Below are 138941 nucleotides of genomic sequence, written 5' to 3' on the forward strand. Positions count from 1 at the left end.
AAACAATGTTCTGGCCCAGGGTTGAGGTCACCATGAGGGACAAAGTGCTCAGCTGGATGTGAGGTGGACGTGATCCTCCTGGCTCTAGAGGACAACGCTTCTAGCCATGCTCAACTGTCTCCCTCACGGTCTCCCCTAAAGGGGCACTTGATTTCCGACTGTCCTTGAAACTTTGAAATCCTGTCTGGGGACTTTCTAGAGCCTGTCCCTGGAAATGCTTCACGTGCAAGTGTCACCAAGCAGTCTTCCTCTCTCTCAAGGAAAGACAGCGACAGCGGTTGCCCTGTCCAAATATTACGGCGCTGCCTGCTTGTCCATCGACACCGTGGTGAGAGAAGCCATCTCGGACAGGAGAAGCTCAGCAGGGCTGCGCGCCCGGGAGCTGTGCATCAGGGCTGCCATCAAGCAGAGCTGCAAGGAGGCAGAGGATGCTGGTAAGGAGAAATGCTGGACCCAGAGCAGCGCTTCAGAAACCCACCATGACCATCCACTTCTGCTTGCTCCAGAGAGGAAGGCTGACAGACCTGGGTCTCCTAGGGAACATGAGTGCAGCATGTAGAAATGCAAAGCCATTTCGTAAAGCATCTCATGTTATTAAAAAAATAATCTCTGTTTTAAGGGCTCAGACAGGGGCACTTTTACTGCCTCTGGGCTTCTCAGCCCATACTCCTTTTCCTAGGAGTGGTGAAGCACACCTGTATTTTTCTCAGGGTTTTTTTATATTTCCTCAAAGCTGAATCCAGCTGGCTCCTTGTGGCCATCAGGCAGAACTGCTGCCCACTTTAACAACGAAGCAGCCCTCTGAAGCTGCTCATTAAGTACTAGACAACTGACTCTGAGTGTGGCTTCAGAAACATGAGAGGAAGGGAAGAATAACCTCCCAGAGTTTCAGATGAGACATGCTGCAGATGAGCTCTTTTCTCCAGAGGTTTTCCTATACACACTGTCAGGTCACGCAGCTCGTGCATGTGGTGCTGTTCTCCACCTGAGACCAGAGACTTTTAGAAAACCTGGTTGGGCAGTTGGTGCCCCGCGCTCTGCAGGGTGAGGCCAGACCCTGGTTCTGGTGGGGGAAGTTTTGCATTGCTCAGCTTTGAACCTGGTTGGGTTGGGAGCTGATGGAAGGAAGAAGGATCTGGGCCCCAGGTGGGGTTATCCCATGCAGAGGATTTAGCTCCAGTGGAGATGGGGGATGCAGCTGGGGCAGGGCTGCATGTTACCATCTCCATGTGAGAATGCAGGATGGGTGCAAGGTACAGAAATGATGCTCCTGGATAGTGGAGCCTTGGCTTGATCCATAGGGGAGCTACTGTGCAGCGTCACCTGCGTGCACATTTGTGAGGAGGGACGCAGAGCTGTGCCTTAAAAACTCTCTGGCTTTAAAATCCAGTATCAGATGGTGTGCTTTACCATGCTAATAAGAGAAGCAGGGCAGGAGCTGCTTCTGGAGATGGGTGCTGCTAGTGCCCAGCAGGCTGGGGAACAATGGCCGTGTCCCTGCCAGGGCGCAGGGCTGTGCCCGTTGGGGTGGAAGGTGCCTGCTTGCTCCCCACTGAGCGTCTGTCCCCTCCACAGGTCACAACGCAGATGCGTCCCTCAGCCTGCAGTTCAGCACCAAGGCCAAGCACAGCCTAGACATGAGACGGTCCAGCTCTGTGGACAAACTCAGCCTGCAGTCCAGCTCTGTGGGCAAACTCAGCCTGCGGTCCGTCAGGTCCCGAGGCCAGGTGAGCGCTGCGGCGGGCAAGAAGAAGACAGATGGCCCCACCCCCCAATCGCAGAAACAGCATCTGATGGATCTGACAGGCTCCCAGGTGAAGCACGATCTGCACTGGTTAATGCCTGGGACCTTTCTGTTGCCTCTGAGAAGTGAAGGAGCCGCTTCCAGTGGAGGCTCTGCATCACCCAGAGCCTGGTGCAGGGGTCTATAGTGCAGAGAGCCAGCTGGGCAGGCTGGGCATGGCTCGGGGTGGGAATGAAACCCTGTGCTCTGGCAGAAAAACTCTGCGGCATCTTAACAGATTGTTGGCAAAGTGCAGTCCTGGCTAACGTGGCTGCAGCGGTGGGCAAAGCTGCGGGATGCTGCGCTGGGGGCTTGCGAGCTTGGGTCTCTGCTGGCCATGGATGCACCCTCCTGCGTGGTCCCCTGGAGCTGCTGGCCTGCAGTTTTGTTCTAGTCTCCTGCTAGTGAGAAACCCCAGCTCCAAGCCCAGCAGTTGGAATTGTTTGGGGGTTTCCAAAGTGGTTGATTTTTCTTGTGGTGTTCAACATTGCAGGGCTCATCAAGTTCTCACCACTCTCCCCTTCCCTGCGTTCCTGCGCAGCGAGAGCTGAGCATCAGTGGCAGCACATCAGGAGAGCTGGGCTTTAGGAGCTGCGTGCTGCCCGAGGAGCTGCTGGTGGCCATCCTCTCTGAAAGGCTGCAGGTACGTGGGGTGGGGGCAAATGGTACGTTCTTGCTACAGGGAGACAGGCAGCGAGGTACAATTCAGAGAGGAGGAGGGCTGTGCCTGCTCTTGGAGGAGTCCTGGGCTGCGTGCAGGGATCCGTGGGTGAAGCTGCAGATGACATAAATTGGCAGAGCATGGGGAAAGATCAGAGCTTGTCTGAGCTGCTGCACTTGGAACTGTGATGGCTGGTGATCTCTGACATCAGGCTTTAGTGACTAGCTGAGAGCCCAATGCGTGCAACAGCTGACTTTCTCTTCCTTTTTGACTTTATCTGCAGCTGAGTGACTGCTACCAGGGAGTGGTGTTTGATGGCCTGGAGACCCCCTTTGCACGCAACACAGCATCTGCTCTCCTCTGCCTGCTCAAAGCTGTCAGAAATCGGCCTCACATCTATTTTGTGAACCTGTTCCAGGATTATGCTTCTTGGAAAGCCAGGGAGATGGCCGCAAAAGAGCAGGAAGGTGAGACTCTTCATCTCCGTAACTCTGAAATCTTCTCTCTCAAGCCCTCAGCCTTACCCGTGTGTATCTGGGTTACCAGCAGAACTTGTAAGAGATGTTTTTATTAATCCTTCCACCTTCTGCCTCGGTGTAGCCAGCACTCAGCTCACAGTTGCTTAAAATACAGCAATGCTGAGGCTGACCTCAGTCTCTAACATTAAAGCTTGGGCACAAGTGCAAGCTGTTGTGGCTCAATAACTAATCACTGGCCAGCTGTCCACAGTGCTGGTGCATGTGAGCCAGGCAAGGCATGGGAACTCACTGACCAGTGATAGTTTGGGGCTTATCTGAATTCTGAAGCAGGGATGTGAGCTCGCCAGTATCTCCTGGCAGGATGACAGGCTGGGTCAGGACAGAGTTGTGAATCCTGGCAGCTCACCCAGAGCAGCAAGCTCTGCTTGCAGGCACTGATGGTTTCTTCTCTGGTCTGTGCTGAAGGACGGGAGCGGGAAGAAGCTGCCAGGAGGGAGAAAGCACGTCTCTGGGAGATGGAAGAGGACGAGTATGATGCCCTCACCGAGGAGGAGAAAATTCACTTTGATAACAGTATACTGCAAGTCAAGCGTGAGAGGAAGAAAAGGTCTGTAAGCCTTCTATGGGTGCCTCCCCAGGATAGTGTCCCCAAAGGGTTTCCCTGCTCCGGAGACCTTGATTGTGCTCAGAGGGGTTACCAAGGCCAAAAGCATTAATTACCAGCAGCACAAGGATTGCCAGTTCCACCTCCCTGGTTCCCAGCAGAGGAGGGACCTTCCTCCGGTGAGATGAGAACATCTTCTCTCCGTTTTAGCGGTGAGCCCTTCAGCTTCAACACTGGCTGCAGGGAGCTGGGCTCTGTGCTTCCCTTGCCACTGTGCTTACCAGTGTCTCTAAGTTAATTATGTTCATTCTCATCTTCATCGCCCTTCTTCACGAAACCAGAGGGGTTGTGGTGTGGGTTGGTGTGAGGCGCAGCTGTGCTGGCTTGGTTTGGATCCCAGTCCTGCCGTAGGTGAGGCCCTTGCACTGCTGAGCTCCCAGGGTTTTCCTTACTGAGTGACACCAGCCACAAAATCTGGTGTCTCTTAGGCTCACCTTCAGCTGCAGCAGCAGGTGAGCCTGGGAGAAGCTCTGATCCAGCAAAGCAGCCCTGTTCAAGAGGATACACAGGATAAGCTTAAGCCTCTATTAACCCCTGCCTGAAACTTGGGGAGGGACTTGCTTAAAGCGAGCCTGTGTTTCAGCACTTCTTTCAGCCCCAGCTGAAGTTTGTTTCCCTGGGAGGAGATCACTAGGGCTGAGTCAGACTGTGATTTCCAGGACAGGCAGCACAAGTTTCCCATGGTCCCAGCTGGGTTCCAGCAGGAAGCCTGGTTGTTTGGAGCCTGTTTTGCAGGAGGGCAGTTACTGCAGCCTTTGCTTTCTGATTGGTATGGCTAGTCTCACTAAGGAGCAGGCTGTGCCCAGGGAGAAGGGCTGCATAAGCCAAGTATTGGTGCAGGGATAAGCAGGTGTTAGTGATTGGTGAGCTGGTTTAGTGATTTGTGAGTTGGATATTGAGAGCTTCAGGCTCCAGTGTGGAGCAATGGTGGATCAGTCTTTGGCAGCATGCTGGAGGTGTCCAGGTGGACCTTATTGGAGAAGTAGTGCAATTTAGACCTTGTGACAGCAAAGCCTAGATTTGGCAGGCCCTGGAGGTCCCCTCCCACTTCCCTCACTTTGGATGTCCCAGCCTCCCCAGGTTGAGGGAAGTCCACAGAGCTGGTCTAACAGTTGTGCCTGGCCTTAGGGTTAGTGAATGAAGTGTGGGACCAGCTGGGATTGCAGCGAGCCCAGATTTCTGGCGGTGACTCTCGGGGATGTTTTCTGTTTGTCTTGCTGAAGGGAGATGGAGCGGCTGGCTCGAGAGCTTGAGGAAAAGCAGCGGTGGGAGCTAGAACGCTTGAGGGAGGAAGAATTGCTGAAGAAGTTGTCTAAGTGGGCCAAGAGAAAGCTTGGAAAAGACAAAGAAAATGCTTCAAGGAAGAAAAGCCAGCCTGGAGTCAGACAGGTGGGTGGTTGTGTTTATAGAGATGAGTGAAAGCCCTGGGGACCCTCCTGCTGAGCCGTACCATTCCTGGCGAAGCCAGCAGCCCCCCGCAGTGCTGGGGGTGGGTACCTGGCCGTCAGCAACACGCGGGGCTGTGCTGGGAAACAGCAGCCAGTGTTTGATCGTGCTGCTGCTTCACCAGGGGTATTTTCACATGGGTTTGTTGGGTAGAGCTGTTCTTCTAGGGTCGTGCTGCCTTTGAGTCATGGCTTCACATAACTCCAAGCCCTAGATAGTTTTAGTCCAGCATTTCTCCCCATTCTGCATGTGACTTACACCTCTGAGCCATGACCCGCCTGGGATGTGGTCTTTTGCTACCTGACTGGCAGGAGATACCACCAGGCCCTTTAGGTATTCATTAGCAGCCAGACTTCCCAAAGTGTCAGCCAGACACAGGGATGGATGCTCAGCACACCAGAAACGTGCCCGGAGGACTGCACAGGAGTAAGGAGGTGTCTTAAGTTCCCTGTCTGGGTTGGGGAAGCTGTTCTGTTTCTCAGCTGGTTTGCAGGACTCCTCATCAGTCTCGCGCTGGGGAGTTTAGTTTCAGTTGAGCTCAACTGGGTACCAGCTGCGTTCTGAATTGGGATTTGTAGAGCACCTAGCACAGGTCTCAGATGAGGCGTGGGGTGCTATTGCAAAGATCGCCGCTGTCCTACAGCATTTGAGTTGGTGCTTTGAAATGCTCACCGCTTTGTCCTGCTCCTCCTGCCCAGAACACGAACGCATCCGCTAGCAACACCAGCGCATCCACCGGCAACCTGTCCGATGTCACCAAGGGGGGAGAGAAGAAGGGATCTGCAAAGGAGCACGCAGACTCTCTTGCAAGTGACAAGGAAGATAAGAAAAAGCAGAGCAAGGCTCCCCTGACAGATGCCTGCCCAGTGGATGTTGTGCAACCTGCAGACCCAGAACAGGGGGAAACCAAAACCGAGGCGCAGAGTGACAGCGAGAAGAACTTGGCCCTGAGGTTTAAAATCTACGAGGCATCGCAGAGGGATGTCACGCATATTTTGTCATCCTGGGACAGGGCTCAGGGTATCCTGCTGTCCCCTCTGAACCAAGAGGTGGTGCAGCACCAAGTACAAGGCCAGCGCCGGCATTTATCCAGGCAGGGGAGCCGGCAGGACAGAGAGAATGAGCATCTGGAAAAACTGAAGGCTCTTGAGGACTCCGAGTTATCTGGGCTGGAAGGGGAAGGTGCGGAAGGGTCAGCCAGAGGCCAGGACGTCGGGGTGCCCTGCTGTGACATCCAGGTGCTGAGCTCTGCAGATGTGACTGGGGCGATCCTGGAGAGCGGCAAGCTGCCAGCGGCAGAGCAGGTAAAGCCCTTGTGAGGCTCAGATGCTGAGCCTGCCGTGGTCTGGGCCCTGGTGCATTGTGTCCCACCAGGTGACAACAGCACATACCCTTGTCCAGGCCACTGATGATGTTCCACGATGGCTTCACAGCAGCCACGTGGCTGGGGAAGTTCTTGCCATCCCCCAGATGGGTGGGAAGAGGGAGGGCTCTCTGTTGGAACATCCTCTCTGTTTGGAGAGTTTCCCAGTCTGGAAATCATTAAAAATGGTCCCAGGGCAGGGCAACTCCTGGTCATTGTTTCCTTCAGCTGAGTCACTCAGAGTTGAGGTTTCTCTCTAGGTCCCACTTGTAGGTCCTGGCACTGCTCTGGAGCCTGCCCACCCCACTGTGCACAAAAAAGCACTGTACTCCATCTAAATAAAAAAACCCATTGCCAAAAGCTGAGTGCCTTTCAGGAAGTGTGAGGATGAAGGCCACGGGAGTATAAACAGGGTTTTCTCTTATGCTTTAGATCCTGGATGACCTGGGACTGGGTCCCTCGGGGCCTCCCATTCCACCTACTGCTTTTTACTCTGTGATCCGCTACCCGGAGAAGCGGATGGTCCCTGCAGCAGGAGAAGCCCTCGAGCACTTCGCCTTTGTGGTGCCAGAAAGTGCCACTGCAGAAGAAGGAAAGAAGGAAACCAGAAGTTTCTTGGATGTCCCCGTTGTGCCTGCAGTGAAGGTGCCAGGGCAGGGGCCAGGCTGGGTGGGGGCATGGGGGGCAGGTGGGATGGAAGAGGATCACTGTGGAAGGGCAGTGAAGACATGACGGGGCCCCGTGTCTGCAGGCATCCCTCCTGTCTGTTTAAAAGAGCCAGCTCTGCTTGAGACATAGGGCAGTTCTGTGAGATGAGAGAAAAAAAAATCAGCTAAAACCTTCAACTTCCCTTGAGGAGAGGGTCCTGGGGAGGGAGGGGTGTTGTAGGCGAAACAAAGTCCCATAAGGAAGACCAAATCCATGGGCAGAGGGGGTTGGTGGTTTATTCTCCCTCCTGTCTGTTACCAAACCTGCAGCTTTCTCTCCAGGATGGGGGTGTCTCGGGGCAGGTCTCACCTCTCTCCCTTTCCTCTCTCCCTTGGTGTGAAGGTGTCAGAGGAGCAGGTCACGCCAAGCGGGGGCCAGTCGGGGAAGGAGAAAGCCGCGGGCAGGCGGAAGGCTGTGAGGCAGAAGCGGAGCTCCAGCCGGGGCAGGAGAGGTCGCCAGGCGCCGGGCACGGGAGCACCCACGCAGCCCCCCGACGCGCACCAAAGCGACGTGGACAGGGTCCCATCCCGGGGGAAATACGTCAGGTGAGCTGTGAGGGAGGAGGTGATCCCTCTGCTTCACATCCATCTTGCCAAACGGGCTCCATCATCCCCAGCCCCGCAGGGACCCTCTGCCGGTGCCTCCACGGGATGGCGAGTCCATGAGCCTCCTCCTTCTCTCGTTTGCTCGTTAGCAATGTCTGAAGCCTCCTCTTTAATTGCCAGGCTGAGCAGCTGCCGGTGGATAGTGCCTGCCCACGGGGAGGTGGAACTGAAGGTCCAGTTCAGCTCCACGGTGCCGGGGCAGTTTGACCAGACGCTGCATTTTGAGGTCCTGGGGACAAAGCGACTGTACCAGGTGCACTGCAGGGGTACCTGCCTGTATCCCACCGTCAGCCAGGACCCACGGTAAGGCTGGGGCGTGGGAGCCTCCCCCACTGCTCCCCCCTGAGCTCAGAGCCAGGGCTGCCCCTTGTGCCCCAGTGACCTTCTGGCTTGGGCAGAGCACGCGGCCTGAGCCGCCCAGCATCTCTTCCATGCTTGGAGCTGGGAACCAGTACTGGTACTATGGGAGACCTCGGCTGGTCTGAGGGATCAGAATGTAAGTTTGATATTGACCTTGAGCAGATAACCACGTACCCTGAAGAGGCGTGAACGTCCTGAGAGGAGCTGCGTAAACAAGAGTAAGGAACTGCCTGACCGCAAGGAGAGGAAGGGTATCGAGGTTGCAGCAGAGAACTCATCCAACCATGAACTGTTAGTCTGTAATTAAACCAATCAGATATGGACACGTACTCTTCATAAAGTTATAAAAAGGCTTGTTAGAACAATAAAGTAGCCACGTTTGCACAATTCGGTGTTTGTCGTGTCTGTCTCAATAACGACAGTGGGGGGCACTGGGATGGTTACTGGGACATACTGCAGGGCACTGGGACATACTGGGATATATTGGGGAGCACTAGAAGAGTCACTGGCACATAGTGGGGGGCACTGGGAGGGTCCCTAAGATGTACTGGGGGGCACTGGGACATACTGGGGCACACTGAGGGGGTTACCGGGATGTATTGCAGGGCACTGGGACATACTGGGATAATTGGGGAGTGCTAGGAGAGTTATTGGGATATACTGGGGGCCACTGGGATGGTTACTGGGACATAGTGCAGGGCACTGGCACGTACTGGGATATATTGGGGAGCGGTAAGATAGTCACTGGGGGCATTGGGAGGGTTACTGGGATGTATTGTAGGGCACTGGGACATACTGGCGCGCACTGGGGTGGTTACTGGGACATACTGTAGGTTACTGGGACGTACTGGGATATATTAGGGAGTGCTAAGAGGGTCACTGGGACATACTGGGGACACTGGGTGTCACGGTTGATAGTATTGACACGGTGATGGTTTAGCAGGAAATCTGGATTTATTAATAACTAACAGCAATTTATCATTACAAAATAATTCCGAGATGCTGAAAGAAAGAAAAGCGACTGATTCACAGACTCTGAACTGCCCAGATTCACACTCCCTCCCTCACCGGTGCCTTCCCTGACCCATCGATCCCTGCGCATCCACCAACGGACAGACACCCGGAAACGAGGGTCCGTCCCCCCATGAGCAGAGACCGAGCGGGTGACAGAGCAGCGAGCTCAGAGAACATTTCCCTCCTCTCGAGGGCAGAGCCAATCCTCCCGAGGCCTCGGCATTCCCCCGCGGGCCATCCCTGAGCCCCGAGCGGGGGCACCTCGCCCCGGCCTGCCCTCAGCTCTGGCAGCAGACGACACCTCCAGGGTTTGGTCCCTGCGAGGCTCCAGCTCGGGGAAGATGCTGGTCACAGGCCGCTGGGATCCAGGGGAGCTCCAAGGGTCTCCCTGGGGGGCGCAGTTTAGAGGGTCCAAGATCATTGACTTTTGTCAGGTCCCTTCTGGTGCCGCCCAGCAGCTGCACAAGAACTTGATGAATGTGCAGCTCTGTTCTTGTTCCCATCTGGCCCCACCCCAGCCCAGGTGTGCCAGGCCCTGAGGAGATGAGGGGCCGTTAGAGCCGATCCCCAGCAGGCGGGAGGGCAGGAGCCAGGCTCGGTGACATTCTCAGTCCTTATCTCCACAGATGGGGCACAGCTGGGGGAGGTGGGGGGGATCACACCCTGACCAGGAGGGGCAGGGAGGGGTGAGAATTGCACCCCCACACCCAGTTATCCCAGTTGTTGAGACAGGAGACAGCAACAATCAGTCACAAACGAGCTGCCGGAGCGTCACAGGAGCTCATGGCACTGGCACCAAGTCCAAGTGCGCTCTCTGCCAGCCCCGTGCCCTGTCCCTGCGCCAGCCCCCCGCTGCAGAGGATTCCCTCGGACCAGCGGGATCGAGCAGCTCCCCACCCCTGCCCCTTCCCTGCTCCCAATGAACACCGCCCCAGCACACCCGCTCCTCTGAGCTCCTCACCCAGCGCAGAGCCCAGCCAGTGCCCCAGGAACAGCACTGCGATGGTTCCAGCAGCGTCACCGCCGTCCCTCTGCAGGACGGGCCGTGGCCTTGGGTGAGCCGCGGCTGATGGCACCGAGGGACTCCTGGTGTGGGGCTCTGCCTGGCTTTTGGAAGGACAGAGGGCAAGAGGCTGATCCAGGGTAATTCAGGTGGTGTAACAGAAGGAAAATAGCCCCCTTCGAACCACATTAACACTTCATATTTAAAGTCACGTGGGTTGTTTGGTTTTAAATTATCCTACTCAGGCCTGAACGCTCAGGCCAGCAAAACCCCTCTGCACCCCACAGCTTGTTCCCCTCAGACAGCCCCAGAGCACCTTTCACAGCAACAACTGATTGCCGCGGTTCTCCAGAAGCACTTTTGCTCTGAGGCTCACGACATCACCCTAGACAGTCACTGTAGCTGATAACAAAGGGGTCCCACCGCCCTGCGGACCCGGGGGGGCGGGCAGGGCCGGGCAGCGATCCCCGCTCCAACCATCCGCTGCCCTCCCCGCTCTCTCCTGCAGCGGGGCAAGAAAACCCAACCCCAGCACCGGGAAAGCGCTGCCCGGAGCGGGAGCAGCAGTTCAGTTCCCCCCGGCCCCGAACTCACAGACACGCCCGCAACGAGCTTCATACTTCTACCCGCCCCCCCATGGCACCTCCACTTGCGGCCGGCACCGAGGGCACGGACGGGGCGTGCGGCGGCACCGGCACCGGCTGCCCGAGCGACGGCGGGGCGGGAGGGCCGTGCCAGGGGCGGGGAACAAGCTTCCCCGAGCGCGCTGAGCCTGGCTCCGAGAGCCTCGGCCGGCGCCTCGACGGCCCCAGCCGTCCCAGCGGGCTGCCCCCGACCTCCCCGTGCAGGACGGGCTGCGGCACCAGGGACCGATCCCGGGACAGGCAGCGCCGTCGGCCTTCGATCCCGGGGCGGGCAGCGCCGTCGGGGTCCGGTCCCGGGAACGCCAGGGAGGCACCGGGTTCTGTCCCGGGGCAGGCAGCGCCGTCGAGGGCCGGTCCCGGCAGCGCGGCACTGGAACCGGTGCCGGGGCGGGAAGTGCGGCACCGGTGTCCAGTCCCGGGGCGGGCAGCGCCGTCGGGGTCCGGTCCCTGGGCGAGCTGGGAAGCACCGGGGACCGCTGCCGGGGCTGGTAGCGCGGCACCGGGTTTCGGTCCCGGGAGGGGCAGCGAGGAACCGGGGGCGGTCCCGGCACAGGCAGCGCCGTCGGGCTTCGATCCTGGGGCGGGCAGCGCCGTCGAGGTCCGGTCCCGGCAGCGCGGCACCGGGGTCCGGTCCCGGGGCGGGCAGAGAGGCACCGGTGGCGGTGCCGGTGCCAGCAGCGAGGCACTGGGGGCGGTCCTAGGGCGGGCTGGGAGGCACCGGGGGCCGGTGCCGGGACGGGCAGCGGCGTCGGGTTCCGGTCCCGGAGCGGGCAGCGAGGCACCAGGGTTCGGTCCCGAGGCGGGCAACAAGGCACCGGAGGCTTGTCCCGGGGCGGGCAGGGCCGTCGGGGTCCGGTCTCGGGGCGGGCTGGGAGGCACCGGGGACCGGTGCCGGGGCGGGTAGCGCGGCACCGGCGTCCAGAACTGGGGCGGGCAGAGAGGCACCGGGGGCGGTCCCGGGGCGGGCAACAAGGCAGCTGGGGTCGGTCACAGGGTGGGCTGGGAGGCACCGGTGTCCGGTCCTGGGGCGGGCAGCGCCGTCGGGGTCCGGTGCCGGGGCGGGCAGCGAGGCACCGGGGGCGGTTCCTGGGCAGGCAGCGCCGTCGAGGTCCGGTCCCGGCAGTGCGGCACCGGGGGCCGGTCGCGGGGCGGGCTGGGAGGCATCGGGGGCGGTCCCGAGACGGGCTGAGAGGCACCGGGGGCCGGTCCCGGGGCGGGCAGCGAGGTACCGGCGGCAGGTCCCGGGGCGCGCAGAGAGGCACCGGGCGCGGTCCCGGGGCGGGCTGGGAGGCACCAGGGGCCGGTGCCGGGGCGGGGAGCGCGGCACCGGGGTCCAGAACCGGGGCGGGCAGAGAGGCACCGGGGGCGGTCCCGGGGCGAGCTGGGAGGCACTGGGGTCCGGTCCCGGGGCGGGCATAGAGATACCGGGGTCCGGTGCCGGGAGGGGCTGCGTCGTCGGGTTCCGGTCCCGGGGCGGGCAGCGAGGCAGCGGGGTTCGGTCCCGAGGCGGGCAACAAGTCACAGGAGGCTTGTCCCGGGGCGGGCAGCGCCGTCGGAGTCCGGTCCCGGGGCGGGCAGGGAGGCACCGGGGGCGGTTCCTGGGCGGGCAGCGCCGTCGAGGTCCGGTCCCGGCAGCGCGGCATCAGGGTCCGGTCCCGGGGCGGGCAGCGCGGCACCGGGGGCCAGTTCCGGGGCGGGGAGCGCGACACCGGGGTCCAGAACCGGGGCGGACAGAGAGGAACCGGGGGCGGTCCCGAGACGGGCAGCACGGCACCGGGGGCCGGTCGCGGGGGGGGCTTGGAGGCATCGGGGGCGGTCCCGGGGCGCGCAGCGAGGTACCGGCGGCCGGTTCCGGGGAGCGCAGAGAGGCACCGGGGGCCGGTCCCGGGGCGGCCTGGGAGGCACCGGGAGCGGTGCCGGGGCGGGTAGCACGGCACCGGGGTCCAGAACCGGGGCGGGCAGAGAGGCACCCGATGCGGGCAACAAGGCAGTGGGGTCGGTCACACGGCGGGCTGGGAGGCACTGGGGGCCACTCACAGGGCGGGCAGCGCGGTACCGGTGTCCGTTCCCGGGGCGTGATGGGAGTCACCGGGGTTCGGTCCCGGGGCGCTCAGCGCCTTACTGGGGGCGGTCCCGAGACGGGCAACGCGGCTTCGGAGGCCGGACCCGGGGCGGGCAGCGTGGCACCGGGGTTAGATACCGGGGCGGGCAGCGCGGCACCGGGGGCCGGGCGCCCCCCCCCCGCCCCGCTCCCCCCTTCAGCAGGTCCTTGCCCACCATCTCGGGCCGCAGCTGCTGCAGACGCACTGGCCGGGCCGCAGCCGGAGCCCGAGGCCACGGACCGCGGCGAGCAGGAGGGCGACCGGGCGGCGGAGGAAGAGCAGGAGTCCTCGTCGGGGCGGGCTGCGGGGGGAGCCGGGCGCGGGCAGGTCCTTGTCCTCCAGCCGCAGAGCAGCAGCGGGTCGCGCTGCCACCCCACGGCCCGGCCCTACCGCATCCCCCGGGCGGCCCCGGGACCCCGCGCCGGGTCTCTGCTCCCAGCGCCGGCAGCGAAAGTTTCTGTTTCCCAGCGGGTGGCCCGGCGGCGCGGGGACCTGCCTCGGCGGCCTCAACCCCGCGCAAAACCCGCCTGCGCGCCGCGGGAGCGTTATCTCCGGGGAAGGAGGAGGGGGAAAACACAGACGACAACAGCAACAATGGCAGCGACAAAAAAACGGTGAGACCCCCCCCCCCCCCCTTCGCCTTCCCCGCTTGCCACAGCCTCCCCCCGCCTAAACAAAGACCCGACCTACACCGCGGACTGAGCAAACCCGGCGGAGGCGGCGGAGCGCGGGGCCCGCGGGAGCGGTTTGTCCGTCCTGCTGCCGCCCAGAGCCCGAGCGCGCCCCCCCGGAACCGCCACCCCCCGCCCTACAGCGCCCCCGGGGTCCCGCCAGAAAACCTTCCTCATTCAGCTGAAAAAGGAGCATCGGAGCCGCCCGGGGCCCTTCTCCGGGGCCGAAACGGAGCCCGACACCCCCGGGCGGGGCTAATGAACCCCCGCGCCTCGGCCGCGCCGCGGGCAGAGGGTGCTCGGCGCCGGCTGCCCTCAGCTCCCCGCAGAGCCGGGACCATCCCCAGCCGGGTGGGCCGCAGGCTGCTGGCGCCTTCCCCCGCCAGCCCAGCCCTCCCCGCAGAGTTCCCGCACCCCAAACGCTGCTGCTGCTCCCGGCACATCGCGGGGGAATAAAGCAACAGCGGGTCCGTCGCAGGGGCCGTAAATACCCGGGCGCTGCTTCTCTGCGCCTATTTAACTCGCCAGGTGTCTTTAATTAAACTCGCCGTTGTGTTTCCATCTCCCCCCGCCCCCCCTTGTTTCAGCTCCGCCTGACGATAGGTGCGAGACGCGCCGCGGAGCCCCAGGAAAGCAAACGGAGACTGGTCCGTCCGTGCCTAAACACGGTCCGTTTGGGAAAAGGGAATTCTGCTCTCGAGCAGCTGCAGGAAAGGAGAAGCCCCGTGTTCTTCTCCCCCTAAAAGCCCTGATCCTTGTTTCAAATCCTCGGAGCCGATTCTGCAGGACCGTCACTGAGCGAGGGGCGGGGCCGAGCCCCGGGAAACCCGTTTGTCCCGCGCTAAACCCGACCTAAACCCGGACAGCACCGCGCTGGAGTTTAGTCCTGACGCCACGGCGAGGCAAGCGGGGCTTCGGGGGTTTTTCTGGCCGCGACCAGGCACGGCGCGACCGCCAGCCCAGCCACGGCACGGCCCGGCCCGGCCCGGCGGGCAGAGCGGGGGGGCCGGGGACACCCCCGGACCGTCCGTGACCGGCGGAGCTGCGGCGCCGGAGCGGTCGTCGGTCCCCGGCGGCAGCGCGGAAGACGAGCCCCGGGGGGTGCGGAGCGAAGCGCGGAGGGGTCGGGGGCCAGACCTCGGTAGGGGGGGGAGGCCGCGCTGCGACGGGCGGCAGCTGCGCGGGGTTTCTGGCTCCTCGGTCCTTTTTCCGCGCTGTCAACGAGTCCGTGCGGGCGTTCGTGCGCGCTTCGCGGAGGCTGCGGGTTCGGTTTCTATCAAATCGATCCCTTTCCGCACGCCAGCGCCTTTCCGCTCTGAACGACACAGCAGGAGGTGCCGACGAAGTCAGTCCGCGCGTTGTTCTCCGCGGAGATGGCGAGCGCGCAGCAGTAATTCACGGAGCGGCTGTTGGAGGAAAAACAGCGTGCGGGAGGTTTCTCCCCGTTTCTTCTTGTTTTCGGAGCCCAGCGGCGGGCACCGCGACTGCGCTGGCGGCCAGGGGAAGGCGGCCCCCCCGCCGCCCCCCCGCGTCCTGCGGCGGAGCCTCCGCGGCCGCGGAGCAGCTCTGGGGAAGCGCCCGCGCGGTGCGAGGGTCTCTGCGGCGGAGAGGGAAGGGGGTGGGCGTGGGGGGAAGGGGGGGGGGGGGTGTGGGGGGAGGGGGTGGTGCCACGCTTTGGGGGTGCGGGGCTTGGCTGGGGGCCCCCCGAGGGCTGCGCGGAGCCGAGGGCCGGGGGCGGGGGGACGGGTACCGCCGTGGCCGGGGGTGCTCCGCGAGGGGGGAGAGTTTTTGGGGGAGAGGCGCGTTATTCCCGGAGCGTGCGGGGCGGGCGCGGAACGCGCAGGGGCTCGGCTCCGCGGCTGTGCGCTTCCGTCACCGCCCGCCACAGCCCGGCCTAAACGGCCCCGGTTCGGTTACGCGCCCGCGGTATTTCAGCGAGCGCCCCCAGCACCGTGTTTTGGGGAGGGGAAGGCGGGCGGACACGCCGGCTGTGGGGAATTCCCGATTTCTGCGCCCCCCCCCCCCCCCCCCGTCCCGCGGCCGCCGTCTCCCGGCGCACCGGAGGGTGTCCCCGGCTCGGACGCCGCTTTACTCCGCGCTGGGCCCTGCGGAACGGCCCCGCGGGGCGGGGGGGGTGTCCCTCGGCGGGGGCAGGCGGGAGGGGGAGGCCGGGCCGGGCAGGGTGGCCCCGGGCTGGTCCTGTCGGGGCCGAGAGCGGAGCGGGGGGGCTCTCGCGGGACACCCCCGATGGGGGGGGCTGCGCCTGGTCCGAGCCCTCTCTCTGACAAGTAACACAGGGATGGGTGGGGGCGCTACTCAGCGGACGTAGGAGAGATCCCTGAAATCCTGGACGGTAGGACACAGCACGAGGAAAATGGGGAGAATTGGGGCTGTTGTAGCGAGAGGCTGTTGGTCCGCAGGGCTCTTAATCCAAGACTGCGCCGTGGTGCCAGTGCGTGCGGCTGGATGTTTCTCTCTGGGGGTTGCTGTAGCGAAACTGGTTCTGCCTTAAAACACGGTCCGCCGAGGGATTAAAAACGGCGTAAAACTGGCGTAGGAAAAAGGGGCACTGAGAGTAGGGCCGCGGTACGCGGGGCCGCCCGTCCCGGCTGGTCCCGTCGGGCGGCGCGTCCCCGGCACCGGCGGTTCCTGGGCGCCGGGCGCGGCCCGGGGGTGCCCCCCCGGACCCCCCCTTCCGCGCTGACTGCGCCTCCGCGGACGCCGCGTTGCGCCCCCCAGGGAGACCCTTGGAGCTCCCCTGGATCCCAGCGGCCTGTGACCAGCATCTGCCCTGAGCTGGAGCCTCGCAGGGACCAAACCCTGGAGGTGTCGTCTGCTGCCAGAGCTGAGGGCAGGCCGGGGCGAGGTGCCCCCGCTCGGGGCTCAGGGATGGCCCGCGGGGGAATGCCGAGGCCTCGGGAGGATTGGCTCTGCCCTCGAGAGGAGGGAAATGTTCTCTGAGCTCGCTGCTCTGTCACCCGCTCGGTCTCTGCTCATGGGGGGACGGACCCTCGTTTCCGGGTGTCTGTCCGTTGGTGGATGCGCAGGGATCGATGGGTCAGGGAAGGCACCGGTGAGGGAGGGAGTGTGAATCTGGGCAGTTCAGAGTCTGTGAATCAGTCGCTTTTCTTTCTTTCAGCATCTCGGAATTATTTTGTAATGATAAATTGCTGTTAGTTATTAATAAATCCAGATTTCCTGCTAAACCATCGCCGTGTCAATACTTTCATCTGCGACACCCAGTGCCCCCCAGTATGTCCCAGTGACTCGCCTAGCGCTCCCAAACTTATCCCAGTATGTCCCAGTAACACTCCCAGTGCCCCCAGTATGTCCAGTGGCCCCCAGTATATCCCAGTAACTCTCCTAGCACTCCCCAATTATCCCACTATGCCCCAGTGCCCTGCAATACATCCCAGTGCGCCCCAATATGTCCCAGTGCCCCCTAGTACATAGCAGCGACCCTCCAGAGCCCCCCACTATGTGCCAGTGACTCTCCTAGCGCTCCCCAGTATATCCCAGTATGTCCCACTGCCCTGCAGTAAGTACCAGTAACCATCCCAGTGACCCTCACTGGGTACCAGTGACCTTCCTAGTGCTCCCCAATATATCCCAGTGCCCTCCAGTATGTCCCAATGACCCCCTTAGTGCTCCCTAATATATCCCAGTATGTCCCAGTGAAGTGCTAAGGCTTGGACAACCAGCCCAAGCCAGAGTTGACCTATAGATGAATCCTGTACATTTTATAACTGATAACCATTGTGCTAACAGGTATTATACTAAGTTATAACAAACCAACTGTTCTGATGTAAAAGGTGGGAATACTGAAGCCTGAGCAACAGGCCCTGAACTGAAACTGCTAACTCTGTGTGTAGTCATTAGTGAAATATGCATAGAAGATGTAGCTTAAACATCATAAAACATGTCTATGTTGAATGTATCCTTCCTTGTGTGAGTGAGCAAGGTAACAGGGTCACAGAGACAGTTGTCTGGCCTTGTGACCTGGTGTGTGACCTTGCTCATAAATTAACTAGATAAGCAGGGAAACTCCCTGAGCTTCTCCCTTGAGCCCTGGCCAGGCTCTGGGGGAACCTAATGTGAAATTTAAACCAGGTATTTCCGCTTAAAACAAAGGTGCCAGCTATTCTGCCTTGCTGATTTTTGGGTATGTAAGGCCAGACCCGCTCACAGCTTTGGGTCCCTCAGCTACGGGTGGACGCCCCGCGTAGGATTTCCCACTCGCCGGGACAGGCTCAACAAATCCTCGCTGTAACCGGGGCTGCCCAGCGCCTGCGGGTCTGGGTGGTGGGAACGGGTGTGAGTGGGGATGGATCTTCCTTAATCACTGTTCTCTCTCTCTCAGGTAGCAATGATGTGATGCATTACCCTGTATTTTCCTATTTGTTTGAGTGCACTATTCTGTCTTTTCTTACTGTATATTTTCTGTATTATTCTGTTACATTATTTAGTTATTTCTAGTAAAATACACCTGCTCTTTTCACTCTGGTGTCTGAGTTTAATTGATATCCCCAATTACCAAAACACCCAGTGCCCTACAATACGTCCCAGTAAAACTCATAATGTCCCCAGTATGTCCCAGTGACCCTCCTAGCACTCCCCAATATATCCCAGTATGTCTCAGTGCCCTGCAGTATATCCCAGTAAGCCTCCCAGTGCCCCCAGTATGTCCCCATGCCTCCCAGTATATGCCAATAACTCTTCTAGCACTCCCCAATATATTCAAGCATGTCCCAGAGCCCTGCAGTACATCCCAGTAACCACCCCAGTGCACCCCAGTATCTCCCAGTGCTCCCCAGTACATCCCAGCAACCCTCCCAATGCCCCCACTATGTGCCAGTGACTCTCCTAGCGCTCCCCAATATATCCCAGTATGGCCCAGTGCCCTGCAGTATGTCTGCGCTTGCAGGTGGGGGGGTGCGAATGCTGAGTACAGCCATGAGCGATTCCTCCAGTAGAGCTGTTGTGAGTTTTTAAGTCCGTCCTCATTGATGCTTCAGAATCGAGGTAAGGACAGGGAGGGACGACTCACCCATGATGGTCACAGGCAAAAGACTCATTAAGGGAAGAAGAAGAACATCAATTTAAGTTAAACACCACCACCAGTTAATTTTCCAATCAGAGTAGGACAGTAAGAAATACAACCATATCTTAAAAACACCTTCCCCCCACCCCTCCATTCTTCCCGGGCTCAGCTTTGCTCCCGATTTCTCTCCCTCTTCCCCGCCAGTGGCGCAGGGGGGCAGGGGATGAGGACTGAGGTCAGTTTGTCACCTGCTGTCCCTGCTGCTCCCTCCTCAGGGGAGGACTCCTCGCACTCTTCCCCTGCTCCAGTGTGGGCTCCCTCCCGCGGCAGACAGTCCTCCATGAACCTTCTCCAGCAGGAGCCCTGCCCAGGGGCTGCAGCTCCTCCCGAGCTGACCCAGCCTGCGTCCCTCCGGTGTGTCACAGCCCCCCGGGGTGAGCTGCCCTCAGAGTCACGGCGTTCTCTGGGCATAGCCCCTGCTCCGGCCTGGGGTCCTTTCTGGGCTGCAGGTGGCATCTGCTCCCCCGGTGACCTCCACAGGCGCAGGGCACAGCCTGCCCTCTCCCCATGGGGTGCAGGGGGGTCTCTGCTCCAGTGTGCCTTGCCCCCCTCCTCCTCCTTTCTGCCACTGACCTCGGTGTTTGCAGAGGTGTCTCACAGCTCCTCCTCACCACTCCCACTCTTCCTCCCAGGTTTCTCTTCTTAAGTGCATTATCACAGAGGTGCAGCCACCATCACTAATTGGCTCGGCCTTGGCCAGAGGTGGGTCCAACTTGGAGCCAGGGGAGCCTCGAAGCTTCTCACGGGGGGCCACAACTGTAGCCCCCTCCCCTGCTACCAACCCCCTGTCACACACACACAAACCCAACACACATGACCACAGCCAGCCGTGTCCCTTTTCTCCTCTACAGCTGGCAAGGACTGAAGGTTACTAGTGAAAGCACAGATGCCCTGAGTACCAGCACAGCTCTTCCGTCCATCTGATAACCCTGCCCTGTACCCTCAGCCCTCCGGCTCGCTCCTACACACCAGCTGGTCTAGTTCCTGTGCACACACACGCACTGACACATTTACCCAACAGACGCTCCACACCCACACATTCCCCACATGCCAGCGTGAGCCTGTGCCCGATACCCTGCCTGGACCCAGGACCTCCTCCTCACCAGTCGCCCCCACTTGAAATTTGTTAAGACGTGACATCTCCAGCACTTCTCCCTGCTGTCTGTGGGAGATGTAATCACTTTGGCTCCCCAGAGGCAGCACCAGGCCCACAGGCTGTGACCTGCAGTCCTGCTTCGTGTGCTGCTGCCACAACTTGCTCACTTTACTCATCCCAGTTCCTCCAGTAGCTGCACCCGGGGCACACCTACTGGTCCTGGTCCCAGCGGCTGGAGCTGAGACCCTCACTGTCACCTGTGCCCTTTGCTGGCACCCAGACCCTAACCCACTCCCATCACTGGCATGATAGACGGGATCTGATCCAGAACCGTCCCAACTTGGTCAACTTCCCAAATGCTGTGTGCGTGTGTTGGATCTTAGGCGAGGTGGGATCCACCTGGAGAGTCCATCTCTGGAACTTCGGGCACCACCCCCCCACCCCCCCGGCAGCACGGCCTGGAGCCGGCCGAGGGCTCTGGCAGGCCGGGCTGGGGCTCCCTTCCCGGTGCGGGACAGGCCTCCCCGGCCCCGGCAGGTCCCCTCCGAGCCCCCCCAACCCCGCGGTTCCACGCGGGCTGACATCGCCCCCGCCGCCACCTCCCGCTTTGGCCGGTCGGGGCTGGGTTCCCGGTGCCCTCTCGAGACCCCCCGGGCTGCCCTCAGGCTGCTCTCACAGCCGCTCACTGACAGCAGATCAGCCACCTCGGGAAGCGAACCGGCGCTTGCTGTGCTGAGGCTGGAAGGGAGGAAAAACCCCCCCTCCTGCCCCCCCATCCCCGCCCTGTGCTCCCCCCTTCGCTGGGGTAACGCCCCCACTGCCCTCTCTGCCCCGCCAGCAGCTGCGGATAGAGCTCGAGAGGAGCTTGGAACAGCTTCCTTGGGCCAGCGAAAACTGGGGTCACCTTCTCCCTAAACCACATATTTACCTACCGCCTGCTTTTTGCTACTGAATCACAGAATCCTTCAGGTTGGAAAAGACCCTCGGGGTCATCAAGGCCAACCCTCAGCCCGACTCTACAAAGTTCTCCCCTACACCACATCCCCCCACAGCTCATCCAAATGGCCCTTAAACACACCCAGGGATGGTGACAAAAAATGGTGAAAAAGTGCAGTCCTGCAAAATTTCTTTTATAAAAATAATTTTTAAAATCTCTGTCACTAGGAGATGCTTCCAAATCCAACAGAACTAATGCACCCCCATTCCCCACAGCAAAACATGGCACATTTCTGGGCAGACAAGAAAGGAACCCCAAGAGCTGTCCCTCTGCAGGACACGGCGGCTCAGGGAGGGGACCCGGGTTCCCAGTCTCTGCTCCCAGCACAGCAGCTTCGGGCTCCCTGAGCCCAACTGCTACAGAGCAAGACAGCTCTGGGGGAAGGTCCGACAGCTCCCGGCTGCTCTTCGCACAGCACCCAATAGAGTCCTGCTCGGCTGCTGGGTCTCGTGCCGGCTGTGCCTGCAGGAGGGACGCCTGGAAGAGGCAAAAGGCCGAGCTCAGACAAGCCCCCAGCGCCAGGCCCAGCCGCAGCTCCACGGCTCCGGCTGCACCTTCTACCTCCAGCCCTGACCGACGCTGTGTCCTTGTGCCGCAGGGAGCAGCAGGTTCCCAGAGTCCCCTGAGCCGAGCTCAGATGAGCAACAATTCAAGTTTCTACTGGTTACACCAGGCAGTGAAGAACTGCTCTGCAGGGTCTGGCTTAAAAACCTGACAGCTAGCACACGGAAAGGGAGCAAACCCTCATTTTTCCTAACTTTAGAGCGTTTCACAAATGAGCAGAGTGTAACTCGATGAGGACTGCCGAGGCCTTGACAATCCTCAAGCTCTACCATCTCCTGGCAACACGGGGTGGTGCCTGCTGGGTTTTTGGTGGGACAGACCCCGCTGCTCCCACCCCCCAGTAGGTTTGCAGTGCGGTGCAGCCACAGCAGCTCTGGCATGTTGCCCTCTGCCTGCTCTGGAGAGTGGGAGACGCCAGCACTGGGAGCAGCGCTCGGGGCTTTGCTGTTTTGGGGAAACAGCTCAGGTCAGAGGCTTTCCTCTGTTCTCAAAGTGACACGAGCTTTGCCAAGGGCCGTGTTCCCCATGGGAATGCCACCCCCAACCTCAGGCTGGGAATATGAAAATATTCTCTTGGCATGTGAACTCAAACAACAGAAGCAATTCCTAAAGGAGTTCTGTGGCTTATGGAACCTGCTACATTTGAATTACAGTACCAAGGTCTGTCAACATAAAGCCAAACCAGATAAAGAAGGGGACCCTAATCTGCTAAGCATCGAGAGCAGACTAGATGTGAAACCCAGACAGCCAGCCCTGCAAAGGGAATTTCTTTCAATCTCTTTCCCACCATGCCTGACCTTTAGGCAAGTCAGAGACTAGACCCAGGTGAATGATGTCGTTTGGCCATGGCCAACAGATGTGTCTGACGGGGCCCTCCCAGCACTGCTGCACTCACCTCCTGACAGCCAGACAGAACTCGGGCTGTAGAGTTGTGCAAAGTTGTGCCCATCAGTACGGGCACAGCAGCTTTTGATGAGAGCTTTCCTACTCCTCACCTGGTTCTGCAACTCAGCTCATCAGTGACTGCAGCGAGCCCAAGACTCCTCCTGCGAAGAAAACGCAAGGATTTCTTTTTAGTCTCCAGTCTGGTCAGGGCCATGGTCTGTACTCAACTTCTATTGGGTCTATACTGGGGGGCTGCTGCCACTGGGATTTGCCATCGTTCCTCTGTATGGCCAGACCCTCCTCCCACCAAGTAAGACTCTGTTCTCACCTCTCTAGAAGCAGGGATCTAGTGCTGGTCAGAAAGGGAAAATCCTCGTGCATCTGGCAGTGACCAACAACATCTCTTCAGTCTCCTCCGTTCACGTTCCACCTGCAGGTCAGACAGGAGAAAGGGTCACAGAAAGCTGCCACCAAACAAGGGGCGAAAGGACCTCTGGACATCACGGCAGGGAGATTTCTGCTCAGAGACTGGAACTGCACCAGAGAACAGCGAGGGCAAAAAGCACTCGAAGTAGACTATGGAAGAGAAAGAGCAAGAGGAAACAGTTCCTGACACGAGAGTGACATGTGTGTGCGTATGGGGACACTGGGGCAAGAAGGGTGGTACTGGAGTGAATGTGCATTTGTGAAGGCAATGGGGTGGGAGAAGAGAGAGAAAATACCAAAGTGTGTGTCCACAGGGGAAAGTGGGAGAGGGAAGGAAACAAGCAGAGGACTCCAAAGTGCTGTCTGAGGAATTGTGTTGTGTTCCAGAGGACCGTGAGGCTTTGCAGAGGCAGTGAAAGCCGGTTTTACCTGCTCAAGAGTCCTCCTGAGCTCAGCAATGAGTTGCTTCAGCTCCTTCTTCTCAAGTTCCAGCCTTGCAACCGCTTGCTGCAGACGTTCCAGCCGCTGCGACAGGAGTCTCTTCTCCGAGAGCCATGAGAGCTGCTCCCCTTCTGCAGCAGCCTGCTGGGTACAGAGAGGGGATTACGTGAGCTGCTGCCACATCAGGGTTGGAAGGGCCAGAATCAACAAGTCTGGGAGAGTGACCGGCCCAAGGCATGGACAGTGCTAAGTCCCTTCTCCTCCTGTCCACAGGCCAAGACAACACACTCTCTCCCTAGGGGCCCTCCTCCAGATCACCTTGGAGAAATCCACACAAATTTGCCTTCTTGCTTTTTGAACCACAGCACAAGGACGTCCTGAATGCACAAGGAAGCCGTTAACCAGATCAGGCAATGAGACCAATTCAATTCCTTTCAATACACTGGAAAAGCTGTACCTCAGAAGTCTAAATCTCCGAAAGCATCCTCTAAGCACCATCAGTGCAGCTGCTGTTCAGCCATTGTGATACGATTCTACTAAGTTTATGTACTGGGTCTGGCTGAGCCGGAATTGGTTTTCCCCTGTAGCAGCCCTCATGGTGCTGTGTTATGTTGGGAGCTGGCAGGGTGTTGATAGCACACTGGTGCTGTGGCTACTGCTGAGTGGTGCTTACACAGCACCAAGGCTCTTTCTGACATTTCCCCCCCACAGTGGGACAGGGTGGGCAAGATCTTGGGAGGGGACACAACCAGGACAGCTGACCCCAACTGACCAAAGGGATATTCCAGACCATATGACGTCTGCTCAGTATAAAGCTGGGAAAAAGGAGGAAGGGGGGGGGGGGGGGGGTGGTCACCCTTGGTCCTCCGAGGCAAACACTATGAGTATTGGAGCCCTGCTTCCTGAGAAGGCCCGACATCGCCTGTTCATGGGAAGTAGAGAATAAATCTGTTTTCTTTTTTTTTTGCTTCCGCACACGGACCTTTGCTTCATTTTGCTTATATTAAAACTGTTTTTGTTTTACCCACAAGGGTTGGGTTTTTTTTCTATCTTATTTTCTTTCCCCTCTTTGCCCTGTTGAGAAAAAAAGGGGAAGTGGGGGGAAGTGATAGAGCGACTTGGTGGGTACCTGGCATTTAGCCAAGGTCAAACCACCACAGTTTAGTACATTACTCTCGCTCAATTGTGCCCTTTCCTTTCCATGCCAAATCCTAACCACAACATGTTGGCTAGGTTTGCCCAGGTAAGAGAGAACCAATTACCCATCCCCAGCTTTTGCACCTGAGGTAATTTTAACAGCAAGCTCCGTAGTTCCTTCAGTAGTTCTGGGCTTGACAGAAAACATTCTAGCAGGTGAATGGTCTCCGGCCGGAGCTATACAGACAGGCAAACCTGCTGGCTGCAAGCATGGCTTCTCTGGCCAAGCAGGTCATGTATTTGTAGGAATATATATTCCTGTATCTTTATGGGAAACACCTTTAGAATCCTTCATAGATGATGAAACCGGCCCGTGTCCCTCTCTGAAACCATTCTCTGCAGGATGGCTATTTCTTCCCTCAGAGTCCCACTGGCCTATCTGCCTTTTTGCCCTTCTCTGAACTTCTGGGATGTTCTTCTGGGGAGGAGCCAGCAGAACTGCAGCCAGGATTTAAAGTCCAGACTAAGCATGATCTAGGCAGTGGCACGATGATGTTCTCTTTATTAGGGAGGAAGGGAAGAGAGAACAACCCTGACATTTGATTTCCCATTTTGGGGTTGGGGGTTTTTTTGGACCTCTACTGTGTAGTGTTTTCATGGTACCATCCTCCAGAACCGCACTGTGGCCTCTCGAAGGAGGGATGGTCAGAGCACAGACTGTCATTCTGTGTTTCAAATCAGGACTGGCTGTCCCCTTGCAGGCAGACATATTTATCTGGCTCAGCACTTTTGTTTCTCAAATGTCTCTATTTTTTTCCCACTGTCTGCTCTCAGTGGTAATGTTGAACAGCTTTCTATTATTAGCAAACTTTTGTATTCTCACCCCTTTTTTCTGATCCAGATATTTAGAAATCTAAATACGGATTTGGACACAAATAATAGCCCGAACCATGCAATGTAAATAGAGACAAGTTTGAAAATTACTTTGACTTAAGCTTCAAGGGGAGAAATCGTCAAAATAGAGGAAAATAAACACCCTGAATCTTAACTGAATTTTATATGACTACAGCATCTTTCCCTACTTATTCAGAGGGATGTAACTGGAAAAGTTAAACTAAAAAACAGCCACTGATTTAAACAATATTCTTCTGCTCTTATGGTGGTCTGTGGTCTCTCCACAAAGTCTGTGATATTGGTCATGTCAATGATCTCTCCTTTCTGGACTGCCTTCTCTTACCCAAGGTGATGACCCTGCTAATTCAGCTTACCTGGCCTGGCAGGAGAGCAAGTCTGGGAAACAGGAATGATGAATGGAAGGGGAAAATGAGGGAAGCTTCGTGAGCATTTTCATATTCTCTGCCTTCTCAGATCTGGACTGCACTTGTACAAGACCACCTAAAATCAGATCTCCACTGGAAAAAGTTGCTCCTTAAAATTATTAACAGAAGGCCAAAAAATATGTAAGAAATGGCTCTTCATGGCATCTGCCATCCTCACCAGGACATCCTTTCTGTGCTTCTCAGTGGTCTCGAGCTTCCTTTCCAAAGATGCCACCTCTTGATGTAGAGTCACAGTCTCCTTCTTTAGAGCAGCAGCCTCCTCCTGCAAGGCACTTTGTAGAGAGTTCTTCCTGTGTTCTGCCATCTGTGTCTCTGCAGCAGGAAAGATGAAGGAGAAGATGACAAGCAAAGCAAAACCAAACTGATTTGCATCCTACAGAGAAAACACCATTTTCTTACCTGCCTGTCTGTGTTTTCCAGGCCCTAAGCCCACAAGGGCTTTCAAAGCACACATAAATAAAGGAAACTTCCAGGCAGAGAATAGAAGAAGAATGAGAGTGGCAAGGTTCAGGAGAATATGAAAATGTGCTTGCTCTTCTGCGAGTTGAAAGGGCAGGGCTAAGGGCATGGCAGCACATCACCCACAGTGTGAGAAGCAGGTAGAACTGACATCAGTGAAACACGGGCAGAGACAGGACGTGAGAGTCAGATCCAGTGTCCTAAAGGAAAAGGAAGAAGAAGCAAAAGTGAAGACTGACTGTGACACAGTTCATTGACCAGGAAGACTTAAGAGACTTTACAGAAAAAAACAGATCTGTCAATGTTGTGCTTGAAGATGTGCTTTGGTATTTGTTCAAAAGAACGAAGCTAGGGGAATATGTTGTGCACTGGCAGGAAAAGGAAGAAAGGAAATATTCAGTGGTACTAGGACAACGGCAAGGAAAAAACAATTGAACATCACACCAGTACCGAGACCTGAATCAAGGATGACTACAGATAGACAGGACTAAAACTAAACTAATACACTAAACTAATAGACAGGAACTAAGGATAGAAAGAACTGACTAGTGGGACAAGCAGGATCCATCCAATGGCAGAATTTCAAGTATATAAGCTTTATCATATGTAACATATGTAGTAAAAACTATGAATGTTCCAGAAAAAAGCAGTGATCCAAGGCCTAGAAAACTCTCTGAAAAATGATCAGCAGTTCCATCTCAGAGAGGGAACATGAAGAAATATTGAACAGGTAAAGGCTCTACATGAGCAGGCGACAGCCTGTGGGGGAGGCAACGAGCAATGCCCACACCTCCCTGTTCCTGCAGTCTGGGACAAGGAAAACATGACAATGAGATAAAAACCCAATTCTGATGTGGGGAGTGGGAAAGCAATGACAGAGAAAGGAGAAGGAATGTCTGTCCAGCTATAATAGAGAGAGGGCAATAGCCCTGGAGGCTCTGGGATGGCCTGGAGATTAGAGGAAAAGGCAACCAGCTACATGTGAAAACCAGTTTATAAACACAACATGAACATGTTACCAAAGGCTACGGAAGTAAAAAATTGTGTTTTCTATGGCTGTGAGCTCAGACACCAAATCAGTATCGGCAAGAAAACAGGTAAGAAGGATGCAGAAGCATGAGGTACCAGAGAACGAGGAAAAGCAGCAGAAGGAAGGATGCAATACCACAGGAACTTAACACTGAACTCATGCTCTGTGAGTCTGCCATGTAAGAGGAAAAGGAAGTCGACAAAGACAAGGCTTTTTGAGGTTGGTACTTTCAAAGACCATACAGAGAAGGATACTGTGAGGCATCACGCTACACCTACTTAGCAGTGACGTGGGACCTGAAAGGCACCACCTCTGCACATTATCACCAGTCACACAGCCAGATGCACTGCCAGACACTGGATCTTTCTCTACAAAAGTCTTTCCCTGGTAGTTCTATCGATAAGTCTCAGGCTTGTTGTTTTTCTCCTCTTCCCATCTCTGGGCACTGCATTTTTCCTCTGCGTGGTATCAGAGACCCCCACTGGTGAGACAGGATGGGGTCAGTGGGTTGGAAAAGGGAAGTTGTACCTTCCTGGCTTTGAGCCAACTGTTTCTGCAGCTCTTGATTGCAGGCACTGAAATACTCCTTCTCAGCTTGCCTCTTGCTCAGCTCCAGCTTCGAGTCCTGTATCTTCTTCCTTGCATCCTTCTGGAAGAGGTAAGAAGAGAAGCATCACCTCACAGAGCCACTGCTGGCGGGAGACAAAGAGGTACAAACACACAGGCAGAAACAGCCAAGGTGGGAGGGGGCAGCTGGGCAGTAATGGTACATGGGATGGGGATTCTCCTTTCCCCCGTGGCAGCAAGCCAACCTGGCCCACAAGAATTTACATCCATTCTGGCTTGGGCACTCTGCTTGTCAGTTCAGTGCAGCAGCAGGACGGGATTTCTGGGTGCACTAGACACAAGTTACCAGATCTTGCTGAGTCTGCTCCAGGTGCTGACGCAGGTCTCGTAGGGCTGCGGCCACTCTGTCCACTGTGAGCTCTGCAGGGAGGTCCCTGGCCTGGGAAACAGCTGGGCCCCAGGCATGACCCTGCTCTGGAGAGAGAAGCCATTCTGTTGCAAGCTTTAACCGAAAGGGTCTCCAACAAACAAGGCCTCTTTATGCACAGGAGGAGGTGGCAGTGCCTTTGATGTCATCCTAGAGCTCATGTTACAGCAAGACGTGTGTCCCGGGCTAACATTATTTTGATGACCACTAATGTCAGCACTGCCTCAAGGAAGGACGCACGTGCCCTGGGACTTGGGCCCTATTTCATTCTGATGCTGGTCATTTCTCCACATACAAACACGGACTTGTCTCTGCAGGGATGTCAGGCTTCCAAGACTTCCCAAGGCTTGAATCAGCCTAAACTGACAGGACAGGTCTGTCACATCAGGATTACAAAGAACCACCCCCCCTGCACCTGCTCCCCTATACCCGCCTACAGACCTGTGAACCCAGCCCCACACTTGTCTGAACTCCAAGGGACTAAGTCTCTGCTGTCACAGACCGTGCGCTGGAGAACCAAGTGCAGTTTGTCCAGCTGGGATCGGGCTTCGAGGTTGGCACTGTTGGCCTGCTGACACCCCGTGGCCAATGCCTGTGCTCTGCTCTCTGTGCTACAGAGCCTCAAACACAGTTCAGACACCTCAGCCTCCAGCATGCGCAGAGAGTTCCTCGAGCGCCGTTCGCCTGCTTGGGACTCCTCCAGATCCCGCAGCAGCTGCTCCTCCCCAGCTGCCAGGCCAGCCTCCTCCTGCAGCAACTGCACCTGTAACACAGACGCACAGCGCTCAGGGACAGCGCTGCTGCTGAGGCACAGAGCGGGATAGAGGAAGGGGCCAAGGAGGAATTACTTCAAGCCAAAAACCACACTGGAAAGAGAACGCACGAGGGCAAGGATTCAAACTGAGCAAAACAAGCTACAAACAGGTACCTGGAGGCTAAGGGGCCTGAAGGAAGTTTCCCCATCCCCAAAGGAATGGTCACACTGTCAGGTTTTCGTGCTTTCCAACCTCAGAAATGAAGGTTCCTGTGTGTGTGAGGGTGCGAGGGGCTGGCTGGCAGGGTGAGGGGGCAGATGAAGCATTCCTGCATGGAGAGTGGGGCTGCCAGGGACGCTTGAGATTAGAAGCAAAGGGGAGACAATCGGCACCCCTCATGGGGCACCTCCCCAATGCCAGCTGAACGGCCGAGCTGGGAGTGCTCCCACAGACTGCCATAACCAATGCTGTCTCACCAGACTGCTCAGGGCCTGGCAGGGGCAGAAACACCATCTGGGGACAACATCTGGAACAGAGATACTGAGAAGCTCCAAAGGAGTCTTCAATGCCATGAACCATGAGAGAACCAGGGAAAACCCAGGCAGAACACAGCAGATCCAGCCTCAGTGTGCAGTCTCTGGGCAGACCACAGAAGGAGTGCATGTTGTTGGGAGGGAAAACAAGTTGAGGCCTACAAGCTGAAGGTGGTATTCTATGTCCCTGGAGAAGAGGATGCTAGTGCACAGGTCACCTGGTTGTTGAGCTCTTGTATTTCTCTTCTGTGGTCTGAATGGAGCTGCTCGGCCTGGCGAAGAGCAGAAAGAAGCTGAGACACCTTGTTGTGCTGGGCAAGGTTGTTTTCTTCCAGGGTTTTGAGGCTCAGTTCCTTCTCTTCCAGAGACACAGTCAGCCTGAAAGTCAGAGCAACTCATTACTACATGGTATATAACATTTAATAAACTCTTAGGACTTCCACCACCAAAGGGGAAAAATGATTTGTCTGCTGAGGTTTGTCTGAACAACTAGGCTGCTTGTTCAGTCCTCAGCCAGGTTGACAACCACACCCAAGCACGTGCCCACTACGCTTTTTTCCACAGAAGAAAGGTGAATTATTGGCTAAATACCCTATTTTTTTTTTGAGATGGGAATGTGAATAGAAACACAACAAAGTCTTGAAATGAAGACATTAGGGCAGAGGAAGATTTTTCTTTTGACTAATGAGACTCCAAGGGAAAGGTTTTGTCAATAATGAAGAGACATTTTCTTCCCCTAACTTGTCCTGGTAGGAACAGCAGCAACTGACAGCCAGGTGATCTTTGGGCAGTTTCACAAGACTTGCAGCACCATATTACTTTCAGCTAGAGAAATGAAGGCTGATACCAGAAGCAGTAATGGAGGTTTGGAGGAAATACTCAGATCCTTATATAAGACGCCAGATCCCTCATGGGGGAAGCAAGAGGGCACAGCTTTTTATTTCTCTTCTTCAATGAAGGTGTGTGTTGAAGGCTGGCAAGACTTTACCAGGTGAAGTACCCTACCTACCCTTCATCTTCTTTCTTGCATTCCTTGGACAGTCAGTAACATCTGTAACTGTTGAGGCGCGCAGGGACCCTGCTCAAGCCCTTCCAGACACCGGCTGGGATTTTTTGAGGAATGAGGAAACAGATGGCAGTAAGAAACATGCTTATTTCTTGGGTGCCTCAGAGGGGAATCTGGCTTAGTTCAAAATCATGGTTTTAACCAAAGGTATCAGGATGGAAGACTGATACACATCCCAAATGTTTAAAATTTACTAGACCCAAGACAGAGCTGATGGATGTATCTAGCTCATTACACTTCAGCTCGTTCTGCCTCCTTTGGTGTGTTTCAGGTTTGAAACCCCTGAAAGTTTCATTTAACAGCATTAACATGCTGACCTAACAAAACAACACCTCCTTTTAAGGAAAGGACTACTCCAAAAGTGACTGTCTTCAGAAAAACTGTAACTGAAGGATTAAAAGAAAATGAAACACCACATCAAGAGAATGAAACATATCTGCATGGATAGTTCAGAATTCTGCTTTTTATGAAATGCTGCCAGAGCCACTTGGATATGTGAAGATCTGAAAGAGGGAATCCATTAAACAGAACAGAGAGTTTCACAGACTTTCATTTACCTGGCTTTTTCATTCTCTAGGACCTTCAACGAAGCCTGAAATTCTGTGTTGTGATGCTCCACTTCTCATCAACTCCTTTCCCCCTCCAAAGACTGCAAACACACTTGCAGCTCCTTGTTCTGATGTTCTACCTTCTCCCATTGACTCCTCTTCTCCTCCAGGATCTTCTGGACGTGCACAACCTCCAGCACCTTCTGCCTTGACAGTTCCTGTGCCTCACTCGGATCTTGCTGAGCTTTGTGGCCAATCACTTGCTGGGACTCTTTGGAGGCTGCTAGTTGAGATGTCAACTCTTCCACCTCAAGTAAAACACAACAAAGCAGTCAAAGACTACAGCTTGCCACTGTCAGCCATATCATATACTGTGAGGAAAGGGAAAGAACAACTTTAAATTTCACCCTTTCATGAAAATACCAGATCCACAATGGATACAGCTGGCTTGTTTAAAAATCTAAGTGGGTCACCATGTTCATCTGAAAAAGCACCTTAAAAAACAAGGCTGGCAGTAACAGGCCAGCAGAAATCCATCCTGATGAGTGCTGGCAAACAGGCACAAAGAGCAGCCCATCTGTCCAGGGCAGCAGCTGGCCGGTCAGTCTCCTTCAGCCCAGTTGAGATGGAGACCACAGTGTGATGGCAGCCAGAGGGACTCACCCCATCCCCTGCTGCTCTGCCATGGGGAGAGACCACCTGGTTGATGACTGGAGTAGCTACTGCTGTTTCACTCACCTGGTTTTGTAGAGCATCCCTCTGCTGAAGGAGGACATTAATTTCTTCTTTCATTATTTTGATTTCTTCCTTGTGCCTCTTCTCCACTGCCTTGATCTTACTCTGAGTTTCCTGCAGCTCTGCTTGCAGTTTTTCTGTGATGTTCTGCAAACACAAATGGAGAGCAAGCTGCTGGGACCTGCCATCAGGTCCAGCTTTCTCTTCTTTCTGTCTCAAAATCACATTCATTCAGCCACTTCTGCTTTTCTACCCAGCTCTGCTTCCACTGTAACACTTCCCTCCTGTTGCTGATCTCTGGAGCTCATCAGGCTCTGGGCTTTCAGTGCCTGCAGCAGTCCCTGCCTCCTCAGTCACAGCACTTAGGCTTTATTTCCTTGTCACTGCCCTTCACTCTGTTACCTGGGTCTCTCAGCCTCTCTCAGCTTACGTCCAGTTGCCAACGGCCTGTTCCTTCAACCCACCCTACTAGTCAGACTTACCTGCCCATCCTCGTGCTGCTCTTTCACCTCCTGCCTGAGCTGCTCCAGCTGCTGGTTGGCTTCTCTTAGCTCTCCCTGAGGCTGAAGTAGTGTCTCTAATAAAGCACTCTTCTCATGCTCCTTTTCTTGCAGGACCTGCATAGAAACAAGGAGAAGACAGGTTTAAACTTCCCACACAGAATTTGTGTGGCAAGGCTCCAACACCGACGGGCTGACGCGTTCTCAAAGCGCCGTGTTGCTGCTCTCCCAGGCCCTTCTCTGCCCACTTGCAGACACAGCTTCCTAAGTGAGACTGGCCGTATGAACATGGTCCAGCCACAGTCCCCCTGTGATTGAACCTCCAACAAACATCTAACAGGAAAATGTGTGGCACTTCTCAAATGTCTCGCCTTGCTGGTGAGGGTGTCCCTCATCTTCTGCTGTGTCCTGTTTGTCTTTCAATAGCAACTTTTACACCTAGTTAGCAGCAGAGAAAATGCAGGGCTGCCAGAGGGCTGAAGCGAGCAGCTCCTTCAGAAAACTCATGTATTCCAAGTGGGGTTTGGTGAAAATTACTTCATTTTTAAGGTATTCATTAGACTTTGGTAAAGTACTGACATGACAGGGACACACTGACATCTCTGAGCACTGCCCTGGCATTTCAATACTTGTAGACACAGTTGGGGGTACTGCTGTTCCCAGGCAGACTCCGTGAAGAGGACTTTGGGTGGGACACAGGGAGGACTCTCACTGTGTGACAGGGTTGCACAGGAGATCTGGGCACAAAAGAGCTTACCAGCAAGTGACTTAAAACAGCCCAGAAGACACCCCTGTTTTACTGCTCAGAAATATTTCAGAGGAGTCTTGAAAATTGTTTTTCTTTTGTCAACAATCCTGCCATGCCCCCCTGTCCCCCCCAAACAAAAACCCCATCCTCATGGGGATTCAGTCCTACAAATTCCGTTTGGTCTTTAACGGAGTTAAGGTTATAAGCATGCATCAGTACAGATCAAAGGAGGACTGTTAAAGAGAACTGTGAAGATACTCTGAGGTAAGTCTTAAAAAACCAATAGCAGCACAAAAATCTCAACTGAAAGGTGATGCTTCTGCCTGGCTTCCTCTGACAGGTCTCACTCCTAGTCCCAAAGAGAACCCTGCTTGCCTTTCACCTCACCAAATTCAATGTAGAAAACATGTAGGGCATGCTCCACACAGCCTGACATCCAGACATCTCCCACGGCTCTAGCCTTGCAAAAAAGCTACACAAATTCTCCTTTCACAGTCTGTACCTCTTGCTTGGCATTTTCAACTCTGGTTCGTTCCTCCTCTTGTTGAGCTCGCGTGGTAGCAACTTTCTGCTTCATATCAAACAGCTTCTCCTCGTGCTCCCCTTCTGTCTCTGCCCTCTCTTTTTCCCATTGCTCCAGTATCTTCTGCAGCTCTGAATGATGCCCTTCCCACTCGCTTGCCTGAGGAGCGGAGGGAAAGACTTCAAGGTGAAGTCCCAGCCACGCTCCTCAAAACAAATGTGAAGCTTCATCCCTCTCACAACCCCCCACCTCAACAGTGCACAACAATGGCTTTGTGCTCTCCATAAATCACGTCCTGTCAAGGAACTTAAAAGGTGGGTCAGCAGGTGGATGAATCATAGAATCATTTAGGTTGGAAAGACCTTTAAGAACATTGAGTCCAACCATTATGAAAAGGAGATGTTACCTTCCTCTCTCCATGGCTGCCTGTTTCCTAGCACCTGTCTCCTCAGGATTTCTCTCTATTCTTAGAGTCTATTTTCAAAGCTCACATCCCTTTCCATCAGTGAAAAGATGTAGATGAACTGCAGGGTGAGAAAGAGACCGGTACCCTGATGCCCCAGTCACAAGACAGGCCACGAACGGAAGTACCAGGAACAAGGGGCCTGTTCCACATGCGTCAAGCCCAGAGATAACACCTCTGATGACGGTGACAGGACAGAAAGAAAGGAAGAAAGTTCCCGTGACTGCAGTTGGCAGCAATGTGAGGAGTCTACTTCATGGCAGACAGGAGTCTGTAAGATCCTACCCCTTTCCTGACAGGCTTTGGGTGGGGAGCACCCAACCTCCAGCTAAACTTGCCTTAGGCCCACACTGAATCTGTGGCTGCTTCTACTGTCCTGGCAGAGTCCTGGGGGTCTTCACATGCCTTCAAGTACAAGGTTTAGGGTTAGGGAGAATAGGGGATAGGGTTAGGGGCTAGGGGTTGGGGTTAGGGGTAGCGGTTAGGATTAGGGGTTAGGGTGGAGGGTTGGGGGTTAGGGGGTAGGTGGTAGGGAGGAGGGGGAGGGGTTGGGGTTAGGAGCTGGCGGTAAGAGGTAGGGATTAGGGGTTGGGGTTAGGGATGGGGTTAGGGATCAGGGGTCAGGGTTAGGAGTTAGCATTAGGCGTAAGGGTTAGGGGTTGGGGTGAGGGGTTAGGGGAAGGGGTTAGGTGTAGGGGTGAGGGGTCAGGGATTAGGGGTTGGGGGTCTGGGGTTAGGGGTTTGGGGTTAGGGTTACGGGTTAGGGGCTAGGGGTAGGAGGTTGGTGTTAGGGGTTGGGGGTTAGGGGTCAGCAAGGTGTGACCTATGACAGATGGTTTCTCCCATTTCACACACTCAGGTGATTACTCTTCTAAAGCCAGCCCACAAAGCTTGCTTGAAGAATTCAGAAGCATATTGTTTCCTACCAGGTCTTGTAGGAGCTGGTTTATTTCCACTTCCTGATCAGCTTGCTGCAGTTTGAGGGTATTGTTACACTGCTGTTCCGTCTGCAAGAGCTGTTGTGCCATGTTTTCCTGTTCCTGCCTCATTAGAGATCGCTCTGCTTCCAGCTCACACTGAAGGCACTTCACTTCCCCTGCAAACAGGACAAACAGCAAGATTCAGAGTCTACACAATGGTTCTGACTTCACTGACCTTACGCCATCTGAACTCCAGTGCAGGAGAGATCTGCCTCCATCTCCTTCACTCCTCAGAAGCACTGCGGACACAGAGCTATTTTTATACCATCTTCCCTAGCAGGGGGATCACCAGAGACAGGAGGCTCTCACCTTGTATCACCTCCTTGGCCTGCGTGACTGTGTGAAGCTGGATTTCCAGCTGACTCCTGGTGATCTCCAGCTGAGATAAGTGCTGCTGAGCTTCAAACAGGCTGGATTCCAGCGTCTCCTTCACTGACCTGTGAGTTGTGAGTACAGAGAGAAATGAGTTTGTTGCTCCTGACGCCCACTGAGAGTTATTCCAGTAAGAAGTCATTCAAGATCCCTACCCCTGAGTACAGAAGATGGGTTGCAAGGAAACTTGTATACAGAAAGCATATTTCTGCCATTTAAAATAGCGATGCCGGCCCCTCCGGGGGATGCCCAGGCTTTGCTTATGACCCAGCATAACACAGAAAGCACAGCTGAATTTGATCTCAACGGCCCAATCTGGAATTGCTGTTGGCTGACACGCGGGTAGCTGTGCCCAGAATCTGGGCCAACAAGCAAAAGCCCGGGCTCTGCTCACAGCCCTCAGCTCATCAGCGCTTCCAAGCTGCTCTGCAGGGGGACAGAACAAGACTATTTCCCTGGGTGACTTTTTGAATGCTGTTCACAGTGTAGCTATAGGTAAGTAACTTTCCAGACTCCTTGTATTTAAAAGGGACTCAAGAAATACATCAGATGATACAGTAGGATCTCTCGCTTGGAGCAGCACTCGTAAGAAATCTGAACTAGATTTTATCTGAACAAGGACCACTGAAAGGAGAGACGGGCAGCCTTCAGTTTCAACTGTTGAAAGTTCAAGAGAAAAACTTGCTGCTTTTCTCTAAGTGTTGCTAACTAAGGAGGCAGTAGCCCAAGTGACTTGTTGCTCTCTAAAATGGAAGCTGTAGTACTGCAGAGCCAAATTCTTACAGCCACAGACTTCAACCAACTGCTGCGTATGACATGAGGGTTCTGGAACCAGGAGCTGAAGTGACCTCCCTGATCTAACACAGCGCCCTGCGTGCCAGGTTCCCACAACACACAGCACTGCCTCGCTAGGACGGGGGTGCCATAAAAACCACAGCAGTAGAATTTCACTGCTTGGATGGACAATGGAGGGTGTATCTTCAAGGAGAACAAGCACATATTTCTGATTGTGCCAATCTCTGGCAGTCCAAAGCAAATATGCTCCATTTTAGGATAAACAGAATCAGTCTCTAAAACAGAACAGAAAAGATCGAGTCCAAAACTGTGACAACAAAAGGCTCTTGAGAACAACATCTGCCAAGAACAGTTGCTGAATTTTTATCTATTGTCAAAGGTTCTTCAGAACTAATTTATCTTCTCAAAAAATAATGTATCCCTTTTCAAAAAAATTTTTAAAAAGGAGATGAACATTTAATACTTTAGTAACAGCCCAATAACTGACCAAACATAACTCAGCTGGATCAAATAAGAGAAGCTGGAGCTCAGAAGAAGCAGCAGCTCTCAAGAAACACTGAGTCAAAATGGGTGTTTATCAGCCATCCTAACGACATACTCTGGAGTAATAAAGTGTAAAAGTCAAGAAACATGAAAAACAATGTCTAAAACATCATTTGTACAGCTCTGCAAGTTCAGGAGTCTTCTAAAAAACACCTACAAGGATGACAAACAACTCCATTTTTTTTTTCTGAGCAGAACTTATCACATATGACCTTAGAAAGGCAGAAGGACAGAATCTTGCTCCTTCTCTGTGTAACTTCTCCACATCTGTCTCTAAACAGCAGGTGGTAAGGAGTACAGGACGCAGACATCAGTGATGGGCAAGAATCCTCAGAGACGTGAGGATTCAAAAGAGGTTTCCCAGCTGCTGGAGTAACCAGCCCTGGGTCCTGCACCACAGTAACAAGAGTTACCTTCCAACCAGAAGGCCCTCGAGATCTGCAGCACCAGCCTCTGGCTCCACCCTAGATGGCAGTGTCCTACTCACAACGTCTGCATGGAACAGCCATCGACAGCCAAACTACTTGATAAGGACAGATCTATGTTCAAATGCATAGAACAAGAAACCAAAACCAGAGAGAAACTTCAGTTTCAGTAAACGCCTGCAGGGTTTAATTATTGCTCAATTCAGAGCCAAGCTGCCTTGCTTTGGACTTCACACAGGAATGTGCAGGGAGACATAAACCTGAGCCCGAGGCCCAGGAGATGTTTGCTAGTTTGAGCTGTCAGGAAAACAACGTTAAAATCATAGTATACTTTTTTTCATTTTGCTCAAGATTCTTTCATTTTCTGCCCGTGGAAGGTGAAAACATTTGAAAAGCACACAGGATGCAATAAATCCTCGTGGAATGATTACCACCTTTATAATTACAGACATTATATAATGTCCTGCCTAGGGTTTCCTCCCCGCCCTTACCTGGCCTCTGCCAGCTGCTCTGACAGGCCTTGTCTGTCCCGCTGCAGGGCTGCCAGGCGCACCTCTAGGGCAGCCTCCTCATGCTCCAGGAACTCCTTCTCTTTGGACACCGTGGCCAGTGCATGCCCCTGGCGAGAGGACTCCTGGCACAGCTGCTCCAGACCGCTGCGAGCTGACTCTTGCTGGCGGTAAACCTGAAAGCAGAACAAAAGGCAGTTAGAGCCCTTTCTCTGGAGTTCTGTGCAGAGCCAGCCAGTGCCACTTCTGCCTCAGCTGGAGGAGAAAGAGCTCCTGTACTGCGGGCTGGAAGTTTAAGAGCATCTGCTCCATACCACGCTAATACCCTGGGCTGCCAAAAGGCACTGGGACTGTTAACTTGGAAGTGATGAGTAAGGCCACGCTGGGCTGCCTGCGACCACACAGCCCCTTCACAGCAAACATAAATACACCAGACTACGTGTTTGCACGCAAAAATACGGCACCTTCCAGATCTGCCACCTTGCAAACTGGAATTCTATCAGAATCTATCCCAGTGCTGGAAATTTTCAGAAAAGTTTGAGCAAAAGCAACTTTGCTTGCTGAAGAAAGTGAAAATACACGTGGTTTCTCCTTCTGGAAAAAAAGAAAAAGATCCAAGTGCATTGGCTGCAATGAGGTGATGCTGAGCAGGGAAACAGCCCTTGGGGTGATTTATTGAAGTCTGGCTGATGCGGCCAAAGAGATGGTAGACTCTATTCCTACAGTAGTTCATGTCAACAACACTATTTGCTTGTTTTACACAAAGAAGTTGTCTAATATACCTTGCTGGTATTCAAACTTGAAGATTAACCATGTTTTTTTAGCTTTTTTCTTCAATATAACACCTCTGCTTTTCTTCAATATAACACCACATACCGTGGACTCCAAGACTGACCATCTAACAGAGAACAGACCATCAAAAACAAACAATTCTCTCAAAGTTATCCCATAATATCCAAGATTATACATTATGAAACTGACATTTAAATGATGACAAACTCCCTGGTCTCCTTCAGTGACATGATTCTCCCAAGCTCTTTTTCCAGGGTATCAAAATCAGTTAGTCCAGAGTGAAAAGTCTTGTGTGATCACCTATTTCTCATCTTCCTCAAAGCCTGAAGAGGCTCTAACAGCTCACAGAATCATAGAACCATTTAGGTTGGAAAAGACCTCTAAGATCATCAAGTCCAACTGTTAACCCAACACTGCCAAGCCCTCCACTAAGCCATGTCCCTAAGCGCCACATCGACATGGCTTTTAAATACCTCCAGGGATGGTGACTCAACCACTTCCCCGGACAGCCTGTTCCAAGGCCTGACAACCCTTTCCATGAAGAAATTTTTCCTAATATCCAACCTAAACCTCTGCTGGTGCAACTTGAGTCCTTTTTCTCTCATCCTATTGCTTGTTAATGTGAAAAGAGACCGACACCCACATTGCTACAACCTCTCAGGGAGTTGTAGAGGGCCATGAGGTCTCCCCTCAGCCTCCTCTTCTCCAGACTAAACCCCCCCAGTTCCCTCAGCCGCTCCCCATCAGACCTGTGCTCCAGACCCTGCACCAGCTCCGTTGCCCTTCTCTGGACACGCTCGAGTCATTCAATGGCCTTTTTGGAGTGAGGGGCCCAAAGTGAACACAGTATTCAAGGTGCAGCCTCACCAGTGCTGAGCACAGGGGGACAATCCCTGCCCTAGTCCTGCTGGCCACACTAGTTCTGACACAAGCCAGGATGCCATTGGTCTTCTTGGCCACCTGGGCACACTGCCAGCTCATAACCTGCCAGCTGCTGACCAGCACCTCCAGGTCCTTTTTCCCCAGGCATATTTCCAGCCACAAAGTTACATGTATGTCTTAAAATACAATTTCAACAATTTCAGGATCTCATTCCCGTTCTTAGCAGTACAAGACAGCAGACACTGACCTGCAGCTTTGTTCCACTCTCCAGGCTCCAACAAATGGAGTTTTGAAAGTTGCAGATTCGCAAGAAAAAGCGTAAGTAGAAACATGCAACCCCAGGTTTTTTTGACTCAGAAAAAGGGTGAAGAGCTACGCTGTTTGCTTCTTTTGCCACATGGGAGAGTAGCAGCCTCATCAGATTCATGGGCAAGACAAATCATCTCTCTGCAGCTTATCAAAAGCCAAAAAAGAGGCCACCACAGGCAGGTGGATTGAAGTCATCTGTAGCAGCAGAGGACAACTGAGAGAATTGCAGAACAGCTCTGCCAGCCACCAACACATTTCCAAAAGGCAGTAAACAAAGTTTCTGACCTCCAGCACTACCAAGTGTCTCCTTGACAAAACCACCCCAGAATCCAACAGACTGAGCTTCACCGAGCCGAGCAGCCAAAAGCCCACCCGGAAAGCACCAGGTGTTTGGTCTCACCTGACTGAGCTGCTCTTGGTTTCTGCCTTCTCCTCTGCCAGTATCCTCAGCTCTACCTGCAGCCCCTCCCGTTGCTCCTCCACTTTCTTCAGCAGCTGCTCCAGGTGGGCTTTCTCTGCACCGAGCTCTTCATTTGTTCTTTCACACAAGCTCAGCTTCTCCTGGTCAGAGATCCTTACTCTCTCCAGCTCAGCCACTTTACCCGACAGAACTTCATTCTCTTGCTCCAGCTGCAGTCACAGAAGCACAGAGGAAATGAAATACAGTGAGATTTACCACGGAGAAGGTTTGGCTTCGACAGAAAAAGGAACATTTCCATATTCAGGCAGTCATACGTCTGAAGGCAAGAAGTCTGAAAAGCAGCAGCAGCTGCAGACGAACACTTGGCAAGATCTTTGGCAACTGCTCACCTGCGACACAAGTTTGTTCAGTCGCACTTTATCCAGTGCAAGAGCTTCACTGACACTGCTCATATTCGCTGCTGCAACGTGTAGAACAGCTCCTTCAGCACTCAGCTTATTCTGAGCCCCTCTCAACTCTGCTACTGACTGCTCTGCCTGAAGAGACAAAAGAACAACATGAAAGCAAAGACAAGAAAATCCCTGACTTTAAGCAGCGACTCCAGATCCCCTTTGGTGTCTCTGACACACCCCCAGCCCAGCGCTCCCAATAACCATGTGGGGACTGACTGCACCAAGGAGCCTGTGTGGTCTGATCTCCCTTTTCCAAGGAGGAGAACAACACTGTCACTGTCTTCTACTGACAGAAACGGCACCTGTGCTGGTCTTGCTATCACAACTCCCTCTCCCACAAGTTCTGCTAGGAATAAGGTGACCATACCTTCTCCAGGGCCATGGTAAGCTCATGCTTCTCTTGCCTCAGCAGATCCCTCTGAAGGTGCGATTCTTCCAGTGTCTCTCTTGCAACTACCAGGTCACTCTCTAATAAAGAATGTTCTTCTTCAAGTGCGGCTAAGTCCTTCAGCCTACAAGAAGGGGAAAGACAAACAAGTTTTTAATGTAAAAACATTCTCATTTCCAAAACCAAGATTACATACTATTTCTGAGATATGGCAGTTTGAACGATTTGCAACAGCTTTCTATTTACCCCCAAAGAATGCTGCAATTTCCTGCCTAGCGCTGCATCAGTCTTTGTCACTGACCCAGGTGAAACATTCATCATTGAGAAAGTAAAACAAGCTTCCAGAAATCACAGGTTTCCAAAAAGTTCAGGTGCTCTCAACAGCTTCCTGCCTGCTAGCTCTCTCTCTCCTTTTTGATACATTAGATACCAGACTTTCCAAAGTTCTTCTTTGCATAAGACAGACTTTTAAAGTCCAGATTAACATTCTCTCCATTATTCTTGCCTGTGGCAACAAAACAATGAAGGAGCCTGCAATCTATGTGGGGAGATCTGTATGAATTTCCAATCCAATAACCATAAGATGACAGGATGATTCAGGCTGGCAGGGACCCCAGGAGGCCTCTAGCCCAATCTTCACTCAAAGCACCTGGGGTCAGTTATGGGATCAGTCCAGGTTGCTCAAGGCTCGATCCACTTGGGGCTTCCAAATTCCCAGGGATGGAATCTGCACAACCTTTCGAGCAACCTGTTCTGCTGCAGGATTGCCTTCATGGTTCCATTTTTTGTTCTCCTTAAATCCAGCCTGAACCTCTCTTGTTTCACCTTAGGCCTGTCATCAACTACTCCGGTCAGCTTTGGAATGATTTTTTTCAAGGGCCATAAAGAAAGTACAAGGAGGCAGCTCTGCTGTGTGTCAGCAGGGAGCCAGACCTGCCCACGTGCTCCCTTCACCAGTCTGTGCTACACACGCTGAGCAGACAAAATCCATTCTTTTAGGGGGGCCTCCCACCGTCCGGCAGCACCCACCCCTGCCCAGAGGAAGCTTTAATGCTCACAGGAGCTCCTGGTCACGACGTGCTCTCTCCATCCTCTGCTGCTGCTCCACCCTCTCCCCCTGGGCTGCATCTTCCCTCAGCTGCAGCTCAGTGTTACTCTGATGCAGACGCGAGGCTTCTTGCTCCGTCTCTTCAAGCTGTTGCTGTAGCTCTGCCCTGGTTTTCTCGAGGTTTGCACGGTCACTGCAGAGACAAGGCTCAGTCAGAAGAATGAACAGGCCTGAAGAGTCACGGATGCCATTCCAGTCACTCCAGGCTGGCGCTGTGGGCAGCACGGTAAGGAAGAACTTGCCCTTCCCCTCACAAGGTCACTGGAGAGGGACAGAGGAAGGCAGGCAGGCTTTTGCCTTCATTCACTGAGAAGCCGTGGCTAGGAAAGGGCCCCCAAAGAACAGAATTCAGAGAAGCAGCACATCGAGAGGGAGGCGTCTTGTATTCCAACATCGCTCTGAGTCTCCGAGACAGCCTTAGGATTCACAGTAGAGCAGGAAAAGCAGTGACAGGAGGATGCTGAAGTGCCAAACAGGGGCATACATGGGGAGGGCAGGTGAGTTCTTTGCCCGTAACAGCTCTGAACTGCCAGAACTGGAAGCAGATTGCCTCCAGACCGCAGGAGGAGGAGGGAACACTCACCTTCTGAGTGCTTCTACCAGAGACTGCAGGTGCTGCTGGTGGCTGCTGGCCGTCTGGCATTCCTGCTCCAGTTGCTCGAGGCTTTGCTGCAGCTTCCGGCACTTCTCCTCCTGCTGCCTGTGCTGGTGCAGCAGGAAACTGATAGAGTCCTGCCTGGCAGAGAGCTCTTCTTTTAGGGCCTGCAAGGAATGGGCAGGGAAAAGCACAAACAGCAATAAGGAGCAGGGAAGATGGCTCCTGATAGCTGTGAGAGAAGCAAGCAGCGAGACAGCTCACCTGAAGGCAAAAGTTGTGATGAGGGGGTGGAGATCAAAGAGAGAAAAGCAGCAGAACACAGAGCTGGTGAGACTGGTGAGGTGATAGAGTACCAAGAGTGGGATGGCTAGAAAGAAACTGGCTAAGGGAATGGAAAGGTTTCAAGATAAGCAAGGCATCAGCAGCTGAGCCTGCGGCCAGTGGTGAAGGCAAGGAGAAATTCTCACCTGTGCTGCTCCTCTCCTCCTTGCCAGCGCTTCCTGAACCAACACAAAGGCACGCTCTGCATCAACGGAGCTCTGACAAGAAAGGACGTTGCCAGACTCTGCCTGCTGGGAGCTGTCAGCGACCACGCTGGCACATTCATCTAACACCACCTGAAAGCCCACATCAAGCTGTTACTCTCTGCTCATTCTACTTGATTTTCTTTGTCTATTTCTCCTTTTTCTCCCACTTCACCCTAGAGTCATTAAAAACTCAATTCTCTCATTTCTTCAGTCAACAAAGAAGTTTTGTCCCTGCGGTCACAAGTGCTCCAGGGGTTTCTGAATACAGCTACTACAAACAAGAAGAAACAAGTGTGAAGTGGCTGGAGGCTGCCTGAACGCTCAGTTTCTTGAAGCTCTCATGAATGATTTTAGTCTCCTTCAGCTTCTTAGAGCCACGGAGATGAGGAGCACCAGGTCAACACTGGAAATAGCAATGAAAGGAAATATTAATGCTACCCAGGGAAGAAGGAAGCTGAGGAATACTGGAAAACAGCAATGAAAAAGCTAATGTTTATTCTGAGCAGTAGCACAAGAGGATAAAAATGACTACATAAGGGGAAAGAACTGACTTTGTGAGAAGCTGTGTAAAACATCTGATGATTAAACCCCCCTCCCTAGAGTGAGGTTTAGGACTAAGCTAAAGTTAGCCCTAAACAGTTAGATCAGTTGCAATTCTGGGGAGATAATAATGGTCAGTGAATGCAGAGTGAAGGAGCAGAGTTGGCAAGCGCATTGATTCAGTCAGTGACCTTTTATAAAAATCTAAAGAACAAGAGAGTCATTGCTCAAGGAGGTGGGAGAAGCCTCCAGGCAACACTAGAACACAAATGTCAAGTAGCCAACTCAAAGCACAGTCAAATAGAGACCTTACAGGAAAGGCAAAGGTACGGAAACTTCTAGTGACTTAGCTCAAGTGTCACAGGACAGCCAACTCAGAAGTTAGAGCAGGTTTGATGTCAGAAAAGTGGTATAATAATTAAACAGCCAGTAGCAGTTAACACAGACAGTATAAAACATATATATCTATTCCCTGGGCCAGTCATTTGCCTTCCTCAAGTACTTTTAAATCAAATTACAGGGATGTGGTCCCAACTCTGTACTCACCTCTGTTATATCTTTTATCAGCTTTTGGAGGGAAAGATTCTCTTCTTTGACACTTTTAGTCAATGAAGCTTCATATTCTTTCTCTAACCGACTTGCTTCCTGAGAATAGAATAAGCAAAGGGTGGGTGGGGAAGAGCTGCTCCCCTCTGCAGCATTCCCAGCCTCAGCAGCATCGTTGTGCTGATAAACCTCAGCCCTAGTGATTCCAGTGTATCCCTTCCCACATCTATTGAATTCCTTCTTTGCTAAAACTAAGAAGAGAAAGACCAACAGCTGGTTTTCACAGGCTGCTATGAAGCTGTCAATTCCAAGGAACTTTGATCCCTAGAGATTTAGTCACAGGCAGAATAGCACTGGTGCAACCCCCGGAACTGTCTGCAGCTCCCCCGCCACTGCCTGCCCCTGGGCTGACTCACACGTGCCTGATGCTCCCACACAGTCAGCGTCCTCACCGCTCTTTCTCTTGAGGAAACCACACCCCTTTGTGCTAAAGCTGGAGAGCAACCATTGGGCCATCTCCCAAATAAAGGTAAAACATACTAGAATCTCCACAGTGTCGTTAAGTGTTTTCACTGTCTTCTCCTTCTCCTCGTTCTGCTTCTGAGATTGCACGAGCAAGGCTGAGAGCTCCGTCCCCCTGAGAAGAGAAGGTCCACGTGCCATTCCAAAAGCATCGCACACCAGCACCCGCTGAGGAGCTAAGCAGCTCCCAGAAGCACAGCAGAGAAAGTTCAGCCCAGAAAATACAGCAAAGGCAGCGTTCATCTCTACAGGTTAACATGCCTGATGTTGCAAAATGGCCCTTCCTGCCCCAAAGGACTTCTGCACTCAGTCTGGTAAGGAACTGTCAGTACAGAGGGGCTTAGGATGGCCCTGGGCAAATCCCTCCCAACTCCTCTGCACAGCCCTGGGGGTACCAAGGGCTGTACAAGAGACACAGCTCTCTTTATGCTGGTCTCAACTTCTCACCAACAATCAGGTAACAGCAAAAACACTGTAATACACTGTGATCTCTTTTCCAGTCTTGTCTTACAAAAGCTTCTGTCGGTCAGACGTGTTTTTCTACCTGTGCTGTTGAAGGCCATAGCTTGGCTAGGGACAGAAACAAGGCTGTGCAGAACGGGTGGGTTTTAAATGTGAACACAGCCCGCCTGTGAATCCAAGAAGCAGCCACAAAAGGTAATGTTGGTAACAGCAAAGTTTAAAACACATTCACCTGTCCTGAAGCTCCTTCTTCTCCAGGTCCCCCTTGACTTGTAAGGGCATCACTTCCCAAGTCTTCTGGCTTGTTTCCTGTTCCGCTTGCTGCTGTGCCTGACCCTTTAGGACAGGTCTGCCCAGGCTGACGGGCTCCCAGAGCTGCACACCAGAGTTCAGGTGGGAGCAGTTTACAAGTACAGAGCCAGAACGCCTCATCTGCTCTGCCTTCAGCTCAGACACATCTCTGCAAAAGGATCAAGAAAGAGATCATACTCACACCACCATCTTTATCAGCTGACTCACTTCTGAAGCACGTTAATGGTGCAGCAGTAAAAGCTGGCAGGAAAGATGACATCTTTGCTGGGGACAAATCACCCATCTGACACTTTGGGATCGGGACACATCCTGATAGTTGAGCAATGGGTCCATTTGACGGGTTGAGGAGTGAGGCTATTTTCTCCTCAGAGATAAGAAGAAACATATGGAACAGCCAAAAGGCTTCAAGAATTAACTAGTAGGTCAGGGCATACCCTGCACATTGAGGGAAGCTTACAGCCAAGTAAGGTAAATGGCTGACAGCAACTCACAGTTTGAAACTGCATGACAGGAGAAACCTCCTGGGGTGAGTCCCCCAGATTCAGCTCTAGTGGGACTGAAAGGAGAAATCCCCCGTGCTCAGCAGTGCCCTGGCTGCTCCCTGACAGAACGGGGAAGGAAACCCAGAGAAACTCTGCAGCAGAGATCACGATGGGCAGAGGCAGCGCTGGCTGTGAAGGCGATGGCGAGGGCTGGCAGCTGGACTGGCACTGGACAGTAACTGGGCTGCCTGCTGACAGAAGGGCAGCAGCACGCGAGCTCAAAGCTTTATACAAAAAGTTATTTAGTGATTGTTCTCTCCAGTAGGTACCATTAAAGCATCTTGGCAGGACCCTGCCCTGCAGGCCCAAACATGGCTTCTCTCTCCTGACCAGCTTTGCCTTGAAGAAACCTGCAGTAACGACATCACCAGAGCTCTCGGGGCCTGAGAAGATTCACTCTGCCAAGGGCAGCTCTGAGTAGCCCCAGAGATCCAGAGCAGAGGGAAGAACAGTCCCAGGGTGCAGGGCTGAGGCAGACGGGGGCTTCTCTTCAGGGCAGCTCCTCTTCCCCCGACAGACTGTCACCCTCCTCCTGCAGGTCAAAGCTCTGGGAAGGATCAGGACAAAGAGCTGCCGAGAAGTACGAAAGCAACAGCTGCACTCTGCTGTGGGTCTGTCAGATTGGGTCTGGGGCAGCGTGGGCTCTTCAGAGGGTCCCCACCTCAGCCCTTCCACCCCAGACACCAGCAGCACACAAACCCCGTGGGTCACCAGCACAAGGCCAAGCTTCCCACGCCTGCAGAGTTTTACCCTCTGCCCCAGGCTCTGCTTTCCCCGAGGGAAAAAAGAGCAGAGCTGCGAATGACTCTGGAGCAGCGCAGGAAGTGGAGCCTTTCTTACCTCCAGTTCTCCCGCGACCTCGCCCAGGAAATCTGAATTCTGTTGGTGAGCAGCTGCTGGTTCGATGCATCACTGAGGAGCTGATGGGAAGGAGAATGTTTGTCACTCTAAGCAGGGGGCACTGGGTGTCTGGAACACACGGAAACTGTTCCCACACCCCAAGAAAAAACCCCAAACCTCTGCAACTCCCTGCAGTGACCGCCCCTCACATGCAGCCCAAGAGCTGCCCCAGCCCATCTCCTGCTCTGTGCCTGCAGCAGCCTCCGTGTCCCTGGGCTGCACAGGGCTCTCAGGGGTGGTGACCCCAAGAGCTGGATTCTACCTTCACTGCACTGGTGCCACCTGCATTTCTGTAGGTCCTACCCAAACCCCTCTGTGTGCCCCAACCCCACACATTCCTGTAGGTCCTACCAAAACTCCCCTATACTCCCCATCTCTACACATTCATGTAGGTCCTACCCACCCCCCCATAGCCAAACTTTGCATATTCCTGTAGGTCCTACCAAAACCCTCCATATTCTCCATTTCTAAACATTCCTGTAGGTCCTACCAAAACTCCCCTATACTCCCCATCTCTACACATTCATGTAGGTCCTACCCACCCCCCCATAGCCAAACTTTGCATATTCCTGTAGGTCCTACCAAAACCCTCCATATTCTCCATTTCTAAACATTCCTGTAGGTCCTGCCCAAACCGCCCCGTCCCACCATACCTCAAGGACAAGCCAGGTAGAGGCAGTGACGAGGGGCAGGACCTAGTAGGGGTCATTTCCTGTGGTGTTTTGTTTTTTTTTTTAAAGTATATCATGACATCACGGCCGGCAGTGGTGTCACGCTCCTCTGCCACTTCTCCCTTATGAGTGTTGCCCTCCATGGTGACGTCACGGCCGTGCTGGGGCTCTGCGGAGGGAGGGCTTTGCCCCTGGGGTGGGAGGCGATGATGTGATGTGACATCACATGCCCCCCCCTGCCCCCCACCCCCCCGACGCTGCGGGGGCCCCTTTGGGCCTGGAGACCCCCCCTGGGGCTGGGCCCCACGTCCTGAACCCACCCTCGCCACCGCCAGTGCCCAGGTGAGGGGGGGACGGAGGGTTCGGGGGGGGGGGGGGGGGGGCAGATTGGGGGGGCTGGGGGGTAGATTGGAGGCTCTGGGGGGGCCATGGGGCAGGACAGGGATTTTGGGAGGGCACATTGGGGGCTCTGGGGGGCAGATTGGGGGTTCTGGGGGGCACCACGGGGCAGGGTGGGGGTTCGGGGGGGCTGTGGGTCAGACCCCCCTATAACTCCCATTCTCCTCCCCCTCCCAGGCAGCCTCCCCACCCCCCATAGCCACCGTGGGGTGAACAGAGCCCACCGTGAGTCTGAACCCCCTGCTGTGGGTTCGGTTCCCCCTCCCCCTCCCCGCCGTGGGTGTGGAGGGGGAGGAGCGGATGGAGCATTTGGGGCTGGGGGCCTACACCCCCGCGGGGCTGGTGCAAAACTTCCTCCGGTTCCTGCACCTCCACGTGGGGCTGCCCTGGTGGGGGCCATGGCTGTTGGTGAGCGGGGGGGCGCTCTGTGGGGCTGGGGGGGGTCTCTGTGGGGCTGAGGGGGGATCTGGGGAGTTGGAGGGGGTCTCTGTGGGAGTCTGTGGGGCTGGGGTGTTCTCTGGGTGGCTGAGGTCTCTGGGGTTGGGGGAGCTCTGTGGGACTGGGGGAGGGTCTCTGGGTGGTTGGGGGAGATCTCTGTGGGGCTGAGGGGGGATCTATGGGATCGGGGGGGTGGCTGTGGGTTGGGGTGTCTCTGTGGGGCCAGGGCGGTCTCTGTGGGTCCGTGAAACGTCCCTGTGGGGGTTCATGTGGTGGGGATTTGTGGGGGCTGCCTCGGGGCAGGTGTGGGGGGGCTCCCTGGGGGCTGCCCCTGACCCCCCCGTCGCCCCCCAGGGACGCTGGGCCCCGCCTGGCCCCGCTGCCACCGCTGGTGCGTGAGCAGTGCGAGACCGCCCGCCTGCCCGCACCCCCCCGCCTCCAGCGGCTCCGCCAGCGCCGGGCCTGCGGGGGGGCTGAATCCGCGCGACCCGCATTCGGGGCGCTCGCCGGGACATCCCGGCCCCCGGTGCCCCCCGGGAAGGACGGGGAAGGGAACGGCGACAAGGAGGAAGGGAAGAGGGGAGGGAGGACCCCAACCCCCCCCCCGAGCCGCCGTGTTCACACCCCCCGGGCGGGGTGAGGCCACCCCCGAGGTCCGCCCCCCCACCCGCCTTCCCGCCTCACCTGAGCCCGCAGGGCCCGGAGGAGCGGCCAGAGCCGCGGGGCCGCCGCCGCCATCATGGTGGCCCTGAGGGGAGCGGGGAGAAGGGGCGAGACTAAAGGGAGGCGGCTCCGCGCAGGCGCGAAGGGGCGGGTCCGGCGACGCCGCGTCCTCCATGGAGAGTGTGGGCATTGCCAGGGCAGGGGCGGGGCCAGTAGGGCGCATGCGCAGGACGCGGAGGATAGGTGCAGAGCAACGCCGAGGCCGCCATGGGGAGTGTGGGTATTGCCAGGGCAGGGGCGGGGCCATCGGGGTGCATGCGCAGGACGCGGAGGGGGGTGCGGAGCGACGCCGCGGCCGCCATGGCGGGTGAGGGCAGCCCGTTCGGGGGCGGGCGGCGGCAGGGCGGGAAGGCTCTTTCCTCCCCTCAGCAGCCGCCGCCGCTGTCGTTGTGGAGGCGGCGCCGGTCGGGGCGGGCGCTGCCGCCGCTGCCTCCTCCTCTCCCCCCTCCTCTCCCCCCTCCTCTCCCCCCTCCTCTCCCCCCTCCTCTCCCCCCTCCTCTCCCCGCCTTCCTCCCCGCCAGCCCCTGAGGTAGGCAGGGGCTTCCCGCTGGGCGCCCCCTCCCCGCGGCACCCCCCGCGCTGGGGACGGGGGTCCCCGAGTTCTCCCTGGTACCCCCGGACCCTCACGCACCCCCGTTCCCCCCCCTCCCGGGGACCCCCCTGACAGGGCACTTGGGAACGGGGGATGGGACCCCCCCCCCACTGGGATCCCCCCCACCAGGGGGGTTTTGGGGGACAGGACCCCTCGGGGACCCCAGGTGAGGGGTGCGCCCCCATTAGAGTCACCGCTGCCCCGTTAACTCGTTATTTTCGCCATCACCCCCCCCACCCCCCCCAAATTTCCCTTTTCCTCCCCGTTTCTCACCCCTCAGGTGATGGTGGAAGAGGCCGAGCCCAGTGCCCCCGTCCCGGCGGAGGGGGCTCCACACACACCCCGGGGGGGCCCCCCCATCCCGGAGGCCTCTGAGGGGCCCCCCGAGATCCTGAGGGCTCCCCCCACACCACGGGGTCCTCCCAGGGGTGCCCCCCCATCGCGGACCGCTCCGAGGGGGCACGCCCCGACCCAGGGGGGGTCCCCCCGAACCCTGGGGGGCAGCGAGGGGCCCCCCCGCCCAATCTCGGGGCGCTGCGTGCGGCACTGGAGGTGGCTCTGACCCAGGACCCCGGGGAGGCGATGCTGGCTGAGCTGAGCCCGATTTTGGGGGTCCCCCGGCCCCCCCGAGACAAGTGTCAGCACCTGGACGGGGCCCAGCTGCTGTGTGACAGCCTGTGCCTGGTGTGGTGGAGGGGGGGCCCAAAATGCAGGAGGGGGACACCCAAAATTACGAGGGGGCACCCAAAATGGAGGGGGGCACTCAAAATACAGGGGAATGAGGTGTGGGGGGCGGTGGGAGGGGGAGTGGGGGGATGTGGGGGTGCGGTGGGGGTTTGGGGGCTCCCCCGACCCTCCCTGTCCCCCCCCAGGTGCCAGGGGGCAGCCACAGGGTTTGGGGGGGCTGCGGACGGCGCTCAGCACCCTGGAGAAGTACGGCTGGAACCTGCTGCAGCCCGGCCCCCCCGGCACTGCCACACCGTCCACTTCGGGAACCCCGTCTGCTGCGGCACCGTCAACACCGTGCAGGTACCCCAAAACCCGCAGGACCCCAAAACCTCAAGGACCCCAATCCTCCCGTATCACCCCAATATATACCCCACAGAACCCCAATTTCCCTCTCTAGCATCCCAGTATTTTGCTAACTGAGAGGGTTACTGGGACATACTGCAGGGCACTGGGCCATACTGGGGAGTACTGGGAGGGGCAGTGGGACGTGCTGAGGGACACTTTGATGTACTGGGATGCACTGGGAGGACTCTGACTCTCCCCCTGCCCTCCCCCCAAGAACCAGCACCGAAACCCCAGTTCTTCACTGACATCCTGGCGGGGGGGCTGAAGTGAGCGGGGACTGGGGGGAACTGGGAGGGACTGGGGAGAGCACACAGCTATACTGGGAGGGACTGGGAGGAGGTTGGGCTGCACTGGGAGGGGTGGGTGGGGCACTGAGCTATACTGGGGGTGCCCAGGGATGTACAGGGAGGGGCGGAGTGGGGGTGTCACTGGTTCATACTGGTCTGTACTGCTGTGAACTGGGAGCGGCTCCTCTTCCTGCCCCCAGGGGCTGCTGGTGGCTGATTCGCTGCCAATAACAGATGGGGAAGGCCCACAGGTACGGGGCTGGGGGGGGCTCTATAGGGGCTGGGGGGGCTGTAGAGGGGCTCGGTAGGGGCTGGGGGTGCTATAGGGGGGCTCTGTAGGGGCTGTGAGTGCTCTATGGGGCATCTGTAGGGTTGGGGGGGCCATAGGGGGTGCTGGGGGGTCCCTAGGGGCTGGAGGGTCTGTAGAGGGGCTGAAGGGCCTGGGGGGGGGGCTCCTGGGGTCACATGTGGGTCTGTAGGGCCCCTATAGAGCCCCTATAGATCCTGAGAGTGTCCCCCCGCCCCCTACCTCCTCCAGGCGGACCCCCCAGCCAGCCCCATGGGGGGACCCCAGGGTACAGCCCCCCCAACCCCCCCGATCCCCTATGGGGGATTACGGGGATCTATAGGGTCCCTCACCCTCTTTTCTTCCTCTCCAGCGCTATAGGGCCCCCCCCGACTCTGGAGCTGCCCCCCAACACCAGCAGCGAGGTGGGGGCTGTGCCTGCGCCTCCCGCACCTTCCTGAACCCCGGCCCCAGCGTCCTCTGCGGGGTCTGCGACTGCCCCCCCCCTCGCCAATGGCCCCCCCAGCCCCCAGGTCAGTTTGGGGGGTCCCCGCCCTTCCTGGGGGGGTCCCCGAGTTTTGGGGGTGACCCCAAGCCCTGACCCCCCCACCTCTTTTTTACTGCAGAGCTGGTAGTGACCCCACTGCACCTTCTGCAACCAGGGCTCGGGGTGCGTCTGTGATGTCTGTCACCGCTCTGGGGGGGTTCCCTGCCCCCCCGAACCCCCCTGCGTCCCCCCAACACCCCCCGGCCTTTGGGGGGGCGACTGACCCCCCCCTCGCCCTCACCCCTTCTCAGGAGGCCGAGGGGCGGCGGCAGGAGCAGCTGCGGGAGGAGGGGCAGCGCATGGTCGCCCTGGTCAGGGTGAGCTGGGGCGGGGCCTGGGGGGGTCTGGAGGTGCCAGGGGGTTCCTGGGGGGGGGGGGTCTTGGGGTACCACGGTGGGTCTGGGGGTCTCTGGGAATCCTCAGGGGGTGCTGGGGGTGTCCTGGGGGTGCTGGGGGTGGTCCTGGAGGGGTCTGGGGGGGATGGCAGGGGTCTGGGGGGGCTCTAGGGATCCTGGGAGTGTTCTAGGGGTGCCAGGAGGGGTCCTAGGGGTGGGTCTGGGGGTTCTGGGGGGGTTGTGGAGGGGTCTGGAGGGTCTGGGGGTCCTGGGGGAGTCTGGGGGGTGTGGGGGTGCCAGGACACATTTGGAATTTCTGAATTTGGAAATTTGGAAACCTCAGAACTTTAGATTTGAATTTTCCAAATTCCAAATTTGAAATGTCTGGGTTATGGAATGTTGGAATTTTGAATTTGAAAATGACAAATTTTGAAACGTCCGCATCTTGAACTGGACATTTCTGAAATTTGACATTTCTGACTTTCAAAATTTGGAAATCTCTGAACTTTAGATTTGAATTTTCTGAATTCTAAATCTGAGCTGTCCGGGTTTTGGAATGTCGGCAGTCTGAATTTGAAAGTGCTGTATTTTGAAATGCCAGGATGTTGAATTAAAAATGTCTGGAATCTGAAGTTTCCGCATTTCCAGATTTGGACCCCTCCGAGCTGTCCGTTTGTCCTGCCGGTGCTCTGGCCGTGCCGTTCCTGCAGGGCCCATCCCGGGACGCGGTAAGGAGCTGGACACCCCCCGCAGCAACTCAGGGAGTGCCGGGAGCTCCTGCCTGGCCAGACACACAGCTGGGGGTGCTGGTGCTGCTCCCTCTCCTCGGCCGTGGGCTGAGATTTAAATCTCTCCCTCACTGAGGTGCCTTTCTCCCGCCGACAGCAAACGGAGAAACCTTTCCCGCCTGTGCAGAGCGTCCTGGGAATAACTTGAGGCGCAGCGGCCGTCCTGCTGAAGCCTGAGCAGAGGCTGTTCCCTCTTTATTCCAGAGGCGGGGACAGGGACCTCCCTGGGGCGACTCCTCTGCTCGGGGGAAAGGCGCGCTCCGAGGAGCAGCCTCGCCAAGACCCCGCTGCTCTTCTCGCACGGAGTGTGGAGCCCTGCACGGGAGTGTGACACCTGAAATAAAGACTCTGGAGACCAAGGTGAGTTTGGAGAGGAGATACTGCTTTATCCCGCGCAGGGGAAGAGTCCGCAGGTCAAGCACTCGGCACAAAAGAACTTCGGAGTGTTCATACACCCCAGACTACATGGTTACACCTTTACTGCAGTGAGTATTGGTTAATTACTTATCGCTTGTACCCCTCAGCGGGGAGTGACGTGCTCGCTCTGATTTAAAGTGACAGTGGGGTTTTAATTGTCTGCGCCAGTTCAAAGGGTGAGGGTCTGTGTCCGGGCAGGTTCTTAAACTGATTTAAGTAAAACAATTTTAATGAGCTTCCATGTTCCAGGGTGTTTCTCCTCTCCAAGGACCGTAGCTCCTGATTAGAAGTTCCTTGCTGACTGTTTGAAGGACAGCCTGACCTGTCTGATGTGTCCAATCTGTCCTTGTATTTGATGAGAAACACTTGCATGGACAATAAATGTCCCCTGTGTCCTTGGGGGTGATGAGAAGCCTTTGTGGGGCCTGCAGGGGGTCATGAGAAGCAGTCTTGCGGCTGATGGTTCCCGGTAAACAATACATCCTCTCCCAGGGGTAGCAAGCACATAAAATTTAAGCAACTCTGAGTAAGGCCTCTTGTTCAGGGTACCCAATACAGCCTGGTGTATGCAAACACTGCGTTCCCTCTGGTAACGCTTTCCGTCACAAATATTCCCTCTCTCAGAGGTGCCCTTTCTGACAGGAGGGGACAACACAGACCAAGGACACTGACGGAGAAAGGGGAATGGGAAAAACACGTCACCAGGAGAGCTTCTGCTGCTGGGGTTGGGAAAGCGCCTGATTCCAGGTGCCTCTTCCTCCTCTCTCTCAGTGTCTGTGCAGGGGCTGTTCTTGGGAACAGCGTCACTGTGCTGGTGGTGACACCAGCGTCGCCACAGCCCGATGTATTTCTGGTGGATTTGAGCAGCTCGGAGATGTGCTGTGCTTCCATCAACCCGCCCGGGCTGCTGGCCAGCTTCCTGACGGGGGACGGACCATCTCTGCTCAGGACTGCACGGCTCAGCTCCATTTCCTTGGATCTCGTGCAGTCTGCGAGTGTTACCCGCTGGCCAGCATGTCCTACAGTCAGTCCCTGGCCATGTGTCACCCCATGCTCTGTACAGGCTGATGAGCTGGAAGGTGTTTTCCCCACTGGCAGCCGGCTCTGGGCTTGGGGCACTGACTGGTTTCACAATCATCACAGACTTCTCAAGCCAGTTGAAGGGTTGTGGCCCAGCCCAGTTGACCACTTCTGTGATGTGATGTCTCTGCTGGACATACCATGAGGCACAAGCAGTCACTTCCTGAATAAATGGGGATAAACTGGGAAAAAAACCCCACAGATGTCAGAAAACCCCCCAAACTTCCCAGGTGACATGGGACTGGGACCCTGCCAGCCTGCAGGGCACTGCCATCCCTCTCGTGCCCTGAGGAGAAACCTCACCACAGGGGTGGCCGGCAGCCACGGGGCCTTAATGGTGCCGGGTGTGGGCAGAGAGGGACAGGGTCTGCTGTCACCAGTGTCCCCGGGCTGTGGGGACATGGGGACGTCCTGCTCCTGAGGGAAATGTGCGATGGCCCTGCTGAATTAGCACCCGCCTCACACGGTCAGGCCGCCGGCAGGGCCTTGCCCCACAGGAGTCAGGTCCTGAGGAGATGCCTCAGCTTCCCCTGTTTGCAAAGGGCAGGGCAATGGCAGGAGGGGAGCTGGCTGTCCCTCGGGGTGTCACAGGTGGGGGGGGTCATCGGAAAAGGGATAATTATTCCCCCCAGCTCAGCCTCCTGGCCAGGGTGGCTCTTGCCATCCCCTCAGGGTCAGGTCCCAGCTTGGCAGGATCATGGCTCCTGCCAAGCATTCAGGGAGAGGCTTGGAGAGCCTTTCAGGACACAGGAGGATTGGAAGCACTCAAAAAAGGGATGAAAAATTAAAAAGCAGGTGCATTTCTGCAAAACCAGCCTGTTTTGGGTGGACAGGGCTGACAGCAAAGGGCAGCACAGGCTCATCGCTGGCGCCTCACCACAGGGTCTGGCCTGGCACCTGGGTGCTTTGCCCTGACCCAACCTGTTCCTGCTCCTTCCCTCACCATCGGCTGCTCTCGGGGTACAGGGAGATATTTTGGGGGGCAGAGTGAGCCCAAGACCATGGCAACGAGCCCGGGATCTCTGACAGCTTTTGATTTTGAATGAGAATGAAAACAGAAGAGTCAGTTCCTTTTCCCATCTCAAAGCTGAAGCAGAGAAGAGAAACTTAAGAACTGATAAAAAGTAGAGCATTTCGAGGTACCCAGCTGCAGGGAGATCACTGCCCTCCTGGTCAGGGGTGCAGTGTTGGACTAGCAAAGTTTCCAGAAAGGTGCTGGTTCATCCTGGGTGGAAACACTGTTCCTTCCACCAGAGTTAAAAACCTGTGGGCTGCAAGGTGTGACAAACAGGGTTATTGCAAATCACTTCATCCCGTAACACAGCTGCAGACTTTGAGAGATAGAAACCATCCTGCATCAGAGCGGGAGCCCTCAGTGTCAGCGGGAGGCTGAGCACGCCAGAGAGTCTGTCCGTCTGTCCTGGAGTTATGGCCAGTCACACTCCATCTTCTCGTGCTTCATTTATTGGCTTTATTGAAGACTTTGGAAACACCCTGCTAGAGCAGCAGGAGAGTGACCCCTCCACCCTGGAAAGGGAAGGGGGCTCATTGTCTCCACGCTGCCCTCATCCTGCTGCTCTCCCCAAAAGGAGAGGAAACCCCCCCAGAGGATGGGGGAAAAGGGCTGAAATCCAAGTCCTCGGCATCCTCAGCTGTGCTTCGATTGCCGTCAGGTCTCAGCTGGTGACGGCAGGAGACAACCTGGGCCCAACTGAGCCAAATTTATGTGTTTGGGGGGATCTACACACACTCATGTGCACACATAGGGACGCTACAGCGAGTGATTACTACGAGTAGTAGCCTGTCACCGAGATCACGGCTGGCGTGGCACACCCGTGCCACGCGGGTGGCAGCACGGGGACGGTTTCCTTTGGGGTGGGTGCTGATGGCTTACGAGGCCACGCGCGTGTGCCGGGGGCCCGGCCCTGCCTGCACGTTTCGGGGAGCTGGGGCAAGAGGAAGACTTTTGGCAGGGGTTGACCTGAAATGACATTTTGCTGCTCTGTTTTTCTCACAGCTTCTGCAGCGGGGTGAGATCTCCGTCCCTGCAGCCGTTGAGATGCACACGCGTGCCGGGGTGTCACTGCAGGTTCACTGAAGCGGCTGCTTCAATGTGAAACAGGAGCAGCTGTTCCATGTTTGGGTTGCTTAACCCCCTCCTAACTGTAATAAACACAGTGATTAAGGACACACAAATATTACCCTGGAGAAAGGGGACCAAAAGCTTGGAAAAGGATGAAAGAATCACACTGATTATTCCTTTAAAAAATATGTTTCCTTAGCTGAAGCTGCTAAATTTGACTCAACTTTACACGCTGGAAAGGTTTTGCAGTTGTTGTTTGTTTGTTTGTCTGTTTTACAGTGAATAAAGTGGTTTTTTCCTCATCAAAACCCCCACCAACTCTCAGGCCGAGTGATGCAGTTTCGACGTGTCACGCAGGCAGGGTTAGCGCAGATCCCACTCTCAGGAAGGTCGGTGTAAACCCCAACACATGAGACTCTGGTCTGGAGCGGGGCTACAGGTGCCTGACACCAGCACCTGGCCGCCCCCACTGTCACAGCACGGGGTTTGTTTTTCAGAGGAGGGCTGGGAAGGGACAGGCTTCACCCCGGGTTCATGCTGAGGGGGGTGCAGGGCTTTAGTCTTGACTCCTGGAGCACTAAATCCCGTCTGGGGGATGTGGGGCCATCAGGGGTTTAAAGCTGGGAGCTCCTCTGCGGCTGGTCCCAGCCTAAGGAGGGGTAGGGCAGGGAAAGGCAGGTGAGCCCAAGCTCCACCGCAGAAGATCTCCAGCAGGTTGGGGCTCCGTGCCTCAGTTTCCCCACCTGCCCTGTGGAGGTGGTGCTGTTGCCACACAGGCCATCGGCAAAAAGCCTTTGGAGACCGACTTCCACCGGGATTCATTACTGGGGGGCGGAGCCGCGGGACACCTGGTTTGCTGATAATTCACCCCATCCTAAGGCAGGTGTTTAAAATAGCTCCTGTGCCTCACTGTGCTGAGAAGGGCCAAAGGGTTTCAGACGCCGCCTCGGGGGCAGCTGGATGTTTTCCTTGCGGCAGGACGTGGGCTGAGATGCCACCTCCAAGTCTCCAGCTCTGGGGGTCCCTGCGGCGAGCCCGGCCCCCACTCCCCAGGGGGTTTTTCTCCTTGGTGCTCATCTGCGTTGTTCCAGCCGTGGCAGGGGTTTGGCTGTTGCTCATCTCTCATTCCCAGACAGGGACGTGCAAAACACAACCCTCGCTGTTGCTGTGGCTGCAGGCTGCCCTGGCCAGTCCTCTCTGCATCACCAAGCACCTTTGTTGGGGATGGATGGGTACAGGAAGCCACAGGTGTGATGAGTGCTGGCCCTTTGCGAGTCCTCAGCCATCCATGGGACTCTGGTACTCCCAGAATGGGAGGTCCAACAGTCTGAAATCTCATCCTGCTCCTGCTTCATCATTTTTTTCTGCTTTCTGAAATGTGGGTCCTTCCCCTGCTGACAGCAGGGAGCAATAAAAAGTTGTGAAATAGAGGTGGGAGTGCAATGTTGGCTCCAAATCGCTTCCTGCTGGAAAACTCCTGCCTCTTCATCCTCTCCTATCATAGCTGACAGCCCCAAAGGGCAGCGAACATCTCCCTGTCAAGGAGAAATGAGGGGTGAAAAGGCCTTTTCCTTTCCCCCAGCCCCTGTGCCACAATGCGATGATGTGGAGGGGACCAACGGGCATCGGCTGCCCATCTTCAGGTCTCCCGTCACACCTACCGTGGTCCTGTCCCCGTGGCAGAGGTCTGGGACATGACTCTGGTGGCTCTCAGCCCCGTGAAGGCGTTACTGCACAGGAAGGCGGGTGCACGGGGATCAAACACGCACCGATCCTTTCCCAACACCCAACCTTGGATACACCCCGTCACCCTGGCAGGACAAAACGGTACCCGGGCAGCGGGATCTTGCCGGGGGACACGATGGCACCGTTCCCCTCCTGCAGCACAAGCCTGGCAGGGACAAAATCATCAGCAACAGGTGGAAACAAAGTGACTACCAGCGCCCCAGCCCCGCGCCTGACCTGCTCAGCCTTTCTGCGGCGAGTTTTCTAAGGAACACCGCAGCAGTCAGCCAGCGTTTACGGGCAGGGGGGGCTGAGCTCAGCCCGCAGCCGGGGCAGCCGCCAGAGCATTTCAGTGGTGCCGAGGGGGACGGCAGCCACCTGAGGGGCTCAGGCTCCTCGCGGTAGCAGGCAGCATGGCGGGGAGGTTTGCTTTGTGTAAGAGCAGCTTCCCTGATGGTCCGGGGGGAAAAGTGAGTGAGAGAGGAGGTTAAATACAAACCACGTCTCAAAACAGGCCTAAACTTTGAAGGCGTGTGGAGCTGCGCTTCCTGCTTGTAGCAGCCCTGAGGAGGTGAAAGATGCAGCTGAGTTTAAAAAAAAAAAACCAAAAAAGCAAAACAAACAAACAGAGTTAAGGCTTTCTGCTGAAGACGGAGGCACAGCAGTGACACAGCACACCAGGTCACCCCACGAGGCTGGGACGTGGCTCCAGGACCCCTCATTCCCTCGCACAGCAGCCCCCCGGCTCGGACAGCGGTGCTGGCAAGCCTGGGGTGAGCCAGGGAGAGGGACTGCTGCCAGGGCACGGGGGGTTTAAGCAATAAAGCCCTGGGGCAAGAAAAGGAAAGGATGGTCCTGTTGTCTGAGATCTGGGGGACTTGCAAATTAACCTGCAGAAGGGGAAATGTGCCCCTTCCTTGGGGCAGACACAGCCCTGTGTGCGCAGCGCAGCAGGTGCGCCATGAGGTCAAGCAGGAACAGGGCTTCAAAATTCAGCACACTAATTAAAAAAAAAAAATCCCAAGTGGAAACAAAAAACAAAACCAACACCCCCAAAGCCGGAGCACCGCAGAGCTGGGAAGTGGGGTTTGACAGGGTGGAGGGTAAAAGCTCGAGCGAAGCGTTACCGCTGCTGACTGACAGCGACCGACTTCTCGTAATCCCAAGATCAACTTCCTCTCGCTCCGTGTTTGCCGCAGCCGAGCTGGAGGTGGTCACAGCCCGCCGGTGGCTTTCTTCACCCCCGGCACCCAACACTCGCTCCGCGCCAACAGTGCCGGAGCAACGGGATCTGCCTGACTGAAAATTAATGTGGCTGACAACACCCGGCCTTTCACAAGGTCACTTTGATGGTTGTTCCCTCGCCGTCCCCAGCACACGCTCTGCACCAGCCTGTGGGTGAACAGAAACGCAAAGGGCTCCACAGCCCTTCGATCCCTCCCAGACCTGCCAGGAGCTGTCGGCCCTGGAAACACCCCGCCGAGGGATGGGTCCAGCCTTCCCCATGGGGCTGTCGCTGGCTGGTCCTGGCTGACGTGGCTCAGCGAGCCTTTGGGGTTAGTCTCAGCTGGAGACAAACGGGCGGTCCCCACAGTAGCCCCGCAGTAGCCACGCCACGGTGTGGCCACCGGTACCCGGCATGCTCGCAGCATCCTTCATCCCGCCCCGCAGTAAAGGGATGTCTCCATCACGTCAAGTGGTTTGTTTTTATTTAAAACTGCATTAAAAAAATATAAGATTTCTGAATTTCCCTGTACAATACGAACTATTAAGAAAAAACCCGCCAGCTAAAACATATAAAGACTTGACAGCGCGGACAGCCCGGAGCAGCTCCCCCCTCCCCAGCCCCAAACAAGACACCCGCGGGGAAAACCAAAACACCTGGCAAGGGAACAAGAGCAACCAGAACTCTGTACAGAGAGAGCTGGGGAGCAGGCAGCCGCTCCGCACCCCGCCAGCCAGAAACACTGCGGGTGGGGATGGGCACGGGGCAGACACGGAGGGAAGGCCCGAACAGAAAACCGGGGGGGGCAGCAGCTGTGGGAGCAAGCGTGGATTGGAAACCCACGGGAATTATAAATAAATAAATAAGTTATCCTGCTGGCTAGAACTCTCTCTTTAATAAACAAATCCATGAAAATAAATTGGAAACAAAAACTGGAAAAAAGAAAAAAAGGTAAAACATTGTCACTATTAACAACTGTACATCAAACTTCGCTCCTGTATAACTGAACACATTTACAGCTCTGTTGGTTTGCACTGTTTGTGCATTCGTGAGGGCACCGGGAAGCAAAGAAACCCAGAAAATCCAGGCGAGGTGGAGGCACGGGAGGTGAGGGATCACCTGCTTGGCTCCCAGGTGTCTTCTGACCTGTTTTCTTTTTGAAAGGGGAAGAGGAAGTCTATACCCAGGCGAGTCTTGGAAAAGCAGCAGTGTAGGGAAATTCAAGTATTTCCTCCAGCACAGCCCAGATCTCAGCTGAAGGCACTTGAGCATGGTGACAGTGGAGGCGGCAGCCATTCGGCCACTGTTTTTCCCCCGTTGAAGCTTCTCTTGCAATAAGGTCTCCGATCCTCTCGCCATCCCGAATTCAGGTGGTCAGGGAGATGTTTGGGAGCCACCAAAACCAGACGGTTTGCAATAAGGTCTCCTCTCTCCACCAATAACAGAACCAAAACAAAAAAAAAAAAAAAAATTACTGGCAAGACCAGCAAATGACACAGGGTCATTCAGATGGAGCCCAGGACAGCTGGGTTGGATGGTGGCCACCAGCACTTGGAAGATCAGTCTCCAGCCCAGCTTCGGGACAGGATGTGCGTGTTCCCGACGATCCCTGCTCAGTGCTACGGTGGTGAGGAAGCCTGGTCTTCTCTGCTTCTTATGGCCAGGAGATGCCTGGAGCTGTTATGTGCCAGGGTCCTGGGCCAAACCATCCAGGTGGGGTCTCTGCCATCTCCTAGGGCAGGTGAATACCTCGCAGCCAGGAGTGGTTGAAAATGTCCTCCAGATATGGTCTGTCTGAAGGCTGCGAGGACAAACACCACCCAATGAGATGCTGGCACTCTGGGGAGAGAAACCAGACACCGCCGGTCAGAGAAGGCTCCTGTCCACCTTCCACCCCCGTCCGCAGTGCCCAGGACATGCTGGGTGTGCTCAGAGCTACCCCCAAACCTCCCGATCCAGGAGCTGTTTTGGAGGAGAGCAGGATGGCAGGACACGTGCCACCTCCCCCCGCTAACCCTGGGAGATCACCCTCCTCATGTGCCACCTCCCCCAGCTAAACACGGGAGATCACCCTCCTCCACAGCCGTAAGAGCAGGGATGCTCGTGCACCCGGTGCCATCTCCCAAACCCGCTGCCCGCCACGAAGCCGGGGACCCACCGAGGGAGATCGGCTGGCGGAAGAAGAGCTGTCCCCTGATGATGTCCTCATCCTGCTCGAAGGGGACGTCCCCGCAGACCATGTCATAGAGCAGGATGCCCAGGGACCACACTGTTGTGAATGCCCGTGGTAGCGGTGGTAGCAGACCCACTCCGGCGGGCTGTACTCTCGTGTTCCTACGGGAGACAGGTGGAGCTCGTCAGGCGGATGCTGCCCGCTCCCGGATCCTCACCCGAGCGTCCTTGGGGACATGGGGGCTGCACCGCTGGTGGGGGGGACGACGCATGGTGTGACCTGCCGCCCCCTCGCCAACACGGGACTCTTGTTTACAAACTTTGGGTTGTAAAAAAAAGCCGCTGGTGCTGGAAGAGGGCAGCACGGGCCTGGGGAAGGCCTGACTGTTACGTGCAAAAAAAAAAAAAAACCCAAAACCCATGGGTGGGGAAAAACCACACCTTTCCCCCCTGCCTTAGCCCCAAAAAAATTTTAAAAAAGCCAAGGCAAACAAGGGGAGTGGAGCAGCCCAAGCCCTTCCACGCCTGCAAACCAAACTGGCCAGCATACAGGTTCCCGCCCCACCGCCTCTGCTACCCCCACGGGTGTTTGTTTCTGTCAGGCTGGCTCCCCCCACCCCAGCCCCGGGCAGGTGGGTGGCAGCGGCTGGGAGCCGGCTCCCATTTCACAACATCCGCCCCGTGCCAAAAACAACTTGGCAGCCGGCTGAGTAATTAATTCCGCCCCCCCCCTCCAAAGGGGGAACCGGTGCCCGGTCAGGCTGGGCCGTGCAGTGCCGGGAGCATCCCCCCGGCTGTGGGCTCACCGGCAAATTTGGTGTAGGCCGTGTCCTGGACGAAGGTGCCACAGCCGAAGTCGATGAGCTTGAGCTCACCGCTGGCGAGGTCGATGATGATGTTTTCCGCCTTGATGTCCCGGTGCAGGACACCGCAGGCGTTGCAGTGCCGCACGGCCTCCAGTACCTGCCGGAACAGCCCCTGCGCCACCTCCTCTGACAAGGATCCCCTCTCGACGGTGAAGTCAAAGAGATCCTGCGCGAGCTCCAGACGAACCAGCACCAGCATGAAGCCGTCCAGCAGCTCGAACCAGTCCAGGAGGCAGATGACACCGTGGAAGCCGGAGGAGCCCACCGCGTTCAGCAACACGATCTCCATCGGCGCTCGAGTGCCGCTGGGCTGCGGGGGGACCGTGATGCCATCAGGTCTGGTAGCCCCTGCCCGGGATGTTCCAGTGCCCCCCGCCTGACCCCACAGGTGCCCGGGCATCCCCCCTGCCAAGGCGAAGTTCCAGTGCCCCCCCGCCCGGCCGCCCCAGTACTGGGCAGCCCCTCACCCGGGATGCTCCGTGTCCCCCAGTGACTCCACACCTGCTCCCCCCACGGTGTCCCAGTTTCCGTCCTCTCGGGCCTCGCCTTATCCCCCACCTTGTGACGCCCCGGTTTCTCCTGGTAGCCCCGGTCACTCACCAGCTCACCCCATGCTGTGACACGTTCCCGGGCCACGTGCTTGATGGCCACCTGCATGCCAAGGGGAGTGGCGGGATGAGCCTCCCCCTCCTCCTTCTCCTCCCCCCCTCCGCTCTGCCACCGTCCCCGCCACTTACCGGGATGCCATCGGAGAGGCGGATGCCCGAGTACACGGAGCCGTAGCCGCTGCTCCCCAGTAGCTGCCCCTCCCGGTACAGCTTCTCCAGCCGCCCCTTCTCCTTCCCTGTGGGCCAGACCGGGCCGTCACCGCCCCGCCCCGGCCACCCCCCCGCCCCCTGCCGAACCGGGCCCAGCCAAACCGGCCCGTCCCGCTCTGACCGGGCAGTGGTTTGGCCACATGCAGCCCCCCGCCGCTCCCGGGACGTCGACGGGCCGGCGAGGGGATCTTCGGGAGCGGCACCCCGACCCCCTCGCCCGATTCCGGGCCCGGGCTCGGCACCTCCCGAACCAGACCGGGCACCGGTGGCTCGGTGCCGGCACTTGGGCTGCCGAGTGGCTGCGGGCGGGCGGGGGAGCCCGGGGAGAAGGAGGAGGAGGAGGAGACGGAGGAGGCAGAGACGGAGGCGGCGGCGGGGAGGGAGCGGCCTCGGCACAGCAGCCCCCCGCCGGCCCCGGGGGGAGCGGGGGCCAGGGCCGGGCCAGGCAGAGCTGGGGGGCGGTGCTGCCACGCCAGGCCCAGCCGCGCCGGCCCATCCAGCGGCGCCACCGCCAATAGGGCGAGAGCCGCGGGGCAGGGACGAGGCGGTGGGGCCCGGTGCGGCGGGAAGGGGAAGGGGCCAGAGGGGCGTGGGGGGGGTCGGGGGCGAGAAACGCTAGGAGAGCCAAACCGCTGCTGCCGGCCATCACTCGTCCGCTGCCCGACTGCCTGGCCACGGGGCTGTTGCCCAGGGAGCCCCGAAGCGTTCCGCGGTTGCCACGGCTCGCAGGATGCAAACTGGGGGGGGGGGGGGGGGGTGGCACGGGCAGGGGGTGCAGGCAGGGGGCACGGGCAGGGGGTACGGGCAGGGGGTATGGGCAGGCTTGGCCCAGCCCTGCCGCCAGTCCGGGATCGGGCCCACGGGCACGCTGCCTGCTCGCCCTGACCGGCTGCTCTCTCTGCCGGGCCGGCAGAACCGGCCGGCTGGCAGCCACGGAGCTCCTCTTCCTCCCGCATCTGCGCCAAAATCCCCATGTTTTATTGCCTTGTTCTTCACTTTATTGTTTTATTCCTGCGATCTCACAACTTCCCGGTGGAGCCCGTCCCGCCCTCCCGCCCCACGCTGCCGTTACTTCACCGCTGGCAAACCGCTGCCTGAACTTTTCCCTCTTCTAGTAGAAGTGGTGACTCCAGCTGGGGACTCTTGACTAACAATCCTTTTAAAATTTTTTTTTCCTCAGAAGTCACTGTCTGAGATGCTTCCCCGAGTTCCAGAGATAAGATAATTTTCTGGATGGGGGTCTCTGATTACTGAGAGGAGGGTGCTCAGAGCCCCCACAGCACGGAGCAGACCTGCACATCGGGGCCAGAAAGAGGACAGGAAAAGTCGATGCGACATGCAGAGAGCTTTGGGGCACATGCACACACACACACTGCCTGGAGACACACGTGGGTACAAAGAGAAGGTGCGATGCACACCCGCAGCGTGCGCACACCCGCACTGCGAGACACACGTGGAACACAGAGTGCAACACGCGGTGTTCACACACAGCCCGAGTGTGCACACACACACACACACACGCTGCAGCACACGGAACGCACCCACCCGCACGCCCCACACGCACCCTGCGTGCACCCGCCCCTGCGCCCACCCGCGAGCTCACAGCACACCCCAGCGATGCACGCGCTCGCACAACGCCCCTCCCACGGGGGCACGCGCAAACTGTGCACTCCTCTCCCTGCTGCAGGTTTTCCAGCAGTTTCTTAGGGGTTTTTCCCCCCGACGCTTCTTAAATACCTTCTCCCAGAGGCACGACCACCAGCGCTGATGGGCTCAGCCTTGGCCAGCAGCGGGGCCGACTTGGGGCTGGGGAAGCTCCCAGCAGCTTCTCACAGGAGCCGTCCCTGTAGCCCCTCGGCCGCGGCCAAAATGCCCCACACCAACCCAGCCCAGCCCCAAACTGCATTTCCCCCATCGCCCGCTGTTAAGGGATGCTAGTGCTAAAAAGAGAGGGTTCTTTGAATAGGTCGTATTTAATAGATTAGAGAAAAACAAATAAAAAAGCAAACGTGCTGAATTTATAAACCTTTTCTTCTTCTCTAAGCATAAGTTGGGAGGGAGGTTGAACTTGGGAGAATCCAGAAGGGACTCCTATCCACTTGCTAGCTAATTATCACACTACACCTACCCACTACTCTGAACAGAAAAAGGAAAGAGAAACAGCCCAACGGGGAGGGAATTGCGCTTAGTGTGCTGTGGCAGAAGCACAAGGTCAGTACGAAAGATGCTGCTCAAGAACATGCTCTTCACTGTTGGCATTTTTGATCTGACCCAGCGTTACCTGACTTCATACGCTGATCAGGATGTTATAAATGAGCTCAGACTCATTAAGATTTTAAAAACTTAACTCCAAATTTATTGTTCGAATAAAGACAAGCAAACAGCGCTGGGTGTGCCGGGAGTCTCTGCTCTACCAGGACACACACACACCAAAACCGATTCCTTTTACAATGAAGTCCTTATACATGTTCATGAGCATGGGTGTGTTCCCTGAGGGGTCTGCGAAGTCAATTTTCGGGGGGTTTTCTCGGATTTTCCCATTTATGGAGATGACTCAGCACGGCTGATGTCCGAGCACAGGTGCGATTGCAGACATAGTATCAATGAGTCCAGACATGACACTGTCTGGTCCGATGAAGACGGCTATTTTAACTGCCCTCTAACAGCAATTGATCTTAACAACAAGAACTATGGACATAACATCTTATTGCCTAAAAAAATACAAAAGCATTGAGGAACTCCATACATAAGGGAATTACATTTTATCACTCACATGGGCACGAATCAGATAAACATCTCTCACATCTCCTGACTAGAAGCAGTACTATCTTACCCGAGAAAATAACCACCTGTAACCAGTTTACAAGAAAATCTATTCAGACTATCCATGAAACAGTGTGATTCTTCCAGCTCTGATAACAGACTGGTACACAAAACAGTTCAGTTAACAGGCAAAAGTCCTCTCCAGCAGATGGAGGTTTGCCTGTTCTTTAGAGTTCAGCTACCTATTACTATTTAAACAATTAATTTGTTGTTTTTAAAATAGGTTAAGTACACCAGAACAAACAAACAAATCAAGCAAACAAAAAAAACACATTAATGGGGAAAAACATCAGGTTTTACCTTTACAAGTAAATCCAGTGCCACCAACTGAAACTGTATCTCTGGAACGCCCGTCACTGTGTGCCCTCCTGCAGCTTCACACCGCAGCAGGTCTCTTCTCAACCTCAGGTTCTACCAACGGACATGGAAAACCACAGCACTGCCAACTCAGAGCAGAGGCTCCAGGCTCTCACCTCTGAAGCAAAACCCTTCAAACCTACACTGACACACTTTATGCAAAATCTACCAGCAATCCAAAAAGCTCAGTGCACCCTAAAAACAACACCTGGCTGCTATTGTTACCGATGTGGCTGGTCATGGATTATAAAGAACAGAAACCCGGGGTCTGGGAGCATCGCTTCACCGTGGGTGCATCCCAGAAACACACGGTCACAGAGACCCTTGCACCTCTGTCCTGTGCTCCTGCACCAGAAATAATTCTGCCAGTTCCTTCCTCTCTATACCCGGCCACAACCAGGGCATTAACTCTTGCTTCCTCAAGCAGTTACACTCTTACCTTGGTTAAAGGGTTCTAACAGCCATCCCATGTCAGACTCCAGCCCCCATCTCCAGACAGCCTGGCAGATGGTGTTCTGGAGGGTAATGCCGGGTGTCTGCTGTGAGTCTGACATCAGCATTCCCTAGAGACAACTCCCCGCAGCTTTTAAAAATCCGCTAAAATATACATAGTCCAGTTATACTGAGAAGGGACGAGAAAACTGATCCTTTATTCAATCTCACTATTGCCCAAAATGCAATTTCCACATGGATTTGGCGCCCAGAAACACCTATTTTATTCTCATTTTTTTTTTTAATTTACTTTGCACGCTTTCAATTTTATCCTTCGCGCATTTTCTCCCTTTCCCATGAACACGCACAGACTCTCAGCAGACACCTCCCTCCCCAGCGCGCAGCCACGACCGAGCGCTGCCCGGAGCGGCCCCGAGGGCGGGCGCGGGCCCCGCTCAGACGGGCCCCCTCGGCACGGAGCCCGGCGCCGGCCCCGCGTGTCGCTCCGCGCCCCCCCGCGCCCGCTCACGGACCAGCCCCCCTCCCCCTCGCTGCGGGCGCGAGCGCAGCCTGACCGTGGGGCGGGAGGTGCCGGGGGAGCCCCGGCGCGATCCGGGCTGTCCCTGTCTGCCGCCAGCTCGGCCGGGGCTGGAAGCTGCTCCCCCGCCTCGGGGCCGCGGCGCCGGGGCGCGCCGGGACGGGCGGCACCGGCTCGCCCCGCGCCCCGCGGCCGGCAGCTGCCCCGCCCCGCCCCGCGCCCCCCCCGCGCCTGCCGCCCCTCCCGCGGGCGTGTGTGTCGGCGTGTCGGGGGCCGGGAGCACGCGCGGTCCGGGTGTGCGTGCGCGGGTGTGACTGTGTCCGGGGGTCGCTGGGTGTACGCGTGGGACTGTGCCTGCGCGTGGGGGGGCTGTGGGAGCGCGGACGGGGGCTGCGGCGGGTGAGAAAGTGCGTGTGCGACGGCGCGAGTGGGGCGCGGGGCCGTGTGGGGTCTGTGAGGGTGTCGGCGTCAGGGTGCGGGTGATCCCGCGCCCACGGGAGCGCGCACGGGTGTCGCGCCCCGGTGCCTGCGTGTGCGCGTGTCTCAGTGTGCGCCTGCGCGGGTGCGTGAGCACACGCTGTCTGTGCGCGGGGCTCTGCGCCTGCCCGGCCCCGGTGCCCGTGTGCCTCCGCCCCTGCGCGACTGTGCCGCTGCGCCTGCGGCGGGGGGTGGCGGCCGCGTCTCCCGGGGCCGGTCGCGCGTGGCCGTGGCCGTGTCTCGGCTCCGGGCGGGGCCGGGACTCCGCGGGCGGGGGCGCGTCCGCGCACGGTCCCCGCGCCGCTGCCGCCGGGCGCTCTCCAGGGTGCTGAAGCGGCGCTGCCCGCGCTGCCCGCGCTGCCTGCACACCACCAGCAGAGATGGCAGGTCAGCAGGAAGGGGGGTGCTGGGCAGGTGTTTTGTTTCTTAACGGCACCTCTTTGAGCACAGCCTGGCTGAGGTTCTTCAAAGCCTGGGTGTGCTGAGCGTGGGCAGTGTCAGAGTGGCCCGGCACCACCCACCCCCGCTGTCTGCTTTGCCCCCTGGTTTGCAGAGTATGTTCAGGTTTCTACTGCCATGGCTGGGCAGCTCCTGGCAGCAGAGGATTCCCTGAGCCACAGCCTGGCTGTGGTGGGCACGCGAGAAGGGGACAGGGCTGGGAGGTGGGTGGGTGGGTGTAATTCTAGGGTGCTCTTTAATTGCAGAAGAGCCCGCCTAGACGACTGTCGAATCGGGGAAGCTCCGTTAGATGCGTTCACTGGCACGTGACGCTTTCTCTGGAGCTTCCTTTAAAACACACAAGTTGTTCTGTATTTGGGCACTGTCATCCCCGCACCTGCAGTCACACAAAACTCACCACGAACATTTGGGGTGACCTGCCAGTCTGCCGAGAGGCTTGGCAGAAAGAGCTGTTCCTTGCCCCCGTGGTGGTGTCAGCACGAAGCACAGGGACCAAGTCGGAAGGGCAGGGAAAGCTCACTCTGGTGCTGATGGCCCCTGGGGAGCTGGAGGAGGTGCCACTCTCGGGGGCCTCCAGCTGGGACCACAGGTCCCTGGCAGCATCCCTCAGCGTTGGCTGCACTTGGGACCTAGCAGCGTCCCTGGTTCTCTGCCTTTGCAGAGGAGACGCTGCGGCCTCCACGGTTGGGTGTCTGTGAGCCATCGACAGGGCTGGGGATCCCATCCTGGAGCCAAAGGCTTGCTGCAGCATCCTCTGCTGGCCTGGGGCACCTTGGGTCAGCCCTTCCCTCCAGGCACCTCCCTGCAGCCCAGAGGTTGTCCCCGACGCTCGCTCGGATTTCAGGGGGACGAGTCGCACAATGTGTGTACAGGGAGCAGGGGAGGGAAGAGGCACGAAGGGTCCACGCCAGGTCAGACAGCCCAGGCGAGGGGCTTCACCTCCGCTTCGGCTCTCCCTTTCCAAGGCAGGCTCTGCCCTTCCACTCCCACGCACGCACACGAAGACGCACCCCCCCCCCCCCCCGAGATCCAGTACCTGTCCAGGCCTCAGCCCCTGCCCCACGTTTCCCCAGAGCTGCCTCGGGCAGACACCAGCCCACGGGGCTCCTAGAGCTGTCTGGGGGGGCAGAGGTCCCAGGAAGGACCAAGGGGGAGAAAGCCAGCCTGCCCCCAGCTCTGCTCTGTCTGGGAAAGCTGAGCCCGGCCCAGCCCATCCCCACCTCTGCGGGGAGAGCAGCTGGGCGGGTGAGGGGCAGGGGGATAGGGCTGCCTCCAAACCCAGCTCAGCACCCCTCAGGGGTTGACCCTGCTGCGTTCTGGCTGACAGAAGTGACCGAGGAGCTCCCGGTCCAGCTCTACTGTAGGCTTGGGAGAAATGACAAAGACCTGCTGTATTAAGCCTAAGAACACTTGCTGTATTAAGAAAAAGGGTACAATGGGTGGTCGGGGGCATCCAAAGCAGAAGGAGTGGTCGGAGGCATCCAGAGCTCCTGTGCGTAGAGCAACCGCTACTTCTTGCCATGTTTCTTGCTGGTTTCTATCAGGCGCAGCCCCTGCTTCTTGATGTCTTCCCGGGTGAGGACAAGGTCGTGGTCTTGATCATCAAAAGCAGGGGGGTCTGGAGGAGAGAGCAGAGAGGAGCAGGCTGGGGAGGGTCTGCGGGGCCACCTCCACTGTTCCCGTGTCTCCGGGGAGATCTGGCCTGTTTTGGAGGGCTGGTGGCATCCCAGAGAGCCCCGTGCCAGGCCCTCGGGCACAGGCACTGCTGACGGGCTCTTCCAGCCCAGCATCCCAGGGTGACCTGCAGGACCGGGGGATGCCACTGCTGGGGTCCATCCCCAACACTGCTGGGGCTTCCCATGAAGGTCTGGAGCTGCGGGGCGGTGGGTTCACCTCCGCTTTGGTATAAAAGGGCGGTGAGCTGCCAAAAGCTCCTTGTCTGCTCCAAGAGCATCTAATCAGAGGAGGCCCCAGGCAGAGCCAAGCACTAGTTCTTCTTCACAGCCAGCGAAGGGGACTTTGAAGATGAGGGCCCCCTCCTTGCCCCGCAGCATCTCTCCTTGTTTCTGCTGGGGCTCAGCGCTTACCACCCCACCGGTTGCCATCGTTCTCCCACATCCCCACCTAAAGCCACCCCCCATGCTCAAAGCCTTGGAGACAAGGTCTGGAGGCAACTCCTGGACCGGGGTCTGCTGGGACAGTGGGGCGCTCAGAACTCCCCATGGACAGGGGCTGGGACAGTCGCTGGGGGAAGTGTCCCCGCTGTGCTCTCTTACTCTCTGTCTCCTCCAAGGAAATCTTCAGGTTCTGGGGATCCTCCGCCATCGTCTTCTCCAGGAGGTTTCTGACCTTCACAAAAGCCTGTGAAAGACACTCTGGGTTAAGTGCTGAAGGGGAGGGGGGTGTTCCAAGCCCAGGGGTGCTCCACCTCCATGTCCCCCTGTGGGGGACACCCCACAGCACCCAGTGCCACTTGGGGCTGAGCTGCTCCACAGCTCTTCCCTGGGGCCACCTCCATCCTCCCAGCTGGGAGGACAGCTGGGATGGCCACCTGGGAGAGCCCTGTGCGGGTCCCCAAAGACCACCGCAGGGATGGAGCCCCCACACACGCACCTTGTCGTCCTCATCGAGGCTGTGGCTGTTGCGGGGCAGGCTGTCCACACGCTGCACCAGGTACTGCAGCCTCTGCCTACAGTGCTGGAGCTTCTCGTGCACCCCCTGGGCCTTGGCAGAAGAGTCCTGGAATCAGAGAGAGAAGAACCCCCTTGGTGGGAAGAAGAGCCTCTTGGGGTGACAGTGGCCGCACCAAGCGTCACCGCGCTGCACCCCCAAGCACCGGCTGGAGCCGTGGTCACCCCCGCACCGCACGGGTACCTGGCCGGGCACGGTGATGCCACGCAGAAGGACAACAAGGTTGTTGGTGGCATTTTCAATCTGGAACAACAGATCCTCGTCCCTCAGCATCTGGGCTCGCATCTGCTCCCGCCGAGCCTCCTCCTGCTGCAACTTCCTCCTCAGCTCCTCCTCCAGCTTCCTGCAGCCAAACACATTCACATCCATACAACTGCATAGGGGTGCAGAGACACCCCACATCTGTTGCCAAAACTGCTCGTCTCGCCCCCCGCACCGCCTGCAGAGCAGAGATGTTGCCTGCAACCCAACCCCACGCTGCTGGTCCCACTCCCCATGCCAGGCAAGGAGCAAGGGTCCTCCTGCTGCCACCCACAGTGGGAGCTTTGGGTGCTCTGCCAGGACCAGCGCTGGGGGAGCACTCTGCTCAGAAATCCTCCCAGAGCAGGAGGGGTGGGTGGCTGCAGTGGGACGGAGGAAGGGGCGCCCTGTTGGGACACCCAGGATGCCCATGTCCCTCCTCCAAGGGTGGTAGCCCAGTTGGCACGACTGTCCCAAGGCCAGCAGCACCTGTGGGTGTTGGGGGGCTGGCGAAACTTCAGCTCAGCGTGCTCCAGCTCCAGCTTCCTCAGCGTGTCCTTCAGTGCCTGCTCCTTCTCCTTGCACTGCTGGAGATACTGCTCCAGCTCCGCCGAGGACTTCTGCTGTGCCAGGAACCTGCCAGCCATGCCCTGGCCAGGGGAGAGCACAAGGACTCAGCCCGTGGCACTCCTGGAGGGTACAGGAGCCGGGCCGTGGCCTCGGGGAGGTTTCTGCACCACAGACTGCTGCAGGTTCATGGCATGGAGAAAAGCAGCTCCATCCCTGCCTGCACAAGAGGGGGTCTGGGGGGCTGCAGGGGCGGAGGAGAGCAGAGAACCCCGCAAGGACACAAAGGTCTCGGCTCCCCAGGGCTGGCGCAGCCCTGCGTTTTAACGGAGATGGGTTTTTACGTTACCCAGAGGTGGGAGCATGGCACCGCAGCCTTGGCCTTCTCCATCTTTGTGGCGACCCAGGCCTCGTGCTCTATCTGGGACTTGGTGGCCTCCAGTTGGGTGCCTGGGGTGGGAGGGAAGCGTCAGGGAATGCTGCCTGCAGCTGTGCCCACGTCCCACCCCCGTGCACCCCGCCAGGCACTCACCTGCAAGAGGGTCCTGCAGGTGCAGGTTCAAGAAGTCCGTGGCGAGGTTGTGCCCGGCTTGCTGCAAGAACGTTCAGTGTCACCCCCGAGCTGCTGGCACCCTGGGGGAGCTGGCCCAGCAGGCCCCCCACCCACGGGGAGCTCGGCACTGGTGCCTGTCACCTGCCCACAACCCTGCCTGTGCCGGGTCCCCGCAGCTCACCTCTCTCAGATGCCTTTCCCTGCCTTCCTCCACGTGCCCCTCCTGCGCGGCCTGGGAGCGGTACCTGAACTCTCTGTCCGCCCGCAGCTGGGTTTGCACCTTCTTCAGGTCCTCCTGCAGCGTATCAGAGAAGGGAGAAGTGACTGCCAAAGCCAGAATGGACCTTTGGGAGCCGGCTGAGCTTCTGGGGTGACCAGTGTCAAAAAGGACAACCCCCCCACACCACCTAACCAGGCTGGGAAGGAGAGTGGGCCAGGAGGGCTGGAGGATGGGAGCGTGATGTGCACGTTGCCTTCACCGTGGCTGGTGCTTCAGGCAGGCTGTCCCCAGCCCCAGGGCAGTCTGGCCCAAGAGTGAGACCCAGGAGGAGCTCTGGAGGCATGTGGGTGCTGTGGGCAAGCCCAGCTGAGTCTCTGTTGCAGGAAGACTCCCCAGCCAGGGCGCATGGTGCCGTCTGTGGGCTCTGGAGTATGGGAAAGGGCCCCAAGGTTCCCCGGACCATCTCACCTTGGTTGCAGCAGCAGCTCTGAGGGCATCCGCAGCCATGAGCTCCACGTCTTCCAGCTCCCCATCGTACAGCTCGGCTGTCCCACACAGGAGGTCCAGGTGCGGAGGCAGGTGGGCCAGCTCCTGGGACACAGGGAGTCACAGCACCTCACCCCACTGAGTCCCAGGGGTCCCCTGCACTGTGACAGGGGGTGGAGGGGAGCAGGAGGACCTGGCTGATGCAGCAGGGCATCCCACCAGAGCAGCCCCTTGGACACCTTGTTGCCTTGGCAGGGGGAGCAGGTGGGAGGATGGCACAGTGAGGAGGAGCTCACCTTTCTCAGGACATCCCGCACCTCCAGGTACAGGGCGGTCACCTTCTGTCCAGCGTGGACTTTCATGAGCATCTTCTCGATGCTGTTCTCCAGCTGGCGAACCACCTGGGGCAGAGACGGGAGGGGGGACACGGGGTGACCCCGCGTGCCGAGCCTGGAACCCACCCGGGGGGTGCAGGGCTTGGATGAAGGCCCCCCACGGGTGCTGCCACCCCAGGAAGGGGCCCTGGGTACCTGCAGCTGCTCCTGGTGCTGCTTGTCCTGCTTCTCGACAGCCTGCAGCCACCGCAGCCGCCTCTGCAGCTCGTCCCGGGCTCGGCTCCGCTGCCTTACTTGGTACAGCAGCATGTTGCAGGTGTTAACCCGGGCATAGATTTCGGCCTGGAGCTTCTCCTGGGCCACCTGGATGGACATGGGAGCGTTGGCCAGGCTGGAGGCAGGGCTCGCTGGGCACCTTCTCGCAGGAGAAGGGTCCTGTCTGGAAAACTGTCCCGGAGGTAGAGCCACAGATGTCGGGACGTTGCTCTGGGATATCGTCGCTCCCTTGGCAGGACGGGCTCTGGGAGAGCTTTGCTCTAGGGGGCTGGTTGGGCTAAGGCGGAGGTGGGCATGTGCTGAGGGCAGCGCTGGGTCGGGCTTAGGGGCTCTGCATAGCGCAGACCTGGGGCTGGGCACCAATAAAATCCATCAATTGGTGCCCCAGATGTGGCTGCTGGCAGAGAGCGGTGGCACCGCCCTGTCCCTGCAAGAGGGCCCCGGGGAAAGGCAGCTCCGTGGGGCCAGCGCCCCTTGTCCCCACGGCCTTACAGCCAGGTCATAACCTGGGGACAGGCAGGGAAGGGCAGAGACAGCTTCTCTCTCCCAGGGACGCAGCTGGAGCCTTCAGGAAGCCGGGCAGCCCTGGGGACACGCAGGCTGGGACGGCCAGGAGCTGTGCTGGGGCCAAGGATCTGCTCAGGGAGCTCGCCACCTGGGGACGGTCACATTCTCTGGCTGCCCGGTGCTGCCTGCTCCTGGAGAGGAGCGGTGGGGGAGCTGGCTCTGCAGGGCCAGCACAGGCAGGGGCACAGCAGGCGGGACATGCCGGTACCTTCTGGACGCCGCTCGGGGCACGGACGTCCCTCACCGCCTCACGCAGGTGTGCGAGAAGCTCTCTCTTACGGTGGAGCTCTTCCTCGCAGAACTGCAGGGTAGCCTTCTTCTCTTGCTCTGGAGGACACGAAGGTGCTGTTGGTACCACGCAGGACGAGGGGGGGACCGAGAGCCCCCCGCCCGCCCTGGGCCGTCCCCGCCAAACCCAAGGGGCAGCACCTTGCGAGGCGATGATGGTGCGCAGCTCCTGGGCGTGCTGGCTGAGCTTTGCCTTCCGGCCCTGTATGGAGCTGGTGCTCCTGCCTCGGCCCTTCAGCCCCGCCGCGCGTGTGGCAGCCATCGCAGCTCCTCGCGCACTGGAGACAGCCCGGGCTGTGACCACGGGTATAGCCGAGCTCCCTGTGCCTGGTAACCGTCGCCGGGGCACGGAACAGTCATGATCATTTATGAAGTCATAATCAGTTACCAAGCTCTCCGGAGCAGCCGAAGGCAGGGCGGGCAGGGGAGATCCCCGCTCTCCTTCCCATCACCATGGCTACAGCAGCTGCAACCCGCCCAGCCAGGGGAGCCCCCCAAGCCCAACCAGAAACAGGGCGAGGAGGATTTCAGGGAAAACAGCTGCACGCCTGTATCCAAACACAGCAGCGGCGCTCTCCTGGGAGCTGCCAGCTTGTTTCAAATGCCCAGAGGCATCTCCCTAGATACGCACCTTTGGAAATGTCAGCGCATCAGTCAGGAAACGGTGGTGCAGGGAGTTACGCTCCGATTGAAACAGGCAGGAGCAAACCAGCTGCCAGCACTGATGTTTATTTTGATGCGCACCGTGCACTCTTGTGAACTACAAATAGGGCAGGAAATGCAAGCGTGTACATGTGTTTGTTCATCAATCAAACCAAGCTCCCTCTGCCGGAGAAAATCCCGAACGTTTGACTTGCAGAAAAAGACTTTAGAAGGAAACTGCCTTCCTAGCACCACGCTCGCAAACCAGCTTTGATTAAGTTTCTGTAACTCAGGATCTTCAACCTGCAGCCACCCTGTTGTGCTGCAGGTGCTGAACACAGAAACCAAGGAAACAACTCCCCACCTGGCTTAGTCTTCCCAGGAAGACCATGTTGCCAAAGACGACGTGCAAGCTCATAGCCAGCAGAAGTCAGTGCTAACTGCAGAGCTGCGTGGGAAAGTGCCTGTTTGCCCCTTCTCCACCTGCCTTCTGCCAGAGTGGGAGCTACATACAAGTGTTCCAAGCACCCAAATGAACAGTTTTGGTCTGTAATCCATCCAGTGATAGACATCAACCATCTTTTCAGAACTATTAGATTATCATAAGAATATATTATGAAAGTCAAAAGGAAATTGCCTGGTTTCTACCATAATCAATCTTCGTTGGCTGTAAGATAATGTAAACCAGTCCGTTAGGGAAACAGACCGAGACAGATATCCAAGAGCCCTGCAGAACACCCCTCTAGACCCAAAGCCTCACTTCCCAAAATTACAGGCCAAAGACGAGTCAGAAATGACTCAGTGCTTCACCTTCTCAAGGGGCACAAAGCACAGTTCCGTACACACAACCACACAAGCTGCTTTTCCAGCAAAGCCTCGTGCTTCACACCTGGGTCTCTTCCGCACACTTGTTTACAGCAGATGATGTGTAACAACACCCCTCTTAAAAACCACGAACCCACTGTTGTTCTGGTAGTTCTGACCCTCTCATGACTCAGCCTCAATGAGCTGGGTCAGAATGACCCCCAACATGCGGGCACAGATGCAGACCCAGACTACCTGGCCATGCGCCACTGGCACTGAGGCTCCAGCCAGGCCAGTGGCAAGAGGAACATAATTTCCTCATGCCAAAGCTTAACTGTGCTATTACAACCTGATGGAGCATGTGGTAAATAATGAAAAGGAAAGGAGGAAAAGGGTTCCTGAAGCCCCCAAGGCCCACGGGGCAGGAAAAGTCAGAAAGCAGGCAGCATTCCTGAGAGTCAGGCCAGCTGTAAGTGAGCCCAGCTCATGGGCTCAGAAAAGCAGAGCTGTAACTCGTACTGAGTGCCAAGATCTGCTCAGCTAAGGTATGTCAAACACTCGATAAAACAGCAGTTCTGGCTTGGGTTTTTTTTCCCACTGGATGAATAATCTTTTCTATCGGGATGCAGTCAGGAACCCAACTCCAATGTGGCTGGGACAGCCTTTCCTCTGATCAGGAACCTGGAAATCTCAGCTCAGCCACTCACAAGTTTCTCGCTCGCAGGGAGACTGCTTATAACAGCGCAGCACATTAAACACAACAAGCAGTCACTGCAAAAATCAAGGCAAACCCAGAGCTGCTGCTTGCCAGCAGAGCATTTTAGTTGAGGGAGCGAGCAAAGCATCCTCCTTTCACTGATCCCTTGAAAGTATGCAACTGCTTTCCATCACTCATTGCCACCCACACTGAGAAGGCTGAAGGGGTTCAGTTCTTCCTGCAGTCAGGGCCAAATAACGGGCACTTGTCACCACACATCTGCACTTGGGACTTGTCCACATCTGACTGACACAACCACTGCAATAACACAGCGCAACACCCAAAGTCTGTCCTAACACTCGATAACCACGCCTAGAGGGCACAGCTCATGGAACAGCAGGGCCAGCCCTGAAACAGAGATCTGCCCAGGGCATGGGGGAGAACGGGGAGGAAGATGCAGGGCTGGAAGCACTGGGTTCCTGAAGCTAACAGCAGCACGGATGCAATCTAGACAAAAAGCTCTGCCTGCTGCATTCCCATTGAGTAATTAGTGGGAGGTTTAGCTTTCTGTATTTGTAAGGTTGTCCTGTACCTTGCTAGAGGGGTATGTCTCGTGCAGATCTGCAGTAGGGGATGTCCCAGTTCACTCAGCCCTGGCAAATCAAAGCTGTATCCTAAGGACAGAAAGCAGAGCTGAGCTGAGAGATGGGACCAGTGTGAAAGCCACTGCCTGACGTCCAGGACAGAAGAGCAGAGGTCTCCAGTCTCCATCACAAGGGGCCACTCCCAAAGTGCCTCCTACCTTCTGGTCAGTAAAGCCGTAACTTACAGACCAGTGACAGCTTTGAGAAAGGGTCCGAAACCTCCACTACGAACAGCAGACGAGCCCCAGATGTCTTCAGCACAGGGTTGGCCGGATTATTCACAGCCAGGGAATCAGCTAAGTGCTGTTTAACTCATTTCCCTGCTTAATCTAGAGCACTTTTAAATCCCCATAGATTGATCCAAGGTGCCAGGGGTATTTTAACCCTTGAGACCCCAAGATGCTAAACACTGGTCAAGAAAGCAATTTTAAATCTACAAATCTAATTTCCTTCAGTGTTTAACTAACTGTGAATGAACTCCTCATCCATCCTGGCTACCAGCTCTTGCTAGAGGAAAATTTATTTGGCTCCATCTTGCTTAAAATACTGAGCTGAATCAGCAGATCCTGTCCTGGAGGAACAGGTGACCCTGCCCTGAACCTCTGTGCATCACGCAGCCCCAATCTGCCGCTGCAGATTAAGGGCCAGAAGCAAAACACAAACAGGACAAAGAATAAACTGGCAAACTGATGGATTTGGAGACCTGGTATCCCCCTCCCAAAAGACACGTCCAAAGACACCTGGGCTAAAGGATTGTTCCTTCAAGTACAAGAGGTAATACAGTAAAGTCCCTTCTTTTCTCTGGGATTTGGTCACCAGAGAGCTGCCCACCAGCTCCTGGACAGACGAGCACACATCCTAATTAAAGGCAACACATAAAAGCCCACAGCAACAAGGTGGCATCTGGCAAGTGACAAAGATACAGCAGCTTTTGGTAACAGTTCTTTGAAGGGAAGGCCAGAGTTGATAGGCATCCCCGCTGGAAGGCTCTTACAGAGGAGAGTGTTAAACAGCGTCAACTGGCAGGTTTAAGCATTGTCTGGGAAATGTCAAACACTGTCAAGACACCACAGAGCTCTCTGCAGCCAAGCCCCAGCGAGGGACTCCTGTGGGCTCATCTCTGAGAACACAGACCGATGGGCCACCAGCCCTGCTGACAGAAAACACCTTATTAGCAGCTGGTGCAGAGACTACAGCACCCTCAAAACAACCAAACCAGCCAGGTCAGCCCACCCAGACACCCAGCATCTCCCCGCAGTACCTGCAGCCACATCTGCAGCCCAGCCCTGCTGTCAGGATCCTCTCGGACTGGTCGGGTCAGCGCTCCCAGCCTTCCAAACCCCGGCCTTCTGGGAGCTGCACTCAGCCCAGCCCAGGCAAAAAAGATGAAGACACCCCTTAACTCTATTTGGAGACTTCCAGGAATTCTCCCACCTCAGGGAAAAGGAAATGGAACAAAAATGTTTGTTCAGTTTTTCCAAAGCAAAATAAAACCCAACCACTGCAGCAGCGAGACAGCTGTCCCGGGAGCAGAGATCTTCAAAGCTCTGAAATAAATAGTCTTGCCTCTGGCTTCCAGCTGCATGGGATTGCTTTATAGCACCTTACACAAAACCCACAATAAAATACCTCCGACAAGTTACCAAAGAAACTGTATTAAGGTTGTCCACAGGATTAGGCATTGGCCTCCAAACCCCGTGTTCTTTGGTACCTTCAGCAAACGGCCAGCTCTGATTCAGCCCTCCGTTGGTTTCTGAAAGGGTGACAAAAGCAGCTTCAGCAAGATCAGAGTCAGACCACAAAATCTGCTTCCTTTAGAGATCAGGCCCTGCTGTCTCTGACCAGCTCAGATCCTCCAACAGCCGCTGGGCCTGCAGGAACTGAACAGCTCGAGTCTGACCAGGGGACGAGGCAAGGCCTGTGGAAGAAGGCCAGCTGTGAAACAGTTTGACAGAGAAGAGGGGAGAGAGAAAATGTGGGGCAATAGAGCTTCCGAAGGAGATTAAAAGAATCAGGGCTTCACGAACCCAATCCATGAACTAGAGGTTTTGTATCTGTACAGATGTTACTGTACTCGGAATGGCAGAACACTAAAATCCACTGCCCAGGGGAACAGAGAAGCTTTGGAGATGAGCACAGAGCACAGCGCTGCCAACTCTTTAACAGCCAGCAGAGCACACCTCCTCCCGGGGGGGGCAGCTCTAACTGCCACACTGCTGCAGTGAGGACAGGGGAGGAGAGTCAGGACAGCTGCAAAAAGTTCATGAGACTTCTCAAAGGGGAAAAAAAGGAAAGAGGAAATAACCAAGATCTTTTTACCAGGCTGTCTGTGACACGAGCCATCAAAACATGAGAGTGGGTGATGGACAGCTGGGGAGAACAGTCAGGATTCAACAAAACAGTCCAGGCTGCATGAAATCAGAATGAGAATGAACATTCATAAAAAAAATCTCTTAGTATTTGGCTTTGCCCGAGAGGTACCTCTGTGTCACAGGGTAAATATCCCATTCCGATGCCAAGATGCAGATTTATTCCAACAGAGAGTTATTCCACTAACCAAGGGCTTTTCTACACAATAACCTCTGCAGCCTGGGGCAATGCAGCCGTGCATTCGAGTACATGCACACCCAGTGTGTGCAGGCTGGCAGCTCAAACCTTTGCATACTTCTCTCTTCATTGCTGCTGAAACATTCTGACTCCCCGACCCTACACTCTGGTTTTGCAGCAATTCCCCATACACTCAAACTACAGTCTCAGGCACATCCCATTGCCTGCCCAGGATGGAATCCCCCAAGTGCGACTGTTCCCAATTCCATTTTTCCCGTAGGAAACAATGGGATAGAGAGGAATGTGTGCAGGCACTTCAGCAATGCACACAGCCGAACCACACAGGAACAGCTGGTGTGAGGTGGCAGATGGTGAGACAGAAGTGAGACCTCTGGGGTTGTCAGCTGCCAGTTCAACACCTGGGAATGACAGAAGTAGCAGAGGAAATTCTAACTGCTTTTAATATGCCAAGAAATACCTGCTACTTGCCTGAGGTTTAGAGTGGAAAATCCCTTTATAACACAAAATTAAACTTCATGGTGTCCTGGTGACCCTGTGTGACCCCTCTTCAAACAGATCACCATTCTGAAACCTCTCAGCTGCTTCTCCTGTGACACTGAACACCTGACAAACTCTCTCACTGCCAGTGGTGCTGCTGCCTCTCCTGATCCATCACATTTTCATCACCACCTTCAGATGCCTGCTGCTCAGCAAGGTCAGTGAAGGATGAAGGAAAACAGGACCATGACAACAGTAACCAGAGCAGGGTATTCAAGAACTGACAGCAGAGCTCTGAAACAGAAGGCACAGACAGCAAGGCATTACTGTGCACAAGCTTTCACAGTGCAGACGCAGTATAGACAGGGTAGGAATCTGCTCCCCAGCTCTGGAAAACCCAATCCCCTCAGCAGCAACACTACTGACACCTGCAAGCTTCCTTCCTTAAGTTCTAAGGACAGAGGAGCATCCCCTGGATCCAGATGCAGCCCCCCTCTGAGTACTGCCATTCTGAGGTGTTGCATTTTTCATATCGATCAGCAATAACTTATAAAACAAGATTTCAGTTAACTGTCTTAAAACCTCAATCCCCAACAGGAATTGCCTCAAAAGGTCGATCAGACGAGCCAGCTCCACCTGCTTCATGGCCTCCCCTGCCCACCACACACAAAGCTCAAGCCCTCCCCAGCCTGTCCCAGCCAGCGCCCCAGGAAGGTGCTGTCAGACCTCTCCACTCCCCTGACAGCCCCCCGGCCAGCTCCCTGGCACAGGGCACACGCCGGCTGCAGGCCGCCAGCCAGCCTTTGGGACAGGGAGTCACTTCAGGAAAACTCACGTTTTCCCCAAAGACCAGGTTCTGCTCCGAACCCGAGCGACCGCCGCGAGCCCACAGCACCCTGCCTCTCCGCAGCACCCGAGGGGTGCAAACCCCGACCCGGAGCAGACGCCAGCCCTGTCCCACCTGCTTCACACAGCATCCCTGCAGCCACAGGCACCTCCTGAAAGGGGGGAACCTGCGAGAGCAGTTTCTAAATGTGTTTCCACAAAGACCAGGCAGTTACAGAAAACAGATTTCACAGGGACAAAACCAGGGAAAAGGAGGAGGAGGAAGTCGGTCTGCCTGGCTACATGAAATGGGGATGAGAACGAGCAGAGATGCAGGGCACAGCAGAACTGAACAGGAGCTTGAAGGTGACAGGAAGGAAAAACAGGCAAGATGAACTACACAAGTGTTCTGGACAGGAGACTTATTTTGTTTAAATATTGATTAATTCTTCCTTATCAATTATTCTGATGATTAATTCTATTTCCACACAGGCATTTTGTCAACATTTAAGAAGATGCACAGGAGACCCCAGGAGAAGCCCCAACACTCACCTAGGAACGAGGTGACGATCTGCAGACTGACAGCACATCGGGCGGGACAAGCTTGAAAAGAAACACAGTGGCAACCGGTTACATCACGTTTACAGCAATCCACAGCCACAGGCAGTGAAAAGCGACTATTTTATGCAGAGCTGGTGCAGAGCAGAGAGGTGGAGGTGAAGGAGCAGCTGACGGGGGAGGCTGAAGCAGTGCCACCCACGGCAGGAGCTCTGCCGGCTGTTTGCAGCCTCAGAGCAAGTGGTGCTGCCGGATTTCCCAACCAGAAGCACTCCCAGGATCCCAGCACACAGAAACTTGTCCTTTAATTACTTTTCAATTACTTCTTCATTCTGCTCTGCCTGCAGATGTCAAGAGATACTTTTCTGAAAGCCGAGCAGGTCGTTCCAACTTGAAACAAACAGGATTTGTCTTTTGGGAAAGGTGCAAATTAGAAGCTCAGCACAGAAACTGAACTTTGTCCAGAAAGCCAGAGGAGCAGCAGGGCTCTGCAAAGGGGCTGGGCTCCAGCACACCCCCCTGCTCACCCCCCCACATCTCTCCCAGCACCTCCGAGCTGGGAAAAACTGTCCCACAGCCAGAAGGCAGGAGCCCGCCTGGGCCAGCTCTCGCCCTCGGGCTTAATGCCGGTTTGTGATCAGCACCTCTTGGCTCTGGTGACTGGCACCCTCTGAAGCACCACTCTGAGGGGTTTCATCAGACTGAACCCACCCAGCCCAAATCACCACACAGAGCAGAAAATATTAAATGCGTCACTGCTTTCACACTTGTAGTAAAAATAAAGGGCTAAAATTCACTTTCCCTGGGGTAACCTGGCAGATAAACCCCGCAGACACAACAGACCCTTACAGACAACAAAACCCACCAAGTTCAAGGTAAAAGGACAAGCACAGTCACACATCAGAACGTCTGAACAGCCCCAACTGTGACAACAAACCTTATTTGGAAAAAAAAATCAGAACCATGAAAAAGTTTGGGTGTTTAGACCAAAGCTTTCCCTTCCCCGGCGATCCCACCACCCCCTCCAGGGAAATCGGCCCCAGCCCCTGCACTCACCCACTGCTAGGCCGGGGACACCACCTCTAGTGCTGGGGCTGGGGCTGGGGCTGGTTCTGGTGCCACCTTTGCAGGAGAAAAATTCCTTCAGCCATCCAGAACAAAGCGAGTGTTTTAAAAGGAGGAATTCCCACTTGCTGGGTGAACCAAATCTCTGCCTGGAACATCCCTCAGTGCAGACCCCAGAGAGCTGGAGGACCTCCTGCCTAGGCCACCTCACTGCAGACCATAGAGCCCTGGCAGACTGTCGGCAGGAAGTAGGCCCTGTGGGGGCCAGGGGGATCCCCGGGGGGGCTCCAGCACGTTGTCCCCCCCCCAGCACCTGCCCACACTCCTGCCTGTGCCGTGAGGGGGGATTGGGGACCTGGGGGGATTCTTGGGGGGGTGTTATCGGGGTTCTGTGGGAGTTGTGGGGGTCATTGGGGTGCTGGGGGTGGGATTATTTGGGTCCTAGACGGAGTGTAATGGCGTCGTGGGTGATTGGGGGTCCTGGAGGGGTTTGGGGGGGTTATTGGAGTCCTTCGGGGGGGGTCTTGAGGGAGATATTGGTGTCCGAGGTGGGGGATTGGGGACATCCTGGAGGGGGTTCTGGGGGAGATATTGGGGTTCTGGGGGTGTCTTGAGGGAGGTATTTGAGTCTGGGGGAGGTTCTTGGTGCTTGGGGGGTGTTATTGGGGTCGTGGGGGAGTTGAGGAGGTTATTAGTGTCCGGGGGGGGGGTGTCTAATGGGCTCCTGGGGGCGGTTTCTGGGGGAGATATTGGGGGGGTCCTGTGGGACAGTAATGGGGTGCAAGAAGGGTCCAGTGGGGGCTACTGGAGTCCTGGGGGGGATCTTGTGGGGGATCTTGGGGTCCTGGAGATCTCCTGGGGGCGCTAATGGGGCTTAGGGGAGTTCTGGGGGTGGGCTGGTAGGGTCCCGGGAAGATATTTGGGGTCTTTGGTGGTAAAATGGAGAACTGGGGGGCCAATAGGATCTGAGGGGCACTAAGGAGGTGGGGGGGTGTGGGGGGGGGGGGGGGCTGAGGGTGTTTTGCAGGGACCTGGGGGTGGAAAATGCAGTTTGGGTGGGTTGCAGGGGGGATTTGGGATTCCTGGGAGTCCCAGGGGTACCCCCACCACCACCACGGGTGCTGCTGCTCCAGGGGTACCCCAAGAGTGTCAGCCCCGACTAACTCCAGTACCAGTGCTGGGACGCCGTGGGGGTGGGGGACGGCACCTCCACCATCACCAGGGCCACCCTCACCTGGGTGCTGTGGGGTGAGTCCCCCTGATCCCAAACCCCCCCTTTTCACCCCAAAATGGCCCTTGGTCCCCAGATCGATGTTTGACCACAAATCCCCCAGTTTTACCCCAGAATTTCTGTTTGATCTGATTCGCGGAAACAGACTCTACAACTCAGAGAGAGTTATACAGCAGGTATGTTTACTCCGGCACTGGGGTGCAAGGGGATTTCTCCACAAAGCTTGCACCCCAACAGCACATTTTACCAGAAACTTCTGGAGTGTGGATATACATATTCATTGATTACATAACACAAATATCCATATACACGAGTGAGGCTGGGTTAGCTGTCGTGGTTAATAATTGTGCCAGCAGCCAGAGTTACCACACATGTGGGGACAGATGCGAGGCTTTGGGGCTTGGTCAAGTGAGACTTTGAATCATGGTCAAGATGACTCTGATTAGCCATAAAAAATTCATCAAGGATAGACTTTGATCTCCAAACCCTAGAAAATCCATAGAACACCCTGGACCATAAAGAGAGTGTCTGGGATTGTGCTGAGGATCAGTTATTTGACAACCTGGCAAAATGGCTAATGGATTAATTAACTTGGCAATGAAACTAACTTTTGAGTGTCCTGAAAGTGAACTGCCTTCATTATAATACTAAAACCACGCCCCCTGCCCAGGTTAAGACCCTTCCCCTGAGCATGCGTAGGAGTAGCAGCATTATATAAGCTGTATTCTAATTTATGTTAATCACTAACCAATCAGTATCTAATAGGCATGTTAGGAAAAGCACTAACCTCTGCCTTTTGTGTATAAAAGAAACACAAAAACCTGCTGTTGGGGTGTTTGATTTGTAAAAAAGTCCACCCAGCACCCAGGCCTGACTAAACACAGCACCTCTGCTGAGCGTGTTCAGGGGGGTTATTGCACACCGGGCACCAACCCGCTGTCGGGTAACAGGCTGAACAATTTCTAGTGTTTCCTGCAGAGTGTGAAAGCTGCAAGAATTGTGGGTTCTGCTGCTGAAGGTCATCCTGTCCTTCTTTAAGATCATTGTAATCAATGTTAATAAGCAAGTAAGTTAACTTTAAATAACAACTGAGACCCAGAGGACTGTGGCTGCTATGCAGGGATGACTTAATCTCTGATCAATAGTGATTTCTCAGGCAGAGGTCCCTACTAGGGTGGTGTCATCTCTCCAGGTGGCAGCTACTCACAGTCTGGAGTTTACGTTGAGGTAGACCTGTACCAAGTGAGGGTTTCTTCTGCACACTGGATTGCAAACTGGCCACTCAGCAGCTCCGCTGTGAATAGCTGAGACATCTCTGCAGAGAGAGGCTTGAAGGACGGCTGGAGGCAGCAGCCACAAAAAGCACCACAAGAGAAATTGTTTCCTCTTGTCCTTCAGACCCCCAAACATATGTTAGGGGGTATTTGCTGCATCGACAAACAGGGACACAAATACATTACAGTGCTTTAAGTATTAGCAGAAAAATGTGAAAAGGGTTTTTGTTATGTAAGGCCATTAAAATGGGTAGAAGTTACGTGCCTGAAATCCTGCCTATAGAAAAACTTTAAAAAGCAGCAACCACAGCCTGTTACCTTCTGATTTTTCTTTCTTTTTTTTTTTTTTAACCGGCCTGTTGGATGGTCGTCACCAAAAAGTCAGTGCAATGCTGCACGATTTACTCTGAGATCATCAGGATACAGCACAAATACTTCAAATTAAACATCTGTGAAGGAACCCAGACTAATGAAATTATAGAGCATTCACATACTGTAATGGCTGTTGGGATGGATCAGATAAAGGTATGTGCTTATGTCAGATAAAGAGCAGGTGCTTAAACTGTAGCTTTTGTACAGTGCTGGGAGTGTGAAGCTGGTGACAGTAGAACAGCCCATGTTTCAGTTCAGTTTGTTCATTACTAATGGTTAGTTTTGAGCACCTGTGTCGAGGACTCACCCAAAAGGGTTCTGTCCCTGTGCTCAAGATCCACCATAAAGGGAAGCTCCTGCGGGGTGAAGCATCCAGCTCTCCGTCCTGATCAACACCCCAGGTGTGAGCTGCAAACACAGACTGGCCCCTCTCACCCACAGAAGGTGGTGGTCTCGTTCCCCCAGGAGAGTGGCCAGCTGGTAGTTTTGCTCAAAGCAGCAAGTTTAAGTGTTGAAGCACAAACAGATTCTTCTTACTAAGCAAATAAATAAACCAGGGCGTGTAAAACAGAACAGAGTGCTAGCTGGCGTAAGTGACACCACGCTCTGGCAGGCAGTGGAGTGCCCTGCCAGCAGGCTCTCCAAACTTTTGGTTATCTTTTTTATTTTTTGTGTGTGTTTGTGGAATAATTTCAAGCAGAGCTAGGACCACAAGGCAGGGATCTCAGCTCCTTGTTCCTTGCTGTGATCATTAGGCAAGTTCTTCTAAAGGTGAAGTGCTGTGCTGGGATCAGTTCTGCACAGGGTATACACGAAGAACGATGAAGAAGTATTTGGTCTGAGGTGTATCAAGCTGAGTGTTTTCTGCTCTGTTGAGTTTAGTTTCAAAATACACCAAAAACTGTGGCTGTGTCTTGAGTTGCCTCTGGTGTGTGCTGCTCCGCGACTCCTGAGCCCCTGCCTGGGCTGCAGTGACGTCAGAGGGTCCTGCCTCTCGCTCGGCCACTGATCTCCTGCAAAAGTGGAACAATCAGAAACTGCCGGGTCTGAAGCTGCTGCGGTGCAGCTCGCTTTGATGTCAGCCTTAACCCTTATTTTATCCTGATGTGCGTTTTACGGGTCTGCGGAAGAAAAAGCTAACTCTGAGGTGAGAGGCCATTGTGTAAATCAGAGATGTGTTCTTTATCAGGGACACTATGTGTAGAACAACATCATCAGTGGCACAAACATCACCCTGGGGCTTTGAGTCCAGATCTCTATTACTGTGACGTAAATCTGGAAGAATTGGGAGCTATTTGGTACCTTTGAATGTTTGATCTTATACTGGACTTTAGGACAGAAGAACAGGAAACATAAGAGAAACTGGATCCCCAGAACATGTAAAAAGGTGCTGAAATAGTAGTTTAAAGGTAAAGCTTAGAAATAGGAATAGAAAGCCTATAATCTTTATCTAACTTGGACAGAAATGATGAGTTAAAAGAAACAGGCTTATCTTTAATATTGGAGTTATTCTGCTGATCGGATGGAGGGAAGGAAGGGGTGGGGAATGGATAAGGGAAGATAAGGAGGTATATTTTAAGGCTGTTGCTGCAGACTGAGTTGAGCTCTTCGAAAGGAACATGTTGCGGGAGACAAACAGAGCTGCTGTGGGGATGATGCCGAGAGAAAAGACGCTGGAATCCCACCACTGGCTGTGAAAGCAGAGGGTGGGTTACTCAGGTCACTTTAAGAGAGGGTTTGAAGCAAGAAGGAAACTGACATGCTCTTAAGGAAAAAAAAAAATCCACCAAAAAACAACACACACACAAAAAATAAGTGATGGCAGAATGGAAGAAAGGGGTGTGTTTGTTAAGAACATCTGCTTTTGGCAGGGGTGAACTTGTGCTGCAGAAATCAGTCCCGAGCATGGACCCTCACGAACGTGATGCTGACTGAGGTTCACTGACAGCTGCTGATTATCACTGCCTGGAACTGCAGCTGAAAGGGGAACCCAGAGGGGAAGGAGTGTGTATTTTATGGCCAGTCTTCTGAACTGCCTGCAAGATATATTTCTAGGAGTTAATCGAAAAATAGCCAATCTGGAAGAGATTTTTTTCTTTCAGACTCCTCGGAAGCTCATTCCTGAAACCTGTCAGTCACCAAGAGAGAAAGAAAGTGGGAGGGAGAGAGTGGCTAAGACAAGCCCGAGGAAGGAGAAATGATGACTAAGAAGAAAAAAAGGAGGAGAATATTTTCAAGATGGAAAAGTTAACAGCTTTCAGTAAGAGACTTTTTTTTTTCCTTTTAAAAGATTGTATTTTATTTCCAAGTACCAAAAAAAAAAGTCAGTATAAGTCAGTGTGTGCATAGTGATGATCACAACATGCTCTTAAAATTTCTGAATGGTTTGTGGTTTCCACTTGCTCCAGTACTGGATCTGGACCCCTGCAGGTCCTGGCCCCTGTCTCTAATCAGTGACTCGCTTTCCAAAGAGCAGACAGATCTGTGTGACTTCACAAGACTGACAGGATACGCATTTCATACCAGCTTAACAGGCAGACGTGTTCTGCTTGGTTTGCCTTGTGAGTGCCCCACCTACCACGGCTTGTAGGCACATCGGCAACCAGCTTCCACCGAGCGCAGCTATCGATTGCTCCCAGCACCAGCGACAGAGACTGATGATATTTATCACCATCCTCCTCTCACCAAGTCATTCACAAGGAGTGTTCTCACAGACAGCAGCATTTTGGAAAGTACCTTTCCCAGGCTTCCCACAACATGAGTTCAGCACGCTCCAGTTCATAGAGCTGTGCTGGCTGGGGAAGGAGATCAAAGTGGTCTTTCGTGTGCCTGTCAGTCTCTTCTGCCTGGAGATGTTTGTTTTTAAGCAGAATAAATAGGAACTTATTAAAGCTTGAACACGGGTCTGAATACGAATGGCTGGATGGTTCACTGGGAAAATTTATCTGGAGAATTCCCAGTGAGAAAATTGCCGATGTTTGTTAAAGGACATAATCTGGAATAATAACATGTGAATATGTGAATATATAAATACATTAATATATAAATATATATATAAATAAATCAGTGACATTACGCAAAACACAAGCCCCCCAAAGAGAACCAGGAAAAAAGTATTATCAAAAAATGAGAAGGGTTTTTTTCTGGGTTTTAATACACTGTAGTAACGTATTTTTTCTTTTCCATGATGACAGCAGGTTGGAGAGACAATGAGGCCAGTAGCCCAAACAACAAAACAAACGTGTAATTTGTACTGGTTCACAGGAGCCGGTACAACCTCCTGATGACGGGTGACAGGGACGAACAACACAGCGCCAAGCAGCGGTGCCTCACAAACCAGCACCTGCCGCCTTCTCCATCCTCAGTGATAACACAACTGTTATCGAGGACATCTGCAGAGACAATAAAACACCAGTGTTGCAGCCCAGAAACAGAAAAAGGCTCTCCCAAAGGCAGCTCTCCTGTGTCCCCAGCGCCAGCTCTTCCCAAACACGACCCGCGTGTGTCACACCGACCCCAGCACAGGCTCGCCGCGGGGAATCAGCGCAGCGGCTCCCACTGCCAACCCGCAGCAGGCGCTGGTCATCATTCAGCAACACCCCGGGATCCCATGCAGCTCCTGGGGGACCAACGCCCTCCAGCCCCCGCTGTGCTCTCCGTCCCGGCACAGAGGAAAAGCAGCTGGCCAGGAGTGAAGCCAGTGAGGAGTCAGCACGGGGCTCCCTGTCCCCCCGCTCTCCTCTCCTTGGCCCCGGGCGACACCTTCCACCCCTCCAAACTGGCAGCAGATACGGCAGGGACAGAGTAGTTGTGGCTTCATCACTGGCGTTAGCCAGCCTGTGCCTCAGCTTCCTCCTGCGTGAGCTGGTACCAGGGCAGTTGGTGCCTACATCTGGGGAGCTTTACACCAGGCCAGATAACACTGAAAAGTTGCAGGGGAGTCACAAGGCTGTTTTTGCTCAGAGCAGCCATCAACAGGGTGTAGGTACAGGGCCCAGTGACATCTGGGCTGTGGGTAAGCAAAGGCTGAGGGCAGCCATGGAGCGAGGGGCCGGAGTGTCCAGGAGCCCATTGCCTGCGGAGCGGCTCACAGCCGGCCCCAGGTTACGGGGTGTCGTTAGGGCTGATGTCATAATGGGGCAGATACAAACCACCCGACGACAGGGTGTCAGAGCGTCAGTGCTGCAGCCGCACTGCCCATGGTCACTGCAGACATGCTGCGCTCCGTCCTGGAGCTGCCGGCGGCCTCTGAGCCTGCCCAGCTGCCCCCCATCACCTACCAGCTGCCCCAGGCCAGCGTCTGGCAGGGGGGGCCAGGGCCCATGGGGGCCCCAGGGCAGCTGGTGCAGCTGAAGCCCACGGACCTGCTCGAGCAGGGGCCAGATGCCTTCGCGGAGGCCTCTCCTGACCAGGCAGAGGACACCACTGCCAGCCATTTCCTCGCCTGGCTCAACACCGCAGACAGCAAGGACACCGTCCCCGATGTCCCCGACAGCCCCAACGTGACGGCCTTCTTCCAGCAGATCCCCTACCTCTCTGCCTACGTGTTGGAGGGCAGCAGCCCCAAGAAGCAGGCGGCGGTGGCAAGGCTGGGGGACAGCGAGGACACTGTCCCCAATGTCCCAGACTTGAAGGCCCTCCTCAGTGAGCTCCCCGACCTCTCCAGGTAAGTGGAAGCGGGTGGTGGTGGTGGTGGGGAACAGTGAGGACACTGTCCCTGACGTCCCTGATTTCCCCAACAGCCACACCAACACCGCGTGCCTTGATGAGCTCCCAGACCACTCTGTGTACGTGGTGGACGGTGACTGCCCCCAGGACCAAGCGGTGGTGGCGTGTTTAGGGGACAGTGGGGACACCATCTCGACCGCCAATGTCCCCATCTTGCCTGCTGAGGTCCTCGAGGAGCTCCCTGACCTCTGCAGGTACGTGGCGGGGGGTGGCTGCCCCAAGGAGCGAGCCGTGGCAGCAGGGCTGGGGGATGGCGAGGACACCGTCCCCAATGTTCCTGATGTCTACAACCTGACCACTTCCCTTAACGAGCTCCCCCACCTCTCGGAGTACAGGGCAGAGGGCAGCTGCAATATCGAGGAAGCGGCAGCGGTGATGCTGATGGAAGGTGAATTCATCTTCCCTGATGTCTGCGACAGCCTCGCCAGCACCACCCCCTCCAATGAAGCCCCCGACTTCTTGGGGTACGGGGCGCAGGGCGACTGGCCCAAGGACCGCCTGGCAGCGGCAATGCTGGGGGACACCGACCCCTTCTGGGGGGTGCCGGCCTCCCCCTCGCAGGACCCCACAGGGCAGCAGGGCAGGATGGAGGCAGAACTGCCCACCTGGCTGCCACTGAGTCCCTCAGAGACATCCGAGGAGAGCTCTGCGGAGACTCCTCTGGAGAGCTCAGAGGAGAGCTCAGAGGAGAGCTCAGAGGACAGTCCTGTGGAGAGTCCCTGGAAGGGTCCCCTAAAGGCTCTTCCAGACAGTCCCCTGCTGAGCGCACAGGGGATCCCACAGCTGAGTCCCCTGCCCAGCCCCTCGCATCCCTCCCGGCGTCACCCACCCCGCACGGCCCGGCTGATGGAGGAGGCGCTGTGGAAGCAGCCCTGGGTGGTTCTTACCCGCCTGCCCCTGGAGAATCCGCTGAAGGGTCCTGAGGAGAGCCCTCTGCCCAGCTCCTCGCGTCCCTCCCAGCGTCACCTGCCCCGCACAGCCCGGCTGACGGAGAAGGTGCTGTGGAGGCAGCCCTGGGTGGTTCTGACCCGCCTGCCGCTGCCCTTGGGTGTCAACTGCCGGGGGGTGCCCGGATCGGGCCGGCTGGGCGGCAAGTGGGCCAAGCGCCCCGCGCCGGCCAGGAGTGCCAAGGCACAAGAGACCTCCCTGCGGGACAACATCCCACCCAAGAGGAGGAAGATGGTGGTGCGACGGGTGGGAAAACACTCAAAAACCCCACGGGAGGCAAAGTCAGACAGGGACGGCGTGGTGACGGGCAGCAGCAGGCAGCAGGTGGGCAGCAGCAAGCGGAGAGCACCCGATGGCAACAACGTGCCCACCAAGCGAGCCAGAACCCTGAGGGACGCCACGGGACAGAGTGCCGCCCGCCCCCCCCGACCGCTTCTGACAGGCGGACAGAGAAGGCGTGGAGCTGGATCCGCGCCACACGCAGCCTGCACCCGCCCGCTCCAGCCCCAGCCCTCTCCCGTATCTCTAACTCTTTCTTAATTCATTAAAGTTTCAGTGTTTGTTTCACAGCGCCTCTGCCAGCGGTCATTTGTGCAGTGGGAGGTGGGGGGTTAATGCAGCCCCTGCCCCATGAGCCGATACTAACGAAAATTGTCTGGAAGCAACAATCAGCATGTTGATGGGGTGATTGCGCACCAGGTGAAAGAACCCAGTTTTGGGACAACAAACACACACGCACACCCTGACTGCACACCAACACACACACACACACACACACACACACACACACTCCCTGACTGCAGACCAACACACACACTCCCATGGACGGCACTCCTCAGCCTCCTGCTGCCACTGCTCCCAGCCTCTTGCCGCTCCATCCCCTTCAGTTGCTCCACACTGGAACCCTGTCCCAAGCCCACCAGACCCCCCCCACCCCCAGCTAACCCAGCTCAGCCCTAGAGCTACCCTGCAGCTCTGTCCCAGTGACCCCTCTGGCTAACGGGGCGCTGGGGCAGCCAGCTGTGGGCTGGGGAGATGACCAGCCCTGCTTGGAGGGCAGCTCAGTGCAGCCTGGGCTCGGTGCTGGGTGTCCAAGCTGAGGCCTCTTGACAGAAAGCCGGACTTGGTCAGGGTGGGACCGTGACACAGCATCATCTCCAGAGCCAGAACAGCTCCCTTCAAACCATGGTCCAGAAGAAGCAAAGGGCGTGCCCCAGTGCCCAGAGATGCCAGCTCAGCTGGAGATGTGTGGTGCAGCCCTGGGTGGGAACAGAGCTGGGAGCTGCAGCACCATCACGTGCCAGGGGCCAGGAGCGCAGCAAGAGGGGGTTGGGATGGACGGTCCTGGCAGCTTCAGAGGCAGGACCTTGTGCAGCCAGTGCAGAACGGACACGTCTAGGTGGGAAGCAGCTCAGGGTGTGCATGCTTGAGCACGTCCAGGTCCTTCATGACTCCGGGAGGTGGAAATGTGGCCGGCGGTTGGCAGGCCTGGTCCTCTTGTAAGGTCTGTCAGGGGTGCTGGGGCTGATCAGTCAGGGGGGCTGCAAGCACACGCCATCCACAGGACTGAAAGGGTCTCTCTCTCCTCTTGCTCGGGAGCTAGGCCAGCTTCAAGTTCAGCAGGGAATGGCACACGCACGCAGCACTGCCACCCGTAGCTGGCCCTAGACACGGGGTGTTTCCAACTGACGGGTCCCTCTGACCTGTGTTCCCTTCTGCCATCGCTAGCAGCCAGGCCTCGGGAACCACCCCCCCCGGGTACAGAGTGGGGCCACGCAGAAAAGGATTTGGAACTCACGTGTGAGTAGCTCCTTGATCCCCCCTTCTCTCCATTTTCTGTGCTTATAAATCCCCCTCATCTTCCCCAACTCCTCCCTTTCTCCGTCCTTATCTCCTCTCACACAAGGGACCCACCCCTGGTTGTTTTTCCCCCTTGCTCCCAGGTTTGCTCCATCTGTGAACACATTTGGTGATTCAGGTGCTGTTAGTGAGGTCACCTTGGCCTTCCATGGCATTCCTCATGCTGTTTCCTGGGTACTGCTGTCCCTGCCAGATTCCTCTCCCTAAAATGACCCCATCTCTTCCTTCAATTATCTGTGAACTGCGGCCATCTCCCACATCATTCCCCCTTAGCCACCTGCCAAATCTGGTGCTGGAAGAGCAGAGTATCCACGGAAGACAAGATGCCTTCTCTCAGGCCACCTTCTGCCTGCTCTGAGCAGATCTGGGGCACCACCTTCAGGCCAACTTTCAGAAACCGAAGCGGCCTTGAGTCCAGTTTGGGGCCCAGCCCTGGTGCCTCTGAAGCCGTGCTACACCTCAAGGGCCCTGAGAGCAGCTGTTCCACTTTCAGACGGAGCCTGCCCTGGCATCCTAGGGACCAGGCTGGGCACTCAGCTGTGTGCCTTATGTCTATCCACACAAGCCAGGATGCCAGCAGGGAGCTCCCACAGCTTTCGTGAGCTTTGAGGCTGCCACTCTTCAAGCCACGGCCTCCAGGGACCCAGCCCTGCTCGGCAAAGGCAACGCAGGTGGCTGGCTCCTGCTTCTCTCCCGTGACTGCCCTGCACGGCCGCATGTGAGCATGGCTCCGCCATACAGCTGCAGAAGGCAGACTGACGAGCTGAGGCCGATCCAGGATTGACCAAAGCCATGGAGAATGGCATGTGGGGCTGAGAGCAGGAGCAGCCTTCTCTGTTTAGGGCTTGCAGTTGCCTGTCGTCGGCCACGTGTACCAGGTGCCACAACCGCCCTTGTCAATGCTGGCCCAGAACAGCAATAGAGCGCACAGACAGCAAGGACAGGAAGCCTGCCAGAGGGGGGTGCTGGGGCTGACATGGCCAGTGTGGACAGTGCTGCATCTGTGCCGGAAAGTTGACACTGCTTGGGTCTGCTCGGTTTATTGCACTCGCACATCACTGCTTGCCTGCCGCGGCTGTAACCAGATCGGCTCTGCAACACCCAAAAGTGCGTACTGCCTGTAGTAGTCACGTTCTCTGGTGTACGTTTGTTGGGAAGGACCTGGTGGCAAAGGGCTGCAGAGAGCAGGGGGCAGTGAACTCCCCGAAGAGGCTGTGGTGCCACACTGGGTTTTTTCCTGCTCGCCATTGGCAGGCGGTGCTGGGGGCCGACGCTGCTGCCTGCCACAGGGCCTGCACACCCCGTCCCGCAAGCCGAGCATTCAGCGGGGTCTGTCGGGGGTGTCCGATCCCAGCTTCTGCCTCCCCTCCTGCTTGGAAACCCCCATGTTTTCCCCCCCCGCCCCTAGAGACCACCGTGCCCAGCCCCCAGAACCAGCGACACTGTGACATCAGCCCCGTTGCCAAGGGCACCACCGGCACCGCGAGCCCTGTGGGCACTCTGTCAGCTGCTGCACTGGTGGTGACAAGCCCTCGGTTCTGGCAGCTGGCACATGCCGCTGGCAGCGATGCGTTTGCTCCCGCTCCTCATCCTGCTGGCCCTGTGCTGGCCTGCGCACGGCGCCTGGGACAGCTGTGGGTAAGTGGCCGAGGCTCTGGGAGGGAGCTTGGCAACCTGATGGGGTTCCCTGGAGGGTGCCTGCTTGTCCCCCGTGGCCACACCACGGCTTCCTCAGCCCCATGCGGGAGCCTCGCCTCCTCGCAGCACCCGGGCTGCTGGCACAACTCGCCTGCGGGGCTAAAGCAGAAACGGGGGCGGCCGCCCACCCACCCCACGGGGCTCCGTGGCCTCACTGTCCATGCAGCACCTCGTGGGGAGGGCAGACGGCTGACCTTCAGCCGGGACAGCAGTAAGCCATAGAGCAGGATGGTGATGAGTTTCTGGTTACAGGACCTGCGGGCTGCGGCCCATGGCTGCTCACTCCGGCACCTCGCGCGTCGTGGGGGGCACAGACGCCCAGCCAGGGGCCTGGCCCTGGATCGTGAGCATCCAGGATCCCTACGCAGCAGGCACGGGGCACATATGCGGAGGGTCCCTCATCAGCCCGCAGTGGGTCCTCACAGCAGCCCACTGCTTCATCAAGGCCAGGTAAGGAGGGCCAGGAACGGGGATATCCCCCCAGCACTCGCAGGTGCCCCGTCCGCAGCATCATGTGCTACTCCCGTCCCCTTTTCTTGCGGTACACCCAGTGCCTGGGCACTGCAGAGCCCCGCTGAGAGGCTGCTCAGGAGAGGGCTGGGCTCCTGCCACGGCTTCCTACAGCCTCCAGCTCGACACGCCATGAGCCCAAGGCATGCAGGGGCAGTCGCAGCTTCCGTAGTGTGCTTTCCTCTCCCCCATGTGAAGCATGGGGCAGGGAACTGCTGGGCTGCTGCAGCATGTGGCTCCTCTCCCTCTGAGCCCTCTCCCCATCTGCCTTCCAGGCACATCAGCATGTGGCGCGTGGTGATCGGGGCCACCCAGTTGACTCATCTGGGCCTGGAGGCCCAAGTGCGCAACATTAAACGGCTTCTGGTTCACGAACACTACAGTAGTATCTCGGAGGAGAACGATATTGCGCTGCTGGAGTTGGACCAGCCTGTCCAGTGCAGCTACTACGTACAGCTCGCCTGCGTGCCCGACGCCTCCCTGCGAGTGTCCAAGCTGACGACCTGCTATGTTAGTGGCTGGGGGTCCACGACGGCGAGAGGTGAGTTCCCAAAAGTGCTCGTTTCCCGAGTGCGAGCTCGGCACACGGGGAAGGTGGGCTTGGCTTCCTGACAGCAGGGCTGAGAGCCAGAGTGCGGCTGCGGGGTCGTGTGCCCATAGAGACATGGGCCTGGCCCAGGGCCCATGGCCAGACAGAAGGGCAACGCCGGTGCAAAGCCAAGCCCCAGGGAAGGGCTCACCCAGACAGGGCAGGAGACCTGGCAACGAGCTGCTGGGTGTTAATTCCTTTCTGTGCTCACAGCCGCAGGATCAACGGATGTCCTGCAGGAGGCCAAGGTTCACCTCATCAACGTCCGCCTCTGCAACAGCAGCCGGTGGTACGCAGGGGCCGTCCACCCCCACAACCTGTGTGCTGGCTACCTGCAGGGCGGCATCGACACCTGCCAGGTAGGAGCCTGCGACAAGGCAGCGCCCAGCGGCACAGGCAGCCCCGGTACAGCCGCCCAGACACACCCCGGCACGGCCTTTGCCTGGCCAGTCGCCCTCCCACCGCTGGGTCCCCACCGCTGGCGGGGCTCACCTCCCCTTCCCCAGCTGCAGGCCCTTGCCCAGGGTCCCACTTGTCCCGGGACTCTGCCCAGAAAGCCCATCCAGCGCTCCTGGCAGCCCCGAGGTCCAGATCCCAATCCCAAAACATCCCTCTTGCACACAGCCAGCATCGCTGTGCGGAGATGAGAGAGAGCCCTACCCCACAGGCTTACTACCCTCTCCCTGACAAGGTTCTGCAGGCCTCAGCACTGAGCAGAGCCTCTCTGTGCAGCGGATGCAGCCCTGGCAGGTGCTGGCAGAGAGAAGGAGCCAGCCCTAGTGCTGCCAGTGGCCACCCGACACCACCTGAACCCTCCCTCTCTCCTCTGCTGCAGGGTGACAGCGGTGGTCCTCTTGTCTGCAAAGATAAGAATGCTGACCACTTCTGGCTTGTTGGGGTGACCAGCTGGGGGAAAGGCTGCGCAAGAGCAAAACGGCCCGGAGTCTACACCTCCACTCAGCACTTTTATGACTGGATCCTGGTACAGATGGGGCTGCACCCAGCAGCAACGGCTACTCCAACGCCACGGCCAGTCTTCACATCAACACCCTTTCAGAAGCCGAGGCCAACAACGCAAGCGGGCAGCTCTACGGCCTGTCCATTTCCACGCCAGAAGCTGGCGGAATTCTTTAAGCTGCTGCAGGAGCTCCTGCAGGGCCTGTGGGGGAAAGAGGCTCCAGCAGCAGCATGAGCAGGACCCAGCTCAAGCTGCAGTGCACCGCGACCATCTGCTGGGGCACTGCCTGCTGATCCAAAGGCAGCCTCAGTGTCAAAGGCTGCTCGGTCCTGCCCACACACACAAACGCTCCAGTTGAGCATTCCAGTTGTTGAAATAAAGTTGCTGGTTTTCACCATGCTGCAGTCCAATTCAGTCTCCTGTGCAAGGCAAGGATTCCATGCCCGGCACCTGCAAAATGAGGCTGCAGGCAGCCAGGTCGGGCACAAAGGGAAAGAGTCACTCCGAAGGGCTGGTCAGAGGGGAGGGTGAGGGTGTGGTGGAAGAGGGGGGCGAAAGGTCTTGGGGACAGCAGTTGGAAACGCAAAGTGTCTTACGCCGGCTACTGGTGGGACTCTTGTGTGTGTGTGCGTGTGTGTGTGTGTGTGCGTGTGTGTGTGTATGCGTGTGCACAATGCACCAGTGAACTTGAAACTGGACTCTCTTGTGACACAGGAGACACAGATCTGGAAAGACCCACGGTTTGCCCCGATGACTGGGTAAGGAGCTTGACATCCAGCCATGGATATTACATGGACTTAATTTCCATACCGTTAGTTGAGGAATCTCTGCACGTGCTGTGCTTATGAATCGAGGGAGTGAAGGTGTGTTTATGTTTCGCTAGTAAACACCCAATCCTGATCATCTGGAAAGGCAGAAAAGGACTGGCCTGTGCTCATGTTTATGTAAGCGGTGGTTACGAGTACATGGGCGCTGGTAAAGGCATCGCTCTGCCTGTGTCAATCTGTTTTGCCGTTCACATTAATTGTGTAACTCTGTGTGTGTGTTTGTTTACGCGCTCTTTGGACGCAGCAGAACGTGGGAACAGCAGCAGCCACATCCATCAGACTGGGACAGGAGAAGCCTCCGGGGTGTGAGAGTCCACCGGGTTCAGCTCTCGTGGACCTGAAAGGAGAAATCCCCCGTGTTCAGAAGTCTGCTGGATCACGCTGCTCTGTAACAGAACGGGGAAGGGGGCCCAATGAAACTCTGCAGCAGAGACGATGGTGTGGACAGAGAGGCAGCAGTGCCTGGGCTGTGGAAGCAATGGGGAGGGCTGGCAGCTGGACTGGCACTGGACAGTCACTGGGCTGCCTGCTAACAAAAGGGCAGGAAGGATGCAAGCTCAAAGCTTTATAAAACAAGTGATTTGGTGTTTGTTTTCTCCAGTAGGTACCATTAAAGCATCTGGGCAGGACCCTTCCCTGCAGGCCCAAGAGTGGCTTAGCTCTCCTGGCAAGCTTTGCCTTGAAGCAGCATGCAGTAACAGCTCAAAGTTTTGATAGCCAGCCAGCCTGTATGCTGGCACAGGAGGATGAGTCCAGATGATCCCCCTGTTCCCACAGAAGCCACAGCTGAAGTAGTTCACACTCCAGACGCTGGCCCGTGAGCCCTGCCCAGGCAGCCGCTCCCTACCTCTTTGGGAGAAGCTGGATTAACTGTTCTGCAGACTGGGCCTCTTCATTTCCTAGTCTGGGTGGAACACAGCAAACAAAGACAAGGCACAGGACTCTCCTGAGCAGTGTCCACTCACACATAGAACACTAAGAATTCACCTACACACAGGTTCTGTCTACAATACGGCTGTAACACCACATCCATATGCCTCAGTCCTCCGGCACAGTCCGTGCGATCCGTGCATTCAAGGCTGGCTTGACACATCCTACAGGAAAGGCTTTTATTAGGCAAGATCTATCATGCCCCAAACCACACCCCTGAACCAGATGAACTTCCCTAGACTGCAGTGGGAGCCCAGACACCTTCTTCAGGTGGACACACCTCGTCATAGCTGCCATGATTTCTACCATGAATGCCAGCAAGGAAGCCCATGTCTGACACTGTACTGATGGAGAACAGCAGGAGGCTGGTCCTGAGGGTATGTGTTCTCTCGCTGATGCTGAGCAGAAAGCATTATGCACTCTGACAGGATGCAGGAGACAGACCACAACCCAGATGACAACAATAATGAGTGCCTAGCTGTCGTTCCTGAGAGGAGGGAATCATCCAGTGATCCGCAGAGGAAGGTGAACAGCTTTGCCAGCAGGTCTGTTTAGACACTGTAGCCCAGAGAAGTACCACAGAACCCTGCAGGCCGAATTACCAATACAAAGGCAGTTACTGACTGTATGGGGGAGGGGAGCCACATAACAGGTTGTGCTCCTTTTCCATCAAGACATCCTGCAATTTTTATCTAGGTACTGCTCCAATCAGCTTTTGAGTTCTTGCTGGGGGAAATGGGCAGTGGGGTAAGGACAGAGTTGGAAGGACATCGCTTGAATAAAATTTAAATGGATCAAATCAGTATTTTTAATTGCTAGCAAAACAAAGAAAAGAACCTGTAAGACAGCATGCAAGGTCAGTAGAGGACCCAGCTATTCATCTGGCAAAATACAGCCCTGAAAGACTAATACTCAAGAACTCATCTGGACCTAACAGATGTATGACATTCCTTCTCAGCCAGGTCAGAATCCTGAGATGTTGAAAGAAGATATACTGGATATACTGAAAGAAGATATCACTGGAAGAGACAAGAAATACAAGGCAGAGTGATCATAAAAAGCACTATACAGGAGAAGTGTCAGCTGGGACTGTTATTTGTCAAACTCCCCCAGATCACAGCTGTGACACTACCCTTACCGTGACACAAGCAGGACCCTTATGGTAATAGGTGCATGGGTGCTCTGGAACCTCTCCTGCCCAGCCGTGTCCCAGAAGTCTGTACACACAAAAACCAAGCTTAGAACGACACAACTTCCCAAGCCCTGCGTTCCTCACAACTTAAAGCCAGGATGCAAAGTCCAGTCCACCTACTCAGGGTCACAAATTAGGTTTCACCTCACTGATCTGAAAGATTCCAGGGCTGAGATTATGCAAAACTAGGGCCTTTTCTTAGCTAGGCTTAGCTATGAGTAGTGCAGACACTGAACATCGCTATAAACATGCTAGCAAAAGAGAAGTCATCAGTAGACATGACTTGTAAAGGATAGTAAGACAGAGCTCGTCAAAAGTGCAAAGAGTGATAACAATATACGATACTTTATCACTAGAGATGACAACAGGAAACAACATCTAAACGTCTTGAAACAGCTTGATTTCTGACACAGTGATAAATAGCCAGGTGCCTGCCATGGGAATTGTTCCCTCTCCTTTCACAGGCAGGAGTGGCCTTGGGAGGGGAAGCATTTCCTCCAAACTGCCCGGGCAGGGGAAGGGAAGGTGATCGCTGCTGTAGGGCTCATTCTCTTCAGATCTGATCAAAGCACACTGGGATTTTGACCATTTAATGTAAAGAGCTGTGAATCACGGTAGTCTTCTTGTTGTGGTCCTCAGAATCCTGACACTGTGGTCAAACCAAGTTATATTTTCACCCTTCCCAGACTATTAACCCAATCCCAGAATATTGTCAGTGCAACAAACTCCGTATTACCTTATTCATTTAGACCCACAAGATGATATGGCTTAGAGACACAGAATCAATCCACAGAACATAAAAACAGGCATTATGCGATGCTAATCCCCTTCAGCAAACAGCAGATTAAAAAACCTCCACAGAGTACATGGCTGCTTTTTGTCCCTTCATGATTTTAGTAGATTCATTTTCTTCCATTACAGATAGCAGACACTCTGTTCTACAAAGTGTCCCAAACACCCTACATTTTGGTGGGAGGGTTGCTGAGGGGATCAGGGATGAAGGACAGAAATCTACAGGCAGTGAAGCTTCATTAATTCCACTAATCACAGACCAATTTGTTTACAGGAAAGTTTTGTGGTTTGTTTGTTGTTTGCCTTACAAGGGTGAACAGGTGTCCTAATATCTTCTGTGTGTGGAGTAACAGAGGAGCAGCCACTACTGAGAGCGCTCTGCTCAGCCTCAATTCATGAATGGAAAAGTGATTCTGCATTCGACAGCAAGGATAAAACGGAATCCTGCTGTTCAGTGGGAGACAGAATCTAAGTACCCTGTAATATAGTTTGCTACATCACCACATGTCAGGCTTGACTTTCCTAATTTACACCAGTAAGTTCTTACAGAAGAATAAATCTTTTCAACTCAGGGCTTCTGATTTACACCAGGGCAAATGGAAGTGCAGGAGGCCCTTCTTATCCTAATAAAATGTGTCAGCTACTGTTAAATGCAGTAATGGCAGATACAATAACATGTTAGTATTGTATTGCAAGATAACAATATCAGCACTGGATTGAAAGGGGAAATCAGTTACTGTTTGTTGTTGTCATTTACACCACCATTCTCAAAAATCAATTAATTGGTTGCAGTGCTCTCCAATTCCAGCTGCTTTTTAATTAAAAGAATGAATCAAACCACTAGTAAAAAGAAATCAGAAGCACCCACTTTGGGGAAAAAGTTTTCAAAGGATGGCTTTAACATACGCTATTGCGTTCAATTTTAGGTGATACAAGGCCACACAGAAGGTATCATTTCCTTCAGTAAAGTCACACCTGAAACTATATGGGGAGTGTTTTTTCTCCTTCCGTTCCCAGATTCTTCCATGGTACAAGGGTGTTTGGCCGCAGAGACATAGTTTGTAGAAGACAGTGCCAACAAAACACCAATCACAATGCAAAGACCCCTTGTCTAAATGATTCTCATTAACATTTTTTAAAAAATTATTCCGTTTTTAAACAAAGACAGCCAGTTTAAAGGTGTTTGGGCTAGAGCTTTCAGCACTATTCTCATTTTCAAGCTGAAGTGCCCTCTGCTGGCCACGATTCCAGGTGCCTTTGCTCATACATTTCGTATGGAACTTTTTCTAAACATCAAACTTCGTTAGAAGAGGGCAGACTCCTATAACAATATATCATTTAACTGTTGAAAATGATTTTCCTTTTTACATCAACAGGATCTGCATTAGGGGAAATTATAAAGGGCATTTAAACTTTGCGCCAAGAATCGAAACTTCGTTGGCTTTGCTCAGGTGCTCTGATTCTGTGGATAGATGACAGGCAGGTGAATGAAGAAGAGAACAGCAAAACAGGTGGACCAGTGCTACAAACACAAAAGAGAAGATTAAGTGTGATGGAACAGAGACTGCAGAAGAGATTCAGCATGGAGATTCAAGAAGAGAGAGCATACAAAATCCATCCAGGAACTAAACCGTTAGGCAGCTACATCCTTCCTCTTCTCCATACTGCAAAATGTAGTTGCTAAAGGGTTTGTGCAGGTTTTGGCTGTTACAGCATTCAGAACGACAAAGACAGAGGGGCTAAACCCAAATATACAGGGGAAAAGACCCCCCAAACATTCAAAGAGGTTTTGGAAGAGAAAGTATATCCTGGATCAGTGGAGAAAGGGACAAAGAACACAAGTGACCTCAAATTCAGGTCCAAGATGCACTAGGAGAAAAGAAAGTTAGATATCATTTGAAGGGGGAAAAAAAGAAATTAAAAAGTCAATAAAACCAGACTTTCCATTTGGCTAAATTAGATTTCAGCCCTGAACTTACCTAGGATGGTGAGGTCAGATTTCTCCACATCATTTCTCTGGTCAGCAGATGGGTAGGTCATCCTTTATTTCTCCTTCTGAACCTTCTCTCAATCTACAGATGCCTGTAGACTCGAGAGCTGCTTCCTCCGATTCTCTGACGCTTTGCAGCAATCTAGTTCTTCAGAGCTCAGCGGGGGTAACAGGAGACTTGTCTGTCTTTGAGGACGGAAGACAGCTTCAGCCAAAGAATGTTAGCTTTGTGAAGCAGCAGTAAACTCCTGAGAGGTACCTGCCTGGACCCGAGGAAGAACAAATTACTCCCGAGCTGTTCCATCTTTTCCTGCTCTTACCTTGCCATCCAGATGCTTCGTGAGGAAAACAACGCAGAGGAGACATGTTTTCTTTCCCTTATATATTACAAGCCAAAAATGTGCATTTTTTTTAGGATAGGGTGTTTCTCTGGTAGAGATGAACAGCAGCACTGAGGCAGTAAGAAGGATCTGTAATGCTGAGAACCACAATTAAAACTTAAAACTGATCTCAGGCTGCCCTATAAATCTTTCATTTTTCTTACCATTATCATTAGTTAGACTTGTATAACAAAACAAATATCATCTTTCAAAGGGCAGGTGGAGAAATCAGGTTTCATGCTTGCTAACTGAAAGACCTGATAAAGGAGACGAAGTATTAAGATGCATCCAGATCATTAAGTCTTTGTCTTCAAAGGATTTTCGTCATTAGCAAGTTACTTTTCATAGAATTTTTGGGTGCATGTTGAAAATATTTTATTGCCTTCACATTTAACATGAAGCTCAAACACTACAGAAAACTAATTTTCACTGTTTTGCTAAATCTGAAGCAGTTTTAGGATATTAGGATCAGTCTCCTAGTGCATTACATGAACTTTAATGTCATCAGTGAGAGGGGGGAGGGATAATCAGGCTTAATAGGCTTAGCCAAAATACAGCCACTGGCATTCAACCACATGCCGATAGTTGCCAGCTTTCTGGATCTCTGAGGCTACTGCACCATCTCCAACACTACTGTACGATAAATCAATTTTTTAAAAATGTAGCCATAGAACCAAGGTCAAACTGATATCCCCATAGCTAAAATGACCTTGCAATAATCAAAAGATGAACAGGTACCCTTCATTTTTCTGCTGAATTTAGACATGCACATAAAAAGATACTCATTTTAGTTCTGCTTTTCTAGCAATAGGTGGCACTATCAAATGCCACTTTCATAATTATCTACTGTTGCACCATAGCATTCTATATTCCAGTGGAAGAACAGCAAGGAACATGGCTGAGGTTATTTTTCTTTCTGCTTCCCCTAAACAGAACAGCAAATGCACCTTGCAGTTGTTTTGTTTTCTGTTTTAAACTGTAATCATGCTCAAATACATTTTTACACCAGTTAGAAACTTGAGAGAAATATGTTATTGTTTTTTAGAGTATGCTACTTTAGACAAGTGGCAAGCAGATAAACATGCTCCATGCTCCACCAATCTCTATGCTAATATTAATATTTTTAAAAATCATGGTTTTAAAAATAGATGTTCTGTCAGCACTTTCAACCACCTTTTTGTGACCTGTTAAAGTACATAATATCACTACTTTTCCCCTCAATTTCCATATTTTCCCAGATTTGTAGATAATACACACGGTTCGCAAATAACACATCTTCTTAGCTTGCAAAAGAAGCACTCTGCTACTCTTCCCCTTCAACTTGTTGACCACCTTTCTCTCTCTTCTTTCTCCAAACTCACCAGTTTCATTCTCTGTGCAACTGCCCGTGCTGCACCTTTCCTTCTCCTGCTCCAGGCATGCTGGCTCTGCAGGCCTGAGTTCAGAAAGATGCTTAACAGCTGCAGCACAGAGTCAGAACCCTGAGCTCAGTATTTTTGAGGCTGATCATGTACAAAACATTGTTTTGGAGATTTGCCACTTCTCCAGTGTAATTTTTGAAGCCCCAACTCTCATAGAACATGCTTCTCACCTGAGCTGTTTGCATAAGGGATAGACTTCATAAGAAAGAAAAGTATTCCAGACTAAGTCTCTTTTGGATTTGAATTTCTTTTGTTTCAAAGTAAAATGCGCTGGAAGCCCAGAAAAAACTTCTGTTTGTCTCAAAGCAAGGAAAGAACTAAACAGCAAAGCTGTTTTCTGAAGTCTTTGGGTTATTATGGCAAAAGCATCAAATCGGTCTTAAAATTGCTACGTGCCATTAGGCAACCTTCTACTTTCTCCACAGATCAGCCACTTCCCTGCAATTTCACAGCACTGTCTAAGGCAAAGTGTGCCCAGACTGCACCGACAGTGAGCTGACACGACACACTTCATGTTCCATTGCCCACTGTCCTTAGCTGTTGGTGACTCAACTGCTGTTCCCACAGAATAACGACACACTTGGCCTCTGCCTGTGACTCACGTGTTGCTGCAGGGCTTCTTTTAACTGAAACACACAGCGTGTACTTTCTGTTTTGGAGCAACAGCCAAACATGTGGTAGAGAACTTATTTACAATGCACACAGTGACAAACAGACGGCATCCTAGGAGGAAAAAAAAGGATTTCAATAGATTTTTAAAAAAGTTTTTAATTTACAGTGCAAGTTAAAGGATGCAAACCAAGCAATAAAGCAGATACAACTGACTGTTCTTTTAGAATTGAAAGAAACACTTAAGTGATATTTCTCATTAGCTACATCATTTAAGGTTCATCTTAATTTAGTACATGGACTGCAAGATTAGAGGATCAATCTTGTCTCTGTTGGTGTAAATGGCCGTGTTTGCTGGGGCTTTAGTCAGTCAGGGTTATTCCTGACTCCAGTGATTTACATAACACCAGACAGAATGTTTTTCCTTTGTTGCCACAGCAATTCACCTGCTACAGGTTCTGCAGTTTTGGGGGAGGCGACTGCTCAAACATCCACTCAATTCCCCCAGAGCTCAGTGACATTGTTCAACAGTTCTGAAATACCGATTGGGTGAACCACGACACTCACGACTTTCTAACAGCAAAAAAATGCAGCGGCTTCCAAAGCACTGCACAAATGGAGAGTGGGAGCAGCGATCTGCACGGCAGCAGGTCTGATCCATGTACACACTGACATGACCAGGAAGTCTGTACAAAATGTGCCTGGAAGTCTTTTTGTAATGCTGATTTCAACTATAAACCTGTCCCTGTCGCTGCAGTATCGGGTGGATTCACGTTATGTTACCTTGTTTTCTGGGTGAAATTAGTATAAAGCAGCTGAAAGAGCTCAGACTATGATATGAATTAAACCCAGACTAACTCTATAGAAAATCTCACGAGATTCTCAGATCTCAGGCATAAACTACAGCACAGCTGCTGTGAAGTGCACACCACATACAGCACCAGGGCCACGCACACACGCCGACACAGCCAGTTCCTTCTGGAAGGAATCCCGCCAGCACAGACTGACGGCGGTGCGCGGTCGCTCCGTGTCAAAGGAAACCGAGCTGCCTACTAGGAAGTGTAACTTGGAGCAGTTGCAGTGTTGATGTGTTGAATCTCTTAGAAACTCTGGTAGGAGAAAAAGCCAACTGCTAACGAACCAACATAATATGAAGTAAACTAGGATAGGAAGCCAACTGATGATTTAAGCAATAGTTTTCCCAATACAATGTCATGCAAATACCCTAGAACATAGCAAGGAATCTGCTTTGCTTTCAGAAAGAGCCAAATCCAGTGCCTTTGGTGTAAGAGGCAGCATTCATGTCTAAACTTAGGGCAAGAACATTCTTGCATTTGACAATGCCTTTCTAAGGTCTTGCTGTCATTAAAAAAGACAAATGAATAAGATAAAGCTTTCTGAAATTAGGCAATGCTAGATTATTTTTTATCTAGATTAACTCCCTTATCCCTTCCATGACACAGCTGCACAAATGCTTGTAGTGGCAGAAAGCAAAAGACTAAGATGAAAGGCCAGCTTGGAAAGCAGAGAGGAGAAGACAGATACTACCTTTTTGCAGTAGCAGCGCTGAAACTGTGGCCTGAGACATCTTGCTATTGAAAACATCAAGTCCTTTTAATCTTGTGCAACATATCTGAAATCAGCCAGAGGTAATGCTGACTGTCCTTGAATTCATCCTGCATTATGCTTACAGAAGCTTAATTAAATTAGCTGTTTGGTGTGCACATGCTCATTACAACTGACTGTACTCTGTGTTTAAAAAACAAACCCAATAATTTTCCTTTGGAAACACATGCTTTCATCAGGTGCACAGGTGATAAATAAAGTAATTTTCAGCAGATTATTGACTTCAGGTTTGTCAGTCAGTTATGTAATTTAGAATTCCAAGCACATACACCAGTGCCCTGAAATCAATCCTGTGGGTCACCACTGTGTCTGTTACAATGCACACTCCCTTTTCGCTGATATACACCTCTGCACCTCCATCCCATCAGAGACAGGCAGCTTTTCACCTCCCCCAGTATAATGCACACGCATTGCCATACTATCAAACCCAAATCCAAGATTTGTTAAATACGCTTCTTTAAAAATCACTGAAACTCTTTCACATCCCATTTAATCTCTGCATTCTTCTTCTCTAAGGGTGAATATAACTTCCCAGCTTCCAGCAGTCTGGAGATAATTCTGGACAAGCCTCTAAGTAATTAGCTGGGGAGCAAACTTTCTTTTTCCATCAGCAATGCTAGTGAGAAAAAAAAAGAAAAATCCTGCGATGCTTTTTGTTAGCTGTAATGGTGGGAAAAGCTGAAAAATTTGTGGTGAGTGTTTGCATGTCAATTAGAAATAAGAAGAAAAACCAGATGATTAGTTGTTATTCCTACTATATGTCTCCAAGGTAAATCTAAGCAACAGAAAATGAGAAGTGGAGACAAGATGACTTTAAGAACTGCCAGAAGTGTTTCACGTCCCAGTATACTCACTTGTTTATGGCTCCTTCAGTTCTGCAGGTCAAAGATTCCCAGAAACTTGTAAATCATACTTACCCTAGGTATTGCACATCCCTAAGTGACTACACACCTACAGCCTCTTTGCACTATTCGCTCGAGCCGGTGCTAAATACTCCACTCCTAGGCTAGCAGAAAAGGCAGGTATCTCCGTAGAAACCTGCAGCTTGCTGAAGCGTGTGTGCAGGTGGCACAGAAATATCTACTTCCCACAGGCACTTAACAAGAACATACTTGCTCAATAATTACACACAGTGTAATTTAATTACACACAATGTAATTTAATAAAATATTGCAGTCTGGTAAAGGAGAAGGAAGAGTGCTGAATTTCCCTTTCTTTCCTGATGGTTTGCAGGGAGCCCAGCACAGAGTACCAAGTGCTGAACACGGAACCTTCTGGATGATGCTGGAATTGCTTTCTGCACACGAGCTCTGCTCTCTGCCACGGGAATGTCAATGGCAAGACAAATTGTTTTGACCAGCTGAAATAATCTAAGCTTTAATCAACAGTGGTGAAGGACAGTTATATGCTTTGCTTATCCTCGGCATAGTTTCGGGCAGTTTGGAAACAAGTGCTTAATATTAAACAATTAATTTCTTTCCAACGGTCACACAGAGATATTCCCAGAGTCTTATTACTTGAATTTACAGGCAGCAGTATTGCTGAGGTAAAGGACTTTACTCAGCCCCATGGAGTTACAGATGAGGACAGACACTGAAGACTCATCAAGGAAAGCTATTCATTAAAGTTTCAGTGTTTGTTTCACAGCGCCTCTGCCAGCGGTCATTTGTGCAGTGGGAGGTGGGGGGTTAATGCAGCCCCTGCCCCATGAGCCGATACTAACGAAAATTGTCTGGAAGCAACAATCAGCATGTTGATGGGGTGATTGCGCACCAGGTGAAAGAACCCAGTTTTGGGACAACAAACACACACGCACACCCTGACTGCACACCAACACACACACACACACACACACACACACACACACACACACTCCCTGACTGCACACCAACACACACACTCCCATGGACAGCACTCCTCAGCCTCCTGCTGCCACTGCTCCCAGCCTCTTGCCGCTCCATCCCCTTCAGTTGCTCCACACTGGAACCCTGTCCCAAGCCCACCAGACCCCCCCCACCCCCAGCTAACCCAGCTCAGCCCTAGAGCTACCCTGCAGCTCTGTCCCAGTGACCCCTCTGGCTAACGGGGCGCTGGGGCAGCCAGCTGTGGGCTGGGGAGATGACCAGCCCTGCTTGGAGGGCAGCTCAGTGCAGCCTGGGCTCGGTGCTGGGTGTCCAAGCTGAGGCCTCTTGACAGAAAGCCGGACTTGGTCAGGGTGGGACCGTGACACAGCATCATCTCCAGAGCCAGAACAGCTCCCTTCAAACCATGGTCCAGAAGAAGCAAAGGGCGTGCCCCAGTGCCCAGAGATGCCAGCTCAGCTGGAGGTGTGTGGTGCAGCCCTGGGTGGGAACAGAGCTGGGAGCTGCAGCACCATCACGTGCCAGGGGCCAGGAGCGCAGCAAGAGGGGGTTGGGATGGACGGTCCTGGCAGCTTCAGAGGCAGGACCTTGTGCAGCCAGTGCAGAACGGACACGTCTAGGTGGGAAGCAGCTCAGGGTGTGCATGCTTGAGCACGTCCAGGTCCTTCATGACTCCGGGAGGTGGAAATGTGGCCGGCGGTTGGCAGGCCTGGTCCTCTTGTAAGGTCTGTCAGGGGTGCTGGGGCTGATCAGTCAGGGGGGCTGCAAGCACACGCCATCCACAGGACTGAAAGGGTCTCTCTCTCCTCTTGCTCGGGAGCTAGGCCAGCTTCAAGTTCAGCAGGGAATGGCACACGCACGCAGCACTGCCACCCGTAGCTGGCCCTAGACACGGGGTGTTTCCAACTGACGGGTCCCTCTGACCTGTGTTCCCTTCTGCCATCGCTAGCAGCCAGGCCTCTGGAACCACCCCCCCCGGGTACAGAGTGGGGCCACGCAGAAAAGGATTTGGAACTCACGTGTGAGTAGCTCCTTGATCCCCCCTTCTCTCCATTTTCTGTGCTTATACATCCCCCTCATCTTCCCCAACTCCTCCCTTTCTCCGCCCTTATCTCCTCTCACACAAGGGACCCACCCCTGGTTGTTTTTCCCCCTTGCTCCCAGGTTTGCTCCATCTGTGAACACATTTGGTGTTTCAGGTGCTGTTAGTGAGGTCACCTTGGACTTCCATGGCATTCCTCATGCTGTTTCCTGGGTACTGCTGTCCCTGCCAGATTCCTCTCCCTAAAATGACCCCATCTCTTCCTTCAATTATCTGTGAACTGCGGCCATCTCCCACATCATTCCCCCTTAGCCACCTGCCAAATCTGGTGCTGGAAGAGCAGAGTATCCACGGAAGACAAGATGCCTTCTCTCAGGCCGTCTTCTGCCCGCTCTGAGCAGATCTGGGGCACCACCTTCAGGCCAACTTTCAGAAACCGAAGCGGCCTTGAGTCCAGTTTGGGGCCCAGCCCTGGTGCCTCTGAAGCCGTGCTACACCTCAAGGGCCCTGAGAGCAGCTGTTCCACTTTCAGACGGAGCCTGCCCTGGCATCCTAGGGACCAGGCTGGGCACTCAGCTGTGTGCCTTATGTCTATCCACACAAGCCAGGATGCCAGCAGGGAGCTCCCACAGCTTTCGTGAGCTTTGAGGCTGCCACTCTTCAAGCCACGGCCTCCAGGGACCCAGCCCTGCTCGGCAAAGGCAACGCAGGTGGCTGGCTCCTGCTTCTCTCCCGTGACTGCCCTGCACGGCCGCATGTGAGCATGGCTCCGCCATACAGCTGCAGAAGGCAGACTGACGAGCTGAGGCCGATCCAGGATTGACCAAAGCCATGGAGAATGGCATGTGGGGCTGAGAGCAGGAGCAGCCTTCTCTGTTTAGGGCTTGCAGTTGCCTGTCCTCGGCCACGTGTACCAGGTGCCACAACCGCCCTTGTCAATGCTGGCCCAGAACAGCAATAGAGCGCACAGACAGCAAGGACAGGAAGCCTGCCAGAGGGGGTTGCTGGGGCTGACATGGCCAGTGTGGACAGTGCTGCATCTGTGCCAGAAAGTTGACACTGCTTGGGTCTGCTCGGTTTATTGCACTCGCACATCACTGCTTGCCTGCCGCGGCTGTAACCAGATCGGCTCTGCAACACCCAAAAGTGCGTACTGCCTGTAGTAGTCACGTTCTCTGGTGTATGTTTGTTGGGAAGGACCTGGTGGCAAAGGGCTGCAGAGAGCAGGGGGCAGTGAACTCCCCGAAGAGGCTGTGGTGCCACACTGGGTTTTTTCCTGCTCGCCATTGGCAGGCGGTGCTGGGGGCCGACGCTGCTGCCTGCCACAGGGCCTGCATACCCCGTCCCGCAAGCCGAGCATTCAGCGGGGTCTGTCGGGGGTGTCCGATCCCAGCTTCTGCCTCCCCTCCTGCTTGGAAACCCCCATGTTTTCCCCCCCCGCCCCTAGAGACCACCGTGCCCAGCCCCCGGAACCAGCGACACTGTGACATCAGCCCCGTTGCCAAGGGCACCACCGGCACCGCGAGCCCTGTGGGCACTCTGTCAGCTGCTGCACTGGTGGTGACAAGCCCTCGGTTCTGGCAGCTGGCACATGCCGCTGGCAGCGATGCGTTTGCTCCCGCTCCTCATCCTGCTGGCCCTGTGCTGGCCTGCGCACGGCGCCTGGGACAGCTGTGGGTAAGTGGCCGAGGCTCTGGGAGGGAGCTTGGCAACCTGATGGGGTTCCCTGGAGGGTGCCTGCTTGTCCCCCGTGGCCACACCACGGCTTCCTCAGCCCCATGCGGGAGCCTCGCCTCCTCGCAGCACCCGGGCTGCTGGCACAACTCACCTGCGGGGCTAAAGCAGAAACGGGGGCGGCCGCCCACCCACCCCACGGGGCTCCGTGGCCTCACTGTCCATGCAGCGCCTCGTGGGGAGGGCAGACGGCTGACCTTCAGCCGGGACAGCAGCGAGCCATAGAGCAGGACGGTGATGAGTTTCTGGTTACAGGACCTGCGGGCTGCGGCCCATGGCTGCTCACTCCGGCACCTCGCGCGTCGTGGGGGGCACAGACGCCCAGCCAGGGGCCTGGCCCTGGATCGTGAGCATCCAGGATCCCTACGCAGCAGGCACGGGGCACATATGCGGAGGGTCCCTCATCAGCCCGCAGTGGGTCCTCACAGCAGCCCACTGCTTCATCAAGGCCAGGTAAGGAAGGCCAGGAACGGGGATATCCCCCCAGCACTCGCGGGTGCCTCGTGCGCAGCACCACGTGCCACTCCCATCCCCTTTTCTTGCGGTACACCCAGTGCCTGAGCACTGCAGAGCCCCGCTGAGAGGCTGCTCAGGAGAGGGCTGGGCTCCTGCCACGGCTTCCTACAGCCTCCAGCTCGACACGCCATGAGCCCAAGGCATGCAGGGGCAGTCGCAGCTTCCGTAGTGTGCTTTCCTCTCCCCCATGTGAAGCAGAGGGCAGGGAACTGCTGGGCTGCTGCAGCATGTGGCTCCTCTCCCTCTGAGCCCTCTCCCCATCTGCCTTCCAGGCACATCAGCATGTGGCGCGTGGTGATCGGGGCCACCCAGTTGACTCATCTGGGCCCGGAGGCCCAAGTGCGCAACATTAAACGGCTTCTGGTTCACGAACACTACAGTAGTATCTCGGAGGAGAATGATATTGCGCTGCTGGAGTTGGACCAGCCTGTCCAGTGCAGCTACTACGTACAGCTCGCCTGCGTGCCCGACGCCTCCCTGCGAGTGTCCAAGCTGACAACCTGCTACGTTAGTGGCTGGGGGTCCACGACGGCGAGAGGTGAGTTCCCAAAAGTGCTCGTTTCCCGAGTGCGAGCTCGGCACACGGGGAAGGTGGGCTTGGCTTCCTGACAGCAGGGCTGAGAGCCAGAGTGCGGCTGCGGGGTCGTGTGCCCATAGAGAGATGGGCCTGGCCCAGGGCCCATGGCCAGACAGAAGGGCAACGCCGGTGCAAAGCCAAGCCCCAGGGAAGGGCTCACCCAGACAGGGCAGGAGACCTGGCAATGAGCTGCTGGGTGTTAATTCCTTTCTGTGCTCACAGCCGCAGGATCAACGGATGTCCTGCAGGAGGCCAAGGTTCACCTCATCAATGTCCGCCTCTGCAACAGCAGCCGGTGGTACGCAGGGGCCGTCCACCCCCACAACCTGTGTGCTGGCTACCTGCAGGGCGGCATCGACACCTGCCAGGTAGGAGCCTGCGACAAGGCAGCGCCCAGCGGCACAGGCAGCCCCGGCACAGCCGCCCAGACACACCCCGGCACGGCCTTTGCCTGGCCAGTCGCCCTCCCACCGCTGGGTCCCCACCGCTGGCGGGGCTCACCTCCCCTTCCCCAGCTGCAGGCCCTTGCCCAGGGTCCCACTTGTCCCGGGACTCTGCCCAGAAAGCCCATCCAGCGCTCCTGGCAGCCCCGAGGTCCAGATCCCAATCCCAAAACATCCCTCTTGCACACAGCCAGCATCGCTGTGCAGAGATGAGAGAGAGCCCTACCCCACAGGCTTACTACCCTCTCCCTGACAAGGTGCTGCAGGCCTCAGCACTGAGCGGAGCCTCTCTGTGCAGCGGATGCAGCCCTGGCAGGTGCTGGCAGAGAGAAGGAGCCAGCCCTAGTGCTGCCAGTGGCCACCTGACACCACCTGAACCCTCCCTCTCTCCTCTGCTGCAGGGTGACAGCGGTGGTCCTCTTGTCTGCAAAGATAAGAATGCTGACCACTTCTGGCTTGTTGGGGTGACCAGCTGGGGGAAAGGCTGCGCAAGAGCAAAACAGCCTGGAGTCTACACCTCCACTCAGCACTTTTATGACTGGATCCTGGTACAGATGGGGCTGCACCCAGCAGCAACGGCTCCTCCAACGCCACAGCCAGTCTTCACATCAACACCCTTTCAGAAGCCGAGGCCAATAACGCAAGCGGGCAGCTCTACGCCCTGTCCATTTCCACGCCAGAAGCTGGCGGAATTCTTTAAGCTGCTGCAGGAGCTCCTGCAGGGCCTGTGGGGGAAAAAGGCTCCAGCAGCAGCATGAGCAGGACCCAGCTCAAGCTGCAGCGCACCGCGACCATCTGCTGGGGCACTGCCTGCTGATCCAAAGGCAGCCTCAGTGTCAAAGGCTGCTCGGTCCTGCCCACACACACAAACGCTCCAGTTGAGCATTCCAGTTGTTGAAATAAAGTTGCTGGTTTTCACCATGCTGCAGTCCAATTCAGTCTCCTGTGCAAGGCAAGGATTCCATGCCCGGCACCTGCAAAATGAGGCTGCAGGCAGCCAGGTCAGGCACAAAGGGAAAGAGTCACTCCGAAGGGCTGGTCAGAGGGGAGGGTGAGGGTGCGGTGGAAGAGGGGGGTGAAAGGTCTTGGGGACAGCAGTTGGAAACGCAAAGTGTCTTACGCTGGCTACTGGTGGGACCCTTGTGTGTGTGTGCGTGTGTGTGTGTGTGTGCGTGTGTGTGTGTGTGCGTGTGCACAATGCACCAGTGAACTTGAAACTGGACTCTCTTGTGACACAGGAGACACAGATCTGGAAAGACCCACGGTTTGCCCCGATGACTGGGTAAGGAGCTTGACATCCAGCCATGGATATTACATGGACTTAATTTCCATACCGTTAGTTGAGGAATCTCTGCACGTGCTGTGCTTATGAATCGAGGGAGTGAAGGTGTGTTTATGTTTCGCTAGTAAACACCCAATCCTGATCATCTGGAAAGGCAGAAAAGGACTGGCCTGTGCTCATGTTTATGTAAGCGGTGGTTACGAGTACATGGGCGCTGGTAAAGGCATCGCTCTGCCTGTGTCAATCTGTTTTGCCGTTCACATTAATTGTGTAACTCTGTGTGTGTGTTTGTTTACGCGCTCTTTGGACGCAGCAGAACGTGGGAACAGCAGCAGCCACATCCATCAGACTGGGACAGGAGAAGCCTCCGGGGTGTGAGAGTCCACCGGTGGGACCGGAGAGTCCACCAGCTCTCGTGGACCTGAAAGGAGAAATCCCCCGTGTTCAGAAGTCTGCTGGATCTGGCTGCTCTGTAACAGAATGGGGAAGGGGGCCCAATGAAACTCTGCAGCAGAGACGATGGTGTGGACAGAGAGGCAGCAGTGCCTGGGCTGTGGAAGCAATGGGGAGGGCTGGCAGCTGGACTGGCACTGGACAGTCACTGGGCTGCCTGCTAACAAAAGGGCAGGAAGGATGCAAGCTCAAAGCTTTATAAAACAAGTGATTTGGTGTTTGTTTTCTCCAGTAGGTACCATTAAAGCATCTGGGCAGGACCCTTCCCTGCAGGCCCAAGAGTGGCTTAGCTCTCCTGGCAAGCTTTGCCTTGAAGCAGCATGCAGTAACAGCTCAAAGTTTTGATAGCCAGCCAGCCTGTATGCTGGCACAGGAGGATGAGTCCAGATGATCCCCCTGTTCCCACAGAAGCCACAGCTGAAGTAGTTCACACTCCAGACGCTGGCCCGTGAGCCCTGCCCAGGCAGCCGCTCCCTACCTCTTTGGGAGAAGCTGGATTAACTGTTCTGCAGACTGGGCCTCTTCATTTCCTAGTCTGGGTGGAACACAGCAAACAAAGACAAGGCACAGGACTCTCCTGAGCAGTGTCCACTCACACATAGAACACTAAGAATTCACCTACACACAGGTTCTGTCTACAATACGGCTGTAACACCACATCCATATGCCTCAGTCCTCCGGCACAGTCCGTGCGATCCGTGCATTCAAGGCTGGCTTGACACATCCTACAGGAAAGGCTTTTATTAGGCAAGATCTATCATGCCCCAAACCACACCCCTGAACCAGATGAACTTCCCTAGACTGCAGTGGGAGCCCAGACACCTTCTTCAGGTGGACACACCTCGTCATAGCTGCCATGATTTCTACCATGAATGCCAGCAAGGAAGCCCATGTCTGACACTGTACTGATGGAGAACAGCAGGAGGCTGGTCCTGAGGGTATGTGTTCTCTCGCTGATGCTGAGCAGAAAGCATTATGCACTCTGACAGGATGCAGGAGACAGACCACAACCCAGATGACAACAATAATGAGTGCCTAGCTGTCGTTCCTGAGAGGAGGGAATCATCCAGTGATCCGCAGAGGAAGGTGAACAGCTTTGCCAGCAGGTCTGTTTAGACACTGTAGCCCAGAGAAGTACCACAGAACCCTGCAGGCCGAATTACCAATACAAAGGCAGTTACTGACTGTATGGGGGAGGGGAGCCACATAACAGGTTGTGCTCCTTTTCCATCAAGACATCCTGCAATTTTTATCTAGGTACTGCTCCAATCAGCTTTTGAGTTCTTGCTGGGGGAAATGGGCAGTGGGGTAAGGACAGAGTTGGAAGGACATCGCTTGAATAAAATTTAAATGGATCAAATCAGTATTTTTAATTGCTAGCAAAACAAAGAAAAGAACCTGTAAGACAGCATGCAAGGTCAGTAGAGGACCCAGCTATTCATCTGGCAAAATACAGCCCTGAAAGACTAATACTCAAGAACTCATCTGGACCTAACAGATGTATGACATTCCTTCTCAGCCAGGTCAGAATCCTGAGATGTTGAAAGAAGATATACTGGATATACTGAAAGAAGATATCACTGGAAGAGACAAGAAATACAAGGCAGAGTAATCATAAAAAGCACTATACAGGAGAAGTGTCAGCTGGGACTGTTATTTGTCAAACTCCCCCAGATCACAGCTGTGACACTACCCTTACCGTGACACAAGCAGGACCCTTATGGTAATAGGTGCATGGGTGCTCTGGAACCTCTCCTGCCCAGCCGTGTCCCAGAAGTCTGTACACACAAAAACCAAGCTTAGAACGACACAACTTCCCAAGCCCTGCGTTCCTCACAACTTAAAGCCAGGATGCAAAGTCCAGTCCACCTACTCAGGGTCACAAATTAGGTTTCACCTCACTGATCTGAAAGATTCCAGGGCTGAGATTATGCAAAACTAGGGCCTTTTCTTAGCTAGGCTTAGCTATGAGTAGTGCAGACACTGAACATCGCTATAAACATGCTAGCAAAAGAGAAGTCATCAGTAGACATGACTTGTAAAGGATAGTAAGACAGAGCTCGTCAAAAGTGCAAAGAGTGATAACAATATACGATACTTTATCACTAGAGATGACAACAGGAAACAACATCTAAACGTCTTGAAACAGCTTGATTTCTGACACAGTGATAAATAGCCAGGTGCCTGCCATGGGAATTGTTCCCTCTCCTTTCACAGGCAGGAGTGGCCTTGGGAGGGGAAGCATTTCCTCCAAACTGCCCGGGCAGGGGAAGGGAAGGTGATCACTGCTGTAGGGCTCGTTCTCTTCAGATCTGATCAAAGCACACTGGGATTTTGACCATTTAATGTAAAGAGCTGTGAATCACGGTAGTCTTCTTGTTGTGGTCCTCAGAATCCTGACACTGTGGTCAAACCAAGTTATATTTTCACCCTTCCCAGACTATTAACCCAATCCCAGAATATTGTCAGTGCAACAAACTCCGTATTACCTTATTCATTTAGACCCACAAGATGATATGGCTTAGAGACACAGAACAAAGAACAGGCATTATGCGATGCTAATCGCCTTCAGCAAAGAGCAGATTAAAAAACCTCCACAGAGTACATGGCTGCTTTTTGTCCCTTCATGATTTTAGTAGATTTGTTTTCTTCCATTACATATAGCAGACACTCTGTTCTACAAAGTGTCCCAAACACCCTACATTTTGGTGGGAGGGTTGCTGAGGGGATCAGGGATGAAGGACAGAAATCTACAGGCAGTGAAGCTTCATTAATTCCACTAATCACAGACCAATTTGTTTACAGGAAAGTTTTGTGGTTTGTTTGTTGTTTGCCTTACAAGGGTGAACAGCTGTCCTAATATCTTCTGTGTGTGGAGTAACAGAGGAGCAGCCACTACTGAGAGCGCTCTGCTCAGCCTCAATTCATGAATGGGAAAGTGATTCTGCATTCGACAGCAAGGATAAAACGGAATCCTGCTGTTCAGTGGGAGACAGAATCTAAGTATCCTGTAATATAGTTTGCTACATCACCACATGTCAGGCTTGACTTTCCTAATTTACACCAGTAAGTTCTTACAGAAGAATAAATCTTTTCAACTCAAGGCTTCTGATTTACACCAGGGCAAATGGAAGTGCAGGAGGCCCTTCTTATCCTAATAAAATGTGTCAGCTACTGTTAAATGCAGTAATGGCAGATACAATAACATGTTAGTATTGTATTGCAAGATAACAATATCAGCACTGGATTGAAAGGGGAAATCAGTTACTGTTTGTTGTTGTCATTTACACCACCATTCTCAAAAATCAATTAATTGGTTGCAGTGCTCTCCAATTCCAGCTGCTTTTTAATTAAAAGAATGAATCAAACCACTACTAAAAAGAAATCAGAAGCACCCACTTTGGGGAAAAAGTTTTCAAAGGATGGCTTTAACATACGCTATTGCGTTCAATTTTAGGTGATACAAGGCCACACAGAAGGTATCATTTCCTTCAGTAAAGTCACACCTGAAACTATATGGGGAGTGTTTTTTCTCCTTCCGTTCCCAGATTCTTCCATGGTACAAGGGTGTTTGGCCGCAGAGACATAGTTTGTAGAAGACAGTGCCAACAAAACACCAATCACAATGCAAAGACCCCTTGTCTAAATGATTCTCATTAACATTTTTTAAAAAATTATTCCGTTTTTAAACAAAGACAGCCAGTTTAAAGGTGTTTGGGCTAGAGCTTTCAGCACTATTCTCATTTTCAAGCTGAAGTGCCCTCTGCTGGCCACGATTCCAGGTGCCTTTGCTCATACATTTCGTATGGAACTTTTTCTAAACATCAAACTTCGTTAGAAGAGGGCAGACTCCTATAACAATATATCATTTAACTGTTGAAAATGATTTTCCTTTTTACATCAACAGGATCTGCATTAGGGGAAATTATAAAGGGCATTTAAACTTTGCGCCAAGAATCGAAACTTCGTTGGCTTTGCTCAGGTGCTCTGATTCTGTGGATAGATGACAGGCAGGTGAATGAAGAAGAGAACAGCAAAACAGGTGGACCAGTGCTACAAACACAAAAGAGAAGATTAAGTGTGATGGAACAGAGACTGCAGAAGAGATTCAGCATGGAGATTCAAGAAGAGAGAGCATACAAAATCCATCCAGGAACTAAACCGTTAGGCAGCTACATCCTTCCTCTTCTCCATACTGCAAAATGTAGTTGCTAAAGGGTTTGTGCAGGTTTTGGCTGTTACAGCATTCAGAACGACAAAGACAGAGGGGCTAAACCCAAATATACAGGGGAAAAGACCCCCCAAACATTCAAAGAGGTTTTGGAAGAGAAAGTATATCCTGGATCAGTGGAGAAAGGGACAAAGAACACAAGTGACCTCAAATTCAGGTCCAAGATGCACTAGGAGAAAAGAAAGTTAGATATCATTTGAAGGGGGAAAAAAAGAAATTAAAAAGTCAATAAAACCAGACTTTCCATTTGGCTAAATTAGATTTCAGCCCTGAACTTACCTAGGATGGTGAGGTCAGATTTCTCCACATCATTTCTCTGGTCAGCAGATGGGTAGGTCATCCTTTATTTCTCCTTCTGAACCTTCTCTCAATCTACAGATGCCTGTAGACTCGAGAGCTGCTTCCTCCGATTCTCTGACGCTTTGCAGCAATCTAGTTCTTCAGAGCTCAGCGGGGGTAACAGGAGACTTGTCTGTCTTTGAGGACGGAAGACAGCTTCAGCCAAAGAATGTTAGCTTTGTGAAGCAGCAGTAAACTCCTGAGAGGTACCTGCCTGGACCCGAGGAAGAACAAATTACTCCCGAGCTGTTCCATCTTTTCCTGCTCTTACCTTGCCATCCAGATGCTTCGTGAGGAAAACAACGCAGAGGAGACATGTTTTCTTTCCCTTATATATTACAAGCCAAAAATGTGCATTTTTTTTAGGATAGGGTGTTTCTCTGGTAGAGATGAACAACAGCACTGAGGCAGTAAGAAGGATCTGTAATGCTGAGAACCACAATTAAAACTTAAAACTGATCTCAGGCTGCCCTATAAATCTTTCATTTTTCTTACCATTATCATTAGTTAGACTTGTATAACAAAACAAATATCATCTTTCAAAGGGCAGGTGGAGAAATCAGGTTTCATGCTTGCTAACTGAAAGACCTGATAAAGGAGACAAAGTATTAAGATGCATCCAGATCATTAAGTCTTTGTCTTCAAAGGATTTTCGTCATTAGCAAGTTACTTTTCATAGAATTTTTGGGTGCATGTTGAAAATATTTTATTGCCTTCACATTTAACATGAAGCTCAAACACTACAGAAAACTAATTTTCACTGTTTTGCTAAATCTGAAGCAGTTTTAGGATATTAGGATCGGTCTCCTAGTGCATTACATGAACTTTAATGTCATCAGTGAGAGGGGGGAGGGATAATCAGGCTTAATAGGCTTAGCCAAAATACAGCCACTGGCATTCAACCACATGCCGATAGTTGCCAGCTTTCTGGATCTCTGAGGCTACTGCACCATCTCCAACGCTACTGTACGATAAATCAATTTTTTAAAAATGTAGCCATAGAACCAAGGTCAAACTCCCCATAGCTAAAATGACCTTGCAATAATCAAAAGATGAACAAGTACCCTTCATTTTTCTGCTGAATTTAGACATGCACATAAAAAGATACTCATTTTAGTTCTGCTTTTCTAGCAATAGGTGGCACTATCAAATGCCACTTTCATAATTATCTACTGTTGCACCATAGCATTCTATATTCCAGTGGAAGAACAGCAAGGAACATGGCTGAGGTTATTTTTCTTTCTGCTTCCCCTAAACAGAACAGCAAATGCACCTTGCAGTTGTTTTGTTTTCTGTTTTAAACTGTAATCATGCTCAAATACATTTTTACACCAGTTAGAAACTTGAGAGAAATATGTTATTGTTTTTTAGAGTATGCTACTTTAGACAAGTGGCAAGCAGATAAACATGCTCCATGCTCCACCAATCTCTATGCTAATATTAATATTTTTAAAAATCATGGTTTTAAAAATAGATGTTCTGTCAGCACTTTCAACCACCTTTTTGTGACCTGTTAAAGTACATAATATCACTACTTTTCCCCTCAATTTCCATATTTTCCCAGATTTGTAGATAATACACACGGTTCGCAAATAACACATCTTCTTAGCTTGCAAAAGAAGCACTCTGCTACTCTTCCCCTTCAACTTGTTGACCACCTTTCTCTCTCTTCTTTCTCCAAACTCACCAGTTTCATTCTCTGTGCAACTGCCCGTGCTGCACCTTTCCTTCTCCTGCTCCAGGCATGCTGGCTCTGCAGGCCTGAGTTCAGAAAGATGCTTAACAGCTGCAGCACAGAGTCAGAACCCTGAGCTCAGTATTTTTGAGGCTGATCATGTACAAAACATTGTTTTGGAGATTTGCCACTTCTCCAGTGTAATTTTTGAAGCCCCAACTCTCATAGAACATGCTTCTCACCTGAGCTGTTTGCATAAGGGATAGACTTCATAAGAAAGAAAAGTATTCCAGACTAAGTCTCTTTTGGATTTGAATTTCTTTTGTTTCAAAGTAAAATGCGCTGGAAGCCCAGAAAAAACTTCTGTTTGTCTCAAAGCAAGGAAAGAACTAAACAGCAAAGCTGTTTTCTGAAGTCTTTGGGTTATTATGGCAAAAGCATCAAATCGGTCTTAAAATTGCTACGTGCCATTAGGCAACCTTCTACTTTCTCCACAGATCAGCCACTTCCCTGCAATTTCACAGCACTGTCTAAGGCAAAGTGTGCCCAGACTGCACCGACAGCGAGCTGACACGACACACTTCATGTTCCATTGCCCACTGTCCTTAGCTGTTGGTGACTCAACTGCTGTTCCCACAGAATAACGACACACTTGGCCTCTGCCTGTGACTCACGTGTTGCTGCAGGGCTTCTTTTAACTGAAACACACAGCGTGTACTTTCTGTTTTGGAGCAACAGCCAAACATGTGGTAGAGAACTTATTTACAATGCACACAGTGACAAACAGACGGCATCCTAGGAGGAAAAAAAAGGATTTCAATAGATTTTTAAAAAAGTTTTTAATTTACAGTGCAAGTTAAAGGATGCAAACCAAGCAATAAAGCAGATACAACTGACTGTTCTTTTAGAATTGAAAGAAACACTTAAGTGATATTTCTCATTAGCTACATCATTTAAGGTTCATCTTAATTTAGTCCATGGACTGCAAGATTAGAGGATCAATCTTGTCTCTGTTGGTGTAAATGGCCGTGTTTGCTGTGGCTTTAGTCAGTCAGGGTTATTCCTGACTCCAGTGATTTACATAACACCAGACAGAATGTTTTTCCTTTGTTGCCACAGCAATTCACCTGCTACAGGTTCTGCAGTTTTGGGGGAGGCGACTGCTCAAACATCCACTCAATTCCCCCAGAGCTCAGTGACATTGTTCAACAGTTCTGAAATACCGATTGGGTGAACCACGACACTCACGACTTTCTAACAGCAAAAAAATGCAGCGGCTTCCAAAGCACTGCACAAATGGAGAGTGGGAGCAGCGATCTGCACGGCAGCAGGTCTGATCCATGTACACACTGACATGACCAGGAAGTCTGTACAAAATGTGCCTGGAAGTCTTTTTGTAATGCTGATTTCAACTATAAACCTGTCCCTGTCGCTGCAGTATCGGGTGGATTCACGTTATGTTACCTTGTTTTCTGGGTGAAATTAGTATAAAGCAGCTGAAAGAGCTCAGACTATGATATGAATTAAACCCAGACTAACTCTATAGAAAATCTCACGAGATTCTCAGATCTCAGGCATAAACTACAGCACAGCTGCTGTGAAGTGCACACCACATACAGCACCAGGGCCACGCACACACGCCGACACAGCCAGTTCCTTCTGGAAGGAATCCCGCCAGCACAGACTGACGGCGGTGCGCGGTCGCTCCGTGTCAAAGGAAACCGAGCTGCCTACTAGGAAGTGTAACTTGGAGCAGTTGCAGTGTTGATGTGTTGAATCTCTTAGAAACTCTGGTAGGAGAAAAAGCCAACTGCTAACGAACCAACATAATATGAAGTAAACTAGGATAGGAAGCCAACTGATGATTTAAGCAATAGTTTTCCCAATACAATGTCATGCAAATGCCCTAGAACATAGCAAGGAACCTGCTTTGCTTTCAGAAAGAGCCAAAATCCAGTGCCTTTGGTGTAAGAGGCACCATTCATGTCTAAACTTAGGGCAAGAACATTCTTGCATTTGACAATGCCTTTCTAAGGTCTTGCTGTCATTAAAAAAGACAAATGAATAAAATAAGGCTTTCTGAAATTAGGCAATGCTAGATTATTTTTTATCTAGATTAACTCCCTTATCCCTTCCATGACACAGCTGCACAAATGCTTGTAGTGGCAGAAAGCAAAAGACTAAGATGAAAGGCCAGCTTGGAAAGCAGAGAGGAGAAGACAGATACTACCTTTTTGCAGTAGCAGTGCTGAAACTGTGGCCTGAGACATCTTGCTACTGAAAACTTCAAGTCCTTTTAATCTTGTGCAACATATCTGAAATCAGCCAGAGGTAATGCTGACTGTCCTTGAATTCATCCTGCATTATGCTTACAGAAGCTTAATTAAATTAGCTCTTTGGTGTGCACATGCTCATTACAACTGACTGTACTCTGTGTTTAAAAAACAAACCCAATAATCTTCCTTTGGAAACACATGCTTTCATCAGGTGCACAGGTGATAAATAAAGTAATTTTCAGCAGATTATTGACTTCAGGTTTGTCAGTCAGTTATGTAATTTAGAATTCCAAGCACATACACCAGTGCCCTGAAATCAATCCTGTGGGTCACCACTGTGTCTGTTACAATGCACACTCCCTTTTCGCTGATATACACCTCTGCACCTCCATCCCATCAGAGACAGGCAGCTTTTCACCTCCCCCAGTATAATGCACACGCATTGCCATACTATCAAACCCAAATCCAAGATTTGTTAAATACGCTTCTTTAAAAATCACTGAAACTCTTTCACATCCCATTTAATCTCTGCATTCTTCTTCTCTAAGGGTGAATATAACTTCCCAGCTTCCAGCAGTCTGGAGATAATTCTGGACAAGCCTCTAAGTAATTAGCTGGGGAGCAAACTTTCTTTTTCCATCAGCAATGCTAGTGAGAAAAAAAAAGAAAAATCCTGCGATGCTTTTTGTTAGCTGTAATGGTGGGAAAAGCTGAAAAATTTGTGGTGAGTGTTTGCATGTCAATTAGAAATAAGAAGAAAAACCAGATGATTAGTTGTTATTCCTACTATATGTCTCCAAGGTAAATCTAAGCAACAGAAAATGAGAAATGGAGACAAGATGACTTTAAGAACTGCCAGAAGTGTTTCACGTCCCAGTATACTCACTTGTTTATGGCTCCTTCAGTTCTGCAGGTCAAAGATTCCCAGAAACTTGTAAATCATACTTACCCTAGGTATTGCACATCCCTAAGTGACTACACACCTACAGCCTCTTTGCACTATTCGCTCGAGCCGGTGCTAAATACTCCACTCCTAGGCTAGCAGAAAAGGCAGGTATCTCCGTAGAAACCTGCAGCTTGCTGAAGCGTGTGTGCAGGTGGCACAGAAATATCTACTTCCCACAGGCACTTAACAAGAACATACTTGCTCAATAATTACACACAGTGTAATTTAATTACACACAATGTAATTTAATAAAATATTGCAGTCTGGTAAAGGAGAAGGAAGAGTGCTGAATTTCCCTTTCTTTCCTGATGGTTTGCAGGGAGCCCAGCACAGAGTACCAAGTGCTGAACACGGAACCTTCTGGATGATGCTGGAATTGCTTTCTGCACACGAGCTCTGCTCTCTGCCACGGGAATATCAATGGCAAGACAAATTGTTTTGACCAGCTGAAATAATCTAAGCTTTAATCAACAGTGGTGAAGGACAGTTACATGCTTTGCTTATCCTCGGCATAGTTTCGGGCAGTTTGGAAACAAGTGCTTAATATTAAACAATTAATTTCTTTCCAACGGTCACACAGAGATATTCCCAGAGTCTTATTACTTGAATTTACAGGCAGCAGTATTGCTGAGGTAAAGGACTTTACTCAGCCCCGTGGAGTTACAGATGAGGACAGACACTGAAGACTCATCAAGGAAAGCTATTCCTACTCTGATTTGATTCACATAAAACACCTGCTGCTGCAAAAGAGCTCTCACGACACCTTGTTGGTTTTGCTTACCCACTCACACAGCAGGTGCTGCTGATTTCCACGAGGATTGGACAGTGTCTCCTGTCACTAGACAGCAGTCCCTCTGGCTGATTGTAAACAAATGGTGCTGATGGGCTCTGAAGGAAGCTTCATTGGTCCTGTCCAGAGGAAGGTTTAAATCTTTTTGAAAAGTGTTTTCTAACATTGCTGAACTGTGTTAGCAAAACAAATTTGCTTGTCCTGGCCGCTCCACTAACTGCTTTCAGGGGCACATTCTCTTTCCACTGAACTCAAAACCAAAACTCTACTGTGTTCCGGGCATCAAGATTTAACTTTAAGTGTTTCCAACACTTGCCCCTTGTCAAAGAGAAACATCTGAGAAATGTGTTTCCTCCTCAGTGTCTACTCTGACATCTAAAAGAGTGAACACAACTTGATGTATTTGCTGGATAGCTGCCAATGTGTCAGAGGTGCATAAACTCGGTCCCAAACTTAATTCTTAATATAAATCAAAATCATTTGTATACTACAACAATTATGAAGTAGAAATTCAACCCTCAGAGCAGAGGTGGGTTTTGTTTCTCTGTCACTGAAGCTGAAGCTGGGAGGCAGTGAGAAACAAGGGAATTTTGTGAACACAGGATATTCAACCATATTGAGTAATTAGGCAATCAGATTATTCCTTACATTGCCTTGGCCCAGTGCAGGTATCTCTTGGAATGCCTCTAGAATGATCCAGAAGGGTAGTATCCCAGAAGAACAAACACAGGACAATCCTCAAGAATTTTTTTCTTTACAGACTGACCATCAGTTTGAGTGTACTGACATTCCAGAAACATTGGTTATTGTCTAGCTGATTTCCAGTGATGTATTTCTATAAGAAATGTGTAATTCAGGGTTTTTATAAAACTGAAATACATTTTAAAAATAGGGTTTCTTAATAAAACACACACTTATTTGAGTTGAATTATATAATTGACTTCTTTAAATATAATCACTGGAATATTAAGCCACGATTGAAAAATCCAAAGCCCTGCCAGTAACACCAGTTCAGGGCCAAAGCAAGCGCACAGACCCAGATTTGCTGTTGGGCTGGACAGGCTGCAAGGCACTCGGGAAAGCCAGCAAGAGAATTCCCTTCCACCACCTTCTGTGTGCCTGCAAAGGACAAGTGTTTGGATTGTTCTGCTGGATGTGGCAAGAATGCTTGTTCAGGGCCAAGCACACGCAGAGCCCCAGGTTTGCTGTTGGGCTGGAGAGGCTGCAAAGCGCTCAGGAAAGCCAGGCAGAGAATACCCTATTCTCATGGACACAGGATTTCTTAAAACAAGCCCATTTATTGGATTTTGAGATGCAGAGGCTATACGAAGATGCAGAGGCTGCGTGGGAAGCGGGGACCTGGCTTCTGTTCGGCTCGTCACGGGGCAGAGGAGGAAGCACAGCACGTTGTCCGGCAGGTGCTCCCCGGGGATGCAGGAGTGCCTCGCTGGCGGATCCCCCACGGTGCCCAGCTCTGGTGGAAGACATGCCCGAGGGGTGGTCTCAGGGGCACCAGCAGCAGGCGGTTGGTGATGTTGTTCTTGGGGGTGCTCAGGTGTTCGTAGGCGCCGCCCCATCCCTAGGCTGGACGCAGCCCTGTCAGAAAGGACTTCTTGGGAAGGGCTTGGCAGATGCAGCGGGGGTCCCCACTCGAGGGTTGGCTTGACCCAAGGTGTCATTGGGGTCTGCTTTGCCCTCCCAGTCATCCTCCTCTCCCTCCTCCTCAGCATCGCTGGAGCTTCCCCGCTGGCTGCCGCTGTCACAGTCAGCGCTCCTCCGCCTGCGCAGCCAGTAGAGATCAAGGAGCACGAGCAGGGTTTCGGCAGAGGCCCAAATCCACCAGTGCTGGCAGACAGCAAGGCGCACGCCTTCCGGAATGAGGCCGCATGACTTCTGGCTCCTCTGCTCCATCTGCTCCAATGAAATTCCTAGGAAAGCCACCAGTTTGCAGTCCAGGTTAACGTCTCCCTGTGTACCCACAGGAGATAAACAAAAGAGGAGGTGAAGACAATTTCTCTCCCATATCTCCTCCCAAGTGCTTTGAGGTAACGCTTACACTCAGCACAGGGAGACACAGAAAATCCAGGCACTAGACCTCTTCAGGTTCTGGCCTCCTCACAGCTGTCAGGAGGTGAAGGGTGTCACTGCAGAGAAGCTTCAGTGAAAGAGACACCTGCTCCTCAGCAACTGCTGCCAAATTGTAACTTTCAGTCAACTATAATCTCTGCCATAGCTGAGCTAATGCCCTACATACAGAACTCCTCTCCCTGCTAATCCCTGGAATCATCCCATCCACCTGGAGAGGGCAGTGGAGATCCTCCTGATTCCTCTAGCCAGCCTGCTCCTCCATTAAGGACATGTAAAGCAGTTACCTGGAAAAGGAACGCCTGCGCTCTGCTCCTTTGGAGTATTTTAGATTCCATCCGTTCCTGAACCATCTGTAAACTCATCGAGTCTGGACTTCTTCTTTTCCCTGTTAAAATAAGTTTGACCTTTATTACAATTACAGCTTGACCTTTATCACAAAAAGACACCAAGAAACAAAACATGGCCAGTATGAGAAAATGCATACTGCTTGCAGATGCAAAGGTGGACATGCTATTTAAGCAAAACCAGTTTAGAATTCCTACAAGTCTTAGGGAAAGTTTTAGGATGACATTCGTCTTGTTTTAGTTTTGCATGTTTGCCATCTGCACCCAGAAAGTCTATTGGAGAAAACACTCTGTCAGTTTTGCTGATGTCAGATGCACTCGAGTGTAACTGCCATCCGACAGGCCATCGAAACACAAACATGAAAAACAGCCCAACTTCATTGGGCCAAACCCCCACTCTTCTTTAAGTCTCGTTGTTCTCTGTCAAACTCCTCCCTAGACAAGGGAGGCCAAAGGCACCCTGCTGTGTCAGAAATCGCAGCAGGACCAGGGGAGCGACGGTCCCCCTGTTCTCGGCTCTGGTGAGGCCGCTCCTCAAATACCGTGTTCAGTTTTGGGCCCCTCACTACAAGACAGACAGTGAGGGGCTGGAGTGCGTCCAGAGAAGGGCAACGAAGGTGGTGAAGGGTCTAGAGAGCAAGTCCTGTGAGGAGCGGCTGAGGGAACTGGGGGTGTTTAGCCTGGAGAGAAGGAGGCTGCGGGGAGACCTCATCACCCCCTACAGCTCCCTGAAAGGACGTTGTAGCAAGGTGGGTGTTGGTCTCTTTTCCCAAGTAACAAGCAATAGGAGGAGAAGCAGCGTCCTCCAGTTGCACCAGGGGAGGTTTAGATCAGCTGTTGGGGAACATTTCTCTACTGAAAGGGTTGTCAGCATTGGAACAGGCTGCCCAAGGAGGTGGTTGAGTCACCATCCACGGGTAGATGTGCTGCTGAGGGACATGGTTGAGTGGTGGACTTGGCAGTGTTGGGTTAACGGTTGGACTCGATGATCTTAAAGGTTTTTTCCCAACCTCAGTGTTTCTATGATTCTCCAAAGGAGGTGCTTGTGTCATTGGGATGGCATTTGAATGAGCCATTGGAACTGCTGCTGGTCCTCCAGCTGGTGACGTGTCTGCAGGAGCGGGGGGACATCCTGGAGGAGGGAGAGTGCACCCAGCAGATGGAGGCTGCCCAGGTGGAAACTGAGGAAGAAATGGTTGTGGTGGTACCCCCGGGGGAAGAGGAAGTGTGGGAGGTGGTGGAGGATACAAGGGAGGTGGAGGCACAGGCACAGAGAGCGGTGTTGATGCTGGTAGTGCTGGGGCCTGAGTCCTCTGGGTACGTTCACTGTGCGGGCGTCCTCGATTTGAGCTTCTAAAGAAACCCCAAAACACCAGTCACTGCTTGTTACACTCTGCCCTGATTTTAAAGAGGAAAGTGAATGGAGGAGGAGCGTGGTGGCAAGCACTTCTTGTTCTCAACTTAAGCATTTTTCTCCTGCTTTTTGTTCATTTGAGACTACGCTCATTTCTTGGTCCTCATACTTGCCTTCCACATCCTCACCCCCAACAAATCCCTCACTCTCCCCTTCTTATAGTCAGTTTGGCAACTGTGGCTGAGGCTGCCCATGCTAAAAGAGACACGTGCCAAGCGCTCTTCTGCCACACCTTGACACGCTTAATACTTCACAGTTCTGATCTTCAAAGTACTGCACAGACATTTACTCATCTTCTCTCAAACTTCTTTTAACATCTTCCGCACACGCTTCCTAGGTTGTTGCCTCATGGTGACGTCTTTGGCCCGTTCTTGGCCCTGAATTGTTAGGTTTTGCATACTGAACTTGAGGTTTTAGACAATCTGTGGGATGGACCCTGGTTTTTGTTTTGACTTATCTTTAAGATTTTATACACACAATGCACCCTTACAATCTATCTATAACACAGAGATACCAAAAGGAAGGACTAACGACGCTGCAATAAACCAAAAGAGACTCCTCTCTCTCCAACCAAGAGAAAGCAGCTTGGCTGCTTGAGGTGACTAAATAGTAAAGTAACAGCCTTGCCTTTTCCAATAGTTTGCTCAATCAGTATTATCTAAGTTGTTAAAAAAAGAATATTGGATGCTGATTTCTATTGGGAAATCAACTTCTTCAGCCCTATTCAGCCAATAATCAAGAGGGTGCCTTTCCATCTGATCCTTTAATTATGTTTCATTTATATATGTAATTATGATTTCCTCAGAAAGACTTCATTCTTCAGAGTCCTCTTTTCAATCATGTACTGCAGTTTTATTTTAAATAATCTTCCTGAGAGCACAGATCCCCTTTGTGAAGGCCAATTCAAATTAAGCCATTTAAAAATTAATTACCACATGTATTCTCCACAACGATCTGTGCATACTTATTCCCTTATAAATCAGCTGTTGTGTCCGTTATGTGTTACGGCCTCGTTTAACAGGTTACAAGCAGCAATATATTGAATTTCTGTAGCATACTTACACTTCCCAGTCTGGCCTGCCACTGGCCGAGCGAATTTTGCCAGCTCTCACTGGATGACCTTTTGGCATGGGGAGAGAAAAAAAAATCCCTTTCAGTTTACCTGAAGATAATTTTTTAAGAGAAATTTGTAAGTTACGGTTACTTACCAGTTGTGGGTATCGATCGTCCTTGGTACCCTAGAAGACTCGGCAATGCTGGCTGTCTCAGTCCAGGAACCTGATAGCCCTGGTGAATCAGTGCAAACAGTTGGAAAATAAGCTCTACTAAAATATGAGAATCACTGCATATGGTGGAAGAAAACCTACCTTCTCTTCCCACAAACCGTGCATTGGCAGGGGGGAAGATTGAGGACGTTCCGTGGCAGCCACCAGCGCGGCAGGAGTGGTCAGAGCCACGAGTGCTGGTGGAGGTGCTGGTGGCTGCTGCTGCTGCTGCTGTTGCCTCTGCTTATGGATCATCTGTGCATACCCAGTTCCATTTTTGAAGTTGTTCACAGCCTAGAGGCAGGAAAACATTTACAAAGAGGTAACATGAACCTTCAGTAGCTCGATGAACAAAAGCCTCCACAGAGTAAAATTACTTGTGTATTCCCGTATATACTCTCCATCCTAAAATAAACCAACATACGGATATATTCAGATTAGATGTAAGGAAGAAATTCTTCCCTGTGAGGGTGGTGAGGCCCTGGCACAGGTTGCCCAGAGAAGCTGTGGCTGCACCCTCCCTGGAAGGGTTCAAGGCCAGGTTGGACGGGGCTTTGGTCAACCTGGGCTAGTGGAAGGTGTCCCTACCCCTGGCAGGGGGTGGCACTGGATGGGCTTTAAAGTCCCTTCCAAGCCAAACCCTTCTGTGATGCATGAACGCATCCCATTAAACACCGGTGTTAACGACTGGTAACTCAGACTATCTGTGTGTAAAGCACTCCGGTGTTAACACTGAATTTAAACTGAGGCAATCCTGTTAAACACAAGTGTGACCTGAATTTGCCAGCTTGTCTCTCAAGAGTTGTCAGCTTCTGTAACAACAGGTCATGTATTTACAAAGTAAATTTAGCCTTATTCCATTCAGCCTTGATAAGCAGATGTAAATTAATATTTTCTTCCCTTTCAGCTGACTGACTGACTAGACTTTTCTTACAAACAGTTTATCTAAAAGTCACTGCATTACCTGGCGTAGGCACTTGTTGGCAACTAAAGTATCGGGAGAAACACCTGCTTGATGACATGTTGGGCATGTGTGTTCCTCACGTTCCAGTAATGCTGTTCTAATACCTGGGTATAATCAGAATCATCAAAATAGGTTTTAGCTAAACTAAGGAAATTGTTGGGGTTCTAATTAGTTATAAAAGCCCTTAGATGGTTAATGGGTGAATATGGTCCTGAATTGAGAGCATGAAGCTATAAATGCTCAGCAGTGTAAAAAATTTCTAGTATGCAGGAAATAGCTGCCCAGTTTTGATATTTCACTACTGTAACATTTGAAGACGTAGAGCAGGCCGTGTCTTGATGTTCTGACTAGTCTGTTCTCCACTGTCCAGCACAGTGAGAAGTCACCAACCTCAAGGTTCATGAATAAGACACATCTCCAAAAACCATTAGTAGGTTCAAGTTCTGATGGTTTTAACCAACTCTCCCGTGGAGAAGAATGTGGATTAAATGCCCAACGAGCCATTTGCTGCAGACCACAGTAAGTCACCAGCGTTGGCTCTATAGTTTTGTATGAGAGAAAGGACTGTGCACAAACTCAATGCATTTGATAACTAACACTGTAATCAGCTGCAGCATTACGCACTCTTCTTGTACTCATCCTTCCGCATGGAAAGAGGATTTAACTAGATGCATAAAGAGGGAAAAAAGCCTTCTGCCTTTGTTTTTTCATTTCTACAAGAAGAGTCCTTTCCTATTCAGGGTATACTGAAGTACTAAACAGAGCTGGTAACAAAGGAATTTTATGATCTCTCTGCTTTCAGAAGATCAGGTGTGATGTTTTGAATTAACAAACATGGGAGTAAAACTTACAGTCGTCACAGTAACTGTTTCGACAGCAGGGAATAATAACTGCATCGTCCATGATTCCTTTACAAATGGAACATAAGAGCTCCTCTGGAATAGGGTCGTATGAAGAAAAGGAGGAAGAGGATGGCTCCTTTGGTAAAAAGGGAGGCTTTTCCTTCTTTCCTCTGGCATAAGCTTCCCTGGAGGGGGGATGGGGAAGGAAAAAGAAAAAAAGTTAAAGATGGATAAAGGAGAACTTTCCCAAGCTTTGGATTTTATCCAATGAAGACAGTAGGTGGCATTCTCACTCCACATTAGTCTTCAAAATACAGGCATTTAGTTTAAACTACTTTTCTATAGCCAGAGCACAAGAAAAGGGAGGGGGGAACAATTTTCCTTCTGCAGAACTCTTCCATTCATTGGATCAACTAAGAAATTAGCTCAGACTAGAGAAATCATTTTCTGACAGCTAGAAAGCAGGTGAAACAAATCCCACCTCTCCTTTGCCAGACGGTAAATGTAAATTGCAGGCTCAGAATAAAGTCAGTCTCTGTGTAATTATGTTTTATAAATGCAAGAAGAAGTCTATGTTAGAGCTTCTGCAAAAGGAGATCCATGACGGAAGAACAGAGCTGCTACTGAGTGCATTTTAAAACAGCCACTCTTGTCAGCACACAGCAGGATTTTCTTAGTTTACAGCAACAGGAAAACATCCCTCTGCTTCACACATGGGATCTGATAAATGTCAGAGGGGGAGGGAATCTCAGTCCAACAGCTATTTGTTAAATTCTGCAAGAAGCCTTAGCAAGATAAAACAGAAGCAAAAGCAGCTTGCAAAAAGAATGACTCCACTGTAAACACGACTGAAATGTTTTGCAGAAATACGGATTCTTAGCATACCACAAGCTTAACCAACGTTCAGGGGCGTGAACAGCAGCACTGTCCTATTTTAATATTAGACATCATCACAGGTTTTAAGGTTAAGATACAATGACAGTGCTTCTTCCCCCGTAATTACAGATGCTGGCCAGCTTGGTGGCATTGCCACTCAGACACTGACACGTGGCTTCTCTCCTTCACTTTTTGGTCAGACCAACTAATTCCATACTCACGCATTAATAATTGGTATTGCATATCTTCCAGTCTTTGTCAGCATTGCACCCTTTGTATTGGGATCTTCCACCTCCACCATGAAACTCCTGGGAATTCCTGTGCTCTTTTTAAGTCTGGGAACAGACTGAAAATTACTGTCCTGTTAAGAAAAGCAATGCAGACATAGCTCATCTTAAGACCCACACTTAAAATGACATTTCAACCACTATTTTGAGCAGTAAAAGCCTTTAATCCTCTCCTTTTACCTAGCCTAAGGGTTGCTCGACTGAAATACTCTTTTTCCTAAATGAATATAGCCAGGATGCTCCAAAGGCTCGAGCAGTGTTCTGAACTCAGTCGACATTCTTTGGCTCAACTTCAGGGTCCTTAAGGGTGAAATATCCCTCAGCTCCCCATCCCCTCAGAGGAGAGGCACAAACCCCCTCCTCCTCCAAAGCGCAGTTCAGAGGGAGAGCTTAATGCAGGGCTCTGGATCGGCCACTGGGGAAACTGATATTCACCACCTACAGGTGAAGGTTGAATTCAGAGCTGATGCACGTACGTTCAGTGAGTAACGTTAAATGGCCTGAATACTCAACCAGAGACTTGTGTAATTATAACACGCAAATATTCAATAGATGGGGTCAAGAGAAACGTCATCTTTTTCTACAAGATACTGAAAACTGCAAACTGTCATTAAAAAGAGTTAAGACAAGAAAAATTTCCAGTAACATTGAAATATATAAAAATATACATTAAAGTTCGTAGAGAAAGATCTATGGACATATATAATGACTATGACCTCGAAGAAAGAAAATTTCCCATTGAAAATTCCAGCTTTCCCTGGAATTTTGAAGGGCTTTGCACCACTGCCATAGAACCTCTGTATTTCAGCCCAAGAGAAACAATTCCTAATAGGGGTATTCATGTAACTGCTGCGTAACTGCCAAGGTAAAACCATTAAAAACCAAGTGACACCAGAAGCCCCCCACAATCTTACCCCATTTGTTGGGCAGTTCTTTCTATAGTGGCCGGGTCTTCCGCAGCGAAAGCAAATATAGGATGGTGGAGGTGGACCCAAGGGTTTCTTCACATAACTGAAAGGTTTTTGGGAAAAAAAGAAAATGGTATGTATGCGTCTCTCTTGTTCCAACAACCATCTCTACAATGTTTCCACAGTCTTCAAAGAACAGGTAGGACTTTGCCAACACTTACTTGATTGGATCGTACTGACGGCAAGACTGGATCATCATAGCTCGTATTTTATCTTCCTCAGAAGCGTTGGCTTCAGCCAGATTGCCGGTCTGTTTAACAGGTAATTATTGGACACGCACATTAGAAACACATTTAAGCTCCCCCAGCCAAAGACTCACCCAACCCTGCAAAAAGCAGCCAAGCAGTAGCTGAGGTTGCACGAAAGCAGCTGCTTCTATGAGCTAGAGTTGTCCCAGAGATGTTCTGGGGAGCCCTTACGCCATCACATGGTGTCTCTGTGCCTGTTAACCTGCTTGGAAGGAGCATTCTTGGGCACTCAAAACCTGAGGCTCTGTTTGTACCTTACATAAGGACTTGTGTAACCAATCCAAATGTCTTCCAAGCAGACTGAAGCTCTGCGTAGAAAAAATTACATTATCCAGTATTTTTAAAAGTATTCTTGACCTCCAGAGTATTTGAAGGAGAAAATCTCCGCTGTACATTTAATTGAGAGAGATGCATGCAAGTATCAGTGTTTACATTTTGCAGCATTAAAAGGACATACAACTTAGGAGTCAGGGAAGTTGCTTTTGCTCACTGAAATTCAGCTTTAGACACAGAAGCATTCAGAGGAATCAAGCTTTTTATAATTCCTCAGCAAGACAAAAGATTCTTTCCAGCAGAAATTGGACCATGGTGTGCTGTAGGCAGCCCAAACTGCATGTCCCCTGCCTACTCGCTTCTTCACGGTAAGTGATTTAACTACGGTCAGCACAACCTGCAGGTTTTTTCCTGTTTGCTGTGCCCTTCTAACACACAAATTGTAGTAGAAACCTTATGCAGAACTAGACCTTCAAATTATCGAAGCCAGCTGATTTTTTGTAAGTAGCATTTGTTCAAATGTTCTCATTACACACTAGTCCGGATACCAGCAGGGTCGAAGGGAGGGATGTAAAGGATACGGACCTCCAAGCACCCATCATTCAGAGCAACCACTCATGGTTTTGATTTTATATGCATTCGTTCGTAAAAGCAACCCACTAGTTTCAACAGTTTATTAAATGGCTGTTTTATAGACACAACAGTAACATAATCCAGATCAACATCTATGAAACCCCTTCCGTTACCATTTACAGAAAACTTTACAGATACTTGATCAATTTGTTTAAACCCAGACTGTTTACAAGACACATCCAACCCCCACAAACCATTACTAGGCACAGACCATAATTCAAATACGGAATTTCCTACAAGGTAATAATAAAGCAGAAAACTTTTCAACACATTGCCTCCATGCCAAGCCCGTCTGCACCGAGGAGGTTGGACTATATCAGTTTGGAGCTGCTTTACATTACGTTCCTGCATTTTTCTGAAATACGTACATTTTCTCAAAAGCTTAAATGTGTACAGCACTTGGACAGTTTTTCACATTTTAGAGTCAAACTTCACATGAGTTTACAGAACCAAGGACATGTTCAGGGACAGCGCTAATGGAGACCACTTTCTTCTGGTGACTACCTTCCAAAGTAACTGTTGGGCTATTTTCCCCCAAATGTACACAATTTAATTCTGCAGTGAGAGAGGGAAGAAGAGAGTGGGAAGAGATTTCTTGAACTCCAGCCTTTATTTTCAGAAGAAAGAACTAGCCCCTCTGCATGGCCCTGCCTTCTCTATTCTCTAAGACCAGTAATTTGACAGGCTCACACTACGCCTTTTCACAAAGTGCAACCACTAGTGCTTTCCCAGACAAAGTGACACATTGTTGAGCAAAAAATGCAAGCAGTTCCATAGCAAACCATGGCATTACAGCAGCTTCAGAAGGCCACCTCTGCTAATACACTGCACTAACACATTGGGATATTCCTGCAAACAATTAGGCACATTTACACAATTTACAGTCTGCGTTCAAACAAATTAGGGTGTGTTGTCCACTCTCCATAGACTACAAGTTATGAAACTGTGCAGCATTCAGAGAGTGGCTCTATAACTGCAGTGACTAGAAACTCAACAGTAGCCACGCAATTGTCCGTGTTACACAAACGCTTCTATTTTGGCTGTTGCAAACCCCCCCTGAAATGTCCATAACTTGCAGCCAGTTAAATTCTTCTGTGAAAATTGTGTCAGTCTCCAACACAAAATTAACACAAGGTCTGAGAAACAGTAAACAACTCCCGAAGTGCTGCTTCTTTATGTCTTGAAGATGAGCAATAGTGCAACATTACGTTGAGGGGCTCCCCTTCTATCCTCCCAAACTGGGAACTACTCTTTACGGGATACTATGGGAATATACACACATTTTAAAGTTAAAACCAATACTGTAAATTATTAAAAATTAAGTTTTGCTCACATTACAACAGTTATCCAGTTATACATCACCGTACAAGATTTGAAAATATGAAGCAAGTGGGTTTTGTTGTTGTTGGTGGTGGGTTTTTTTAAGTCTTTGACAAGAATATACACATACCTTAATGAGCTGGGCCAGAGGAGTGGGTGCAGAAGAGTCCTCAATCTGTTCACAAAAAATTAAACACACATTCAAGTTGTAGAATCAAAACATAGCAAAAGTTAACCTCTACTGTAGCCTGAAAGTCTGCACTACATCCTCCGAGTGTCACGGAAAGAGACATGTCCAACCTAATGTAAGTGTATTGATTCAAAACAAAGTCCACACCTATGACAGCTTCAGAGGGCCAACGTGGTTCATGAGAAGCAGCTAAACTCGGTGCGCTGGGTTTTAGATATTTGCATTTGCAGACAAACTATGAAACTAAACCGTTTCATCGGATAAAACGGAAAGATCAAATGCAGAACTTAGGAATGCCACTTCAGGTAGCAACAACATTTAAACTCACAGCAATCTGTTAGAGACTTTAAGTACTCAGAGGAGGCCAAACAATAGCACTTCAGTTATACAGCTTTAGGAACAAATACCCAAGTATTTCAGGACACGAAAAGGAATCTTAGCTGCACAGAACTGTCCTCAAAATGTATGGGATACGTTGATTTTGGGATTTGTTTGAACCGCCAAGTCAAAAGTAAGAAACAGTACCAAGAGCAACAACAACGGTTTCTCAGTGTGTTTTGATAACATCTTCCCAAACTGTTAGGCAGAGAAAGTATTTAAAAGCAAAAGCTAAGTGATACAATGTGAAAATGGCAAAAAATACACTCCAAACAGTTTTAATTGCAAGAAACAAAGAGCACATGACAGCCTATACAAACATACTAGCTCTAGACAGACAGATGTAGAACACAGCACCATTGAATTGTGCAAACCTTGAACCTACCTGATCTAAAAACAATCCTACGTTATCTGTACAACACAAAGTCATTCAGGAAATATTCCAGCATATTCAATACGAAACACAATGCATCACTAGGCACAAATACCAATATTCACATTAGAACTGTGCAAATGATGGCATTACTCAGTTTTCACTGTGCTGTGAATCAAATACATGGTCTCTACAACATATACTATGTCTTACTGCAGAACAGATTAAGTTAATGTTTGGGAGATTAATACGAGGCTACGTTGTTTAGAATTAAGTGCAATGTGTAGAAAAAAAGTGTGAGGTTGTGTTTTTACATACCGCTTTTGGTGTTCCACTCACTGGCTCAGTTCGAGTTCTAGAGGAAGAAATAAAGGTGATGAGAACTTAGAACAAAGCACTTGTACCCAACCAAAAGCAGTGAAAACAGATTATAAAACCTGAACATCAAAACATTATGATCTGATAGTCTAGTGAATGTGGAAATGTATTTGTATACATAAACTGTTCTCTCTTGGCACATTCAGTGCAACTAAAAAAAAAAAAAAATCCCATTTCTAGTTTGTCAGCAATTACTGTCAGACTTACAGCTCTAGAACACAACAGTGCCAGAGGAAGTCCTCAGATATTTTGTCTCTGCTGTGTAAGCATCAAAACGATGAAGTCTGTGCTACAGCTTTGTGCTCTTACATAACCAACCATCCAAACAGTGACCCTTGGTCTCTCCTCTGTAGCCAGTATGCCAGAAAGCCAGATTTGAGGCGTAAGAATACCTGCCATATCCCACCCCGCCTCCCCCACATGCAAGACACAGTCAAACACTGACAGACTCTTCTGAGAGGGGAACATGCGTATCTCTCTTTACTGTAAAAGCAATAAAAAGAAGAAAGATACACTTCGAATGCCTCTGTAAACTAATCTCCATTAAAAAAGTTAACACACTGCAACCCCTCACAGACTACAGTGCTTTATGGGTACTTACATAAATCGTGTTTTGCTGGTAGTTTTGACTCCTCTAACAGGGACTCTTCTAACAATCACGGAGGAGTTCTTAGGAATCAGGCTGTTATCATCTGTGTATTCTGAAAACAACACCAATACAGAAGAAAACATTAGTCAGTTCGTAAGAATGTATATTAATATGTAATTACATAGCACTTGAGAGAACCCCTTCACAGACAGAAAAGCAGAATTTTATATGTAACATGGCCCTTCTGTCATCTCAACACACTAACAGGACCTTTCAAGAAGTCTTCAGGTTTGAGAATCAAACACCAGCAGCAAAACCTTTTCCATTCTTTTCAAACAGTTTGGATGCCAGCAGCAAAATGGTCTCAGAGGTCACTAAAGGAGAGTCTGCTCATGCCTGAGGTTCTTTCCTGACCTAGCTCAAGTTGCTTTTGCTTCTGTTAGGCTACAAACCCGAGAGATCTTTGGAGAGGAACAAACCACAGCAAAGTCTCACCTGCATAAACCAGAGTCTAAAGTCTGACCAG

At 53.2% G+C, this 138941-nt stretch overlaps 7 protein-coding genes and 2 pseudogenes across 7 annotated transcripts in view; 5 read left to right on the plus strand and 4 right to left on the minus strand.

Annotated features, from left to right (window-relative positions):
• Window positions 1-559, plus strand: part of LOC141946964 (hydrocephalus-inducing protein-like) — a 1622-nt gene extending 1063 nt beyond the window's left edge. The window contains exon 3 of the mRNA XM_074877434.1: window positions 261-559. Coding sequence (XP_074733535.1) covers window positions 261-559 — 299 coding nt within the window. The remainder of the gene's footprint in view (window positions 1-260) is intronic.
• Window positions 560-1242: 683 nt separating this feature from the next.
• LOC141946965 (hydrocephalus-inducing protein homolog) lies at window positions 1243-8300 on the plus strand. The gene is made up of 12 exons (XM_074877435.1): window positions 1243-1253; window positions 1601-1727; window positions 2325-2426; window positions 2728-2911; window positions 3389-3530; window positions 4811-4976; window positions 5732-5815; window positions 6092-6337; window positions 6829-7041; window positions 7447-7649; window positions 7830-8012; window positions 8232-8300. Exons 1-12 carry the CDS (start codon window positions 1243-1245, stop codon window positions 8233-8235), a joined length of 1665 nt encoding a protein of 554 aa, XP_074733536.1. The 3' UTR covers window positions 8236-8300.
• A 12213-nt stretch (window positions 8301-20513) lies between these two features.
• Window positions 20514-49018, minus strand: LOC141946966 (uncharacterized; annotated as a pseudogene).
• A 282-nt stretch (window positions 49019-49300) lies between these two features.
• LOC141946967 (uncharacterized) lies at window positions 49301-56803 on the plus strand. The gene is made up of 9 exons (XM_074877436.1): window positions 49301-49307; window positions 49522-49529; window positions 50019-50257; window positions 50465-50621; window positions 51613-51772; window positions 51866-51909; window positions 52038-52103; window positions 53114-53394; window positions 56424-56803. The coding sequence occupies exons 1-9, from the start codon at window positions 49301-49303 to the stop codon at window positions 56521-56523; spliced, it is 1062 nt and encodes a 353-aa protein (XP_074733537.1). The 3' UTR covers window positions 56524-56803.
• A 4316-nt stretch (window positions 56804-61119) lies between these two features.
• On the minus strand, window positions 61120-63791 carry LOC141946968 (serine/threonine-protein kinase pim-1-like; annotated as a pseudogene).
• A 5920-nt stretch (window positions 63792-69711) lies between these two features.
• On the minus strand, window positions 69712-87382 carry LOC141946970 (coiled-coil domain-containing protein 183-like). The gene is made up of 16 exons (XM_074877437.1): window positions 87357-87382; window positions 86573-86774; window positions 85355-85455; window positions 81814-81938; window positions 74525-74643; window positions 73669-73836; window positions 73435-73539; window positions 73121-73243; window positions 72614-72727; window positions 72412-72472; window positions 72229-72329; window positions 71802-71962; window positions 71256-71415; window positions 70995-71120; window positions 70658-70742; window positions 69712-69999 (listed from the first exon to the last, which is right to left on the minus strand). The coding sequence occupies exons 1-16, from the start codon at window positions 87380-87382 to the stop codon at window positions 69890-69892; spliced, it is 1887 nt and encodes a 628-aa protein (XP_074733538.1). The 3' UTR covers window positions 69712-69889.
• Window positions 87383-94809: 7427 nt separating this feature from the next.
• On the plus strand, window positions 94810-97286 carry LOC141946971 (acrosin-like). The gene is made up of 5 exons (XM_074877438.1): window positions 94810-94935; window positions 95248-95445; window positions 95781-96046; window positions 96308-96453; window positions 96930-97286. The coding sequence occupies exons 1-5, from the start codon at window positions 94850-94852 to the stop codon at window positions 97284-97286; spliced, it is 1053 nt and encodes a 350-aa protein (XP_074733539.1). The 5' UTR covers window positions 94810-94849.
• A 13875-nt stretch (window positions 97287-111161) lies between these two features.
• LOC141947312 (acrosin-like) lies at window positions 111162-113914 on the plus strand. The gene is made up of 5 exons (XM_074878284.1): window positions 111162-111400; window positions 111713-111910; window positions 112246-112511; window positions 112773-112918; window positions 113395-113914. The coding sequence occupies exons 1-5, from the start codon at window positions 111315-111317 to the stop codon at window positions 113749-113751; spliced, it is 1053 nt and encodes a 350-aa protein (XP_074734385.1). The 5' UTR covers window positions 111162-111314; the 3' UTR covers window positions 113752-113914.
• Window positions 113915-134001: 20087 nt separating this feature from the next.
• LOC141946972 (E3 ubiquitin-protein ligase RBBP6-like) overlaps window positions 134002-138941 on the minus strand; it is a 7603-nt gene continuing 2663 nt past the window's right edge. The window contains exons 2-6 of the mRNA XM_074877439.1: window positions 138428-138527; window positions 137767-137803; window positions 136638-136682; window positions 134353-134358; window positions 134002-134076 (exon numbers count right to left, since the gene is read on the minus strand). Coding sequence (XP_074733540.1) covers window positions 134002-134076; window positions 134353-134358; window positions 136638-136682; window positions 137767-137803; window positions 138428-138527 — 263 coding nt within the window. The remainder of the gene's footprint in view (window positions 134077-134352; window positions 134359-136637; window positions 136683-137766; window positions 137804-138427; window positions 138528-138941) is intronic.

The sequence above is a fragment of the Strix uralensis genome, chromosome 9, assembly GCF_047716275.1.
Source record: "Strix uralensis isolate ZFMK-TIS-50842 chromosome 9, bStrUra1, whole genome shotgun sequence".
Classification (NCBI taxonomy): domain Eukaryota; kingdom Metazoa; phylum Chordata; class Aves; order Strigiformes; family Strigidae; genus Strix; species Strix uralensis.

What these genes read in the sequence shown, in the direction of transcription:
- LOC141946965 (XM_074877435.1), top strand. An exon ending in GCCAGCCTGGAGTCAGACAG is followed by an intron (nt 4,977 to 5,731) that starts GTGGGTGGTTGT and finishes CCTCCTGCCCAG; the next exon opens with AACACGAACGCATCCGCTAG. An exon ending in CCGTTGTGCCTGCAGTGAAG is followed by an intron (nt 7,042 to 7,446) that starts GTGCCAGGGCAG and finishes CTTGGTGTGAAG; the next exon opens with GTGTCAGAGGAGCAGGTCAC.
- LOC141946967 (XM_074877436.1), top strand. An exon ending in GCATGGTCGCCCTGGTCAGG is followed by an intron (nt 52,104 to 53,113) that starts GTGAGCTGGGGC and finishes TCTTTATTCCAG; the next exon opens with AGGCGGGGACAGGGACCTCC. An exon ending in ATGGTTACACCTTTACTGCA is followed by an intron (nt 53,395 to 56,423) that starts GTGAGTATTGGT and finishes TTTTTCTCACAG; the next exon opens with CTTCTGCAGCGGGGTGAGAT.
- LOC141946970 (XM_074877437.1), bottom strand. Translation starts at nt 87,382, where the DNA reads ATGTTCCTTTCGAAGAGCTCAACTCA. An exon ending in CTTTCGAAGAGCTCAACTCA is followed by an intron (nt 86,775 to 87,356) that starts GTCTGCAGCAAC and finishes CCACTTTTGCAG; the next exon opens with GAGATCAGTGGCCGAGCGAG. An exon ending in GATCGTCACCTCGTTCCTAG is followed by an intron (nt 74,644 to 81,813) that starts GTGAGTGTTGGG and finishes CGTGTCCTCCAG; the next exon opens with AGCAAGAGAAGAAGGCTACC.
- LOC141946971 (XM_074877438.1), top strand. Translation starts at nt 94,850, where the DNA reads ATGCCGCTGGCAGCGATGCGTTTGCTCCCGCTCCTCATCCTGCTGGCC. An exon ending in CACTGCTTCATCAAGGCCAG is followed by an intron (nt 95,446 to 95,780) that starts GTAAGGAGGGCC and finishes TCTGCCTTCCAG; the next exon opens with GCACATCAGCATGTGGCGCG. An exon ending in GCGGCATCGACACCTGCCAG is followed by an intron (nt 96,454 to 96,929) that starts GTAGGAGCCTGC and finishes CCTCTGCTGCAG; the next exon opens with GGTGACAGCGGTGGTCCTCT.
- LOC141947312 (XM_074878284.1), top strand. Translation starts at nt 111,315, where the DNA reads ATGCCGCTGGCAGCGATGCGTTTGCTCCCGCTCCTCATCCTGCTGGCC. An exon ending in CACTGCTTCATCAAGGCCAG is followed by an intron (nt 111,911 to 112,245) that starts GTAAGGAAGGCC and finishes TCTGCCTTCCAG; the next exon opens with GCACATCAGCATGTGGCGCG. An exon ending in GCGGCATCGACACCTGCCAG is followed by an intron (nt 112,919 to 113,394) that starts GTAGGAGCCTGC and finishes CCTCTGCTGCAG; the next exon opens with GGTGACAGCGGTGGTCCTCT.